The sequence below is a fragment of the Zootoca vivipara genome, chromosome 15, assembly GCF_963506605.1.
Source record: "Zootoca vivipara chromosome 15, rZooViv1.1, whole genome shotgun sequence".
NCBI classification, from domain to species: domain Eukaryota; kingdom Metazoa; phylum Chordata; class Lepidosauria; order Squamata; family Lacertidae; genus Zootoca; species Zootoca vivipara.
This window is the reverse complement of record NC_083290.1, coordinates 16,848,683-16,959,002: the sequence shown is the minus strand read 5'-3', so window position 1 is coordinate 16,959,002 and position 110,320 is coordinate 16,848,683. Positions and strand designations below refer to the sequence as shown.

The 110,320-nt window shown below is 48.9% G+C and overlaps 3 protein-coding genes across 4 annotated transcripts; 1 reads left to right on the top strand and 2 right to left on the bottom strand.

Annotated features, from left to right (window-relative positions):
• The first annotated feature begins 4,800 nt into the window (after positions 1 to 4,800).
• PITPNM3 (PITPNM family member 3) lies at positions 4,801 to 79,045 on the top strand. 2 transcript variants are annotated; one of them, XM_035138852.2, is made up of 20 exons: positions 4,801 to 4,898; positions 27,562 to 27,654; positions 35,084 to 35,191; positions 39,314 to 39,361; positions 49,571 to 49,647; positions 50,767 to 51,002; positions 59,387 to 59,576; positions 61,392 to 61,511; positions 62,701 to 62,882; positions 63,744 to 63,916; positions 65,524 to 65,694; positions 67,346 to 67,537; positions 67,678 to 67,826; positions 68,502 to 68,618; positions 68,753 to 68,869; positions 70,992 to 71,140; positions 71,267 to 71,416; positions 72,161 to 72,344; positions 73,701 to 73,829; positions 75,995 to 79,045. In XM_035138852.2, the coding sequence occupies exons 1-20, from the start codon at positions 4,868 to 4,870 to the stop codon at positions 76,301 to 76,303; spliced, it is 2,925 nt and encodes a 974-aa protein (XP_034994743.1). In that variant the 5' UTR covers positions 4,801 to 4,867; the 3' UTR covers positions 76,304 to 79,045. The 2 variants fall into 2 exon arrangements, with proteins under 2 accessions (XP_034994743.1, XP_034994744.1); XM_035138853.2 differs by lacking the exon at positions 4,801 to 4,898 and adding an exon at positions 6,289 to 7,037.
• Positions 79,046 to 93,713: 14,668 nt separating this feature from the next.
• LOC118096740 (C-C motif chemokine 5) lies at positions 93,714 to 96,741 on the bottom strand. The gene is made up of 4 exons (XM_035138851.2): positions 96,597 to 96,741; positions 95,751 to 95,789; positions 95,235 to 95,334; positions 93,714 to 94,362 (listed from the first exon to the last, which is right to left on the bottom strand). Exons 1-4 carry the CDS (start codon positions 96,667 to 96,669, stop codon positions 94,269 to 94,271), a joined length of 306 nt encoding a protein of 101 aa, XP_034994742.1. The 5' UTR covers positions 96,670 to 96,741; the 3' UTR covers positions 93,714 to 94,268.
• A 1,748-nt stretch (positions 96,742 to 98,489) lies between these two features.
• On the bottom strand, positions 98,490 to 101,756 carry LOC118096739 (C-C motif chemokine 5). Its single transcript, XM_035138850.2, has 4 exons — positions 101,619 to 101,756; positions 100,706 to 100,747; positions 99,851 to 99,953; positions 98,490 to 98,688 (listed from the first exon to the last, which is right to left on the bottom strand). Exons 1-4 carry the CDS (start codon positions 101,689 to 101,691, stop codon positions 98,601 to 98,603), a joined length of 306 nt encoding a protein of 101 aa, XP_034994741.1. The 5' UTR covers positions 101,692 to 101,756; the 3' UTR covers positions 98,490 to 98,600.
• Positions 101,757 to 110,320: the final 8,564 nt, after the last annotated feature.

Below are 110,320 nucleotides of genomic sequence, written 5' to 3'. Positions count from 1 at the left end.
CTGCCAAGCATCCAGTATTTCGAAGCATTGCTGCCTCTGACTGTGGAGACAGAGCAGAGTCATTGTGGCTAGTAGCTGTAGCCCTCTCCATGAATTTGCCCAATCCTCTTTAAAAGTCATCTAGGTTAGTTAGCTAAATGGAGCCTCCAGCTTTAAGAGACAGTCTACCTTTGCATGCCAGGTGTTGTAGGGAGCAGCGGCTAAGGAAGGCTGCCTTGCTAATACCCTGCTTGCAGGCCTTCCTAGAAGCAGATCTTTGGCGTTGTGAACTAGGCGGACCCTCTCTCTGATGCAGGAGGCCTGTTCTTCCTTTGGAGCATCTACAGGTATGCCCCATTGCAACAGCCTGTCCTGTGACTGGGGCGTTTATATTCTGTGTAATAATCTGAGCAGTTAGAAGTGAGGCAAACCCCTTTGAGGCAGTGGCTGGTTGGTTGGTGGCGGGACCCCCCCCCCAGGGTTGTGGCGGTGTAGCAGGGAGCGGGGAGGGGGATCTGCCTATCTTCACCTAATCCCGGCCGCCCTTAATGAAGTGGGGAGTCTATTGACTTCCACCTCCATCCACCAGAGGAGTTGGCTGTGAGTCATCCGCTTGGGCAGCTTCCAGGCATTAAAAACAAACACTTGAGCTGCAGTGCGCATCACAGTGGGCTCTGAAGAGAAAAGGAGAAAAGGAGAAGTTAGCCTAGCATCCCGAGGAGACAGACCTCGGGCTAAGGAGGAGAGGGAGGCCAGGAAGTGGCCGGGTGTGTGTGTGTGTGTGTGGACTGCCTCTGAGGGAGCGAGGTGGGACCCCCCAGCCACCTTCTAATGACAACCTGGCCTTCAGCAGAGGGAGTTTGCAAAGGATGACTGAGCTACCATCTCGCAGGTGCCATGGGTATGGTGGCATGCTATGACATGGGAAGGGTGGGACATCTCTTCTGCTTAGACACCCCACCTGGCTGGGCTGGTGCTGCACCCCAGGATCACCCCAGTCCCAGAACGTCTTCCCAAAGGACACACCCTCAACTGGCAAGTCAGGCAAGCCCTGCCCTGAGCAGAAGGCCATCCAAGGAGCCCCAGTGAGGAGCTGCCTTGCCAGTCAGGACGGAAAAAAGAAAAGAAAAGTCTTTCATCACACAGTGCATGGTGAAACTGTGGAACTCACTCCCACTGGAAGCAGTGATGGCCACCGACTTGGATGGCTTTAAAGAGGGTAAAGCAAATTCATGGAGGAGGAGAGGGCTATCGATGGCTACTAGCCAGGATGGCTATGCTCTGCCTCCATGGTCAGAGGCAGCACTGCTTCTGAATACCAATTTCTGGAAACCACAGGAGGGGAGAGTGTTGCACTTCTGCTCTGCTTAGGGGCTTCCCATTGGGGCATCTGGTTGGTCACTATGAGACTAGGTGGGTCCAGCAGCCAGGGTCTTCTTATGGAACCTCCAGGTGCAGGAGCACTCTATCTAGATTCCTAGGTTCTTAGGGGTATTTGGCCACTGCAAGAGCAGGATGTTGGACAAGAGCAGGATGTTGGACTGCCAGTGGGTGGGGATGTGGGTCCCTTCCATGGCTGCCATTTGGTGTCTTTCCCCGCTCTGCCCGGACACTTGCTGGCCTCACTCTGTCAATGTTTCAGCTCCATGTCACTGGGGCGCTCCTGTCTTTGCAAGGGGGTGTCTGTTACGCTCTGCTGCTCCCTTCAGGGTTGTGACATTTGTGGTTTCTTCCTTCTGTCTTCCTTTGCCTCCGTCATGCTGCAGGAAATGCCACCCAGGAGGCCAACCCTTTCAGAATTGCATGTTTACATCTTCCCTGGCAGGAAAAAAAAAGGTCTTTATTTTTGAATAGCGAAATGAGCGGGTGTCAAGATGGGAGAACCACAATCGTTTCTCCTGTCCTTGGTTAGCGGAGCAGAACAAAATGGGGTGGGGGGAGAGAGAGAAGAGGAGATTTGTCCCCACCAGGAAATAAGAAGACAAGGAGCAAAAGGCCCTCAGTTTTCCATCTAGCTTCTTGGAAGAGGCACACCAGCCCACACCAGTTTGGTCCGAGGCAGGGAGGAGTCTTGGGGGATTGGGAGGAGGCTAAGGAGATGGGGAGGCTACAAGAGAAACCCATTTCCACTCCAGTACTTAGATGATACAGGGACCCAGGTGGCGCTGTGGTTAAACCACTGAGCCTAGGGCTTGCTGATCAGAAGGTCGGCGGTTCGAATCCCTGTGACGGGGTGAGCTCCCGTTGCTTGGTCCTAGCTCCTGCCAACCAAACAGTTCGAAAGCACATCAAAATGCAAGTAGATAAATAGGGACCATTACAGCGGGAAGGTAAACGGCGTTTCCGTGTGCTGCTCTGGTTTGCCAGAAGCGGCTTTGTCATTCTGGCCACATGACCTGGAAGCTATACGCCGGCTCCCTCGGCCAATAATGCGAGATGAGCGCGCAACCCCAGAGTCGGTCACGACTGGACCTAATGGTCAGGGGTCCCTTTACCTTTACCTTACTTAGATGATCTGAGTCTTCTTGGACTCCAACATGAGTCAATCCCCCTTGAAAATGCAAACAGTGCCCGGCCTCTCTCCAGCCACCACTTAAACCTGCTGCATCAGACCAAGGGGCCCCACCCTGTTCTCAGTGCCTGACTGGATGCCCCAAAAAGGGAAACTAGCAAGCAGGACCCGAGCACAAGAGCCCTCTCCCTTCCTGTGGTTTCCAACAACTGGAATTCAGCAGTGTTGCTGCCTCCGACAGTGGAGGCAAAGCAAAGCCATTGTGGCTAGCAGCCATCAATAACTCTCTCCTTCATGAATTTGTCAGATCCTCTTTGAAAGCCATCCAAGTTGGTGGCCACTACTGTCTCCTGTGGGAGAGAGTCCCGTATTTTAACTATGTGCCGTGCAAAGGTCTTTCTTTTCTCTGTCCTGACTGGCAAGGCAGCTCTTCACTGCAGTTCCAACTGCGGAAGCAGAGCAGAGCCCTTGTGGCTAGTACTATAGCCCTCATCTCCACGTGTGTGTGTGTGTGTGTGTGTGTGTGTGTGTGTGTGTTTGGTGGTGGTGGTGGGCTGTAAAAGGGGAGTGTGGGCGAAATGTGAAAAGCCTGGCTTTCCATCCCATTCCTGCCACACACACACAGTCCTCTCCCTTGCGCCTGGGCAGAGGCCTGTCCACTCATCCCCATGATGCCATTGCCTCCACCCATCTGGTGAGGAGGCTGGCAACAGATGGATATAACTGGTAGGTTCTATTTTTAGCCAGGTGCAGCGCAAAGCCCAGGCCCTGGACCCTTCGGAGCGTAATGTGTGAATGAGAGGAGGGTGTGTTTTCCCAAAGGCTGGAGGGAGGGCCTTTAGTTTCCTGGTGGCTAACCAGGCATTTGCTGCTGCGCTGAAAGGCATGGGTCATTTCCCCAGCCCAGGGAGGGAGGGAGAGGAACATAGGTTGCTTGTTGCCTTTCATTCTATTCAGACCATCTGGGTTCATCTAGCTCAGTACTGGTTACACTGACTGGCAGCAGCAACTCTGCAGGGTCTCCAGCTGGGTTCTCTGCCAGCCTGACCTGGAGATGCCAGCTTCAGGGACCTTCTGCATGCAAGGCAGGTGCTCTACCGCTGACCCTTCCAATGCAAAAGAAGCGCTTTATCTTGAGTGAGGCCATTGGCCTTTTTCTCCAGCAGCAGCTCCCACGGGGCCCTTCCGGGCCATTGACTCTCCAGGTGCACAGCTTCTAATTTGGCAGCAGCAGCTGCTGCTGCAGTTTCTCTTCCAGGGACCCTGATTTTTCTTTGCTGCTGAGCCTTTTCTGATGCTGGGGCAATGGTTTTTCTCCCTGTTAGCAGAGAACATAGGAGACTGCTGGATCAGGCCAGTGGCCCCTCTAGTCCAGCATCCTGTTCTCACAGTGGCCAACCAGAGGGTCAACCCTCCAGCAGGATCTGAGCATAAGAGCAATTTCCCCACCTTGAGGTTTCCAGCAATTGGTATTGAGAAGCATTTACTGCATCTCTGTGGAGGCAGGGCAGAGCCATCGTGGTTAACAGCCACTGGTAGTAGCCACTGATTTGTCCAAACCTCTTTGAAAGTCATCCAAGTTGGTGGTCCCTAAGAGATTCACCCACAGCCTACAGCAGCTGTGATGGTAGTCAGTATGGAAGCCACAGTGGTGTGTGTGTGTGTGTGTGTGTGTGTGTGTGTGTGTTGGGCATGGCAGCTGCCCCAAGCAGGGAGATGTGCAAAGGAGGAAGGGGGCAGCATTTGGGGAAGGGCTGCAGCTAAGGAATAGCAGGCACCCCCAAACTGCGGCATTCCAGATGTTTTGGCCTACAACTCCCATGATCCCTAGCTAACAGGACCAATGGTCGGGGAAGATGGGAACTGTAGTCCAAAACATCTGGAGGGCCGAAGTTTGGGGGTGCCTGGAATAGAGCACCTGCCAAAATTCAAGTCCTGGAATCTTCAGGTATGGCTGGGAGAGACTTGTGCTTGGAACCCTGGAAAGCCGTTGCTGCCAGTCAGTGTGGACAGTACTGAGCTAGATGGGAAACTGGTTTGACTCAGTATAGCAGCTTCCTATGTCCCACCTCATTGTGGTGGTGGTGGTGGTCAGCTGCTGTCAAGCCCGTTTTCCAATGAGGTATACCGGTATATAGCAGGTCGAGGGGTAGTGAGGTCTTTGTGGGAGGGAGAGCGACATCGAAGACAGTTGACCGACCCCCCACCCCGGCCACACGCTGCCAATTGGCTGCGGCGCCTTTAAATACGGAGGCGGCGGGAGGGTGGGGGGAGAGCACGGCGGCGGCGGCGGCGCCTATCTCCTTCTCCTTCTCCTGCCCGGGCGAGGAGCGCGACGCAGCTTCAGCGCTGGAGAGCGGAGGGAGGCCGGAGGCGATGGCGACAGACCCGCCGCAGCCGCGCCCAGGTGAGCTGCCACCGCATGGCCCAAAACGGAGGGAGGGGGAGCCTGCTATGGTGGAGCGGCTCCTGAGCACGTGCAGAGCGCGGCGAGCCAGGGTAGGCGCCCGACTTGACCTTCTGCACACCTGGAGCCCCCCGCACCCCCGACCGGGTCCCGTTTGCAAACCAGGCGGCGCCCTTGAACAGGGGAGGGGGAGAGCGCCCTGATGGAGCGAGGACGCCAAACATGTGCAGAGGGCCTTCTCCCCCTCTGCCGCTCTGGAATCGCAGTGAGCTTGGACTCCTCCCTCCTTTAGTCATTGACAGAAATGTTGATTGCTGCTGCTGCTGCGTCTCCCTCTCTCTCTCTCTCTCTCGGGCGGGCCGCCATCTCCGCCCCACATCGCTTCTCCGCCCCCAAGTTCCTTTAGCCCCACGTTGTCTCTACCCCTCGCCGAGCTCTCGTAGTAGTGGGAGTCATAGGAGCCAACTCCCAGGGGCCGAGGTCCCTTCGCTCCCCACCCTAAAATATTTGAGGTGGCCGGCCCTCCCCCAAGTTGATGGGTATTGCCATTCAATTAGTGTGGGTGCACCCCGTCATGATGTGATCAATTATGCGGGGTGCGGCTTACCTGCCCCCCCAAATATTTTATGCAAGTTGGCACCCCTGGTGGGAGTCTTCTGGAGCACCCACGGCGAATCTCCGGGAAAGAAGGCTGGATTAGCAGCAGCAGTCCCGGCATGACGCCGGGCTCTCGCCAGCAGCTTTTAGTTTACCCGTTTTCCAGCCTTTGCGGGAATCCCTCTTCCCCACAGCAGTAAAGGCGTTTTTTTACTCTACCAATCCCCCGATCTCCATTTGGAGGGCCAAAGGAGAGGCTTTTCCCGCTGCGTTCTCGCTTTGGGGCCAGCTTCGAGGTTCTGCTTGGTGACAGCAGAGCTTGCCCCGCGGAACTCCCTGCTCCGTGAAGTTAGGCAGATTCCTAAACGCGGGGCGACGTTTCCCCATGTTCTTACAGACGTTATAATTGCAAAAAAAAAAAGGCGCCGACTCCTTGGCCTCATATCTGTTCAGGACAGCTTTTATCTGATATGGTTTTATTGTTGTATAAATATTTCCGACGTCTTTGCTGCTCTCCCCACCCCCCACATGGGTTGCAAAATGCCCTTGTGGGGCTGATTCCCCCCCCCCTGCTCCTGGAATGAACGAAGCTTGACTCTTCCCAAGCAGACAGGGAGCAAGCTGGCGGGTGTGTGGCGGAAGACCTGTGGTTCTGGCAGTTGCAAGGGGACTTCCTGACACTGTTGTGGCTGCTTTGTGCAAAGGGGTGAAGGTTTGGAGCCAGGAGGCCACTGTCCACGGTGGGGCTACGTGGGGTGGGGGCTGCTTTTGGTGGAGGCGGCGGCGAGGATAAGGCGCCCTTCCAGGCTAGCACGGTGTGGTCTGCCTGCCTGGGCCGAGCGGGCTACTTGTCACTCTGGGACACAGCTTGCCAGGACTGCTCTGAGTCTGCCTTGGGCCAGTATCTCCCTAAAGCTGTGGAGAGATGTCTTCTTCCGTTGCGTCCCGTCCATTCTGCTGCTTTTCTGTAGCCTGAGCAGAGGAAATGTTCCAGCGAGTGTGGAAGGAAGAAAGGAAGGAAGGAAGGAAGCCTGTGTTAGCAGGTCTCTAAGTCTCCTCGATTCCACCCGCCTGATGCAAAGCCTAAGTTGGGATGGGGGTGGTTTGTAGATGCATAATGGCTACGTGCTTCTCTGAGCGCCGGAGAAGTTCTAGCCGTCGCGCTCCTGCTGGGTTTGGCCTCCGGACGAAAGCGGAGGGGGAAGTCAGGCTATCTTTGTAACAGCTGAGCACGGAGGAGGCAAAGGGGCACTCTCTCAGCAGGCAGAATCCCTGCCTGAGAACCCCACTTGCCCGCACCCCACGGCTTTCCAACAGGTCTCTCCACAAATTCAGACTATGAAACTGGCTCACATCTGGAGCTTGGGGTGTGTGTGTGTGTGTGTGTCACTTTCCAGCTCCCTGGTGGATCCTCCTTTCGAAAACGCAGAGGGTGGGTGGAGAGAGATTCCTCCTGCCAAGGATCCTTCCTCCTCTTTGGCTTGCTGAGCTCACATCCACCAGTCGCCCTTCCAGAGATCAAGATGGCCAGGGTCGTAAAAGGTAGTGTTGTTTCCTAGCTGAGCATGCCAAAATAAGAAGCTGGGCTTGCAGGCGTTTCTGCTTAGGGGGGAATCTGGGGACCCTTTGGAAAGCTTTCGGTTCCGCTCTGTCTCCTGCTGCTGTTCTCCCTCCCCCCATATCTGTCACAGGAGATCCTGGATGGGCAGTTCAGCCATGCAGGCATCCTCCTAAGGAAGGAGCCCCCATGGACAAGACTGAGCTCCCCAGCTGTGGCCCTGGAGCACAATGCAAAGCCTTAAGGCTGTGGTTCCCAAAGTGTGTGGTTACCCCCCCCCCCAAGGGGGAGAATGGGATTACTTCTTTGGAGGTCTTTAAGCAGAGGCTTGACAGGCATATGCCAAGAATGCTTTGATGGTGTTTCCTGCTTGGCAGGGGGTTGGACTGGATGGCCCTTGTGGTCTCTTCCAACTCTATGATTCTATGCCAGGAGCCAAGGGGGCTGCAGGGGGGCACTGGAGGTGTCAGTGCCTATCAGACTTGAAAAGCTGGTATTGCTTTGCAGTTGCTGAATTGATTAAACTAAATGGTTTTAATTGCATTTTGAACGAATGTGCAATTAATTGTTACTCTTTCGAATGTTATTGCATTGCTATCTTTCTCAGTGGGGTATGCAAACTTCTGTTATGAGTATGTTTCTTATAGGGCAGTGGGCAGGAGTTTAGGGAAGCAAGGGGGCAGTGGGATGAGAAAGGGGTCAGTTGTGTTGGTGCAAGGAGGTCTGCTTCCCACCCTGTTGCCAGAACTTTACTCTGCCTCTCTGGTTCAGCTCTGAGCAGCTGCTGTTTCACGCTGAGGGCTTCCTCTGTCTTCCATAAGTGTACAATCACCACTCACTGTCAGTTATAGGATGTCCCTGCGTCATTCCTTTGAAGAACCACATTTGTAGCAAAGAGATGGCCTTTTCCACATCCCCACCCCCCTTTTTTTGCTGCAGGGGAGGATGCCCCCACCTCCTCCAGCCATTGCTTTCATGGGGATTGGACCAACTGGTGTAAGATGAGTGTGCAAGTGTGCCAGGCTACCTGGTGATTCTGGGAGCATCATGAGGTCAGGCCGTTGTGTCTGCAGCAGATGTCTTCAGGAGGGCAGGTCCTGATGCAGGGGGTTCCAACTGCAAGGAAAGGAATTTTGACTCAAGCTACTTGATGCTGGATCTGGGAGGGTAGTGGGTGCTCCTTAGAGGTTCATCAGCAGAGGCTGGCTGGCCATCTCCTCTCCAGGATGCTATAGTAGCGGGTGTGTTTCCTGTGCTGACCCAGGGGTTGAGCTGGATGACCTTTGAGGGGCCTTCCAACACTGTAATTCTATTGTATTTTTAAAAAGTATTTCTTACCCATGCCGTTAGAGGTCAAGAGCTTAGTCTGTGCTCATCTGCCTTGCAAAACAAGAAAAGTGGGGGTGGACATCCTCCTCCTCATTTTATTAAACTCCCCCCCCTCTTTCTCTTTTAATTAGCTGTCTCTTCCTCCTTGATTTTTGTTTTGAAGAACGGCTCCTGGGCAAAAGAGTGCAAAGGAGAAAAAAGCATGCCACATTTTGACTTTGCTAGGATTTCTGGCGAGTCTTTGCCTGGATCCTTGACTTGTTGTGGACTTTCAGGAAGGCAGCTAAGGGGAGCCTCTTTACATAATGTGGCTTTTATTTTATTTTTGCTGCAAGGGTTTTGCTTTGACCTCGCAGAACAGGAAATACCGCTTGTGCTCCAAACTTTCCTAGGAGGAACAGGAAGGTGGAATCTGCCTGGGCAAAGGAGGGTGGTTGGCTCCTGCCTTTGGGATGGCAGCAGCAGGGAGAATGTGTGTGTGTTGGGCGGAGGAGGGGAGACGACTCAATCTGTTTTCTGTTAATTTGGATGGAAATGAATTCTTCCTCCAGTAATTGACTGCTAATAGGATTGGACTTGGAAAGCTATTGATGGCTAGATGGCTATGCTCTGCCTCCACAGGCAGCAATGCTCCTGAACAGCAGTTGCTGGAAACCACCTGAGGGGAGAATTGTGCTTGCGCTCAGGTCCTGTTTGAGAGTTTACCCATAACGGACATCTGGTTGGCCACCGTGAGAACAGGATGCTGAACTAGATAGCACCCCTTTGGCCTGATCCAGCAGGATCATCTTATGTTCTGAAGCTGCACCACTCGTTCATAGGTGAAGTCTGCTGAGCCACTGGCCACAAACTCTTAAAGGTGTCATTTCCCTCTCATTGGTCGACACAGATGAGTTTCTACCTGATGAAGAGAGGCAAGAGGGGGAAAGGGGGGGAAGCAGCAGCCCCCATCTCCAAAGACAGGCCCCAGACAGTAAGCACTCCACTTCCATTTAGCCCCCAAACCCTGGTAAAGATGGGTGCTTGCAGCCCAAAGGAAGCTCTGCTGTTCTGCCCCTGAGTGCGACCGACCTGCAGTGACGTACAAACAAACCACCTTCTGCCCAATCTGCTGTATCGAACTCCATCACTGGCAAATGGACTTGAAATCTTAAGGACATGAGCAGAGCCTGCTGGATTAGGCCAGTGGCCCATCTCATCCAGCATCCTGTTCTCACAGTGCCCCCCACCGATGCCTATCAGGGGAAGTCTGCAAGCAGCACAAGAGCACTTTCCCCTCCTGCATTCTCCAGCTTTTCTCTAGTGGATAGAGAAAAACGTTCCCCCCTCTCTCATAACACCAGAAATCGTGGGCATCCCACCAAGCTTGAACGTTGGAAGATTCAGGATAAGAAAGAAGAAAGCCTTTCCTCATGCAGAGCAGAGTTAAACTGTGGAACTCCCTCCCACAGGAGGCAGTGATGGCCACCAACTTGGATGGCTTTGAAAGAGGGTTAGATTATTATTATTATTATTATTATTATTATTATTTTATACCCCGCCCATCTGGCTGGGTTTTCCCCACCACTCTGGGCGGCTTCCAACAAATACCAAAATACATTAAAATATCACAGATTAAAAACTTCCCTAAACAGGGCTGCCTTTAGGTGTTTTCTAAATGTCAGGTAGTTGTTTATCTCCTTGACCTCCGATAGGAGGGCATTCCACAGGGAAGGCGCCACTACCAAGAAGGCCCTCTGCCTGGTTCCCTGTAGCTTTGCTTCTCGCAGTGAGGGAACCTCCAGAAGGCCCTCGGTGCTGGACCTCAGTGTCCAGGCTGAACGATGGGGGTGGAGACACTCCTTCAGGTATATAGGACCGAGGCCGTTTAGGGCAGGCATCCCCAAACTGCGGCCCTCCAGATGTTTTGGCCTACAACTCCCATGATCCCTGGCTAACAGGACCAGTGGTCAGGGATGATGGGAATTGTAGTCCAAAACATCTGGAGGGCCGAAGTTTGGGGATGCCTGGTTTAGGGCTTTAAAGGTCAGCACCAACACTTTGAATTGTGCTTGGAAATGTACTCAGGGCTGGCCCAAGACATTTTGGCACCTGAGGTGAACCACACAACGATGCTCCCCTAAAACGGCCAGGGAAGAAGGCAGGGTGAAGATCTACACCAGGATCAAAAGTGTCAGGTAAAGATTCTCAGAAATAGGTGGTGGGAGGAGACTAACAGGGCCTCCGATTCACAGAGGGGCTGCCGTGGAGACAGCATTGGGCTGGGGAGGGGGTGGCAGCACTGCAGTGGTAGGTGATGCATTCCTTGGAGACTGGACCTGCCCTCCGCCCCGTGGATGCTGTCGCCCGAGGCAGTCGCCTCATCTTGCCTCATGGGTGGGCCGGCCCAGGGGTAGACAAATCCATGGAGGATGGAGATGGCTGTCAACGGCTACTAGCCATGGTGGCTATCTCCCTCCCCCTCCACAGTCAGATGCAGCAATGCCTCTGAATACTAGTTGTTGGAGGGGAGGGGAGGGGAGAGGGCTCTTGTGCTCAGGTCTTGCTTGAGGGTTGGGGGCAGCTGGTTGACTGCTGTGAGTACAGGATGCTGGGCTGGATGGGCCATTGGCCTCATCCGGGAGGCTCTTCTGGTGTTCTTAAAAGGCAACGAGGACCACATCTGGACATCCAAGGAAGTGGAGGCCCACAGGAAACCCCCTTGCCATGTTCTGACCCCCCTCTCTTTCTGCCCCACTGCTGTTCTGAGTTTTTAAAAGCCCTCTAGGAAATAAAATGGCAAGGCTTGTTTTGACTGGAGATGGCATAGGGTGTGGACTGATGAGCAATTACTTTCTCCTACCTCCCACTGGAACTCACTGGGGAGGGGGGGAGATTGCCCGCCTCCGCCCTCTGCTGGGCTCAGGGCCAAAGCCTCTGGTGTGTGCTGCGGGTTGATTTAATTTTAAAGACTTTTAAGATGGCTTAATAGGAGGCAGGTTGATTGCATCTCCTCCAGCTCTACAGGGAAACCCTGGGGACTTGGTGCTGCTGCTGCTGCATGTGGGGACCTCTTGTGGCCCAGCTGGGAAGCACATCCCATGCAGTTGTGAATCCCAGCCTCCCTTTGAAAAGCCCCCAAACTGGCTGCTGGTCTGCCCATTAGGGCAACTCCGCCTTTAATGCACACCCCACACACATTTAAATCACATGACCTCCCCCAAGGAATTCTGGGAATGGTAGGTTGTTAAGGGTACAGTACTGGGAATCAAAACTCATTTGAGGGGGCAACTACAGTTACCAGGATTCTTGAGGGGGGGGGGCATGATTTTTATTTATATTTATTTCATAAAAATTATACACTGCTTGATTGTAAAAAAACCAACAAACCAACAACATTCAAAGCAGTTTATATATAAAAAATTAAGTTTATCACTAAGAAAAACTAACGAATACTTTCAAACTTTCAAAAAGTTTAAATAGCAATAGACTAAAAACAGATCGAGACTCTCAACAACTTCCTAAACATCTGGACAGACTGTTTTTAGCCGGTGCTGAAAATAGTTCAGTGAAGGTGCCTGCCTGTTGTCAAGAGGCAGGGAGTTCCAAAGGGCAGGAGCTGCCATACTAAAGGATCAATTGCTTACAAATGTGGAATGGGTATTATGTGACAGCTATAACACTGCTCCGTTCTGCCGATTGACACCCTTAAGTAGGTGTATATGGAGTAAGGAGATTTCACAGGTAAACAAGTCCCATATCGTTAAGGGCTTTAAATGTGCACCTGATGTTTTTTAAATGTATGGTGTGGATCTGCTCAGAGTGTGAATAGTTGCCAGGCTCCCCCTCCAGCTCATCACAGTAGCTCGCATAGCCAGTAGTCAGGGATGGTGATACTGGACTTGCTGGTGATGGAAGTTGTTGGAGGGGCACATATTCCCCCGCTAGAAAAGGCAGAATGGGGAGGCTGGAAAAGTGGAACCCTATCAGCATTTTCAGGATTTGTTCCTGGCTTTGGTGATAGAATCAAGTCTGAATCGCTGAATCTTTCAGGGTTTTGTAAAAAGCAGTTCTAGGCTGGAGAGGGAGAACAGCGATGCCTCTGAACAGTCGTGGAGGTAGCGGGGGTGGGGAGAGACACTTTAAGAAATGGAGGATCCTTTGCCCTGATCGCCACATCAAATTGGGGTTTTGCAGCTAAATTTAGTGCTTTCTGTCTCTTTATGTGGAGGATGGATGGTGGCTAATGGATTGAAGTTGAATCCTGACAAGACAGAAGTACTGTTTTTGGGGGACAGGAGGCAGGCAGGTGTGGAGACTCCCTGGTCTTGAATGGGGTGACTGTGCCCCTGAAGGACCAGGTGCGCAGCCTGGGAGTCATTTTGGACTCACAGCTGTCCATGGAGGCACAGGTTAATTCTGTGTCCAGGGCAGCTGTCTACCAGCTCCATCTGGTACGCAGGCTGAGACCCTACCTGCCTGCGGACTGTCTCGCCAGAGTGGTGCATGCTCTGGTTATCTCCCGCTTGGACTACTGCAATGCGCTCTACGTGGGGCTACCTTTGAAGGTGACCCGGAAACTGCAATTAATCCAGAATGCGGCAGCTAGACTAGTGACTGGGAGTGGCCGCCGGGACCACATAACACCGGTCCTGAGAGATCTACACTGGCTCCCAGTACGTTTCTGAGCACAATTCAAAGTGTTGGTACTGACCTTTAAAGCCCTAAACGGCCTCGGTCCTGTATACCTGAAGGAGCGTCTCCACCCCCACCATTCAGTGGTCCAGCACCGAGGGCCTTCTGGCGGTTCCCTCATTGCGAGAAGTGAGGTTACAGGGAACCAGACAGAGGGCCTTCTCGGTAGTGGCACCCGCCCTGTGGAACGCCCTCCCAGCAGATGTCAAGGCAATAAGTAACTATTCTACTTTCAGAAGACATCTGAAGGTGGCCCTGTTTAGGGAAGTTTTTAATGTTTGATGCTGTACTGTTTTTAATATTCGGTTGGAAGCTGCCCAGAGTGGCTGTGGAAACCCAGCCAGATGGGCGGGGTATAAATAATAAATTATTATTATTATTACTATGTTTTGGGATGGTTTCTGCCTTTGGCCCGCCAGACGTTGCTAGATTACATTTACAACTCCCATCATGAGAACCTACGAAGAGCCTGCTGGATCAGGCCAATGGCCCATCTAGTCCAGCATCCTGTCTTCACAGTGGCCAACTGGATGACTGTGGGAAGCCCCCAAACAGGATTTGAGCATAAGAGCAACTCCGTCTCTTTTCTCTCTTCTGCCTTGGTCAGACCACACCTGGAGTCCTGTATCCATTTCTGGGCACCACCATTGAAGGAGGATATTGACAAGCTGGAACGTGTGCAGAAGAGGTCAACCGAGTTGACGATAGAAAAGTTTTCTAGTTCTAAGCTAGCTGACAAAGATTGCCAAGGGTCTGCATACCAAGCCTTACGAGGAATAAGGTGCGTTGGGTGTGCTTAGCTTGGGGAGAAGAAGACAAGAGAGGTGACATGACAGCCACTTTCAAATATCTCGAGGGCTGTCACGTGAGAAGATGGAGCCGGCTTCTTTTCTCTTGCTCCAGAGAGGAGGACCTGAACCAATGGATTCAGTTGACAAGAAATGAGATTCCGGATCAACATTAAGAAGAACTTTCTGACAGTAAGAGCCATTCAACTGTGGAAGGGGCTCCTTGGCAAGGTGGTGGAGACTCCTTCGTGGGATGATTTTGAAGAGCTATTGGATGACAATTTGTCAGGGATTCTTTAGCTGCGATTCCAGCACCACTGGGTCAGACTAGATGGCCACTGGGTTACCTTCCAGCTCTACAGTTCTATGATTCCTCTTGCATGGTTTCTGGTAGCTGATATTCAGGGGGGGGGGAATTATGCCTCCAATTGTGGAAGCAGAGCACAGCCACCAGAGCTGGTAGCAAGGGCCAATGGCCATGGGGGATATGGGAATCTAGCACATCTGGGGAGCCCAGATTCCCACCAATGCCGGTGTTGGGGTTTGTCTCCTTGTGGCATTCACCCCACCCCGAATAACATTTAATCTCTTTCTGTATCTCGCTGCCCCAGTTGCACCTCTGCAATGGTGGTGCTCCTGAGTGCCCCGCCCCCCGCCGTGGATCTTGCCTCCTGCACAAGCGGTGATATTTGAAGGGAGCCCACTGCGCAGGCGCCTCCTTGCACAGGAGAGAGAAAATAGCTCTGGGAAAATAAACATTAGTTCAGGGTGTTTGAAAGCCTGGCGGCCTGGCTAGACGCCAGTGGCGCTCAGCTCTCTCCTGGCTGGCTGGCTGGCATTGTGTCCGCCAGCGGAGCGAGCTCTGAAGGAGGCGCCTTGTCTGGCCAAGGCAGAAAATGAGGCATGGGCTTCTTGAGAGTCTGTGACCTTCTCCATCCCGAAGGAGTTTGAGCAGCCTCCTTTGTGTCTCCCTTGATAGCCGCCTTCAAAGGGGAAGGTCAAGAGGCCACCTGCAATGGCAAAACAGGCTTTGCATCCTTCTCCAGAAACTTGGAAGGATTTAAAAAACAGGATTGGACACATTCACGGAGGCCAAGAAGGCTGCTGCCAACCATGACGCCAATGCTCTCTGCCTCCACAGTTGGAGGCAGCGATGCTTCTGAATTGCTAGAAGCCACAGGAGGGGAGGGGGGGGGGTCTTGTGCTTGTGGGTTTCCCATAAGGGGCATCTGGTTGGCAACTTCGAGAACAGGATGCTGGATGAGAAGGGCCATTGGCCTAATCCAGGGAGGGCTCTTCTGGTGCTCTTCTGGAACCTCCAGGCCCAGAGGCAGTCTATCTAGATTCCTAGATTGTTAGATGAGTAAGAAGCAGCATGATAAAAAAATCATGAAATTATGCAGGGCATAATCTTTTGCAACACCAGAATGCTCAGACATCTAATGAAGCTGAATGTTGGGAGATCCAGACAAAATAAAGTCCATGCAGTGCAGACTTAACCTGTGGAACTCCCTCCCACAGGAGGCAGTGATGGCCACCAACTTGGATGGCTTTAGAAGGGGGTTAACCAAATTCATGGAGGAGGAGAGGCTATCAATGGCTACTTGCCATGATGGATATGCACTGCATCCATCATCTGAAGCAGGGATGCTTCTGAATACCAGTTGCTGGAAGACATGGGAGGGGCACTGGCGTAGGAAGCTGCTTGGTGCCCAGAGCGGCAAACATGACGCACACCCGTGGGTGGGGATGTCGCTACGTAGCGCGCATGCTCAGCGTCGCTACGTACGACGCATGCGTCACTATGGCGCATCAACGCATGCGTGCTAAGAAGCAGGGTGCCAGCGCCACTGCTCACGCTGCCCCCCAAAAGACGAAGCTGGGAGCGGTGGGCGGGCGGGAGGGGACGCTTCTCCCCTCCAGCCTCCTGGTAAAAAGCCTCGCTTGGCTCAGCGGTGGCTGGCTTGCTTGCTTGCTCGCTCACCTGCTTGGCTGGTGCGTGCTTTGCTTCCTCCTTCCTGCTCGGCGGAGCCACAGAGGCAAGGGACGGGCCAGGGAGGCCTCACCTCCATGGCTCCGCCCAGCAGGAAGGAAGAAGCAAAGCGTGTGCCAGCCGAGCGAGCAAGCCAGCCACCACCATGGCGAGCGAGGCTTTTTACCGGGCGGCGGGGCTCAGCTTGGGAGTTGCGGGGGGGGTGTACACCAAGTGTCACCCCCCCTCCAGGGTGGCACCCAAGGCAGCCCGCCCCCAACACCCCCCCTTGCTACGCCACTGAGGAGGGGAGAGTGATAGTCTTCTGCTTCAGTCCTGCTTGTGGGCAGGACTGAGTTTAGGGCTTGCCGATTGGAAGGTCAGCGGTTCAAATCCCCATGATGGGATGAGCTCCCATTGCTCGGGGCCAGCTCCTGCCAACCTAGCAGTTCGAAAGCACGTCAAAGTGCAAGTAGATAAATAGGTACCGCTCCAAGCGGGAAGGTAAACAGCGTTTCCGTGCGCTGCTCTGGTTTCACCAGAAGCGGCTTTGTCATGCTGGCCACATGACCTGGAAGCTGTCTGCGGACAAACGCCGGCTCCCTCGGCAAGTAAAGCGAGATGAGCGCCACAACCCCAGAGTCGTTCGTGGCTGGACTTAACTGCCAGGAGTCCTTTAAAGCATGCAAAAAGTTTAAATAATAAAATGGGTTAAAATTCATACCAGCTTTCTAAACTTCTTGGCAGGCTAGTCTAAATGAGAATGTTTTGAGCAGATGCCCCAAAGAATACAGCAAATGTGCCTGCTTGATTTCAATAGGCAGGGAGTTCCAAAGTGTAGATGCCGTCACACTAAATCGCAGAGGATGCCTCCTTTCCACTGCCTTCCCCCCTCCTGTCATAGGCCCTGCCAGGGACAAAAGAAGGGGTGCTTAGCTTTCCTTTCTTCCTCCCCTCTCTTCCCCCTCCCCCTCCTTCCCTGCCCTGTCTGAACTGGGAGTGAAGCTGCATCACCAGCACCCGAATTAGCCCCTGATGTCACCCTGGAAGTTGGCGCTGTGCTCCAGAACGCAGCCACTCCTCTTGCGTCAGCCGTGGCTCATTGGCATTCTCTCCGGTGCTTCCCTCTCCCCTCCTCAGCATGCGCCGTTGCTGCCGGGTCTATTTTTAGCTCCCCAGGTTTCAGCAGAATGAGGCCTCCCTCTCCATCACAACTTCAGTCTCCCCCTCCCCGACTTCTGCTTGCCTCTTCCCGAACACGGGAGGGGACTTCACACTCTCTTAGTGTTTATTTATTGCCTTTAGAGCTCCACCTTTTTCTCCCCAAGGAGCTCCAGGCGGTGTACGTGGTTCTCCCCCCCCATCTCATTTAATCCCCACAGCAAACCTGTGAGGTAGGCTTGGCTGAGAGGCAGCGACTGGCTCCCCAAGGTAACCAAGCGAGCTTCATGGCAGAGTGGTGGATTTGAACCCTGGTCTCTCCCCGCTCCTAGCCCAACACTCTGACTGATACCAATGGGATCATGTGATTTGTGGGAATGTTTAGGGATGCAGGAAAGGATATATTGTTTGATTATATCCTATTCCAGCTTGTGTTAGCAAGCTTCACAATTTAGCAGAGTTAACATTCCCCTTTTAAACTCACACAGCGGATGCGTTGCTCAGGTTCGCTAAAACCTCTATAATAACTGTCCTGGTATTTTCCCCTTAGGTAAAGGTAAAGGGACCCCTGACCATTAGGTCCAGTCGTGACCAACTCTGGGGTTGCGGCGCTCATCTCGCGTTATTGGCCGAGGGAGCTGGTGTACAGCTTCCAGGTCATGTGGCCAGCATGACTAAGCCGCTTCTGGCAAACCAGAGCAGCACACAGAAATGCCCTTTACCTTCCAGCTTGGAGCGGTACCTATTTATCTACTTGCACTTTGACGTGCTTTCAAACTGCTAGGTTGGCAGGAACAGGGACCGAGCAACGGGAGCTCACCCCGTCCCATTCAAACCGCCGACCTTCTGATTGGCAAGCCCTAGGCTCAGTGGTTTAACCCACAGCACCACCCGCGTCCTCCTTATTTCCCCCTTATTCCCTCCTAAAAGATAAGACACAACACAGCCTTCTATAAGAGTATAGAAAGAGTTTAGTCACACATCATTCTGTTCACAGTAAGATCCCAGAAGGCAGACGTTAGCTTAGAAAAAGTAATATACTGTACACTTGGAAACCATCTCTTAAGGAGATGGCTCTTTGGCCTCTCTTGGCTGCCAAGAGGGCATCTTAGGCTAAGCAGTTGTTACTTGCTTGAGAGCGAAGTCAGAAGAGAGAGATATGGCGGCAGCCCATCCCTTTTGTTTACCTGCACACAGGTGAGGCCACGCCCATCTCTGGTTACATCTAGAGCAGAGGTAGGCAACCTAAGGCCTGTGGGCCAGATGCAGCCCAATCGCCTTCTAAATTCGGTCCGCGGACGGTCCGGGAATCAGTGTGTTTTTACATGAGTAGAATGTGTGCTTTTATTTAAAATGCATTTCTGGGTTATTTGTGGGGCATAGGAATTCGTTCATTTCCCCCCTTCAAAAGATAGTCCGTCCCACCGGATGGTCTGAGGACGGTGGCCTGGCCCATGGCTGAAAAAGGTTGCTGACCCCTGATCTAGAGGAAGTCTGTCCCAGCTCAGGAGGAACAGGAACTTCAGACTGGTTGACCTAGACATCCCACTCTATGTCCACTCTAGGGATGTTGTACTTGACTGCTCTTGTGTTTCACATCCCACATGATTCAGTTGTGAGTTATTTGTCAATGGTAAAAATTAAGCACTGAAAGAGGATAGGACAACTACCATCCTTTCCCTAGTAGTGATAAGGACCCTGAAGTCTCTTCCCTCCCCCATCCACAATATATATCCTGCAATTAAGAAGCCCATTATTTGCTTGTGGGGGTCCCGGCCCCCCACATCTCCCTGTTGTAATGCAGAATATCCTTGGATGGCCCTGAGAGATGAGAGTCTGGAAATCACCAGAGAGTTTGTAAAATTTTGCATGGCACTGGAGAGAGTGCTTGTTCTCTTGTAAGCAGACCAGTGCAGACCTTGCCTGTCTGGGATGGGAGTCTTGTTCTTGGCATGACACCATAAGTCCAGCAGGTCCCGGCAGGGCTCCTCAGCCGGCTTAGCCCTCCGAGGCTCAGAGCAAGTGGTCCTGGTTGCCCACCCCCTCTGCAAGGGTATGTAAGGACATGATCACCTTGTGAAGCTCAGGTGGACATCCAATCTTGTTGAGTTGTGTGAAGAGTCATTTTTGGCTGTTGAGGTCAAAGGCCTTTGTCAGGTCTATGAAGGCAATGTATCTCTGCTCTGGGCATTTCTCCTGCAGCTGCCGCAGTGAGAAAATCATGTCGACTGTTAACCTCTGAGCTCTAAAGCCACGTTGTGACTCAGGATAGACCCTGTCAGTGAGTGACTGTTATCTGTTGAGAACTTCACGGGCAAAGGATTTCCCCACAGTAGTTGTTATAGTCATGGCAGTCACCTTTGTTCTTGTAGAGCAGTGTTTCCCAAACTTGAGTCCCCAAAATAGCTGGTCTTTGGACTACAACTCCCATCACCCCCTAGCTAGCAAGACTAGTGGTGAGGAATCATGGGAACTGTAGTCCAAACACAGCTGGAGACCCAAATTTGGCTGGCAATGGCTACTAGTCACGATGGCTATGGTCTGCCTCCAAAGTCGAGACAGTAATGCTTCTGAACACCAGTTGCTGGAAACCGCAGGAGGGGAGAGAGGTTGCATCCTGCTTGCAAGTTTTCCACTGGGGCATCTGGTTGGCCACTGTGTGAAGAGGAAGCTGGACTAGATAAGCCATTGGCCTGAACCAGCAGCCCCTTCTTATGTTCTCATGAGACCCAAGCCTTGAACACGGGGCTCCTGTCCAGCTCAGCTCTCAGGATGTCCACAGTTGGGCACTTTCCGCATGTTGGCAAATGCCCAGAAAATTATTGTTAACGTGGCTTGCAAGGACCTGATTGCATCCAGGTATGGGCCACAGCCAGAAAATTATCCTTGGCATGGAGGCTGACCTTTAATTAATTGGATGCCGCATAATATAATTGAATGATAGAATAGTAGAGTTGAAAGGGACCCCAAGGGTCATCTAGTCCAATCCCCTACAATATAGCTAGTGCCTAGGCTTGCCATACGTCAGGACAATTCCGGACATGTCCTGGTTTTGGGGTGTAAAAATGACATCGGGGGGATTTTGCTGAATTGGCAAAATGTCAGGGAAAACCCGGGTCTATGGCAATGCAGAAACAGCTCCAAAAGCTTAAACGTCAGTACGTTATTGGGGGGAAGGTTTCGCTCAAAAGTTTGGGTTTGTTCGCATAAAAAGCTCAACAATTTGGGTGGTTTCTTAAAGAAAGCTCAGCAACTTTGTGGATGTCATGAATGCCAGGAATTTTACTTTTTGAAATATGGCAACCCTACTAGCGCCTGTTGTTGTTTAGTTGTTTAGTCGTGTCCGACTCTTCGTGACCCCATGGACCAGAGCACGCCAGGCGCTCCTGTCTTCCACTGCCTCCCACAGTTTGGTCAAACTCATGTTCGTAGCTTCGAGAACACTGTCCAACCATCTCGCCCTCTGTCGTCCCCTTCTCCTAGTGCCCTCCATCTTTCCCAACGCCAGGGTCTTTTCCAGGGAGTCTTCTCTTCTCATGAGGTGGCCACAGTATTGGAGCCTCAGCTTCAGGATCTGTCCTTCCAGTGAGCACTCAGGGCTGATTTCCTACTAGCGCCTAAAGGGCCAAGGAGGTGGGTTTGTCCAGCTACCAGCCTCAAAATTCTACCCTGGTTGCCTCTGGGGTTTCTGGGATAGTTGTTTGCCATGGTTTGCAAAGCCCTTGATGGTTTGGGCCCCAAATACCTGCAGGGCTCCCACCCCAGCTCCAATATACCAGATGGATCTATTCTTAATGCTACTGTGTGTGGGGGGGTCCTCTGTTCATGTTATCTGCCAGGATTTGGGGTGAGGGGCCTCTTCTCCATGGCTCTGGGATGATCCCACCTCTCTTCTGCATTTGAAACAGACCTCTTCAAATATCTGAAGGGCTGTCACATGGGAGATGGAGAAAGTCTTTTTTTTCCCCCCTGCTGCTCCAGAGCAGAGGACCCAAACCAGTGGATTCAACTGGCAAGGAAAGGAGATTCCGACTAAACGTTAGGAAAAACTTTCTGACAGCAAGAGCTGTTCGACAGCGGAACGGACTTCCCTGGAAGGTAGTGGGCTCTCCTTCCTTGGAGGTTTTTTAAAGAGTTCAATGGCCACCTGTTGTGGATTCTTTAGCTGTGGTTCCTGCATTGCTGGGGGTTGGCCTAGATGACCCTTGGGGGTCCCTTCCAACTCAACTCTACAATTATATGAAAAAAGGGCTGGAATCAGCCGGTTGGGCCTGGGTCTTTTGCCTTCAGTTCTTCTCTCCCCCATCCCCCCCAGCAGCGATGGCGATGCCTCTTTCCGGAAATTATGGGCTCCCTTGCAAAGGCAGGGATACAGGGGCTTGCCCCCCCCCCCAGCAGGGTTAGTTCTGCCCATCAGGGGTTCCATCTAATAGCAGCAGTGTGGCTTTTTTGCAGGGAAAGGAGAGAAAGAGATATCCATTTGGGGGATGAGTCATCCAGCGAGCAGCTCCGCAAGGCCGCCCCCCCTTCTCCGTGCCTGTTTTGAATTCCCAGGCGAGGGCGGAGGTGAGCCTGGAGCCTGAGCTAATCGCCACAGCAGGGAATGCTTTTCCCTCTCAGGGGAAAGGAAGGAGAAGCAGGAGGTAGAAGCCTCTCATCCCAGTCCACCTCCTTGAGGAAGGAGGGCTTTTAGCATTTCAAAGGAACTAGGGTTTTTTTTTGAGGAGAGAGAGCAATCCTGAGTGCCTAATGGAAGGTTTCATCTCAGCAAACGGAGACAGAGCCTGGTGTGTCTGTGGTGTCCGTCCATGCACAATTTGGTTTGGTACCAGACTGGTGCCTAGGTGAGACCAGGGTTCAAATCCCCACTCGGCCATGAAGCTCACTTGGTGGCCTTGGGAGCCAGTCACTGCCTCTTAGCCTAACCTACCTCACAGGGCTGTTGTGAGGATAAAATGGGGAAAGAACCACGGCCACCACTTTGGTCTTCTTGGAGAAAAAGGTGGGATAGAAATGTAATGAATGAAGAATGCCACGTGTGGGCTAGCCCTCCTCCTCCTCTGCAGACCCAATCTTTGTCACTTAGGGCTTAGAACATGCCCTACCCACTGCTCAGTGCACCTGGGCCATCATAGAATCATAGAACCGAAGAGTTGGAAGGCACCCCAAAGGCCACCTAGTCCAACCCCTTGCAATGCAGGAACCACAGCTAAAGAATCCCTGACAAGTGGCTGACTAAGCTCTGTTTAAAAACCTCTAAGGAAGGACAGTCCGCCGCCTCCCCATGTGGCCCGTTCCACTATTGAACAGCTCTTACGTACTGTCAGAAAGCTTTAATCAGAATCTCCTTTCTAGCAATTTGCATTCATTGGTTTCAGGTTCCCCTCCTCAGGAGCAGAGGAAAGCAAACTTTCTCCATCTTCCCAAGGACGGCCCTTCAGGTATTTGAAGGTGGCTGTGTCATATCACCTCTCAGTCTCCTCCAGGCTAAACATCCCAACTCCCTCAAGTGTTCCTCATCAGGCATGGTTTCCAGACTCTTGGCTATCTTGGTTGCCTTCCTCTACACACTTTCTAGCTTGTCAATATCCTCCTTAAATTATGATGCTCAGAACTAGACACAGGACTCCAGCTGTGGTCTGTCCAAGGCAGAATAGAGCAGGACTATGATCCCCCTCTGTTCCCGCCCCCTTCCTTCAGCTCTGCCTGACAGTTGGATGCAGGGAGAAGAGAGTGTTATGGTTGCCTAGCAACCAGAGGGATGGTGGTGGTCTTCCTTTGCTTTCCTGGCATCTCCTGTGCCCGTTTGGTTTGCAGGTAAGCAAACGCTCCTCCACCCCAGCCTCTCTCCTCCATCCCTGCTGTGGTCAAAGGACAGAGGTGAGGCCAAAGCTGAGGCTGAACGCTTGAAGTTTCAAGACAGGTAAAAGAAAGTCATTCATGCAGCACATAGTTAAACTATGGAACTCCCTCCCACAGGAGTTGGTGATGGCCACCAACTTGGATGGATTTAAAAGAGAATTGAACAAATTCATGGAGGAGGAGAGGGCTATTGATGGCTACTAGATACGATGGCTATGCTCTGCCTCCACGGTCAGAGGCAGCAGTTGGCAATCACAAGAAGGGAGAGTGGCGTGCTGCTCTTGGGTTCAAGTCCTGCTTGTGGGGCATAGGAATTTGTTGGTCTGAGGGACAGTGGACTGGCCCCCTGCTGAAAAAGTTTGCTGACCCCTGTGTCTAGCGGAAGAACAATCAAGCCTTCACCTTGTGATTAGCGTAAAAGTCCGCTCAGGTCTGCTGTTGTGTCAGAGGAGACCCCACTCGCCAGACTCTCTTCTGAGCTGGTAGATGGGGTGTTTTGCATACAAAACAGCTTTTATGACAAAGTTATTACAACCTGGTTAATAAGACACTGCAAGAAATTAGCTTTGCAAGAAAAAACATAGGATAATAGCATTGCCGGTCAAACATTCCGGACTCCCGTTCAAATTTTCATCCTCCTTCTTTCATTGAGTTTTTTTTCTTTTTACACACTCCAAGGGAGACATAAAAGAGTCCAAGTCAGAGACCCAGACATTCTGCTTCCACACTGTAAGGGCTCACTTGCCCCCTACAGATGAGGAGCTGAAGCTAGCATTGGCTTTCTAGGCTGAGGAATGCAGAGGGCAAGCGGCCGATGCAAAGGAGCACTGTTGGAGGGAGGCCTAAACATTTATCCTCATCAGGCGCAGCACTCAATTAGTCGAGGCTTCGTCAGCTTAATTTGAAGGGGCTCCGTGTGTGTCTGGGAACACTTAAGGCTAAGTGGACTATATTCAATAGAGCCAAGCGATTAAGCTGAGTTCTGTGCCCGCCAGGCAAAGCGGTCGAGATATCGGATCCATGACTGCTGCATTCATTAGCCATAATTAGACAACTTGCATTTATAAAATCCTATAGGCATTAAGTGGGCTTATCAGGAGGAGCGGGAACAGAGAGGCTGTCGAAGGAGGAAGGCTACCCAATGGCTGGCCTGGCTGTGCCAATAATGGCATGGGGGCTCCTTGGGGGGAGTTTTCAGATTTCCCCTTGCATCTGCTGAGTCTCTGAGCCCAAACAGGATGTCTGTTTGGCCTCTTCCAGTTGCAGAGCTCTTCTTAGTTTCTTAGGATTGCTAAATGGAGCCTCCATGGACAGAACCGGTCTACCGTAGAATGGTGGAGAACAAGACTGGGTTCCCCATTTGGCCACTGGGTTTCCCATTTGGCAGGATCCATCAGGCTCTTCCTATGGTCTTAGGGCAGGCTCTGAGTCATGTCCAATCCATTGAAGGAGGTGGTAACTGAAATGTTTTTCTCTCAGAGTGTCATATATCTGCCCTGTTAGTCATCGTACTTAATCTACAAACATTTTTACCTCTTGGCCAAAGAGACTCCTCCAGTGATTTGCAAGAATCATGTATCGCAAGCCACCAGAGGGCTTTTTAAAGTCTTGCACAGGTGCACACCTAATAAATTGTAAGCAGGAATGGGCACTGTTGGTCATTTCCAGAGAATTCTGACTTGCCACAGTGTTTGCAAACAAGGGGTGAGTTGTTGGCTGTGGAGTTGATAAAAGATTCATCTTCTTGGCGGCTCTTGCTGCTTTCCTTCAGTGATGATTGTGCTTATTGCATGAGTAATGATTTGCCCCTTGTTTATTTCTTTGGGTGCCTGATGTTTGGGCTAGAAACCACACTTCCAAATCATATACATTAATAGAGGAGAAGCCAGCTTGGGGTTCGAGTTTCCAGCTGTCTGTATTGTTTGTTTGTTGCGTTTTTCTCCCAGCTTTTTCTCCAAGGAGCTCAAGGTGGCATACATAGTTTGTCCTCCCTCCTCATTTAATCATCCCAGCATCCTGTCCTCACAGTGGCCTATTGTAGGAAACTGGCAAGTAGGATCCGAGCACAAGAGCCCTTTCCAGCAACTGGTATTCAGATGGATGGCTGCCTCTGACCACGGAGGCAGAGCAAAGCCATCATGGTTAGTGGCCATCAATAGCCCTCTCCTCCATTAATCTGTCTAACCCTTTAAAAAAAAACCATCCAAGTTGGGAGCCATTATGCCCTCCAATGATAGTGAGTTCCACATTTTAACTGCGCTGCATGAGGAAGAGCTTTCTTACATCTGTCCTAAATCTTCCAATGATGTTCTCTGGACATGGTGGGCACTCTCAGATGTCAATAAGGGATGAAATGGTAGCAGTTTTACTCAGTTGATTGATAGGTAAATCTGAACTATTGGAACTGTTCTCTGTAATTCCATTACTGTCTGGTATGGTACAGCCTCTAAGCTGGATAAGAAGAGGCTCCAACGAGCAGTAAGAACTGCGGAGAGGGTAATTGATGTTAGTTTGCCTCCAATAGAGACACTTTATGCCGCTCGAGTCAGGAAGAGAGCAGAGAGAATTGCTCTAGACCCTTTGCATCCTGGTCATCACCTGTTTGATTTACTCCCATCCGGACGTCGGTACAGGACTCTATATACAAAAACGTCTAGGCACAGGAATAGCCTTTTTCCTTGTGCCATGAAATTGTTGAATCTGTAGTTGTGGGCAGAAGGGAGGCCAGTTGGTGGTATGGGGTCTTTTCGCTGTGCTGTTGTATTGTGAGGGCAATACATAGCTGTCAACCCTCCCGTTTTTCGCGGGAAACCCCCGTATTTAAATCTGTTTCCCTCTGTTATTCCAAATTGCAAAATATCCCGTAAATCCCCCGGATTTATAAGAAAGCAGCTCCTGCCAGCCAGGGAGGCTCCTCAGCTGTGTAAATGTCCCAGCTCCCGGCTGGCTGCTCGCTCACTTGCCAAGTGCTGCCGGAAATCGCCTCTGCGCATTGCCAAGTGCTGCCGGAAATCGCCTCCGGGCATGCGCAGAAGCGATTTCTGGTGCCCAGACATGCGGACACGGGCAGCCCGGCACCAGAAGTCACTTCTGCACATGTCTGGACATTCACAGAACCGGTTTCTGATGCCGCTCTGCCCATGTCTGGGCACCGGAAATCGGGCAGAGCCGGCACCGGAAGTCGCGCAGACATGCGCAGAAGCGACTTCCAGTGCCACGCCACCGCTGATCCCTTATTTTCCAATCCAGAAGTTGACAGCTATGGGGGAATAGTGTTTGTATGAGGTATGTTTTTTCTTTACATTGCAATGTAGTCGAAGCAAAATTCCAAGTATCATTGATACTTGGCCAATAAATTATTCTATTCTAGTCTAGTCTGTTCTGTTCTATTCTATTCTGTATATATGAAAAATGGGGGGAGGGGAATCCACCTGATCCAGAAGTGGAAAAAAGTGTCCTTGAGGATGAAGGGTTGTTTTGGATAAGGGGATGCCTTGTTGTCCTCACATGTTCATGATTATTATTTGAGCGTTTACACCCCTGTGTTCAGCCAACAAGACTCCCAGAGTGGCTTACATGCAGCCACTTAAAACAAAGCAATCCCATTCTCCACAGGTTTGCTATATAAGAAAATGCAACTTGCAAGGGAAAAGGAACAGGAAGGGCGGGGGGGGGGCAACGACAATTCTTAAACAGCTGTTCTCATGTGGGGTGGTTGAGCAGGATCCTGCCTTTCATATGGTGCTTGATGTTGGCTGTTTCTGTATGAAAATAAGTTTAATTTCACCAGGCTGATTAACTGGGAGCAGTTACAGGTAGGTAGCCATGTTGGTCTGAGTCGAAGCAAAATAAAAAAATTCCTTCAGTAGCACCTTAAAGACCAACTAACTTTATATTTTGGTATGAGCTTTCGTGTGCATGCACACTTCTTCAGATACACTAGAAACAGAAGTGTCAGACCCTATATATATACAGAGGGTGGTGGGGGTGGGTGGGAATGGGAGATGGGCTGATGGGAGTGGTAAACCTGTAGATGGGTGTTAATGGCTGCTGATGGCTGCAATTAGTCCTGGGCTGAGGTGCTAAAGAAAGCTTGATCATGCATAATGAGATAAGAATCCGATATCTCTATTCATCCCAGGTGCTTCCATGGTTTTAAGCTTGGTAATGATTTCCAATTCAGCAACTTCCCTTTCTAGTCTGTTCCTGAAATTTCTCTGTAATAAAACAGCTGCTTTGAGATCTTGTATAGAATGTCCTGGGAGATTGAAGTGTTCTCCTACTGGTTTTTCAGTCTTATGGTTCCTGATGTCAGATTTATGTCCATTTATCCTTTGGCGTAGGGTTTGGCCTGTTTGTCCAATATAGAGAGCTGAAGGGCACTGTTGGCATTTGATGGCATACACAATGTTAGAAGATGAGCAATTAAATAGTCCTGAGATGGTATGTTGGATGTTGTTGGGGCCAGTAATGATGTTGTCCGGGTGTATGTGGCAGCAAAGTTGGCATCTGGGTTTATTGCAGGCTCTGGTACCAGTGTCCATGTTAAGTCTGGTGGTTGTATTGTTGTGGGTGAGGAGTTGTTTAAGATTGGCTGTCTGTCTGTAGGCAATGAAAGGTCTTCCTCCCAGAGCTTGAGAAAGGGAGCTGTCATTGTCCAGGAGAGCACTTTACATAGCGGATCTGACTTTTCTCTGTTTGTTTGTCTGTCCCCTTCTGCAGCTGATTTACGCCGGTTCAGCGCCCAGTGGCCCATGCACGGGATCCTGACTGACTCCGTGGAGAGTTCCGATGATGAGTTCTTTGATGCACGAGGTTGGTGTTTATTATGCTCACTGCCAGGCAATTGTCCACTTGCTCCCTTTCATAGAGGCCTTCAGTGCTTCCACTGCTGGGTTCCCCTTGGACATCCTCTGCTGCCTTAGGCTGAGTCAGGCCACTGGTCCACCCAGGTCAACATTATTATAAATGAAAATAATAGAAGTAGAAATACAAAAAAACACCAGAGCAAAACAGTGCGGTATATCTGGTCAGTGCAGTACTTAAGACCATTAAGGAAAGACCATTTTCACATTGTGCTGTGGAAAGGGAGTCCTCTGTGACTATATTTCATAAAACAGGGGTCAGCAAACTTTTTCGGCAGGGGGCCGGTCCACTGTCCCTCAGACCTTGTGGGGGGCCGGACTATATTTTGAAAATATATATGAATGAATTCCTATGCCCCACAAATAACACAGAGATGCATTTTAAATAAAAGGACACATTCTACTCATGTAAAAACATGCTGATTCCCGGATCATTTGCGGGCCGGATTTAGAAGGCGATTGGGCCCCGGGCCTTAGTTTGGGAACCCCTGTCATAGAATCATGGAATTGTAGAGCTGGAAAGGGGCCATGAGGGTCCAACCCCTTGCAATGCAGAAATTGCAGCTAGAATCCCTGAGACATGGCCATCTAAACTTTGTTGACAAACGTCCAGTGAATGAGAATCTACAATCCTCCAAGGGAGTTCATTTCACTGTTGAACAGTTCTTCCTAATGTTTCGTTGGAATCTCCCTTCTTATCATTTGAATCCATCAGCGCAGACGCTCCCCTTTGGAGCAGCAGAAAACAAGCTGGCTCCTTCTTCCCATGAGACAGCCCTTCCGGTATTTGAAGATGGTTCTCATGTCACCTCTCGGTCTTCTCCAGGCTAAACATCCCCAGCTCCCTCAACTGTTCCTCATAAGGCTTGGTTTCCAGGTCCTTGATCTTGCTGGTCTCCCTCCTGTGCACATCTTCCACCTTGCTAATGTCCTTTTAAAACTGTGGTGCCCAGAACTGGCCACAGGACTCCAGGTGTGGGTCTGACCAAGGCAGAATGCAATGGTACTATGATTACCCTTGATCTAGGCACTAGATTTCTGTTGTTGCAGCCTAGAATAGCATTAGCGCTCTCTCTCTCTCTCTTTTTAGTGCTCCATCACACTGTTGACTCATGTTAAGCTTGTGGTAGACTAAGACCCCTAGATGTTTTTTGCATGTACTGATGTGAGAAGCCTCGAGGCCTTGTGAGTGTCTGCGTTAGATGTGCCCCCCCCCGTGAATTCCCTAACAGTGGCGGGGGGGGGGGGAGCTCTCCTTCCTTGGCTATCTGACATGTCCATTGTGCAAAGAAGACTCCAGAATGAGAAGCCTCCCCAGTGCTCTTCCCCTTCTCTCTCCCCACCTCCTCTTGGGAAGGAAAAATGACCCCCTCCAAAAAGCCCTTTTGCAATGTTAAAGCCCTTCCTTCTCTGCCCTTGCCAAACGTCCCTCTGCTATTTCTGGAATTGCTCAACAACATCTATAATTTAAAAGCCCCGATGGCATCTTTCCCTAGGCAGATGCCTGAACAGAGGCCCACCCAGACTTTCCATGGAAACTAGAAATACACAGTGAAAGGAATGCTGTCAATATTTTGATGTTTCAAAAGACTCTTTTCCATCAAATATTATTATTACAGTTCATCAGTGAAAGACAGTAATAGTTGCATTAATAAGGACTGGGTGTGATGCAGGCTTCCAGTCAATTTTATTATTTGATAAGGGAGGACAAATGTCCTAATTTGGAATAAATGACAGTTGTGTGTGCAGCCCCCAGACACACACACATGGTAAAGGTAAAGGGACCCCTGACCATTAGGTCCAGTCGTGACCGACTCGGGTTGCAGCGCTAATCTCGCTTTATTGGCTGAGGGAGCCGACGTACAGCTTCCAGGTCATGTGGCCAGCATGACTAAGCCTCTTCTGGCAAACCAGAGCAGCGCACGGAAATGTCATTTACCTTCCCACCAGAGCGATACCGGTACCTATTTATCTACTTGCACTTTGACGTGCTTTCGAACTGCTAGGTGGGCAGGAGCAGGGACCGATCAACGGGAGCTCACCCTGTCGCCGACCTTCTGATCGGCAAGCCCTAGGCTCTGTGGTTTAACCCACAGTGCCACCCGCGCCCCAAATGCCAAACTGAAAGAATTTCTGGCCCTATTGATGGCTACAAGCCGGGATGGCTATGCTCTATAGCCACATGCTTCTGAATGCCAGTTGCTGGAAACCACAGGAGGGGAGAGGGCTCTAGTGCTCAGGTCCTGTTTGTCGGGTTTCCCAGAAGAGGCATCTAGCTGGCTGCTGTGAGAACAGGAAGCTGGTGGAGATGGGCCATTGGGCTGTTCCAGCCGGTTCAACGTACATTCTTTCTTATGATTACAGGCTGCTTCCAAGCCTGGCCTTGGCTGTGAAACACCCATGATGTGTTTACTCAGTTTTTGTGGGGCATCCGCATCCGACTCCTAGGAGCCGAGGCAGTTTTGGCCCCCGGAATACATTTTTTTTGAGAGGACTGGGCCGCTTCAATATTCAGAGGATGACATACGTTATCAGGACATTTGTGCAATGTTGCATGTGTGACGTCAGGACGCCGCCCGATGTGCCTGTCTCTCCCTCCCCCCCAATTCTCTGGAGAAGCTGGTGCCTCTGGCATGAGGACGCTTTGAAGAAAATGCCATTCTTTCAGGTTCTTCCTGTACTTCCCCCCACCCCATCCCAGAGTTCAGAGGATAAGACTGTCTCAACAGCCACTAGCCATGATGGTCGTTCTCTGACTCCGCAGTCGGAGGCAGGATTGCTCCTGGTTGCATGATTCCCCAGTGGTGCTTCTGTTGAATGAGGGGACTCTCGGAAGAGCCTTATAGCAGGGGGTCCCAACTCACCCAGCCTCCTGCCCTCAATAGTAGCCAACCAGGTGCCCCCAAGGGAAACCTGCAAGCAGAATGATATTTGAGCAAAGGAAACAATCTGCATTTTTTCCCCTCAAGGAGGCCTCAAGCTCCTAGCAAGATGTTGCCCTTGGGTGCTGGAGCCCACCTGCCTTCTGCTTTTTTTCTTCTTCTGAATTTGCAGCTCCATGAGAGTGGAAGGAAAAGGGGTTCCCAGGTCCTCATCCCCTTTCTGCCTTCCTTGCTGCTGACTTGAGCGAACACAAAGGGCCTAGAGGGGTTCTGCTTCCAAAGTGGCATTTTCTGGCTTCAAAACACCTGATCAGATGTGCAGATATTTGCCACCTTTTAAAATCTTCCCCAAGTGTTGGGAAGGGAGAGGGATCCATCATCCATATTCATGAATGCAGTGGCTTAGATGGTGATAATTGCAGCAGGAAGGAAATGCTTTGGGCTTGGGTAGAAAAACCACCCAACGGAGGAGTCAGAGATTTGCTTGGGATGAGGCTGCCTTTCCGCGTTGTTGCCTCTTGGAGCCAAGCCAGGCCCAGGATGACGAAGACAATTAATGGGGGATTTTTTCTTGTCTTTCGTTATGTAAATAGCATCTGTGGAGAAGCCCGAGCTGCTTGTGTGTGTGTGGGGGGGGCAGCATGGAGGTGGGGAGAAGTTTAACTCCCCTTCTCCCAGCCCTGGTTCCGACAAATACCCAGGGCCGGCTCTAGGGGTAAGCTGGGTGGCGTGGGGCCGGCAGGGGGTCGTTGCGCGTTGCGCTGCGCCTGCCCACCAGGGCAGGGGCGCCGGAGCGATCTCCGCACCACGGCGCCAGACATGCTTGAGACGGCCCTGCAAATACCCTCTCAGAAGCTGTTATTGACCTGTAAATGAAACCTTTCATTGGCACCAATAGAGGAGGAATAATAGAACCAGTGAGTTGTTGAGTTCAAAGGGACTGCAGCATAACCTCCAATATTTCTCTGATGAAAATAGGGACATCCTATTCCATAATTATGGGATGTGATCCATGAGAGGCAGTCAAGTACAACATTCCTTGTAATGCTAGAGAAGACATGCAAGGGAATGTTTGGTCTGGCCAGTCTAAACTTTCTGTTCCTCCTGACTGGAACATCCTTCCTTTTGCATGTGACAGAAGGTGGGCATGACCTAACCTGTCCAGGTAACAAAAGGACGAGTCACACAGCACACCTTCCTCTTTTTTACTTCCTTCTTCATTTGACCAGCTTCTAGCTAGGACTGCTCTGCTAGCTCTCAGCTAGCAGAAGCACTGGGATTATTCCCCCATATGGGGTAGATCCACCTGTACATATTTGTTACTAAGTCTGCCTTCAGGACACTAACTGTGAACTGATGTGAGTAACCTTCTTTTATTGACTTTGAATAAGATTGTCACGTCTTTATTCTTTTAAGAGGGATTCAAGGGAACTTACCAGGAATGTACAATTCAATCTGAAACAGATTGAATTGTATAATAGTGAGAGGCTCATACGAGCCTGCAACCAGCTATCTGCTGTGCATATAAAAGGGGGAATGTAACTCTGCTACATAAAGGAACTTGCTACTGCAAGTTAGGAAGGATATTAATAAACAATATATCCTCTCCTGCCACCATGAACAGTCCCGATGATGATGATGATGATGATACACTGGGTAGCTTCCAACACATATAAAAACCTAATAAAACTATATAGAGCTGCCTTTAGATGTCTTCTAAAGGTTGTAATAGTTATCTCCTTGGGTCTGGGGTCACATAACTCCATACCCTCCAACATATCTCCCATGATAATAGGGACATCCTACCATACCCTCCAACATTTCTCCTTAGGGACGTCCTAAGGAAAAGCGGGACCTTCTAGGATCAAATCAAAAACTGAGATGGCTTCTGTAAATTCAGGATGTCTCTGGAAAATAGGGACACTTGGTGGGTCTTCCACAGGGGTCATCTAGTTCAGCCCCCTGCAATGCAGGAGCAGGAATTGCAGCTAAAGAATCCCTGACAGATAATAATGATAATAATGATAATAATAATAATAATAATAATAATAATTTATTATTTATTATTATTTATACCCTGCCCATCTGGCTGAGTATCCCCAGCCATTCTGGGCGGCTCCCAATCGAATATTAAAACAATACAGCATTAAATATTAAAAGCTTCCCTAAACAGGGCTGCCTTCGGATGTCTTTTAAAATTAGGATAGCTGCTTATTTCCTTGACATCTGATGGAAGGGCGTTCCACAGGGCGGGTGCTACTACCGGGAAGGCCCTCTGTCTGGTTCCCTGTAACCTCACTTCTTGCAATGAGGGAACCGCCAGAAGGCCCTCAGCGCTGGATCTCAGTGTCTGGGCTGGACGGTGAGGGTGGAGAAGCTCCTTCAGGTATACAGGACCGAGGCTGTTTAGGGCTTTAAAGGTCAACACCAACACTTTGAATTGTGCTCAGAAATGTACTGGGAGCCAGTGTAGATCTCTCAGGACCAGTGTTATGTGGTCCCGGCGGCCACTCCCAGTCACCAGTCTAGCTGCTGCATTCTGGATTAGTTGCAGTTTCCGGGTCACCTTCAAAGGTAGCCCCACGTAGAGCGCATTGCAGCAATCCAAGCGGGAGATAACCAGAGCATGCACCACTCTGGCGAGACAGTCCGCAGGCAGGTAGGGTCTCAGCCTGGGTACCAGATGGAGCTGATAGACAGCTGCCCTGGACACAGAATTAACCTGTGCCTCCATGGACAGCACAGTTACCCCATTCAGGACCAGGGAGTCCTCCACACCTGCCTGTTCCCTGTCCGCCACAAACAGTACTTCTGTCTTGTCAGGATTCAACCTCAATCCGTTAACCGCCATCCATCCTCCGACTGCCTCCAGGCACTCACACAGGATCTTCACCGCCTTCACTGGTTCTGATTTGAAAGAGAGGTAGAGCTGGGTGTCATCCGCATACTGATGAACACCCAGCCCAAACCCCCTGATTATGGCCATCCAACCTCACCTTAGAAACCTCCAATGAAGGAGAGTCCACACATTCATTGGGAATCTGCTGTCAAATGGCTTTTACCCTCAGAAAGTTATTTCTAATGTTTCGTCAGAATTGCCTTCTTGTCATTTGAACCCATTAATCTGGGTCCTGCCCTCTGGAGAAGCACAAAACAAGCTAGCTCCATCTTCCATGTGGCAGCCCTTGAGGTATTTGAAGATGGCTCTGACATCACCTCTCAGTTTTCTCTTCTCCAGGCTAAACCTGTGCAACTCCCACAACCATCAGTGTGTTGTAAACTTGTCTCCTCAGTGTATCAGTCTAAATTGCAGCGTGCACACAGTTGATGGTAGCAGCCTTGGACTTCAATAAAGGGGGATAGAGATCTATTTGTTTTTAATTCAGGGGAATGCGTATCTTACTTAATCCTCCAGTAACATCACCGTCTCTTACAAATTGCACTGAAGTTCAGCCAAGAATACCCACTACAATTAACCCAGAACAGTGAAACAAACAAATGATAACACAACCTGTAACAAATATCCTCAGAGAAAGATATTGTATTTTATTACCTGTGTTGTTTTAATTAGGGGTAAGGTGCATTGAGTCCTGGTCTGGGAAAACAGTGGGGTAATAATAATAATAATAATAATAATAATAATAATAATAATAATGCTTTTTCCCTCCTCCCAAAGCACGGCTGCCCCTGTGAACGCTTTGTGAATGGCACCCAGCTCTGTGCCAGCCTTGCCATGTGTTATTCTCTCTCTAACGCTGAAGGGCTAACATCCTAAGGGGTGTTGTGAAGGAGATGCCTCTTGTTTGGAGTCTGGGCCTCCTGTTTATTTATTTATTTCATAAAATTTTTTGCACCGCTAGCTTGCAAAAAGAACTTCAGATTCGTTTGCGAAAAACAGGTAAAACCATAAAGTTATCAGTGAGAAAAATAAACAGCAATAATTCATAACATTCAAAAAGTTAAAATAACAACAGATTGAAAAGAGATGAGAGACTCACACTGGCTTTCTAAATATCTGGGTATGTGTGTGTCTTAAAAAGAATTTTTTAAGCAGGCACCTATTTTTAGCAGGCACACCCCAAAAACAACGAAGGCACCTTCTTGACATCAATAGGCATGGAGTTCCAAAGTGTAGGTGCTGCCATACTGAAAGATGGGTGGATTTCTTACAAATGCTGAACGGGTATTAATGTGGTACCCATAGCAGTGCCAGTTCCACCAACTGAAGTGGTTAAGTCAGCATATATAAGGGATAAGGTGATCTCTTGAGTAAAGGAGTCCCAAATTGTTAGGGGCTTTATATACTAATAGTATTTTACACATGCAGGAGATGCAGTGATGCTCTTGCAAAGGATCCCGGGGGAGACCCTCCACTTTCTGATCCTATGGCCAGGCCATGCATTCCCACCACAACCTGCTTTAGTCTTAGTGAAGCCGCCCTGGCTCTGGTATCCATGCCATTGTGCTGAAATGTGATTCCATTTTCTCTCACCGCAGAGGAGGTGGCGGAAGGGAAGAGTGCGATCCTCCTGGGGATGAGCCAGTGGAACTCCAACGACCTGGTGGAGCAGATTGAGACCATTGGGAAGCTGGAGGAGAACCAAGGTAACCTTGAGTCACGTGCAACGCCCCCTCTCTGCCCCCCCTTCAGTGTTGGAAAAGTTTCAGAAAAGGGGATGATCAAGGGGGTGGAGCGACTCCCCTAAGAAGAAAGGTTGCAGCGTCTTTTCAGTTTGGAGAAAGGGCAGATAAGTGGTGATGTGATAGAAGTTTATAAAATTCTGCATAGCGTGGAAGATGTAGACCAGAGAAAAGTTTTCCTCCATCTCTTTTAACACTAGAACTCATGACGCAGAGTTAAACTGTGGAACTCCCTGCCACAGGAGGCAGTGATGGCCACCAAATTGGATGGCTTTAAAAGAGGGTTGGACAAGTTCATTGAGGACAATAAGGCTACCAGTGGCTACTAGAGATGATCTGGTCATGGAGATTATGGAGGTGGGGACTATTGATGGCTACCAGCCATGGTGGCTATGCTCTGCTTACACAGCAGGAGGCAGTAATGCTTCTGGGTACCAGTTGGGTACCAGTTGCTGCTTGTGGGTTTCACACAGGCTTCTGGGTGGCTGCTGTGAGGACCAGGATGCTGGACTAGATGGGCCTGATCCAGCAGAGCCCAGGAAGGCTATTCTCATGCTCTTAACACCTGGAGGGCCCCCAGTTGGCAAATGCTGGTCTCATTCTCTATAGAAATTGGGAGCCCAGTTTGGTGCTGATGCTGCTCTGTTGCCCGGCGACCAAAGTGGCGTGACACTCTTCTGCAGTGGCTCCCTGCTCCTCATAGCTCAGGCTCAAGACCAGCCTCTGCAACCTGCCTATGTTTGCGGACCCCAGCTCCCCACTCAACAAATCAACGCTCAAAGGCTTCCAGCTACAATCTTGCCCCTTGTCTTCCCCTTACCTGCTTCACACCTGCCAGCCCTTCCTAATGTTTAGTCAGAATCTCCTTTCTTGTCATTTGAATCCGGTGGTTTGGGTCCTCCCTTCTGGAGCAGCAGAAAACAAGGTTGCTCCATCTTCCTTGTGGAAGCCCTTCAGATATTTGAAGATGGCTTTATTACATCACCTCTCAGGCTTCTCTTCTTCTTCAGGTTAAACACCCCTAAACTCCTTCCACCAGTCCTCATTAGGCTTGGTTTCCACACCCTTGGCGATCTTTGTCAATTAGTTTAGGATTAGATACCTTTTCCAAGTGATGCACTTCTGATAATAAGCTGCTTTGCTGTTTTCTTGCTCTACAAGCCCCTGTGTGTGTGAATCAACAGATTAGTATCCTAACACAAATTCTGTGGACACTAAAGACCTCCAATCAGTTATTGGGCTCTGTTTCAATATGCTGGAGAGGGTAGCATTTGCTGCTCTCTTGTCACTGCTTGGGGTTCTTCTTCCTCTGCCTGTCGGCATGTTAGCTGACTGTCATGGGTTCTGCACAGGCCAGGCAGCACCTTCAAGGCTGCTAAACAGATAATTAGTGGGTATGTGTGTGTTGGGGGGGGAGTGTGATCTGTTTCACGCTGCCCTTGATGATGGCCAGGATCAAGTGCTTCCCTGCTAATTTATCTCAATCAAGACTGGATGATTCATAGGTTTTCCTTTTTCTTTGCTGAGAAAAGACGGTTTCTCTGCATCCCAAGCTTTTCTCTCCTCTTGACAGCAGGCAAGGTGGGGCAGGGGGGGAAGCAGATTAATTTGACAAGGAACAGAGCCATTTAGCAGGGAATGACAGGGCTGAGAACCTCAGATCTGGCTTCCCTCCGGGAGTTGTGTCGTCATTGCAGTGCAAGCCTCTTAGGGAATGAAGCCTGCAAATGGTGTTTTTATCTCTCTTTTGTGTCCCATCATGTGTAGGTTGTGTAATAGCCTATCAAGTCTTAAATCTGGCTGTAAGGTGAAGCAGGATTGTGTTCGATCTTAAATCTGGGTCTTAAATCTGGATCTTAAACCTGGCTATGAGGTGAAGCAGGGTCATACTGGCTTTGGATTCTAAGGACCGGAATTTGGTGCCAAGTCCGTTCTTGCTCATAGTGCAGAACAGGTCTGCTTGGGGCCCAACAAGCATCTCCCAGCATAATTGACCTTCCAGCTTGCCATAGGGTGAGGGTGTCTTACTCTCTGAGAACGTCAGCCTTCCCTACTCCAGCGCTGTGGATCTGGGGCAGCACCCTTTCCACCCTTAGATACCCACAAGGTGTAATTGCCTGCCAAAGACTAGATAATATTGTGACATTTCTGCTGGAGACTTAAGTGTGTGTGTGTGTGTGTGTGATTGACTGAGTGAATGAATGATCGAATCTCTCTTTCACTTCCTGCGCTTTGCATTCATAACAATGTATCCTCCGAATGTGCATATTTCATGGATTTATTTTATTTTCATTTTTTATAGTGCAAAGACCTAAGGAAAGGTCATTGACGCCGTCATAAAAAAGCATGGCGTAATTTTTTGATGCAAAAATTACTTTTTGCTATTACTAATAATTATGAAGCTTGGTTGAAGAATTATGAAGTTTGGTTGATTCTTAAGTGGGCTGTTCTTGAAGTGCTCCACAATAAGAGCCCTGCTGGATCAGGCCAGTATCCCAACTGGTTCACCCGAATGCATGATATGGGAAGCACTCATGGTCAGAGACAGCAATGTTTCTGAATGCCAGTTTCCAGGAACCGCAGGAGGGGAGAGGGCTCTTGTGCTTGCATCCTGCTTCCAAGTTTCCCACTGAGGCATCGGGTTGCCCACTGTGAAAAGAGGGTGCTGCAGTAGCTGGGCCATTGGCCTGACCCAGCAGGCCATTCCTAGGTTCTTAGGATGATGGCCCCTGTGGACCACCAACACTTGGAGGGGCCCTGGGACACTTTTAAAACCACCCAAACCAGTAGCCATCACTGTATTTTGGATGGGTGGTGTCAGGGGATTGTTGCGGCTACTCTCGAGTAAAGACGCTCCAGTCCGCTCTGTCTTTCGGAGTTTTATTGTGCATATTATTTACAGTGCAGAGATATCAGAAAACATGACTGCCTAGTCCGATTCATAACCCGGCAATGGCTTCTTTCGCGTCTTGGACCAGCATAAAAGCCTGGGCACCCCAAAGCGCCTCCCCCTAGCCCTGTGTGTGGGCGTGTGGCTCAATTTGAGCGCTGGAAGCCCTTTGGCTGGAGCTTTGCAGAAGCTCCGGCACCTCGCTGCGCTGTCCTTCCCCCTCTGGCCAGCTGGGTCGGTGCCTAGGCTCTGACATGTCTCAGAGCCCCCTCTCCACCCCGCTCCATTCCTCATTCCCTCCTCCTGACCCGCTGCTAGTGCTGTCACTGGGCAAAGTGCTGGTCAGGATGGCTGGGGGAGGGTCCCTGCAAGGAGTCCCCCTGACAGGTGGGTATCCATTTAATTACACATTGTGCAATAGGGTCCTTTCTTCTGTCTCTCCTGAGCTTGTGTGGCTCTGAGCTGTCTGTTTCTACCCATCCATCCACCCACCCTCACTGCTTCCCATTTGCACCACCCTGTCTTTATACCTCATGATAATTAGTATAATTGTCTGGCCTTTCAAGAGTACCAGTGATGCAGCTGCCACATTGGCTTGGGTGGGAGATGGAGTTTAGTGGTGGGGGAGGCAGGAAAGTCCCTTCCTGGAGGAGCCAAGCTTTGGAAGGTCAAATTTGGAGCTTGAAACTTGGACCCAATATGGGTGGAATGTAGCTCCTTATGGAGCACTTAGCTCACCATCAGAGGATGATAAGAGGAATAACAAACACAGGTTTGGCTCTGTGTGCTGTCAATTTATATCATTTATTAACAATAGTGCAATAATCTCCCTTCCATCTCAGTCATAACAACCACTCTGGGGAAATTATCTTAATACTCTAAACTGAAGAATACCCTGTGGATTTGAGCTTAAACTGTCATGTGGAATTTTTTCCTGGTCTGCTTTGATGTCATATGCATGACTGCATTCACGACTCAACATCTGTGCATGCATTTGTCCTGGAAGATGACACTTAATGCTTGGTAATTGTTTAAAAACCTTTCAATAAAATTTGTAATAATAAAAAAGAATTTGGAGCTTGCAAGTGTCTGGGAGGGAGAGCAATTTGTGGCTCAGCAGATGCAACACAGAGGTTGTATCCTTGTACTTCTGGCCAAGAGATGCTAACTTTGCCCCTCTTGCTTCCCTCTGGCAGGCGAAGATCCATCCTTCTGCTCATCTGGAGTCCTGCAGGAAAAACAAAGTGAGTCCTGGTGCTTTTATTAGTATTATTATTAAAAAAACACCCTCCTCCTTTCCCCCCTCTTTGCTCTTGTGGCCAAAGCAGTCCTTGAATCATCAAAGCCACCCTCACTCACATCCCATGTCACCTTCACTCTTATCATTGTACTAAGCAAAATTCATTACCCTCAATCCCAAAGCCAAGCTTTATTGATCTCTCTAACACGAAGGTCCACAGGGAGCTGGTCCGAAACGGGCTCTCTGTGGCTGCGGAGTTGGTGCCAAAGGCCTGCGCTTCTATAAAGTGGTCAGATTGCAGGCTGGGCAGCACTGATTCTGGGGGCTTCCCAGCTCCCACCCCCCTCGCATGCCACTTTGTGCTCTCTCTCTGCCTGTCTCACAGTAACCTGTGAGCATTTCAATCTTCCATCAGGTTTTTCTTTTTAAATATTTTTTTATCACTTGCTAATAGGAACCATATGCAAGTTTATTTCTCTTTGACAGATTTGTTGTCATAAACAGCCAGCAACAGTGCAACAGATGGCAGGAAAACGGGTCTGATTTCATCAGGGAATGGGAGAATGACATGCTTTCTCTCCCCCCACCTCCCCCTCCACCCCGGCGCTGTTCGTTAGTATCGGCTTGTTAATTCTCAATTGTTGGAAATTCTTTTCTTTAAAAAACAAACAAACATAAGAAGAGCTGAAAAGGACTTTGTGAGGCACTGAGCGATTATTTCCCCCTTCCCACGCGCCCATACATAAGCAGCAGCAAGAATCGTAACCTTCAAGGACTGAGCATTTTTGGGTAGGGTGTGTGGTTTGGAGAGACCCTTAAGAGGGTTGGCTGGAGGGGTGTGTGTGTGTGTGTGTGTGTGTGGAGATGCTTTTGACTCAGGGGCTGGATCCAGGCCTGCTGCTCTGGTCAAATGCATGACTACTCTTTGCAAAGCTACCCCCCCTCCCTGGGCAGCCTGCCTGCTCTGTCTCCACTGCAGCCAGGAAGGTCTCTTACAAGTGTCCAAACACAACCTTAAGAACATAAGAGCCTGTTGGATCAGGCCAATAGCCTATCTAGTCTGGTATCCTGTTATCACAGTGGCCAACACAGATGCCTGTGGCAAACTAGCAGAAGAGCACTCTCCCCTCCTGCAGTTTCCAGCAGCTGGCACTCAGACACAGTAGTGCCTCTAGCCATGGAGGCAGAACAATAGCCATCATTGCTAGTAGCCATTGATAGCCTTATTATCATCCATGAGTGTCTGATCTTCTTTTAAAGTACAACCCAAATAGGTGGCCTTCATGGCCTCCTGTTAGAGCAAGTTCCACAGTTTAATGGTACACTTTTATAAAATTCTATCCTGCTGCCTTTTTCTTGTCTTTTCATCAACCTTCTTGCCTGGTGGCTCTCGGCTTCTCTGCAGCAGGCAAGACAGACAATTAGTCCTTGTCCCCCTGTGAAGCAATGGATGCTTTATGAAGCCCAGCTCCTGCAATGGTCTGCAGCAGCAGTAGCTAGGGCTAGGAGGAGGAGCAAGGGGTGGCTGGACCCCACAAACCCAGAATCCCCAAACCAGAAACTCCAGAAAAGCTCTTTCCTGCATCTGATGCCCTTAAGAGGCTGAGGCCCTCCCACACCAGCCCCCTCCCAGCCCCCTGTGATATCCTACCCATGCCAGGCAGTAAGTGACCAGAGATGGCTCAGGGCATGAGGGCTGCTGCCCCTTTAAGCATATTTGTTTCTCAGAGAGAAAAGGTCTTCCTTGGAGGTGGGAATTGTTTTGGGGAAGTGGCTCCCTGCAAGAGATCTGTCCAAGGTCCTGAAACCCTGCAGGATCTGTCCATAGTCCTGAAAATTTCACTGACTCCCCCAAAGGGATCTGTCCATGGTCCTGAAACCATCGCTCTGTCCAGCTACTGGACCTTGGTTTATCTGCTAATCTTCATCTCAAGGATCATGAGCACCACTTTGGAATAGGCACTGTCAGGGAGACTCCATACAGGGACCCTCCCCCAGCCATCCTGACCAGCACTTCGCCCAGTGACAGCGCAAGCAGCGGGTCAGGAGGAGGGAATGAGGAATGGAGCGGAGTGGAGAGGGGGCTCTCAGACGTGTCAGCACAGACCCAGCTGGCCAGAGGGGGAAGGACAGTGCAGCGAGGTGCCAGAGCCTCTGCAACGCTCCAGCCGAAGGACGGGAGAAGGAACGCAGCCCCTTCTGGCGCCCGAATTGAGGCACGCGCCCACACGCAGGGCTAGGGGGAGGCGCTTTGGGGTGCCCAGGCTTTTATGCTGGTCCAAGAAGGCGACAGAAGCCATTGCCCGGGTTCTGAATCGGACTAGGCAGTCATGTTTTCTGATACAGTATCTCTGCACTGTAAATAATATGCACAATAAAGCTCTTAAAGACAGAGCGGGTTGGAGCGTCTTTACTCGGGAGTAGCCGCAACAATCCCCTTGACAGGCACCTTGCCAATACCAGGTCTGTTCAGACATCTGTGGGTGCTGTCCTTTCCCCAAGACAGGATGCGGAGCAGATAACCAGATATTGTGGAGAGGTCCTGCCTTGGAAGCTGGACTGGATTTTCCAAAGACACTTTGGAACTCCTATGTTCTCCATGTCACTGGAATGTATGAAGACCTGTTACTGTGTGGGCAGGAGCAGCTCTTCCCTCTCAATTGTTGCCCAGGATAGGAAGGAATGGCCAGCGGGCATGCTTGCACCTCCACAACCCCCCAATGCTGCGCCTCTGCTATGACTTTTAAAGGGCACCCCTGTTAGCTCTGGATGCCGTACAGTTGACTGCTACTTTCTGCCATGTTCCCAGTCCAGGGCAGGACAGGGCAGTTCTGCCATCTGCTGTGCAAAATGGCCCTCCCAAACCTAGCAGAGGGTAGCTGCATTTGACCTTCTGCTTCCCTCCCCAGGAAATGAGTGTGGGGCCTGGTTTTTGTTGTTGTTGAGGGCCTCATTCCCTTGGAGGGGGTGGTGGTGTAGTGGTCAGAGTGCTGGACTGGTAACTGGGGAGACCAGGGTTCGAATGCAACTTTGATATCCATGAAGGAAAAATGCAATATAAACACAACAAATAATAAATTCTGCCAGGGGGCCAGAGCCTCTCTTTCCTCTCCTTCTCCTCCTCCCTATCCCCCCCTTTTGCTACCTACCTGGCTGAAATTAACTTGAAAGCCATAGGGCTCCCCACTTCTTTCTCCCAGATACCATTACAGTGGGACCTCGGGTTACAGACGCTTCAGGTTACAGACACTTCAGGGTACAGACTCCACTAACCCAGAAATAGTACCTCGGGTTAATAACTTGGCTTCAGGATGAGAACAGAAATCGTGCGGCGGCAGCGTGGCGGCAGCGGGAGGCCCCATTAGCTAAAGTGGTACCTTAGGTTAAGAACAGCTTCAGATTAAGAACGGACCTCCAGAACAAATTAAGTCCTTAACCCAGGGTACCACTGTATTCCAAATCTTCCCCTGTCGTTTTTATTATTTTCTTCCCACAAAGAGAGCCTGGCATGCTTCTCCCATGCAGGGCTTTGCTGTGTCAGCCCTGCAGCAGGATCTCGGCTATTGAATACAGACCCTGCTGGTGAGTTGCTTTTTTCCCTTGCAAAGAAAAGAGGAAAAAGCCAGTTTTAGAGCATCTTGTTCTCCAGGGTGGAATCCTTGGCTTGTCCCTGTTTCCTACCTGCTAGCATCCCAGTTGGAGGCCAGGAAGCCTTTGGAACAGGTTCTGAATTGCTCCCTGCAAATTACGTGAAATGGGGAGATACGATTTTGCCCTTGCAGCTAAGATTAGTTTTCCTGTTCCATTCATTGGTGGCTCAAGTCAGGCTTATTTAATGAGGCTGCCCCCCCCCCGTTAACTCAACCCTCCTTCTGCCTCTGCATGAAAGGGGGAGGGTTTCATTGAGGCAGGAGTTCCACACTGGGCTTAACATTCTCTTGAATTCTTCTTCATGCACTGCATGGTTAAACTGTGGAACTCACTTCTGCAAGAGTCAGTGATGGCCACCAACTTGGATGGCTTTGAAAGAGGATTGGACAATTAAAGGAGGAGAGGACTATTGAAAGCTGCCAACCTTGATGGCCATTCTCTGCCCCCACAGTCAGAGGCAGAAATGCTTCTGAATACCACAGGAGAGGAGAGGGCTATTGTGCTCGGATCCTGCTTGTGAGTTTCCCCAAAGCTTCTGGCTGGCCACTGTGAGAACAGGATGCCGGGCAAGATGAGTCATTGGCCTGATCCAGCAGCCTCATCTGATGTCCTTGTGATGGTGGAGTAAACGCGCCCCCTTTGGGAGCTCTTCTTATGGAGGTCTATTTTGAGAGCAGAACCTCCATGCCCAGGGACAGTCTACCTCTGAATACCGGGCAACAGAGAACTGGATAGTGCTCTTCTGCTTCTCCTGCTTGCAGGCTTCCCATACTGGGAATCTGGTTGGACCACTGTGAGAACAGGATGCTAGACTAGACTTTGGCTTGATCCAGCAGGCTCTGCTTACATTCTTATGAGGTTTCCCCAGGAAGCACTGCTGCCTCTCAGCCACTCAGATCTTTCCCTCCATGGTCTGGAGCTCTTCTGAGAAATCTTAGCAGAGACGGTTTTCTTGTTATCTACAAATGCCTTAGGAAGCCATGGAGGCAGGTTGCCTGGAATGTGGAATAAGGTCTGTGTTTTCTGATTAAGCACAGCTCTTCCATTTTGGGTGGCACCATCCCCATCTAGCTGATTGCTGTCTTGATGGTTGAAGGCTGGCTGGCTAACGTGTTAAGACAGGGAGGCCTGGGCCTTGTCACTCAGGAGGGTTGGGTAGGCCGTGGATGACTCAGCCTTGCTCAAGAGCGGTGGGTGGTGGTGGTGCTGCTGCCCCCAGGGGCTGAGCAACTCTTGCCTAACCTACTTTGTTGTGGGGATTAAATGAGGAAGGGGAGAACCATGTCAGCCACCTTGATCCTCCTTGCAGGAGAAAGGTAAATGCAGTGAATAGATCAGAACAGGGTTAGCCAATGGGGTGCCCTCTAGATGTTCTTGGACTGCAACTCCCATGGTCCCTGACTGCTGGTCCTGCTGGCTGCTGGGAATTGAGATCCAGCAGTATATGTAGAGGGCACCACATTTGCTACCCCTGCTCTGGAGAAGCAGCACAACTGAGGAACAACCACTTAGCAGCCAGCAGAGGAGTTGCCTGGAGCAGCCAAGTATTCTTGTCGGTGTGAAGAGGAAAAGTTAACTGAGCCTGGCCAGCGTTATCTGAAATAGTAGATGCTCTTAGTTTGGAGATGGTTTACCTTTGGTCCAGAGGTCAACTCTTCCTCCAGGTCATAGAATTGCAAGACTGGACAAGATGCTGTCCTCCTCCTGTCCTCCTCCTTTCCCTTTCCCTTTCCCTTTCCCTTTCCCTTTCCCTCCTCCTCCTCCTCCTCTTTTTCTTCCTCTCCCCTCTCCCGTCTTCCTCACAGGACCTGGCTTGTTTCAAAGCTTGCCTTGGTTCTTCCCTCTCCAGATCTGGATTGTAAACACCACCACCACCACCACCACCACCACCAACAACAACAAAACAAGCTCTCAAACAAGCCCATATCCAATCAGGACTTTCCCCCCTGCTGTTTGAATGGAGGACTCTGATCCACGTGCTGAGTTCTACCTTCTGTGTGGGATTTTAATTTACCTTCTTTGCTCCCATAGTTTGTATAATGATGTAATTAGCATAACTTGCTGTAATGGCAGTATAAAAGGCTGCCAAGGAAAAACTGGCGAAAAGCTGGAGCCTCACCTGGGAGCCTCTTTGAGTCCTACTAAGTCTCTTTTATAATTTTACCTCATTAAAACTCCTCCAGTAAACAGAACAACACACCATTTCCCTCATAATCAGCTTCATTCAGGCAGCTAATGAAATCACCCTGTTTTCTTTATGGTCCTCTTCCTCTTCTCTTGCTCTGGGGACCTGCATACAACCTCATCCCTGGTGTACGCTCAACTGCAAGGTCACAGGTTTCACCTTTTCCATTGGGTCTGGCTGCACGGTTTCCCTTCCACTTGGACGACAGGACCATTCACAGTCCCCAGCACACCTTGGAAACAGCCAGTATTCATTGGCTTCCAGGCAGGCAGGGATGTGATGTAAGATCAGCACCTTGGAGAGTGACCTTGGTGTGGGTTTCAGGACCTCAGCCAGCGATCCTGCTGCTGAGGCAGAACATGCACGTTGCCTCAGCAGCATCCTGGAGCTTTGCTCACTTTTGCCTCTGGCCCCACACAGCGCCAGCATGTGACCAGAATGGAATGTGGCCCTCGGACTGTGAAGAACCCCACACCCTTTTAGGGCTGCAGGAGATGTCCCATGTATTCACTGGAATTAAATAAATAAAAACAATGAATCAATAAAAACAAAGTTGGCTGAAAACAAAAACAAAAAGGGGGGCATTTTATTTCATCCACAAAATTTATACACTTCATTGGAAAGAAGGGGGGGGTAGAAAGACACCCAAAGAAGTGTACAAAAAAGCGGAAAACCCCCAATAATTTTGCTACTAAGAAAAATCAGCAACCATAATTTCAAACTTCTGAAAGGTTAAAATAACGGTAGACCAAATCTGAATTAAAACTTGCAACAGCTTTCTAAACATCTAGGTGGGCTTATCAAAAGAGGAATGTTTTCATCAGGCAACGAAAAGAGTACAGTGAAGGGGCCTGTCTGATGTCAAAAGGCAGGGAGTTCCAACGTGATAGGTGCTGCCACACTATATGACAGAGTTCTTATCAATGCAGAATGCGTATTATGTGGCACTTGTAGCAGTGCCAGTTCTGCCGATCAAAGCGGTCGAGTGGGCACATGTTGAGAAGGCAACCTCGCAGGTCAACTGGTTCTATGTTGTTAAGGCTTTGTATACTAATAGTAGCACCTTTGAACCTGGCCAGGTAGGGAATCAGCAACCAGGTGTGGTATGCTTGTAAGATCTCACTCCTGTCAGCAATCATGCTATGGCATTCTGCACTAACTGCAGCTTCCAGATCAAGCACAAAGAAAGTCCCACATAGAGCACATTACGGCAATCCTGTTTTGAAGCAACCAATGAATGAACTATGGCAAAGTTTTCCGGGGACAGGAATGGCTGTTGAAATAGCCACAGTTGGTAAAAGGCACTTTTAGCTACTGATGCTACCAGGGCCTCCAGTGACAGAGCTGGATCCAGAAGCCACCCCAAACTGTGAATCTACTCCTTCGGGGGGAGAGCAAAGCCATCCAGGGTAGGCAACTGTGCAATTTCCCAGACACAGGAGCTTCTCACACACAGTGCCTCCATCTTGCCAGGATTCAAGCTCGGCTTGTTTCTCCTCATCCATTTTACCCCTGCGTCCTGGCAATGGCCCAGGGACTGCGTGGCCTCTACTGATTCATACCTTACGGAGAAATAGAGCCGGATGTTTTCTGCAATGGATGGTCTTTGGGAACAATCCGCAACTCAGGATTTCCACCTCCAACCGGCTGAATTGCCCTCCTCATAGGCTCATTCCCTGCATGTCCATGTTGATCCTTTGTTGACTGTGGCATCAGGTGATTCAGCTCCCACACAAAAGGAATTTCCCCAGGCAAATCCTCACAGCAAGGAACTCTCTTGTTGCCCAGCCTCGATGCAAAAAGATGTAACACTTTTCTAGGGTGATGTTATTGTGCTAGTCTGCTTTTGAAGTCCTGCATTACATTCTACGACATGTTCATGCCCACTCAACCGCTTCAATAAGCAGAGCTGGCCCTGTTACAGGGAGCCACAAAATACCCGTTCTGCATTAGTAAGAAACCCATCTTTTAGTGTGGCAACGCCTGCACATCTGGAACTCTCTGCCCATTGACACCAGGCAGGCACCTTCACTGTATACCCATTTTGATACATACTAAAAAGATTATTGTTTAGATATGCCTACCTAGATCTTCAGAAAGCTGGCGTGTGTTTTCATCTGTTTTTAGTCTACCATTATTTTAACTTTTTTTAAAAAAACTATTGAATTATTATTGTTGATTTTTCATGTTGATACTTTTCTTGTTTAATTTTTTGTAAACCACTTTTTTAAAACTATCAAGCGACGTATAAATTTTGTGGAATAAAGAAATAAATGTGAGGTAGTCAAGTGGCCAAAACTGTAGTGGCTTCTTCTTCTTTCTTCTTTGGCGATCACTCATATCTGAATAAGATTGTCTTCCATAAACACGGTTTTAACAATGGGTCCGTGACTGTGGAGGCCAATTCTGGATCCACACGTCCTTCCACAGTGGGGACATTGGTTTCCGGGTGGGAGTTGATCACAGTGTGGATTTGCCAAGCGTGGCAGTACGCCCTTCAGAGGGATCGCAGTTTTGAATTCCCCTGCTCCATGTTTAGAATTCCCTGCATGTAGAAAGCCAGCAGTCAAAGGGGCTGGGACCCCCAACCTTTTGTCTCTCAGATACCCCACCTCACTCTGTTGCCCATGAGTAGAGCCACTTTCGATCAGAGCACATTTTCTGGGCCAGCACCCCCCCTTTTTTTTGAGACTGCAGGGATCTCATTTTTAAAAATATCCTCTGGCATCTTTTAAACAAACCCTGCCTGTAGAAAACTAGCGCAGCGAAGAGGAAGTGTGAGGAGTCTTCTTCCCTGACAGGAAGGTTTTGTATAATGTGGGGCAGGAGTCTTCAAATGCAGGACCCCATCCTCTGCTGGTGCCGTCCCAGGGAGGGGGCAGTGCGTACATACACAGGTGGAGCCAAGGAGAGAAGCCTCTGGAAGCGAGAGAAGGGAGTTCTGGCCCTGTGGCTGCTCCCCAAAACTGGTGCAGAGTTTGCCATCAAAATGCAAAATGGGGGCAGTGGGGGCAGAAGGGGCAGAGGTCCTGGTGGCTGCCCCAGAGATGGACATGGCAGTCAGGTTTTGCCACGGAGATAATCGGATTCTGTCCTGCGGCTGTTTCCTTGACAACTAACAGAGGCAGAAGAGATAGTGAGCGAGAAGACAGAGTTGAGCGGGTGGAAGAAAAGCCTGGTGTGGAGAGCGACTGAGCAAGCGGCTTCGGGGGTGGGTGGGATATGGGAGTATAAAAACCTTTCCTCACAATTTCATCACACCTTACATTTTGTGGAGTCTCCTCCTGAGATTTCAGGAATGTAATGCGCTAATTGAGCCCCCTGGTGGGCCTTTCGCCTCCCTCCCTCGTCCCCTTGGTACCTTACGAATGGGGAATCGCAGAATTGTAGAGTTGGAAGGGACCCCAAGGGTCCTCTTGTCTAACCCCCTGCAGTGCAGGAAGTTGTGCCCCTGTTCTCTGGGGCAGGGGAGTCTGCTGCCTGCAAGATCCCATTTTGATTCATAAAACTAAAAACTAAATCAAAATCAACAACGTATAGAACAATGAGACATCATAAAGAAATTTCTGCATGTACATAAAACCAACTTCAGATTTAAATTAGGTAAATTATAATACACCCGTTTCCTATTATTGCGGATATTTCATTATTAATTGGGTCTCTACCGGTACTTTCTTTATTACAGGTAATGGAAATAATAATAATAATAATAATAATAATAATAATAATAATAATAATGTACAAGTTTATACAAGTCAGACCATACTATATGCACACACTCTCCCCTCCTTGCCCTCTGTCTTCTGCTGTTATTACTATTACTATATTTATTTATATCCTGCTTTCTTTCCAGACTGGGACTCAAGGCAGTTTGCAGAAATCAAAACAATGCAGATAAAATACAAAAAGCTAAAAACCTATAAAACGTGATGGTTAGAAAGTAATTAAACTCTAGCAGAAATTAAAGCCAAATAGAAAACAAGTCTATTAAAACACAGACAGTAAAATCAGCACAGCACTATTAAAAGAGCCACTTCCTTAAAAAAAGAAGAAAAAGCAACAGTCAGTTCCCAAAGGCCTGTGAGAATATAGGAGTCTTCGGCTGCTGGAGGAAGGACAACGAGGAGGGAGCCAGTCTGGCGTCTCTAGGGAGGGAATTCCAAAGCCTGGGAGCAGCTACTGAGAAGGCCCTGTCCTGCGTCCTCATCAAGCAGGACTGTGAGGGTGGTGGGACGGAGAAGAAGGGTCCCTGCAGATTGTGACTATTATATTTGGGCTGGCAGGAGAGAAAATTCAGCAGCCCATTTGGCGGCTGTCCAGGAGAACCAGGAGTAAAAGGGTTTGAAAGGTAACCCCGATTTCTTTCTTTTCCTGCAGGGGAGCTCTACAGAGCCTCTTTGAGGAAGCACCGCTATCCTGCGCAAGGCAGCATTGAGATCCACGAGGAGAGTGAGGTGAGCGCCCGCTGTCGGCCTTGACCATATCACATTTCAGTAAATAGATGGGCAGTGTGTGGGAGAGGGGCTGGGCTCTGCAGAGGAAAGTTTTGGACGCCATGGGGTGTGGGTTTTTTGTTTTTTTTAATATAAAAAAAATTAAACAAAGCTTTATTGTAATTTCTCCTGGTTTTTAACGTGGCGAGGGTGATAGAATTGTAGGAATGTAGGGTTGGAAGGGAACCCCAAGGGTCATTTAGGCCAGGGGTGGCCAACTCCCAAGAGACTGTGATCTACTCACAGAGTTAAAAACTGGCAATGGGTGGGGGCGGTTTGGGTCAAAGTTGTTGAGGTTTTCCCCCCCAGGGAGGAGGTAAAATGTTGAGGGTTTTTTTTAGGGGAGCACCAGTTGTTCAGCTTCTTTGGGGGGAGCCAGTGATCTACCAAAGATCTACCACAGACACCCAGTGATCTACCAGCTCAAGATTTCCTTGCAGATGGCCATCCAAACTCTGTTTGAAGGTGCTTTCGGAACTGTTGAGAGAGTTGGGTATGTTTAGCCTGGGAAAGAGGAGACTGAGAGGAGATATGGTAGCCATCTTCAAAGATCTAAAGGAAGAGGGGACAAGAATGTTTTCTTCAGCTCTAAAGGGGAAGAACCGAACCAGTAGATTCAAATGACAAGAAATGACAAGAAAGGAGAATCTGGCGAGAGCGTTGGGGATAACTTTCTGAGGGTAAGAGCTGTTTGACAGCAGAACATCAGCAGGTGGCAGGCTCTCCTTAGTTGGAGGTTTTAAAACAGAGATTGGATGGCCACCTGACAGGGACTCTTGAGCTGGGATTCCTGCATTGCAGGTGGTTGGAATAGATGGCCCTTGGAGTTCCCTTCCAGCCCTGCAATTCACTCATTCCTTGTAGAAGCCCCAGCACTGCCATGCCACAAGGCTCTTTGGTTTTTCTCACGAGGTTTCCATTATCCCTTGACTCCAAAGCGAAATCTGCTCAGGCCTTTATCCTCAGGTTGGTTTGCTCTTCTAGGTATGTATATAGCTTGGTCCACTTCTTTCTTTCTCTCTCTCTCTCTCTCTCTCTCTCTCTCTCTCTCTCTCTCTCTCTCTCTCTCTCTCTCTCCAGGAAGGGGGTCAGCAGCAGAACTGCAAAACCCACGTCTTGATCCTGGTCCTGCATGGGGGCAACATCCTGGACACAGGCAGCGGGGAGCCCAGCAGCAAGATGAGTGACATCAACACCTTCACGTCGGTGTTCGAGAAGGTCACAAAGGCCCACTTCCCGGCTGCCCTGGGCCACATCCTGATCAAGCTCGTCCCTTGCCCAGCTGTCTGCTCAGAAGCCTTCTCCCTCATGGCAAAGTGAGTTTCCTGTGGGTTTTTGGCTGCCGTGTTGCACTGTGCAGTCAACTAGTCCTGAGTGAGGAAAGGGGAAACCTGTGCTTTGGCCTTGCTCCCTTAGGCTCAGCCTCCCACCTGGGAAATGGGAAGAGCCGGGATCTTCTTCGCAGGCTTCTGTTGTACGGACAAATAAATACTGCAAACAGTACTGGGTGCCTCGCCTTGAAAAGGATATTGTGAAGCTGGAAAAGGTTCAGAAAGGGGCGAGCAAAATGATTGACGGAGCGACAGCCCCATAAGGAAAGGTTGCAGTGTTTGAGACTTTTTAGCTTTTGAAATAAGGTGATCAAGAGGAGATATGATAGAGGTGTATAGAAATCAATGTATGGCCTAGAGAAAGTGGATAGAGAAAAGTTTTCCTCCCTCTTGACACCAAAACTCATGGACGTCCAGTGAAGCTGAAAGTTGGAAGATTCAGGACAGATATAAGAAAGTCCTTCTGCATGCAGTGTATTGCTGAACTATGGAACTCTCTCCCACTGGGGGCAGTGATGGCCACCAACTCGGATGGCTTTGAAAGAGAACTAAACAGTATAATGAGGAGGATAATAAGGCTACTGAAATCTACTAGCCACGGAGGGTATACTCTGCCTCCACAGTTGTGATAGCTCATGAGACTCTTAATCTCAGGGTTGTGGGTTTGAGTTCCACGTTGGGCAAAAGATTCCTGCATTGCAGGGGGTTGGACTAGACGACCCTTGGTGTCCCTTCCAACACTACAATGCTATGTTTGTACCGTAGCAACGCTTCTGAATACCAGTTACTGGAAACCACAGGAGAGGGGAGGGCTGTTGTGCTCAGGTCTTGCTTGCTGGTTTCCCGTTGGGGGTCTGTTTGGCCGCTGTGAAAACAGGATGCTGGGCTAGATGGCGAGACACGTCTGGATTAGAAGTGCTGGATTCATAAAGAGAAAACAAATAGGAGTGATTTTAAGCTGGTGGCAATTTTCATAGCAAGTTAACGCGAGCGATCCTTCAGCTCCACTTAGCAAGCAGCTCAATCTACGGCATTCAGCCCTGCTCACTGCCTCTGGCTTTTCGGAGGCTCCTGCGGGGATCTCTCTGTGGACAAATTTATGGAACAGCAAAGCTTCTGTGTGGCATTTCCAGTGAAAAATGAGACCCCGTTAAGCAAAAACGCCTCTGCTTAGGATGAAATATTTGGCTTTTGCTCTGCTGAGTTTGGGCTGATATTTAGTGCTTCTCTCGCTGCAGAGGTAAAACAATCTGCTTAGCATGAAGCTACCAGCTAAGTCTTCATGGAAAACAGAGGGTGGGGGGAGATATACAATGAGTTCCAGCCTGCCTCCCTGTTTTCTCCTTCTTTTACCATAACAAATCCTGCATTTTTGTTTTCCAAGAAGCCATTGGGGAAATTTGCATCATTTCTGCATGTTCCGCTCTGCGAAATTTGCATGTGTTTTATTCTCAAACAGGCATTTGAATCTCAAATATGATTTTTTTGGGGTACATAGAGTCCCCGAAGTGAATGATTAACTGCATTACGATCTACCTCTTAGTTCGAGAAATGCAAATCTGGTCGATTTGCAGACAGGATGAAATCCTCAAGCAAAGCCAAGTGCAGGGTTTGGGGGGTGGGTGTAGGGTGGGGGAAGGAGCCACCCGGCTCAGTGATGCATTCTGAAACATTTGTTCTGGGGGCAGGTAGGGTAGCAAGACCTCTGGAAAGACTTTTGACTTGTCTGCCAAGGGAGAATTTTGCAGCTCATTGTGGGGTGGGGTGGGGTGGGGCTCGTTATCTCAAGTGACCTCTCCTCCATCCCTAGATTCACAGAACTCTAAAGTTGGAAGAGGGTTCCCAAGGGTCATCTAGCCCAACCCTATGGAATGCAGGAACCACAGATAAATCATCCTTGACGGTTGGCCATGCAATGTCTGTTTGGAAACCTCCAAAGAAGGAGAGCCCATTCCACTGTCAAGCAGCTCTTGCCATTGGGAAGTTCTTCCTAATGTTTACTTAGAATCTAAATTTCTTGCCACCTGAATCCATTATTTCAGGTCCTACCCGCTGGTGCAGCAGAAAACAATCTTGCTCCATCTTGTCGCCTACCAATGGGCGGCTGACGTGAGCCTCGTACCCCTTTCGTTTGGGTTCCATTTCTAATGCGTTGCTGGGAGGAGCTGGACCAGTTTACCCTTCCAACTTTACAATTCTGTGATTCTAGTATTCTTCCATAGAATCATAGATGTCTAGAGCTGCAAGGGGCCACAAGGGTCATCCAGTCCAACCCCCTGCAATGCATCATCTTTTGCCCAAATGTTGGGCTTGTACCCATGACCCTACGATTAAGAGTCTCATGCTCTACTGACTTGAGACGTTAAAGGCAGGAGCGTGAAGAGACTCAGGTCACAAGCTATGATTAAAATCTTTCGGAGAATAATCTTCAGCAATCATTCTGTGGATGGTGAAATAAATCCGGAGCCTGAGCCGCTCCTTCCTCTGCCCTCAAAACATCATCACATCACCATAATTGGCAGTTATGGAACGGGTGCCTGTGTCAAAACATCTCTCCTGCCCTAATTGGCATTTTCTGCTGCTGCGCCTTCAGCGACATTAATTGAGTTAAACTGCTTTGTAAATAATTAGAGATCACCTTGTCCTGCTGGCGTTCCTCTTTGTGCCATCCAATCAAGGGTATCTCCCATATCATTTTGGCCAGAGGCAACCATGTCAGGTCTCCAGAGAAGGGAAACCAGGTTTCCTCCAGAGAGGAGGCCAGTATTCAGGACAGAGAAAGGAAAGTCCTTCCTCACTCAGCGCAGAGCTAAACTTTGGAACTCACTCCCAAGTCACCACCAACAATTCATGGAGGAGGAGAGGGCGGTCAAGGGTTACGAGCCAGGATGGCTATGCTCTCGGGCTGTCATACGTCCGGATTTTCCCAGACATGACCAGGATTTCAAAGACAGAATTGACGTCCCGGGGGGGGGGGGATTTCTGAAAGGCAGCGCTTTGTCCTGGATCTTAGGCAAGTCAATCGAAAAATTTTGTTTGTTTGTTTTTTAAAAAGCTCAACAATTTTGTGGGTTTCCTAAAAAAAACAAAAAACCTCAACAACTTTTGGGTTGTCCTGGTTTTTACTTTTTGAAATATGGCAACCCTGCTTTGCTCTGCCTCCACATTCAGAGGCAGCGATGCTTCTGAATACCAGTGGCTTGAAAGCACAGGAGGGGGCAGTGCTCTTGTGCTCAAATTCGACTTGCTGGTTTCTCACTTGGGTCTCTGGTTGGCCACTGTGAGGACAAGATGCTGCACTAGATTGGCCATTGGCCTGATCCTCTTATGTTCTTATGTTAAGAGAATACCGAAGGAGGCTGGCCAGTCTTTCCATTGGGATGGAGCCAAAGTGACTCTTTCTGTCCCGGGGGCATCCAGCCTCCCGGCCAGTCGTAGGACAGTGTCAGCACCTTGATCTTCCATGGGAGAGATCTGCAAATGGCAAGAAAACCCATCCTTAATAGGGGTCAGACTGGATGTCCTTTAGGAGTCCCTTCCAACTTTACAGTTCAGTGATTCTGTGAACATGACCGAGGATCAGAGCCCATTTTCAGGCCCACTGCTCTGTGGCAGTGATTGTGGCAAAAAAAAGTATTAAGTTTGCCAGTACTGCTGTTGCCTCCACACCGTGGTGGCATTTCGAGAGGTGAGATGCCTGTTGAATGCAGGTTTGGGGAGCCCCAGCTGTGATTTCTGCATTGCAACTCCACAATTCTATGATTCTAATAACACTTGAAAGCTCCTGGTGACCAATTCCTGGAGGACCCTTTGCAGATAAGACTTCTCGCATTCCTGCCAAGACGGACTCAACACCTTTGGCTGAGTTGGAGATGGATGCAGCTTGGACACAGTTGCTAGGGGCTCTGTTGTTATGGATACCTTTTCAGCTTGTGCAATCTGGACCAACTCCCCGGTGGGAGGAGGCTTCTTGCCTGGACACCGGACCCTTCCCCATCAAGTCTGCATCAAAAGGCAAATCCTACCTACAGCAAATCTACCTTTCCTCAGGAGCACCAGCTGCCTTGGAAGCAGCGTTCTTGCAAGGCCGTTTAGAAATCTTGCATAGCAAAAGCTGCCTCCTTAGGGACAGCTGGTGAGCACATTTGTGTGGGCAAGGGGTGAGGGGCGTTCCTTGCACTCTGCAAAGGGCAACTGCTGTGGTTCCCCTGCCCAGGTGAGAGTGGCTTGGCTTGCTTACTTGAGCCACCCGAACCTCCCTTGCTGTTCTGCTCTTGTACATTCTCTCTTTCATGGAGCAGTGGTTTCTTGGTGGTGGGCTGCATGGGTTTCTTAGTTGGTGGACTGCTTGTCTTCTGAGCCTGCAAGGCCATAGCTGAGTGGTAGAGCATCCGCTTTGCATGCAGAAGGTCCCAGGTTCAATCCCCAGCAGCATCTCCACGGAAGAGATTCCTGTTTGAACTTCTGGAGAAGCTGGAGAGGCCTGACTCTGTATCAGGCAGTTTCCTATGATTCTGTGCTCTGATGGCACTCATTCCACAGCCATTGCTTCAGCCCACTTTTCTCATCTGAGCTGTGTCTTTGACTTATTTTCTTAGATATTCTAACTTTCCCCCCGAGACCTTTTCATACCTGTTGTGTCTCAAAGGCCCTTTCAAAATGACCACGGATGGACGGATCCAGCAGGAACGCTTGAGCTGTTTTGGAGGCAGCACATCTCAGGCACTGGAGTCTTTTGGATAGATTTGGAGAACGAGAGCAGAGTGCTGACTTACGAGCTTGCGTGTCTCATCATAACAGATCCCAGCCCTGGGGTTCTGCAGAAGGAGCAGGTGGTCATAGGGAACCAATAGCCAAGGCTGGGCAATGCTGCCCCCTTGTGGCAACAGGCATGATGATTCTTTAGGTTCGATTTACGGATTCTTTAGCTGTGATTTTTAATCAGAGGTTGGAAGGCCAACTCTGAGGGATTCTTGAGCTGTGATTCCTGCATTGCTGGGGGTTGGACTGGGTGACCCTTGGAGCGCCCCTCCCTACTCTACAATTCTATGATCCTATCTGCAGATATTTAGGATCTGGCCAATACAAAACAAATATGGATAGCAACTTCAGATATCTCTGAACACGCCCACATAACACACCTCAGCAAAAACATTTCCAGCATTCCATTTCCAGCATACAGCCCCTTTCTGTAAGAATGTGCATTAGTTCTAAACAAAAATAATTCTTTTTTTAATTTACAAACTGCTTTGGCTTTGGGAAGTGTTGAAGCACAAGGTGAGTCTCAGCAATACAGACAAACTGATTAGGTCTTGAACGTACGTGGGAGAAAAGACCTGCACAGAAAAACCAAGGATTCTAAATGACTTTGGTAATTTAAACCATATAGGCCAGCCCCAGCTTAGGTGTTCCAGGAAAATCCTACACAGAGGGAACTGTACACCAGTTTGCAAACTGCCCATATGATGTCAAAATATTCTCAGAACTCTTGGAGGGGCTGTGGAAGAAAAGGCAGCATTTCTCATTTGCGGTGGGACTGCCCACAAGTATTCAACTCCTGGACAATGGTTTGTCAGGAAACGACCGGAATACTCAAACATCCCATTCCATCTTTGTTTATTAAATCAGCTGAAGGTTTCAGCTCTCAGGAACACTTGACGTGGATGCTGTCAGCTATCAGAACCTCAGTTGCCCCCAAATGGAAACCTTGCAGGATTTCCAAGTTTAGCTTTGTTATTAAAATATGTGGAGTTTAGCATTAGCTGAAAAAACAACTCATTAATTATGTGTTGCCAAAGGCTCGGAGGACCCTGAAAAATTATGCGCTGTTTGGTGGGATTTTTTAATATGCAGCAAATACAGACACACAGGACTCCTTCTGCACAGCATAACATGTAATTTGTCCTTCCTTTTTTTCAAAAAATGTTTTTATTGATTTTCCAATATCGTTCCAATAGCAGCCTCTTCATTATAACAATACCAATTTTATCCTCTCAGTTCCTTTCTCTCACACACGCAGGTCCAATTTTGTTAAATTCGGTGTGTATATTCCAATTTCTTCCTTCCTCACTTGTACAGATATTTTTTAAATAAAACTTGCATTCTGGGGAGGGTTGCCATATCATAAATGTAGAGAAAAACTTTGATATAAGCAAACCATGGGCTCCCCTCCCCTCATCGTCTCTTTCACCGAATTAAATCCCCTCTCAATCCAAGCCTTTTAAATCCTTGTAGCTGGGTTCATTTTTGCAGTTTCTTATCTCGTCATCTCTAGCACACTCCTTCAGTTTACTCCCATTAAAATACCCTATTAGCAGGATAACCATTAAAATACCCTATTAGCAGGATAACCAGGTAGCAGAGTTTTGCTACCAAACTCTGCCACTTTGTCCTTACCCACAACCACTTCAAATTTGGTGATGACCTGTTCCTCCAGATCAGCGGCACAGCCATGGGCACCCGCATGGCCCCACAGTATGCCAACATCTTCATGGCAGATTTAGAACAACGTTTCCTTAACTCCTACCCACTCAAACCTCTCCTGTACCTGCGATACATTGACGATATTTTTATTATCTGGACACATGGACAACAGACCCTGGAAACCTTCCACCAGACATTCAATGACTTTCACCCCACCATCAACCTAACAATGAACCAATCTATGCAAGAAATACATTTTTTGGACACTACTATAAAAATACAGGATGGACATATAGACACCACCTTATACAGAAAACCAACTGACCGACAAACATATCTACATGCTTCTAGCTACCATCCCAAACATACCAAACAATCCATCGTATACAGCCAGGCCTTACGTTACAACCGCATCTGTTCCAACTCTACAGACAGAGAATCTCACCTAAGAGATCTACAGCAAACCTTTTTAGAACTAAAATATCCACCTGATGAAGTTAAACAACAGATCAACAGAGCCAGACAGATACCTAGAGAGAACCTGCTGCAAGACAGACCCAAAAAAGAAAATAACAGAACACCACTAGTCATCACATACAGCTCCCAAGCTAAAACAGTACAATGCATCATCAGAGATCTACAGCCTCTCCTGGACAATGACAGCTCCCTTTCTCAAGCTCTGGGAGGAAGACCTTTCATTGCCTACAGACAGCCACCCAATCTTAAACAACTCCTCACCCACAATAATACAACCACCAGACTTAACATGGACACTGGTACCAGAGCCTGCAATAAACCCAGATGCCAACTTTGCTGCCACATACACCCAGACAACACCATTACTGGCCCCAACAACATCCAACATACCATCTCAGGACTATTTAATTGCTCATCCTCTAACATTGTGTATGCCATCAAATGCCAACAGTGCCCTTCAGCTCTCTATATTGGACAAACAGGCCAAACCCTACGCCAAAGGATAAATGGACATAAATCTGACATCAGGAACCAGAAGACAGAAAAACCAGTAGGAGAACACTTCAATCTCCCAGGACATTCTATACAAGATCTCAAAGTAGCTGTCTTACTACAAAAGAATTTCAGAAATAGACTGGAAAGAGAAGTTGCTGAATTGCAACTTATCACCAAGCTCAAAACTATGGAGGGACCTGGTTTGAACAGAGATATCGGATTCTTATCTCATTATACATGATAAGCGATCTTCAGCCATCTCAACCCTTGCTTTTTCATGCAAAACCATTTGCAGTCGTTTGCGGTCATCTACAGCTATCAGTCAGTCAATCACCCATTTCCACCACCCTTCTGAGTGATCCCCCCTCCCCATCCCCACCCCTCCCCACCCCTTCTCTACATAAGTGCCTGGAAACTTCCATTTCACTGTATCTGAAGAAGTGTGCATGCACACGAAAGCTCATACCAAAATAAAAACTTAGTTGGTCTTTAAGGTGCTACTGAAGGAATTTTTTTTATTTTAGCAGGATAACCTGTGCTTCCAGGAATGGGACAGGGGTGGGTGGGTGGGGCAGGTCACAGCAGCCGGAGTGCTCCTTGCACCCAGTGCCTTTTACTACCCTCGTGTTCCATGGGGAAGCAAGTGCCAGACCGCCAGGCAAACTGCGGGTGAGAGCCAGGTTCCTCTTCCAGCTAAAGAGGAATGCAGAAAATGCGAGTCCCCCATCATTTTCTGATTATTTCCATTGGTGTCTCTCCCTGGTGCAAAGGAAACAGGAAACCAGCAATTTGACCTTCCTGTTGGCAATAAGTACTTCCCCAACCTAATTTGTTTGTTTTAAAGAGAATCTGAAAATAAGTAATACAGATGAGGATCCTGGTGTAAATGGCCCTTGTGATTTTGCACCTGCCTTTTAGCCCTGACTAATTCCCTGTGCTGTCCCTTTTCTTATCCCCTTGTCCCCCACCCCCAGCCTGAATCCCTACAGCTATGATGAGACCTCCCTGAGCAGCAGCGAAGACCACATCCCTCTGGCTGCCTTACCACTGCTGGCCATCTCCTCCCCGCAGTACCAAGATGCGGTTGCCATGGTGATCAGCCGAGCCAACCAGGTTTACAATGAATTTCTCAAGTCTCCTGACGGGAGTGGATTTAATGGGCAGGTACGATCATGCCTCTCTCGGATGGAGAACACAATGGCCAGGGTTTAATGGGATCAGCCAGTCCACAGACAGCAGCTTTGCTAAGGTTCTTCCCTCTAACCACTGGGCATTTCTCTCTCCCTTTTTCTCTTTCATACTTTGAACTTGTGCATTCCTTTTCTTTAAATGGAATCAAGGCAACTGGAAACTACAGGTGAAACTCGGAAAATTAGAATATTGTCGAAAAGTGCATTTATTTCAGTAATGCAACTTAAAAGGTGAAACCAATATATGCAATAGATGCATGACATGCAAAGCACAAGCCTTTATTTGTTGTAATTGTAATTATTTGTCATTAGACAGGTCAATTATAAATGGAATGTAATTAATGAAATGCAATAGCGATGTTTATTTTTGTATTTTTGTAACTATTAGTTTTATTACTGTAGAATTTCCAAAAGAAAGCATTTGCAAAAATTAAAAGAAAAATGGAAAATAATAAGTTGCATTATTGAATTAAATGCACTTTTTGACGGTATTCTAATTTTCCGAGTTTCACCTGTACATAGAAATCTGCCTTATACACAGTGGAAAATAAATTTTAACTTACAAAGTTTTGTCCTTGTGAGCCATTCTTCACACACTGCAGTTTAAACTCCTTCCCGTGGGAAGCGGTGATGGCCACCAACCTGGATGGCTTTAAAATAACCGTCTTATAAAATCACGGAGGAGGAGAGCGCTCTCCAGGGCTACTAGCCAGGATGGCAGCACTCTGCCTCCGATGCTTCTGAATGCCAGTTGCTGGAAGCCACAGCAGGAGAGAGGGCTGTTGTGCTCGGGTCCTGCATGTGGGTTTCATGCTTGGCCATTGTGAGAACAGGATGCTGGGCTAGATGGACCATTGGTTCTTATGCTTTCACATCACCTGAATCCTGTCTCTTTGTGTAGTGGTGGAGGCTCTCTTGACTTCTGTTGGTGGGTTTGGGGATTGTTTGATTCTTTTTAGGTGGGTGTGGGTGTGCGCATGCTGGGTGGTGGGTCCGGATGAGGCCTCTGGGACCAGGATGGGTGACACCTGGCTTGAGAGCAGTACATGTGAAAAGGTTCTAGGAGTCTTGGTAGACCACAGACTTGACATGAGTCAGCAGTGTGATGCAGCAGCTAAAAAAGCTAATGCAATTCTGGGCTGCATCAATAGGAGTATAGCATCTAGATCTAGGGAAGTAATAGTACCACTGTATTCTGCTCTGGTCAGACCTCACCTGGAGTAGTGTGTCCAGTTCTGGGCACCACAGTTCAAAAAGGATACTGACAAGCTGGAACGTGTCCAGAAGAGGGCAACCAAAATGGTCAAAGGCCTGGAAACAATGCCTTATGAGGAACGGCTTAGGGAGCTAGGTATGTTTAGCCTGGAGAAGAGAAGGTTAAGGGGTGATATGATAGCCATGTTCAAATATATAAAAGGATGTCATATGGAGGAGGGAGAAAGATTGTTTTCTGCTGCTCCAGAGAAGCGGACACGGAGCAATGGATTCAAACTTCAAGAAAGAAGATTCCACCTAAACATTAGGAAGAACTTCCTGACAGTAAGAGCTGTTCGACAGTGGAATTTTCTACCAAGGAGTGTGGTGGAGTCTCTTTCTTTGGAGGTCTTTAAGCAGAGGCTTGACAGGCATATGTCAAGAATGCTTTGATGGTGTTTCCTGCTTGGCAGGGGGTTGGACTGGATGACCCTTGTGGTCTCTTCCAACTCTATGATTCTATAGTTCTATGGACTTTGCTGCGAGGGGATGCCCTACCAACCTGGCCGCCCTTCTCTTCTCCTTCCCCTTCCAGGTGTGCCTCATTGGGGACTGCGTGGGAGGAATTATGGGGTTCGATGCCATCTGCTACAGCACCGGCTTGGCAGATGGAAGCCAGTCCAGCAGCAGGAGAGGCAGTGCCAGCAGTGCCCAGGTACAGTCCCTTCCTCTTGGGAGTGGGGTGGGGGGTGGGAGTCAGGCCTGGCAGGCTTCCCGAGAGATCTCAGGCACCCTTCTGCTTGGGAAATCCAATGCTCCTCCTATCCACCGGAAAAGCACATTGAGGAAGCTTTGGAGGCAAAACAATAGTTGCAGCCGCACCTGTTGAATTTCTGTCCGTCGGACTACTATTAAGGGTAGAGGGATAGGATGCTAAGAAAAATCGCAAGCCTTTTTGCAAGAGGCCCAGAGACCCAATATAAGGTGGTGTGGTGTAGCGGTTAGCGTCTGGGGCTAGGACCTGGGAAAGACCAGTGTTTGAATCTTCACTCCGTCATGAAGCTCACTGGCCAGTCAGCCACTCTTAGCCTAACCTACCTCACAGGGTTGTTGTGAGGATAAAATGGGGAGGAGGAGGAGGAGAACTACTTGCACCCCCTTGAGCTTCCTCGGAGGAAAAGGTGGGGTGTAAATGTAATGAAATAAATAAATCAGTTACTGGAAGCCACAGGAGGGGAGAGTGTCACTCTTTTGATAAGGTCTTGCATTTAGGCTTCCCATTGGGACATCTGGCTGGCCCCTGTGAGAACAGGACACTGCACTAGATGGGCCATTGGCCTGATCCAGCTGATTCTTCTCATGTTCTTATCCCTGCTTTATCCCACTCTCTCCCTGCCACTATAAACCTGTCCAAATTTTGGGAGTAGATTTTGATGGCTGTGCATTGCCGATTTTTGCACCACGAATGCCCCCTAGTGGATGAAGGCCTCTACATAACAAGATTCCAGCTCCTCTTGTTTCCCATCATGTTCTCTTTTCCCTTTTGAACACACACCCACACACACCCACCCACCCACACACACACACACACACACACCCGGGTCGTCCCAATGGCAACCCAATACAGTGGTACCTTGGTTTATGAACTTAATCCGTTCCGGAAGTCCGTTCTTAAACCAAAGCATTCTTAAACCAAAGCATGCTTTCCCATAGCAGCGGGGGACTCAATTTACAAATGGAACACACTCAACAGGAAGCGGAACATGTTCTTATTCCAAGGCAAAGTTCACAAACCAAAACACCTACTTCCGGGTTTGCAGCGTTCTTAATCCAAGTTGTTCATAAACTAAGCTGTTCTTAAACCAAGGTACCACTGTATTCCCTTTGCTGCCTTCTCCCTTCAGGACAATCCCCTCTCAGGCGAAGACTCCAACCTGGGGGAGCTGAAGCGTTTCAGCAAGAGCAACATCGACATCTCTGGGATGATGGAGGATGAGGAGCCCCGGCAACCGTTGCCACGGAAACAGAGTGACTGCTCCAGCTACGAATGTGACGCCATCACACAGCATCACGCCTTCCTCTCCAGGTAAGGAAGAGGGAGAGAGGAGGAGAGGCAGCCTCAGGTGGGTTCATGCAGGAGCCTGGAGGCCAAAGTTCTATGAGCACCTTCCTATTCATGTTGTTATCTAGTTAATTATTTGCAAGTTTTTAATGTTTCTTTATTCAACCTTCAACAAGATAAAAGACTAAAGAGGGAAATAAAGAGGACCATGCAACTGAACTAGGGTTAAAATTAAACATGCAATAAAACAAATTTGGGCCTTTTTGTTCACAAACCCCGTGGTGTATCAATGAAACTGCTACGACATTTGTAAAGCTAAGAGGATCTGGTATAGTTTCAAAATGTATGAGGGCTGACGCCCTGGTTTGCAGGGGCTTGGGCTAGATGGGCTGTTGGGGTCCATACCAACTCCGCAATTCTATGGTTCTGTTAGTGGGAGTATAGAATTGTAGAGCGGGAAGGGACACCAAGGGTCATCTAATCTGACGCCATGGAATCCAGGAATTGCAGCAGAAGAATCCTTGATAGGTGGCTATCCAACCTCTGCTTAAAAGCCTCTGACAGAGGAGAACCCACTACCTAAGGGAGTCCGTCCCCTGGCCGAACAGCTCTTACTCCCAGGATGTTCTTCCTAAAGTTGGGATCGACTTTCTTCTCATTCAAAGCCGTTGGTTTGGGTTGTCGTCGTCTCCACCCCAGAGCAACAGGAAACAAGCTTGCTTGATACTTCATGTGACAGCCCTTCAGATATTTGAAGATGGCTAACTTCTCTTTTCCAGGCTAAACATACCCAGCTCCCTCAGCTATTCCTCATAAGGCTTGGTTTGCAGACCCTTGATCATCTCATCTTCCATGTTCCTCTCCCTCTCCCTCTCTCCTCTCCAGCATCCACTCCACAATGATGAGTGAGGATGCTGATTTCCCTCCTGAGACCTCTGCCAACCTGTTGGAGGTCAACCTGGGACGCTTTGACTTTGAAGTCTCCGATTTCTTCCTCTTCGGCTCCCCACTTGGTTTGGTGCTTGCCATGCGGAGGACGGTTCTGCCCGGCTTGGAAGGTGAGCCCAGTTGCTGGGGGGGGGGGAATTACCTGGAGGGGTGCTAAGAGGCAAGGGGGCAGTAGGGGGGCTCTGGAGGTGTCCCCCTTCAAGCGCGTCGATCACTTCTTTACTGATCAGCCTTAGAGCCTTGAACAAAACACTTTCCACACTTCTTCAAAAAAATTTTTACTGCCATTAGAGCTTTCATCGCTACTTCCATTGGTCACATTTGTTTGTATTTACGGTGCCAAGTTATCACAAGATAGCCAATTTTCGGTAACAGCTATTGATTTTCTTATGAATTAGTTACTGTACATCTGTGGTAGGTGAAGATTTGCGCATAGAATCATAGAATTGTAGAGCTGGAAGGGACCACGAGGGTCATCTAGTCCAACCCCCTGCAATGCAGGAATCTCTTGCCCAACATGGGGCTTGAACCCACAACTCTGAGATTAAGAGTCCCGTGCTCTGCTGACTGAACTTTCCAGCTTTTTGGTAAGTAGTCATATATAAATAATCTAAATATACAAATACTCTAAAGGCTCTAAATTTCCTTCACCTTCACATTTCCATTAGTAAGGACAGGGGTCAGCAACCTTTTTCAGCCGTGGGCCGGTCCACCATCCATCAGACCATGTGGTGGGCCGAACTATATTTTGGAAAAAAATATGAACAAATACCTATGCCCCACAAATAACCCAGAGATGCATTTTAAATAAAAACACACATTCTACTCATGTAAAAACACCAGGCAGGCCCCACAAATAACCCAGAGATGCATGTTAAATTAAAGTACACATTCTACTTATGTAAAAACACGCTGATTCCTGGACCGTCCGCGGGCTGGATTGAGAAGGCGATTGGGCCACATCCGGCCCATGGGCATTAGGTTGCCTACAACTGTGTAAAGGGTAAAGGTAAAGGACCCCGTGACCGACTCTGGGGTTGCGGCACTCATCTCGCGTTATTGGCCGAGGGAGCCAGCGTACAGCTTCCAGGTCATGTGGCCAGCATGACAAAGCTGCTTCTGGCGAACCAGAGCGAACCTCTTTATCTACTTGCACTTTGACGTGCTTTCGAACTGCTAGGTGGGCAGGAGCTGGGACCGAGCAATGGGAGCTCACCCCGTCGCAGGGATTCGAACCGCCAACCTTCTGAGCGGCAAGCCCTAGGCTCTGTGGTTTAACCCACAGCGCCACCCGTGTCCCACCCCTGAGTAAGGATGTGTAAAAAATATTTTTCATGCAATATTCTTTGCTGCATATTCTTTTTTAGCTGCAATGTCAGAGCATATACAGTATTTATTTTCTGAATGAATGAATGTGCAATTAACTGTGACTGTGTTGAGGGATGCAGATGCAGAGAGAATTATTATTCTTATTATTCTGGAAAAAGCAAATTCTGCTGTTGCTGGGATGCACCCTCTCATTCAAGAATCCACTTTGGCTGCCCCATTTCTCCATTTGACAGCTCAAAGCTGACCCCATCCTGTCCCTCCTCCACTGAAGCCTCTCTGGGAATGTAGGGACAAGCTTGCCAGCTGTTTCTGTCCTGCTTCAAGACATTTTGTGGGTATTTGCTGATGATTCTGGGGCTCCTCCCCCTCCATCTCTCCCCCTTTCCAGCCTCCCAGGTGCATCCCGCCTGCAGCCAGGTCTACAGCCTTTTCCACTCTGCAGACCCCTCTGCTTCCAGACTTGAGCCCTTGCTGGAGAACAAGTTCCACCTCCTGCCTCCATTTACTGTCCCGAGATACCAGCGATACCCACTGGGAGATGGGAGGTCCCACCTCTTAGGTACTGCTCATATTTCTCTGGTTTTCCAATTTTATTGATTTGTTAACTCAAAAAGTTTCCGAGCACAATTCAAAGTGTTGGCGTTGACCTTTAAAGCCCTAAATGGCCTCGGTCCTGTATACCTGAAGGAGCGTCTCCACCCCCATTGTTCTGCCCAGACACTGAGATCCAGCACCGAGGGCCTTTTGGCAGTTCCCTCATTGCAAGAAGTGAGGTTACAGGCAACCAGACAGAGGGCCTTCTCGGTAGTGGCACCCGCCCTGTGGAACGCCCTTCCATCAGATGTCAAGGAAATAAGCAGCTATCCTATTTTTAAAAGACATCTGAAGGCAGCCCTGTTTAGGGAAGCTTTTTAATATTTAATGCTATACTGTTTTAATACTCGATTGGGAGCCGCCCAGAGTGGCTGGGGAGACTCAGCCAGGTAGGCGGGGTACAAATAATAAATTATTATAAATTATATAAATATAACAACAAATGAAAGAGGACAAAGAATAATAAAAAAAATGTACAGCAACAAAGCCTAGAAGGGCAGAAGTATAAAGATAGAGCACATCTCCAGAGGGATAATAAAGTACTGTATTAACCTCATACAAAGATTCCCTTTACAAACATTAAAAATTCTCTACCTGTGAGTCCCATCATTATTGGGAATAAAGATTCTATGTAGACTTAAATGAGACATTTGCATACCCTGGTGGCACTCAGGAGCCATGTGCTGCAATATTCGTATAAGAAATAAAATCATGCTTTTCCTACTACAAGGTGAAAATAGCTTAAAACAATAGCTAGATATATACAGTGGTACCTTGGTTCTCGAATGGCTTAGTTGCCGAACAAATCGGCTCCTGAACAGTTTCAGGAGTCAAACAGACTCTCGGAATGTTTGAGAACCAAGGTACCACGGTAGGTAGGTAGGTTGGTAGGTAGGTACTGTATATTCCGCGTATAAGACGACTGGGAGAATAAGACGACCCCCAAATTTTCCAGTTAAAATATAGAGTTTGGGATATAATCGTCGTATAAGAAATACGACCCGGCGTATAAGACGACCCCCGACTTTTGAGAAGATTTTCCTGGGTTAAAAAGTAGTCTTATACGCAGGAATATACAGTAGGTAGGTAGTAAAAGGCTGCAATATCAGATAAAGGTAAAGGGGCCCCTGACCATCAGGTCCAGTCGTGTCCGACTCTGGGGTTGCGGCGCTCATCTCGTTCTATAGGCCGAGGGAGCCGGCGTTTGTCCGCAGACAGCTTCCGGGTCATGTGGCCAGCATGAGCAAGCTGCTTCTGGCAAACCAGAGCAGCGCACGGAAATGCCGTTTACCTTCCCGCCGGAGCGGTCCCTATTTATCTACTTGCACTTTGATGTGCTTTCGAACTGCTAGGTGGGCAGGAGCTGGGACCGAGCAACGGGAGCTCACCCCATTGCAGGGATTCGAACCGCCAACCTTCTGATCAGCAAGCCCTAGACTCTGTGGTTTAACCCACAGTGCCACCTAGTGGCAAAATAGTAGTCTAAAAGACTCCCTCTTTCCCCAAATACTCAGCCAAAGGAAGGCATCTCATGACCACATGGGTTTTGGGGGTGGGGTATGTGGACTAGAATAATACCTTCTGACACCTGATCTCTCTCTCTCCACCCCCTGCAGCGGATGTCCTCCACTGCCACAGTGCCCTGTTTGCTGAAGAGAGTTCTGCAAAGCTGCCCTCCTTCTCCTTGGCAGGGGTCTCTGAGCCCTCCAACGCCACTCTAGGGAAGGGGCGGAGAGGGAGCACCGGTAGCAGTGACAGCGAGAGTTCTGGGTCGAGGGAGAGTTTGCTGCCTGCCAGCGTGACCCAGAGTGAGTCCCGCCCTCTGGGGGTTGAGGCAGGAGATTTCTCTCCATTTCTGGCTGAACAAAAAAAATGGGAATCCAGGGTTCAGGGAAGGAACCTCTGGGGCACAGCCTTGCTGATGCTGACCTCCTTTGTTCCCCTGCAGTCACATCTAAATGGTGGGGGGCAAAGAGGATAGATTATGCCTTATACTGCCCAAACGTCCTTACGGCTTTCCCCACCGTGGCTCTCCCCCATCTCTTCCACGCCAGCTACTGGGAGTCCACAGACGTGGTTGCCTTCATCCTCAGACAGGTGAGAGGGCCACTTTTTCTCCTCCTCCTCTACCTTGGGGCGGACATAGAATGGAGGATGGGAGAACCATGGAACCTTGAAGGGGGAAAGGGGGGGAATATAAATGTAATTTAAAAAATGAATACTTAACTACTTGGGATCAATTTATCTGCAAGATTGGCTTACCCAGTTCACGACCACTCGACCAGTTTGATCAACCAAACTAGCACTGTTTACAAGTGCCATGCAACATCCATACTGCATTTGCAAGCAATCAATCCTTTTGTGTGGCAGCACCTGCCCTATGGAACTCCCTGCCTGTTGACCCCAAGCAGGTGCCTTCACTTTGTTCTTCTTGGCGCCTGCTAAAATCATTCTTGGTTAGGCAAGTCCACTGAGATGTTTAGAAAGCTGCTGCGAGTTAAATTTGTGAATGTCTTAAATCATTGTTGCTAATTTTTATTATCCATAATTTAAATTTTTTTTGCAAAGCCTTTTTTTATGAATTGTATGAATTGTATGAAACAGAATGGATAAATAAATAAACACATCAGGGCACCTTAGAATTCCTTGTTCCACGCATGCAACAACCTGGTTGAATCCCACCCGTTATTATAAAGAAAACGATGCCGTCTTGCATGGCTATTTCTGCCACCGAGGCCACCGTCCCTCTCAGACGCTCACATTGCATTTCAGGTGATGAGATTTGAAACCACCACTATCAAGGAGAGTAACAGTTTGGACCCTGCGATGCTCAGTCCCTCGAACCCACGAGAGAAATGGCTGCGCAAGAGGACCCAAGTCAAACTGAGGGTGATGAGCGCCTTTCCATTCATTCATTCATTCATTCATTCATTTTATTTGTATGCTGATTTTCCGCACATAGAGAGAAATACCCACAGCAGCTTACAACAAAGAAAACAGGAGTGCATTTATTTCCTTTTCAGAATGTGACTTCCAACCACCGATCGAACGACGTCATCGCGGCCGAAGATGGCCCCCAGTCCCTGGTTGGCCGCTTCATGTACGGCCCCCTTGACATGGTGGCCCTGACGGGAGAAAAGGTAAGCCCTCCCAGGTGTTCATTCTTCCTGCTAAGGCTAATTGGAAACACAGGGGTGTGTCAGCCATGTGCTATAAGAGACTTCAGAAGGGGACTTTGTTCTCAGAGGGGGGCTTCTTGCTGGTGGGTCAGCAGAGGAAGAGCAAGGCCCTGCCCATCCTTAGCATTTTCAGCAGGTTCCATATTGCACCAAAGTGCAGAGTCTAAGGGAGGCAGGCAGCTCCTGGGTGGCAACCTTTCGCTGGCAGCTTTGATTTAATGGCACATTTAAATCTGCCTGCTCCTTTGCCCCTCTCTTCACCTGGGCAAAATTTCAGCATTCAAAGCTGGGAAGTAAAGTGGGGAAAGAGGCTGGTGCTGCCTCCCCACTAATCATCATCATCATCATCATTTATATACCACGCTATACCCGGGGGCCTCAGGGCAGTCCACAGAACAAAATCAAGACATAAAACCATAAAATACCTAATAAAAATATTTAAAAAACATCCCAGTAGCCCCCCCCCCAAAAAACCACCCCCACATTTTAAAAGGGCATAGGATGTAAATCAGCTCAACCGAAGGCCTGGTTAAGAAAGAAGGTTTTTGCTTGGCGCCTAAAGGTGTATAATGAAGGTGCCAGGCGAACTTCTCTCAGGAGAGCATTCCACAGACAGGGAGCCACTGCAGAGAAGGCCTGTTCTCATGTTGCCACCCTCCGGGCCTCTTGAGGAGGGGTCACACGAAGGAGGGCCTCAGAAGATGATATCAGGGTCTGGGTAGGTTCATATGGAAAGAGGAAGGTGGTCCTTGAGGTGTTGCCGTCCTGAGCCGTTTATAGGTAAAAATGAGCACTTTGAATTGGGCCCAGAAACTAATTGGTAGCCAGTGCAGTCAGACCAGGATCAGTGTCATTCTTGCTCCGGTGAGCTCCAGTCAGAGGCGTCTTTCCCATAGAGGCTAAGTGGCTCATTGCGCCAAGGCGCCAGCCTCTCAGGGGCGCTGGCGGGGCGCAACGAGCCACTAAGCCCTCCGCACGTGGTGACAGCTCAGAGAGAGGTGCGGCATGGCGAGGACACGGAGGAAAAGAAGCAGCAGCCGACCGCGGGAGGCCAACTTCATTGCCTTGGCAACTGGCTGGGCCCGCCCCCTTCGCTTCACGCGGATTGGTGGCTGCTCGATGGAGGGGTGTGATGTTCTCATGATGGACGTCGCGACAGCGGTAGGGAGCGGGTTGCCAAGGCCACGGAGCGGGTGAGAGGGGAAAGGCTCAGCCCACAAACAGCCCCTCCTCCACCTGCACGCGCCCGCAGAGCACCCAGGCGGCGAGGGAAACTGGATCTCGTGCTCACGGCTGCAGCCGAGCCCACACTCTGTCCCTCGCCCCCCTCGACGACTCCAGGCTAAAGGGACCAGCGCAATTTTGCCCCATTCAGGGACTGGGGCAGATCTGGAGCCGCTCCCGCCACTGCCGCTCCTGCAGCTCCCCCAGGCGAGAGATGGCGGCCTCTGGGCCACACGGCCTCCAGACCAGGGAGGTGGCGGGACCTGGGGAGCTGCCCACGCCCCGGCCAGGGCGGAGAGGGGTTGGTGCCGGAGGAAGGGGGCGCCGGACTCCGGAGGGACCTTTGTGCCACGGCGCTGGATGGGCTTAAGACGGCTCTGGCTCCAGTGAATTCCGCACCAGCTGAAGTTTCTGAACCATCTTCAGAGGCAGCCCTATGTATAACGCACCAATATCACAGCCTGGTACTGCTTGGTACTAACGTCGCCTCCCTCTGCAGGCTTATGGGAGTTGTACTCCATGAATATCTGGTCGTAGGGTGCTTGTGACACAGACCTGGTGGTGTCCCAACAGAGAAGAACAGCAGGGGAGTGGGGGGGGGTCCTCAGGAGGAACAGCTGTGGGTCTGTTGCTCCTGCACCACAACATCCAGCAAGGATCGTTTGATGCTCCTCTGGAGCCTCCAGGCCCAGGGGCAGTCTATCTACATTCCTAGTCTGTTAGGGGCATTTGGTCCCTGTGAGAACAGTGTGCTGGACCAGATGGGCCATCATCTTGAGGTTCATCTTTCATTCTTATGTGCTCCTGATGTCTGATTGGATAACAGGAAGTGCATCCAGGCGTTCTCTTCCTCCTCCAGGTTGACATCTTCATTATGACAGAGCCCTCTTCTGGGCGCTGGGTCTACTTTGACACGGAGATCACCAACAGCAGCGGGAGGGTCTCCTACAACTTCCCTAAAGAGAAGAGGCTGGCAGTGGGTGTCTACCCCATCAAGATGGTGGTCAGGTAAGGCCCAGGGCTTGGGGGTTCTGGGAAGGGTGTCTGTGTGCCATGATGAGGGTGGTGGCGCGGAACCCAAAAAAATGCTCAGTGGTTGGAGAGAAGATGGTACTTGCTTTTTGCCCCCTTCAGGGGCGACCAGAGCACAGCCGTCAGCTACCTCACTGTCCTCCCCCGGGGGATGGAGTGCGTGGTCTTCAGCATCGATGGGTCCTTCGCAGCCAGTGTCTCCATCATGGGAAGCGACCCCAAAGTCCGGGCCGGCGCAGTTGACGTCGTCAGGTGAGGGGCTCCCAGCAAATTATTCTGTGGACAGAATTAATCCATACTCAGGCTGGGTGGGAGGCTCAGTTGACCTTGGGAAGCCCCAGAGGCTGGATCATCAGAACAGGCCAATGGATCAGGCCAATGACCCTTCCAGTCCAGCATCCTTTTCTTCCAGCAACCACCCAGAGGCCTGTGGGAAACCAGCAAGCAAGACCCGAGCACAAGAGCCCTCTCCCCACCTGCGGTTTCCAACAACTGGAATTCAGAAGCATTGCTGCCTCCAGCTGTGGAGGCAGAACATAACCATCGTGGCTACTAGCCATTGATAGCCTTCTCCTCCTCCATGAATTTGTCCGATCGTCTTTTAAAGCCATCCAAGTTGGTGCCCATCACTGCCTCCTGTGGGAGGGAGTTCCGTAGTTTAACATCGTGCTGTGTGAGGGAGGACTTTCTTTTATCTGTCCCGAATCTCCCAATGTTCATTGGACACCCCCAATTTCTAGTGTAACAAGAGGAGGAGGAAAACTTTTCCCTGCCCTCTTGCTCCATGCCTTGCATAATTTTACAAACTTGCTTCTTATTTGTCTTTTCTCCAAATCGAGAAGTCCAAAATGCCACAACCTTTCTTGATAGCGGAGTCGTTCCATCCCCTTTTTCATTTGGGTTGCCCTTTTCTGAACCTTTCCCAGCACTACAAAATGAGCACTCTGTGATTTGAGCACCTTCTCTCTCTGTGTGTGTGTCCCCTGCATACTGCAGACACTGGCAAGACCTGGGCTACCTGATCATCTACATCACAGGGCGCCCGGACATGCAGAAGCAGCGGGTCGTCTCTTGGCTCTCTCAGCACAACTTTCCCCAAGGGATGATCTTCTTCTCAGATGGGCTGGTCCACGACCCCTTGAGGCAGAAGACCATCTTTCTCCGCAACCTGGTGCAAGAGGTAGCTGACAAATGGGTGGTGCCTTTCCCTCTTGAGCCTTTTGGGAATGGAGGGTGGGGTGGGGGATAAAAATGCAATAAGCAAGCAAACCAACAATATATATATACCTAAATATCTACAGCATACTGTATGTAGATATATTCAAGCAATCTCCCTTGATATAATGCATTATTTATTTTTATTTTTAAAATAGACACATTTACTGGCCCACAAGTATATGCATTTTTGGGCACTTTTTTGTTGTCTGATAACTTCACTCCAAAATTCAGAGAAGTGAGAGTTTTGTTTCAGGAAGTTCAGATCAAATCTACATCCATCCTTATTTTGGGTTGGGATGGAGGGCTTTGCCGACTGGGCACTGACCTTCCGGTGCAGTTGGTGCCAGCATTGGCTTGGATGAATATCTCCTGCTCAGTCCTGATGCTTCAAACTGCCTGCAGGGGCAAATTTTGGACATTAGGAACATAAGAACATACAAAGTGTTTGCTGGATCACATGGGCGTACCCAGGATCAAAAGTAAGGGGGGCATGCTAGCCACGCCCCCACCCCACCCACCTGATTGGCTGGCTGGCGATAACGTGGCCGGGATCCCCCAGGAGGCGTGGTCAACACCCACGCCCCCCCAGAGGGGAGGGGGCCATTTCCAGCCAACGAGGCAGCAGCAGCGAAGCTGCCTCCGTCTAGAGAAACCTGGACCTGGACCTGGGCTAACTTCAGCCCACATTCCTTCAATTCACAGCGTGCAAATGAAGTGCCGCAGAGCATTGTGGGGCACCACTTTCTGTGCTGTGCTCGCTGTGACTTTAAGGAGTGTGGGCTGAAGTTATCCCAGGTCCAGGTTCAGATTTCCCTCGAGGGAGGCAGCGCTGCCACTGCTGCTGTTTTGCTTCAGCCGAGCAGGCTGAGGCAGAGCACAGCTGGCAGCGCCCCTGCCTGTCGTGCTGTGCTCTCCCTTTTTTTGCTTCTAGGGGGGGCAGCTGCACCCCCCTGCCCCGTGCTGGGTACGCCCATGCTGGATCAGGCCAGCAGCCCATCTAGTCCAGCATCTCACAGTGGACAATCAGATCCTTGCAGGAAACCAGTAAGCAGGATCCGAGCCCTAGAGCCCTCTCCCCTTCCGTGGTATTCAAAAGCATTGCTACCTCCAGCTGTGGAGGTGGAGCATAGCATGGCTAGCATCCATTGGTACCCCTCTCCTCCATGAATTTGTACCCCTTTTGTCCCTGGAGAGAGTACTGAGAGCAGGTCCTCTGGGGTTGGTGCTTCAAGGCCTGAAATAAGTGAGTCAAAGAGGCAACAGGCCAAAATGCGATGAGAAAGAGCTGAAGCTTTGCCATTTCTCCATCCTCTCTTAGTGCCACATCAAGATCTGTGCTGCCTATGGCTCCATGAAAGACATCTCTGTTTACAACGTCCTGGGTCTCTCCCCCTCCCAGATCTACATCGTTGGACGGCCAGCGAAGAAATATCAGGCTCAGTGCCAGGTGACTTTGTTATTTCTTTGTTTAGAGCAGTGGTCCCTGAACCTTTGGGGCCCACCACCCCTTTGGTTCCATCAATTCATCCCCAGGGCTCCCTGCGCTATATATATATATAAAAGCATCATTCATAATATCGCTTTACATGATCCACTAAGGATGATAATTACCCAATGAATGAATGAATGAGTCAATTGATTTCGGTGACTGACCAGGGTGAGTAACCCAATAAAATTCAAAACAGTTGCACTTAATTGCACGTTTATTCAAAACCCCATAAAAAGTATTTTTCAGAATAGCGGTTTATGCAACCCACCGAGCAAAGTAACAATGCAGCACACAATTCAAAGCAATAAGAATTAATTGCACGTTTATTCAAAATCCAAATGAAACTGTTTGTTTAATGGAGTAAGCAAACTAGATGGAACTGATCCAGTGCCCCCCCTACTATCTGCTTGCCTCTTAGCCACCCCCCTAGGGAATCCTGCTGCCCCCCAGGGGGTGGTACCACCCACTGTGTGAACCACTGATCTAGCTGAAAGGCAAGGCAAGGAAATTTCATCGAATCAAAGAATAGTGGAGTTGGAGGGGGTCCCAAGAGTCATCTAGTTCAACCTCCTGCAATGCAGGAATTATAATCAATCTGCTTTAACTGCACTGCAGCCATATTTATTATTGTTGTTGTATAACTGTAAGATTATTGCATAATCCTAGAAGGGGGCATGGCTGTGAGAAAGGGCGGGGCCTTTTCTGTGTTTGCCTCTCCAGTTACTGACTGAGTGCATGTGAGAATTGACTCTTTGTGAGGGGTAGGCCCAAAGGGTGAAAAGGACGGTTGTGAATGGGCTTCTGTTCCCTTGCCCTGGGTGGTTTGGACTTCAGGAAACAGCACCTCAGCCCTCATATTCTTGTAACAATAACAATAATGTATTATTTATACCCTGCCCATCTGGCTGGGTTTCCCCACCCAACAGATTAAAACATCAAACATTAAAAACTTCCCTAAACAGGGCTGCCTTCAAATTTCTTGTAAATGTCTTATAGTTGTTTATTTCTTTGACATCTGATGGGAGGGCGTTTCACAGGGCAGGTGCTACCTCTGAGAAGGCCCTCTACCTGGTTCCCTGTAACCTCACTTCTCACAGTGAGGAAACTGCCAGAAGGCCCTCAGAACTGGACCTCCGTGTCCGGGCAGAATGATGGGGGTGGAGACACTCCTTGAGGTATACTGGGCCAAGGCCGTTTAGGGCTTTAAAGGTCAGCACCAACACTTTGAATTGTGCTTGGAAATGTACTGGGAGCCAATGCAAGTCTTTCAGGACCAGTGTTTTATGGTCTCTGTGGCCACTCCCAGTCACCAGTCTAGCTGCCGCATTCTGGATTAGTTGTAGTTTCTGGGGCACCTTCAAAGGTAGCCCCATGTAGAGCGCATTGCAGTAGTCCAAGCGGGAGATAACTAGAGCATGCAGCACTCTGGCGAGACAGACCGTAGGCAGGTAGGGTCTCAGCCTGCGTACCAGATGGAGCTGGTAGACAGCTGCCCTCGACACAGAATTGACCTGCGCCTCCATGGACAGCTGTGAGTCCAATATGACTCCAAGGCTGTGCACCTGGTCCTTCAGGGGCACAATTGCCCCATTAAGGACCAGGGAGTCCCCCAAACCCACCCGCCCCCTGCCCCCCCCAAAAAACAGTACTTCTGTTTTGTCAGCATTCAGCCTCAATCTGTTAGCCACCATCTATCCTCCGACTGCCTCCAGGAACTCACACAGGACCTTCAACGCCCTCACTGGTTCTGATTTAAAAGAGTTGTAGAGCTGGGTATCATCTGCATACTGATGAACACCCAGCCCAACCCCCCTGATGATCTCTCCCAGCGTATTCATGGAGATGTTAAAAAGCACGGGGGAGAGGACGGAACCCTGAAGCACCCCACAAGTGAGAGCACAGGGTCTGAATGCTCACCCCCCAACACCACTTTCCGGACACGGCCCAGGAGGAAGGAGCGGAACCACTGTATAACAGTGTGCCCAGCTCCCAGCCCCTCTAGCCGGTCCCCTCTGCCCCCCCCGAATCATCATAGAATTGTAGAATTGGAAGGTACCCCAAGGGTCTAGTCCAACTTCCTTCAATGCTGCCGATTTCTGTCCTCCATTTCCTCTTCCCTCCAGTTCCTGAGCGAAGGCTACGCATCCCACCTGGCCTCGCTGGAGTTCAGCCTGCGCTCCCGCCCCAAGAAGAACAACTCTCGCATGATCCTGCGCAAGGGCAGCTTCGGCCTCCACTCCCAGCCGGACTTCCTGCGCAAGCGGAACCACCTCCGGAGGACTCTCTCAGTCCAGCAGCCCGACCCGCCTTCCCTGATCCCCAAGCCGGAACGGGCCCAGAGCCAGCCCGAATCGGACAAGGACCATGACCGGCCCCTGCCCCCCATCGCATGGGGCAGAGGGGGGATCCCCAAGTTCGAGTCTGCCCCATAGCGGGCACCAGGGAGGGTGCTGTCGTAGCTCCTGCGTCCTGTGATGAGCGTGTTGGGTTCCGGCACTTTGAGAGCTGCCTGGGTGGCTCTGGGGTCCAAAGTGGGCGGGGAAGGGCCGAGGGGGGCTCCTCCCCCAAGCTGCAATGGTGTCTGTCTTCCGAAGGGACACACCTGCGTGCTCCCCTATTTATGTATCTGCTGACGAAATGTGGAGAGCAGAGAAAACGGGGCACGCCTGCTGCGGTCTCTGGAGGTTGGTGCATTTGGTGGGCAAATGAGCTTTGTCTGTCCATGTATACTACATTTTGAAGCGTGCAATAAGCGGTCCGGCTCATACCAGAGAGCAGGGGGGCGGACCCCAGGCAGCACCTAAACCTGCTTTTCAAATAAACAAGTGCAGGTTGGTTTCCAAGCCCCGTGGCTGCACCGACAGTGGAGACAACTCTCTCTAGGGTATGGAAGGGAACCCGTCCAAGCACAGAGGTGGTCTGCAGGCAGCTTTGCAGAGAGACTCTGAAGTGCCTGAAAGGTCTTTTTCCATTCCAGCGGCCCATTGATATAGCCGGCCTCAGATTTCCATGTTCTCTAAAGAGATGAAAAATGGACAGGGACATCAGCAAAGAAGGAGGCGAACTTGGCTTCTCTCCAGAAACATTTACGGAAGGAAAATTCCCTGCATAAGAGGAAGGCAAAGGTGACATATGCTGCTTGAAAGGGTGCCTGGCTTTTTCCCAGCTGTGGCGCCTGCTTTCTGCTGCCACACGGTTGGGCGTGTCCGTGGCTTGTGGTTTTGTGGACAATAAACCCCACACTGGAGCAGTCCCATTTGATGAACCAAATAGCGTTAGGAGTCTGTTATGTGCCCCTTCTCCTCCTCCTCCTCCTCTCCTTCGCCCCCATTGGGATCTCCAAAGCACCCCTCAGTGCTGCTGCCACCCTGTGTGTGTGTGTGTATCGAAATTGTGCGCGCTGCCGTTGTGTCTTGTGGAACGTGGTCGGTTGTGGCAAGTGTTTCCAAGTGAAAGGGGTGGGTGGGAAGTGCATGTGTTCAGTGTTCAGTGTGGATCTCAAAAGGAAAAGGCAAGGACTTGCTCACACCTGCGCTTCCAAGTCTGATGTCCTAAACACACACAACACAACCATACACCATACATGCCAACACAGCCAACACACACACCCCATACCCAACACACTCACACTCTCTTTCCTGGCTCTTGGGTGCAAACCCATGGCTTTTTTGCGGGGGTAGGGGAGCTCCATGGCAGCTGAGTAACCCAGTTTCACTAAGCCAAGGTATGGAAAGAGGGAAATCTTGGGGTGCCAAATGGGTTGCCCTGTAACTACCCTGTGTGTGCAGTGTATATTGTCCCATGGGGGCCTTTGCACGACTTCCACTGCTGATGTTCCGCAGCACAGCAGGTTCACATTTTTTGCACTTGGTCTGTTTCGTTTGCTGTTCTGTAAGAAAGAAAGTGGGGAGGGGGTGAGGAGGGGGACTTGCACTCATCACCCAGATCTTGAGCTTTCGTGTCAAGAGGCGCTCAGGTGATGGTTAGGTCTGCTGGTCCTGAGGGGTGAGAGAGCTGGGCTTCCCTCCTCAGCTCCATCCCGAACCTTCTCTCTGTGGAGTTTGTTTCAAAAGTCTTAGAAAGCGAGGTCACCCAAAACACTTTCAACTTCCTCTTTAAAAGAATCCCTCCTATGATTTGGAGTGAGTCAGCGGTGGTTTCGTAACTTGGAAGGTACTGCAGACCCATTTCAAAGCTTTTAATGCTCCAGGCTGAAAAACTCCAGGGGTAGGGTTGTGCTTCTGTGAAAGTTTTCGACTAATCATTGCTCTAGTGGGAAAGTAGCATCCCCGAACCAGTTTCAAACTGGGTGGAATCATAGGACTGCTGATTTAGAAGGCACCCAAAGGGTCATCTGGTCCAACCCCCTGCAGCAGCACTGCAGTGGTGTCTCCTTCAGATCCCAATCCTGAGCTTGGAGCTGGAGACAGGTGGTCCAGGAATTATCTCAAAGGACCGTATTTCAAACTCTGAACTGCTTGAACTTTGGGTTGCTAAATGCACACCAGCAGCCTCTTAGGACACAGCTGGTGACCACAGAGAAGTTCCCTCTATGCCCATTGAACTTCTGCCGTGAAAGGCAGAGGGGTGAGATCACCCAAGCAAATGAAAGCCAAGCTGGACAGTCAAACACAGCTGTAGTTCTTGATAAAACTCAGGCTGGGTGATGAAGTTGCAAGCACCAGAAGATTATGGCCCCTCCAATGCTTTCAAGAGCCGGGGTGCCAAAGAATGGTGGTCTCGGGGGGGGGGGCAAGGCTCTTCCTAGCCCTGACTCTGAGGATTCTTGTCCTGCCACAGATGGGAAGTCCTGGGTGTCCTCTTTGTGCAAAGAGACAGGAGGGTTTCGGGGTGCGTTTTGAAGTCTTACAGTCTGCGTCAATGTACCACTCTGAATTTCTTACGTGGACAATCAAAACGGCAGGAGGGGATAAAGACTCGTGTCCTCCTCCCACAAGGAAATGTACTGTACATTTTGGTGTGGAATTGTGTGTTTTTCTATTATATAAAATAATAATAATCCTCTGACAAATGGAGTCCTGTCAAATGAACACCTTCTCTGCCTTTTTGGTATCTGTACTTGGAAAGGGTCCTTTTCTCACTCTCTGTCCTTCCTGCTGAATTTCTGCGACCCTCTCAGCACACGGATCAAATAAAACCACTCTACCTTCTCACTCAGGACTGTGTGGCTCTTGCTGGTTTGCCGTTCTTTGTTGTCAGACTGTGTGTGTGTCAAGGCATGGTCTGCTCCTCTTGTGGGAATGTTGAGGATAGTGAGTGATGTAGCAGAGCAGATTCCCCTCGATATAGCAGGAAGCTAGTTTGAAGATTCGTTTGAATCTCTTTGGTTAAGTAACCCGATCTGGCTTGCCCAAGTGGATTATTCCTGGTGTGTCCCCTTTTATCCCTCTTAAAAGAATAAAGGCACCATAGCCTTTCCTTAAAAATAACCAGAAGTTTACTCACATTTCAGTTCACGATTTGATCCCTGAAAGGCAGACTTTAACTAGTATGGTAGCTACATAGCAAACTGTGTGTTTATCTCATGCGGAGCTTGAGCTCATGCGCTGCTGGCTGAGAGCCAGCAGACAGCAAAATTACATTAAGAGAACAAAATGGCTGCAGGAGAGCAGCAAGCAAGAGATCAGCAAGAGAGAGCCAAGAGAGAGAAAATGGCTGCGTGACTTGGCTCTTTTATGGAGTCAGCCAGGGCCACGTCCATCTCCCAGATCACATGCCGGGGGATGATGCTCCAGATCAGATGCTCCACTGACTGGAGTAACATTCCCCTGCCTGTGCCCACTCTAGGGAAATAAAAAAATGTTGTACTTGACTGTTCCAATGGATTACATCCCAGGGCTATGGCTACCAGCCATGATGGCTATTGGTGGTGGTGGTTTCTAAGGTTTTTTTTATTTATTACAAAAAAGTGCAAACATAACAAAATGGGGGGTGGATTAAACCACAATGCATCACAGTCCAGAAGGATTTTCCAGTCCAGTCTTAGAGACAAAGCACATGTTCTTATCAGAAGATCAGTAAAGAAATCCTCCAGGCACCATTAATCTATGGAGTTCGCCCCCCATGGGAGGCTGTGATGGCTGCCAACTTGGATGGCTTTAAAAAATGATTGAGAAAATGAATGGAGGAGAAAGTTGCTCTTGTGCTCAGGTCCTGTTTGCGGGTTTCCTATTGGGGGCATCTGGTTGGCCACTGTGAGAACAGGATGCTGGGATAGATTAGCCATTGGCCTGATGTTAAGCTCAGCACTTTAGGAACTCTAAACTAATTTAGCATTCCCTGCTGAGCTTCTTGGTTAGAACCTCATTTATTGTCAGGGCTATTGGCCTCAAGTTTTCCAGGCTGCCTCTTTCCTGAAAATGTGTGTTTGAGAACAGAGGTCTGCCCTACACTTCCATGATGAGGACACTAACCCACTGGTTTCCAAACCGTTTTGGGCCTCTGCCCCCTTGGCTCCATTAAACTCATACCCAACACCCCCTACCCTACCCTACCCTCCAAAAAACATAATTCAGAATAGCTGTTTGCATGACCCCACCGAGTAAGATAATACCACAGTGGAATTCAAAACGAGGACAATTAATTGCGCTTTTATTCAAAGTCCAATTGAAGCTAAAAACAATTCAACAAAATGGATGGGCAGAGAATCCCTTGGATGAAGAGGCCAGAATTTGAGGTGGGGAAAGAGAGGGGGAGTGGCCCATTGAAGTGGAAAAGGGGTTGCTGAGATTCAGGCTGTGTTTTCCTCATGAGGTCTATGCGCTGGTGGTAGTGGCAGAAATGGCTGTGGTATTCATAACACTATCTAGATATGACACAAGATCCTTGGCCCACTGAGCATTTGGGTCAGCACAGGCTAACCTCCCACTTTTGAATATAAACCTGTCAGGGAAAGAAACAGACATCATTAATGTGTCACAGAACTTTGAATTCTCCGTTTGTGTGAGGACCCCTCTTCTCTTGAATCTGGAGAAACAGGCGGGGAGTTTGCCTCCCGCGTTAAAAGGCACCAGGCCCACCCTTGACAGAGTGTAGAGAGGAGGGAGAAATTTCTCCTATTCACAATGCAATAAGAGCCCCACCAAATTCCCAACCAAAACGCCCACTGAACTGCACCTTTCCTTCAAAATGTGCACCTCTCTGAATTTTGAAATCCAGTTCTCCCACCAAACCATACACACAAATATGTCTCCGTTGATGATGATGATAATGTACAAAAGTACAACCTATTGCTTCCATAAATGCATGGATTACCAGGTATGAGTAATATGCAACGTTTGTCTACAAATTTCCATGCAAGCTTATATGCATACCTCTGAAAAATTGACTGACCTGAACTTAAGACTCAGAAGCTGAATTGGAGAGTTTTTACCATCCCTAGTGGGAAGACACAACCCATCGTGGCTCCCTGGTGACAATTCCCCCGTATCTCTCAGACCTACTCATGATTTTTTCAGTGTGTGTTCCTCCTCTAGCACTGTCTCCCCCAAACTCAAAACAGCCCCCCCCAAATGCTGGAACCTTTTGTCATCATCATCTTTCACCCTTCATCCCTTGAACCACGTTCACCCACTTTTTTTTTTGAACTCTTGTCCAGCCTCTGAAACTTACACTATGGAAGGCAGAGAACAGCTGCTGGTGGTGTAGAAATAATCCTTCATCCCATGCTTTGGGAATGCCTTCTCAGAATTCTTTATGCAGCAAAGGGTTGTGTCCGCCTCAGCTATAAGAGGTGGGGAAAGCAGGTATTGTTATTTATTTACTAAATTCATTAAAACCCAAGTGGCTATCACCAGGGGCGAAAGAAGGCGTCTTGACACCCGAGGCGGGCATCGCTACGTAGGGCTCATGTGCGGCGTCGCTATGTATGATGCATGCGCTGTATGTAGCGACACCGCACATGCGCTGTATAGCGGTTTGCCGCCGATGCCGCTCCAGCGCTGTGCGGACGGTGTCAGGATCCTCTGCTCGTGGCTGTAGCGGCAATGAAGGGATCCCGGCAGTGGCAAACTGCTATACAACACATGTGCGGTGTCGCTACGTACAGCGCGTGTGTGCTCCGCCGCACATGCGCTGTACTTAGTGGTTTGCCACCGGCGGCGGGATCCTCTGCTTGTGGCTGCAGCCGCGAACGGAGGACCCTCCACATGCGGCTGGTTGGCACATCCCTGAGATGGCCCACCCTAGTGATGGCAACCAACTTGTATGGCTTTAAAAGAGGGTTAGATGACTCCATGGAGGGCAGGGCTATTGATGGCTACTAGCCAGGATGGCTATGATCTGCCTCCGTGGTTGGAGGCAGTAATGCTTTTGGATGTCAGTTGCTAGAAACCACAGGAGGAAAGAGTTGCTTTTGTGGGTTTCCCATTGTGGCATCTGGTTGGCCACTGTGAGAATAGGGTTCTGGACCACATTCTTAGGCCTTTATGCTAGCTAATGTCCAACCACAGGACAATCAGTGCCGCAAACAAGCACTGACAACTCCAGTAGGTTTCCAGGTCAGCTGAAGAGGGTCACAGCAGACATTGCTCCCCTTGAAACTTTTAAATTCTTTTTAGATGAAGAGATTGATGCCCCTCACCATGTTTCCCCATTTAAAAAAAAACAAGCTCCTGTACTACACCCACTAAGTGTGCCTCATTTTAAAGCATCCCCAAGCTCATCGAGGACCAAGAAAAGGCACCACAAGCCCCTGTGAGTGTCCCAAATCTACGAGAATCATGTGGAGAGAGATGAGGAGCTGAATTGACTTACCTGGGGCAGCAGTGGCCAGGGAGAACAAGGCCACAGCAAGGAGAGCAGTTATGGAAGCCAGAGAGATCTTCATGTTGTTTAGTGATGAGGAGCAGATTTGAGGACTGACCAAAAGGCTTTCTCAGCTGCTCAGTACCTAATGCTCCTCCAGGTCTCTTCTTATATAGGATTTTGGCTGAAGTCACAGGGTGTGGTGCAGAGAGGACACACACAAAACTTCTCCAGAACTGAGGAGATGATGTCATGGAGGCAAATCATTTCGTGGGTAGCAGAAAGGGGTTGTTGGGCACAATCAAAAGCTGCAGCGATTGAAGGAGGCTGATGTAGGATGAGGCACATTTCACAGGAAGAACCTTTCATGAGAAGGACAGCAGTGTTTCCACACAAAAAGCCCCACACTAGGGGATGGCAAGCAACCCGCATCCCACGATACAGAGGCAGGATGCAACACTTGGGGCTTTTGAGTTTAGAAAAGTTGTGAGCAGGGTAATACAAGTACAACAGTTTGTGCACAGAAAAAATTCCTTAGCTGTGATTTCTGCACTGCAGAGGGTTATATACATGCCCAGCGCTTTCCCAAACTGACACTTCCCTGCAATCAATAAAGTTGTGGCCTAATTCAACCTAATACTGTATCAATCTCTTGTGTCCATTCTTTTGGCCCTCCCTACACTGGCCACGGTCATCGTGCTGCTGTGGCGGCAACTTGTTCCTACGTGAAGTAATGATGGCCAACTTGGATGACTTTAAAAGAGGATTAGACAAATTCCTGGTGGTGGACTGGGGATATTAGCTCTGGCTACTAGTCACAAGGGCTAGTAGTTGTTTGTATCTCCCCAATCAGAGGCAGTATGTATGTCTTTGTATACCAGGTGCTGGGAATCACAGGTGGGGAGACTTGGTGTTGCTCTCATGTAAGAACAGCCTGCAGGATCAGGCCAGTGGCCCATCGAGTTCAGCATCCTGATCTCACGGAATGTTTGAGGGAAACCAGCAAGCAGGTTTCAAGCACAAAAGCAACTTTTCCTGCCTGTGGTTTCCATCTACTGGTATTCAGAAGCATTGCTCCCTCCAGCTGAGGAGGAAGAGTACAGCCATCCTGGCTAGTAGCCATTGATAGCCCTCTCCTCCTCCATGAATTTGTCTAGTCTTCTTTTATAGCCAGCCAAGCTGGTGGCCATGACCACCTCTGGTGGAAGTGAGTTCCATAGTTTAATATGGTTATGGGCCTCTGAGGACATATAGCAACTTGTGGAATGATATCTTTTAAGTCATTTCAGGTTTATTGGTTTTTTTTTTTAAAAAAAAGGTAAGCGTAATTAAATAGGCACCTGATTCTTCTGTGGGGTGGGAACTGTTGAATATTGATGGTTGCGTCTTATATAAATATAAACAATAAAATATTTGGGTGTGGGGAACAAAATGACGGGATGAATCAGCAAAAGTAAAACTAAATAAAACACAAGGCAATAAATTTAAGAAGCCAGAAAGCATCTAGTACAGAGCACTGCAATCGCCATGACAGCTTGTAGTGCCCTCTGCAATTTTCAAGTGGTCCATGGAGGAAAGTCTTTTAAAGCCTCTGCTCTGAAACCTTCATTGTAACCCTCCTTGCTTTCGACCTTCATAAACTGGTTTCCACTTTCTTTTCTTTTGTTTACTGGTCTTGGTTCAGTTTCATCAAGACGAGTTTCCATGAACTCGCTGGTCTGTGATTATGTAATTTCCATCTCCAGAATTGAGGAGATGATACCATAGTGGCGAAGATGGCGGAGAGGTAGGACACGCTTATCGGTGCTCCTCTGATCCCTTTTATTTTCTTTTACCTTCTTTTAAACTTTTATCTTAATTTTATCTTAATTGCCCCCTGGATGCCAATTTTATCAAACGGAAAGCATTTTAAAGCATTTTAAAGACTCTGAAGCACCTTTAGAACTTTTAGAACTCCTGCCTGCTCTGTGAGCTTTGGCTCTGCTCCAGCCTGCTTCAGCCCACTCCTGCCTGCTCATATCTCCGTATCAGCCCTGGTAAAAGCTGCCAGAGAGGGGAGAGGGGAGAAACGCCGTTGTCGGATTGGAGCAGGACTGCAAACTACTAAGCTGGCCAACGGTGCCTGAAGAAGGGGTAAGAGGAGACACGTTTGTGCAATTAAGAGATGAGCCCTGATCCATAGGCACCCAGCTCCAGCTCACCAGGGCTTCCAGAGGGAAGGGCTGGTCGGAGAGGGCTTGCTGAACGTAGAGAAAGACAGAGGAATCCGGCAGGCTCTTGGACCTGACCTGAGCCGTCGCTCACCATCACCCCCCTGATGCTAGCCTCCCGTTCCATATCTAGTGAGTGCGGCGCGGCTGTGCGGTGTGAACTGTCTGAAGGCAGTACTCTGCATTACGAACAAAATTGCAACAAACTGCCTTGACGAGACCAGCAAACTGAACGGAGGCCCCCTGCCTTCCCTCCTCCCTCCTGAGGCTGATAGTCCTCGCCCAGCAAATGCTGAGAAGCAGTGAGAACTAGCTGGAGGCAGCTTTTCGCTTTGCAGCCGAAGAGGAAGGAATTAGTCAAGTAGCTTGAAAGACTTTTTACTTTAACAAACGGTTGTGAGGAGACCAGCATTTAAACTTTTTAGTGATATTTCTGGCGAAGGTATCCTGGGTTTTACAAGAAGACAAAATCAATTTAATTTAATTATATAATTTTATAATAATTATAAATAGTGAATTGGATAAGAACTTCTGGTGGCTTGGGAACAAATCCCCAACAAGCTATCGTATTGTGTCCTGGCTCACGTGGCAGGCCCCTGAAAGTCTGTTTACGGAAGGAACCAGTGAACAAGCCTACAGATTGTTTCCCTTCTGGGGCTCTTGTATGTCCTTCCTTCTGTGAAACTCCTTCCAACTTTAGCTTATAAACCTTTGGGGGACTATTAGTAGGGGCTTTACCCTAGCCCCATTATAGTATATCCAAATTGATTTAAAGTCCTAGGGCAGGGGTGATGATTGTCAAAGACTGAGTTTGGGTGCAAGTTAGAAGGTTACTATAGCTGTTCATGCCCTATAGCCAAAATTCACTACTATTTTTATACAGTTGTACCCATAATTGCCTAAATAAGGCAACTTAAATTTTAATAGTTTTTAATTTTTTATTACGGTCTTGCTTTGGCAGTATTGTGCTACTATTATACTCTACCAAGGTTCTCAATATTTGTTAAGCAGTGCGGGTTGCAAGACTGAGGTAAAAGTCATAGGCCTCAGGCCAAATCCCATGATTTGATTTAATTTAAAAGTAGAGAATCTAAAACAAATAAATATATTGAACCTGCTGATAAACACTTTGGGGGCAGCTGTAGAGAGTTGAAGGCAGATACACCTGCAAGATATTTTCACAAGAAATTTCTCACCATGGTTTTTACCAGAAGGACATATAAGGAGTTGAGCATTCTGCCAGATTTGGCAACCAGCCCTCTGAGCTCTGGTAAAAGGCAAAGTAAAATTATAAATTATTTCCCTAAGATGGAGGAGTGCAAGAGCACACAAGAAAAGTTAATCCCTGATGAAGTCATCCCCCCCTCCCTCACAGTACTTGATTGGTCAACTTATTCTAAAGAGACTTACCAAGACATTGGAAATATTAAGCCCCCGTGCAGCCTAGCGCAAGAACTTGCTTTAGCCGAGGAATCTCAGGAGGGAAATATTTTTATCACTAAGGAACAGCAGCCCACGGAAGAACTGTTAGAGATACTTATTTCCAAACACTCACAAACAGAATTGAGTGCTAGCTTCCCTTTGGACCATCTTCTTGTAATAAGTACAGATTTAGCCAACATAAAGAACTACCTAGCAATAACAAACGGCCTACTGCTGACCCTAACAGAAAATTTTACCCTTCATTCAAAAGAGTTAAAATTAAATGACACGCCTGAAGAGCACAAAATAGCTGAGTCAGTGGGGACAAATAACCCAATAATAAATAAGAACTTGCAGAGACATAGTTCAAAGGGGAAAGTGAAGAAAAGTAAAAATATTAAAACAACAAGGAAAGCCAAATCCACCCGTAGAAATCGAAATATATACTGGCAGAAACTGTTTAAACTTCTCCCCTCAGCCCCAAATAAATCAGCTTCACGGGGTAGCAAAAAGAAGAGCAAAAAGGGAGAAACAAAGATAGTCATACAGCACTCGGCCAAGGAGGACTTGCCAAGGCTGAGCTCAGAACCAAGTGTGAAGACAGGAATATCAAGCCAGACCCCAGATAACAAACCATTCATTAAACCTGATGCTGGGGAAGCAGAGGCCCCTATCTATAAAGGCAACAAAGCATTTAGTAATTCGAGCAGTGGGGAAGATGAGGTGTTTTGCGGAGATGATATCTCTCCTCAAACCTTGCAAGTCTCTACCCAGAAAAGAGGCTGGAATCTGATCTCAAATCCGCAAAAGCTGGTACTTACGAACTTCCCGAAACCAAAAGGCTTCCTTACAGAGAATTATCGAATAATGAACACTCTGGCTATCTTAAATGACATTCTGCCAGGATCCGTTAAACCTAATGATATCACCTCGGTGGAATATCTACATTATGATGGTTACACAGTGAGGGCATTGATCACCTTTAGAAACCAAGACCTGGCCAAGTTCATTTACAGCTCAAGATCTGCATTCTCAAAGGCGCGGATAACAATACTTAGGTTTTTTGAAAACAAGGCACCTCTGATCCCCCTAGTGAGAGCTAAACAGGCAAATCGTAGAAAGGAGAAACAACCCTCAAAAGCCTGGACTGAATATCAAAACTCACAATGCCTTATGAGTCAAGATGAGGATTTCTTCTCTATGGAAGAAAAAACCCTAATTAGCCAATTCTGGACATTCCCATCATCAATACAAACTGATATTTTGAGAAGACTAGATAAACTAAGAGATAAGCTGTCTGGGAGGAGCACAGAAAATGGAATTATTAAGGGGGACCAAAAAAAGACCACGACCTCTCCCAAATTGAACCCTATAAAAGATTCAAATCTAGCGGCCCCTCAAATACGTTCTCTACAAACTAAAGCTGAGATTAACCTCATGCCAAGAAAGAGTGCTTCACCCTCCAAGGAGACCACCCCAGTCTCCCCCTTACCGAAAAATACCTGTGAGGTGACCGCTTCAGACTTTTGGGTTAAAATGAGATACCTAGATGAATCGGAAATAGGCCAAACTCAGGCCCCAATAGAATATCTGCAGAAGGAAGCTATGTATAGCAAAGGCCCAGTGTCCACAAATGTGAGTACACTGCATCCATCTACGGAAATCATAGAGTGTCTGGACTGCCAGTTACACAAAGATGATGGACGACCGTTACAAAAAATGACAATCCCTAAAAATACCCTAGCTAAAAATTGACAAAGACCCGTCCGTAGTAAAGCCAATCTCAAATTTCTATCATGGAACATCGCTGGCTGGCATAATAAGGCGACTAACCAATCATTTGTTAATTTCATTCAAGATTATGACATAGTCTTCTTGCAAGAGACATGGCTAATTGGGGATTTAGATGTAAATGGCTTTGCTACATTTTCACTCGCAGGCTCTCCAAGTAACAAGGGGGGGCGAGCTAAGGGTGGGCTAGGCATTCTAATATCCACAAGGCTGAGAGCATCCTTTACCAAACTGGAGTCATTGAACAGCGTGGCCATGGCGCTAATAATGAAATGCAGATATTGCACCCTCTTGTTGATCAATATATATGTGCCCCCCCCAAAGAAACAAGCAGCTTATCAAAAACATCTGGCTTAGCCTAGAATCATATGTTGATGGGCTAATGAACCAAACCCCTGCAGCGGCAGTGCTGTTGGCTGGGGATCTAAATGCCAGAATTGGTCAATCAGACGAAGCATTATATGCCAAATTTCACGATCAACCTCCCTCTCCTGAAAAACTCCATCTTATCCCCCCCAGACTCTCAAAAGACAAGAGCTGCAATTACGCAGGGCTATGCCTATTACGCTTCTCCAACAAATTGGATTTGATTATATTAAATGGGCGTGTCAATAGTGATCGCGGTGGGGAATTTACCTTCATATCGAATGCAGGAGCTTCCACCATCGACTATGTCTTGGTGTCATTCAACCTTCTGAATAGAGCCCGAGAATGTAAAGTGGTGGAGAGGGTCGACAGTGACCATTTACCACTCTGCTTATTTTTGGACGTGAGTGAAGATTTATTCTGTCCTGAAAAACCTGCTGCCCCAAATTCCGCAAATATGGAGCTAAGATACTCGCGTATCAAATGGTCTACCAAACTAAGTGATGAGATAGCGGAAAAACTTCACTCGGATGCATTTCTTGTTAGGAAAGATAACCTTGTTAATTCTCCATCTCCAGGGGACAGATTAGACATGTTTCGCGATCTAATTTTGTCCCTACAACCATATCTGACCCACGAAAAGAAAACGCCATGCCAATCTCTGCCCTGCAATAAATCCAAACCCTGGTTTGACCAAGAATGTATTACTATGAAACGTCTCCTGCTGGCTAAATACAGGAACTACAGATCAGCAGACTTGTCTGCGCTCCCGTCAGATTGGTTTGAGTTAAAACGTAGCTACAAAGCTCTGATCAATAAGAAAAAGCTCCAGGCTCAAAGAGAGGAGTGGCTGTGCCTAATAGAGGCCTCAAAAAGGAAAGATTCTGCCACATTCTGGAAGATAATTGCAAAAAACTGGAAAGACTCCCCGACTGAAATCGAATACTCTATCCCCGCTGGAGTATGGGAGGCACATTTCCACTCACTATACTCTTCAAACCAGTTGGCCCCGGCCCTCCATCTTGCCCCGATTGATACCGGCACTGAATGGCCCCCTGTAACCATCAATGAAATTACTAGCCTTATCCATTCTCTTAAATCTGGGAAAGCTCCGGGTGCGGACAATATCACACCAGAAATACTTAAGGCAAATGTTGAATGGTGGGCCCCTGTGCTAGCCGCCGTGTTTACCAGCATAAATGAAGCGGCTCTTATCCCCGAGGACTGGGGTTTAGCAATTATCATTCCAATATTCAAGAAAGGGAACAGAACCGAGCCTGCAAATTACAGACCAATCAGTTTACTAAGTATTATCAGTAAACTGTATGCCGCCCATCTACGTGTTAAATTAGTGGAGTGGATGGAACGAGAGCATATTCTAGCAGAAGTCCAAGCTGGTTTTAGAACTAAGAGGTCAACTATAGACCAGGCATTGATCCTCCAACATCTGGCGGACAAATACGCTAGAAAAGGGGGGTCCCTTTATACAGCTTTTATAGATTTCAAATCCGCCTTTGATCTAATTCCTAGGGACAGACTCTGGGAAAAGCTTGGCGCCACAAACATTGATAAACGCTTATTGTGTCTTATTCGTGGGTTATATGAAAACACCAGGGTCAGGGTAAGGTGCGACCGTTTGGGCCACCTAACCAAAGAAATCCAAACCCACCATGGGGTAAAACAGGGGTGCGTCCTTGCACCAATTTTATTTAATTTTTACATAAACTCTCTAGCAGAAAATATGTTGATGGAAAATGCCCACCCCCCCAAATTGGCAGGTATGCCCCTTCCAGTACTCTTATATGCGGACGACGCAGTTCTACTTTCCTTTTCCTGCGTTGGTTTAAGGAAACTCCTGAGATCCCTTGCTAAGTATTGTAAAACTGAACAACTTACAATAAATTACAGCAAATCTAAAATCATGGTGTTTTCAAAAAAAGGAAGGAAACACAAATGGAGAATTGATAGCCAACCCATTGATCAGGTGGAAACCTATAAATATCTGGGTATAATGTTTCAGGAAAGGGGCTCATGGCATCATCAGATGAAAAATGCCATTGCCAACGCAGGAAGGACCACCAAAGCCCTAACAAGATTCTTCTATGGGAAAGGGGGTCAATATGTTCCAGCAGCCTCCCAGGTCTTTGTCACAAAAATACTCCCTCAACTCACCTATGGTTCCCAGGTTTGCAGTTTTAAAAATCTCGCGCCGGTCAAGGCATTCCAAACCAAATTTTATCGCTGTCTATTGGGGATCCCCCCCTGTGTAGCCAATATAGCTGTCCGACTGGAAGTCGGACAATTATCCATCAATGCACGGCTGTGGATAGCAAAGATCCATTTCTGGCTAAAACTTATCTTCTTCCCGGCCGGGTTGGCACATTTAACATTGTTAGACTCCTACCACTCTACCTGGAAAGCCTCCCTGTTTGAAAAGATAAGAAGCCTGGGACTCTCCCCGCAAATCTTAATTGCGGCAGGATACGAGAGAGCCAGGACTTTAATTCGCCAGCGAATCTGGGACGTAGAATTACAATGCCACATGAGTGAAATGACTAAATATTCTGTAATAAGGGACCATGGGAGAGGTTTCGCCCCAGCAAGCTATCTGTCTGAAATTCAGATCCCCAAATACAGACGATCTTTTACCCTCGTCAGATTCAATGTTCTCCCTTCTGCCTTACTACAGGGCAGATTTGAGGGTAAACCATATACTGCACGGGTCTGCCCTTGCGGCTCTATGGAAGTAGAAACTGCCTCACATGTACTTTTACGCTGTCGTTTGTATGACGATATACGTTTGACTTTTATTACACCTGTCTTGCAAAAGTCCATGAAAGAATCTGATCATCATAGTCTAAAACTACTGCTAGAGGACAAGAATTCCAAGACTACATTAAATGTAGCTAAATTTTGCTTTTCCGCAATCAATCGCAGGAAGCAAGTGATATCCCATAATGACCCAACGCCTAAATGTCAACTACAGGGAGTCCGTTAAGAAGTGATTTTAATTTTTGTATTTAAATCCTCGTTATTTTCACACTGCCTTTTGCATTTTGTTATGCTTTGTGTTGATCTGTATTACTGTATGTGTTGATGCTGGTCTGCGACCGTATTAATAAATTCATTCATACCATAGTGGCAAACGAGTCAGCTGTTAATGGAAAAGGGAAGCTGGGTGCAATTGAAAGATTTAAGTCCATTTCCAGGAAGGAAATTTCATGAGAAGGAGGTCAGTTTCTGCCCACGCAGGTCGTCACTGGGGGGTGGCAAGGGCACCCCATGAAACAGAGACAGGATGTGAAGGAAAGGCTGCAACATTGCTTTTGAGTTTAGAAAAATGTGGAGAATGATAGAGAATCACAGTTAAAGTAGGGAGCATGTTCCTCCAGGGCCACCAGCTTAGATTGTGCAACTAGATACTTCTGAGAAACCCAAGAGCAGCACATTGGAGCAAAATCACTCCTCCTCTGCTGTTGTACCCCTTGTTTCTGGTTATTCAGGGGCAGTTGGAGCAAACATAACAATCTGACTAGCAGGCATCAATCACCCTCTCCATCAGTGCTTTTTTTTCTAGAGCAATAGGTGCGGTACTCACCATGAAGTTGTTACAGTAAGTGCCACACTTTTTAACAACAACAAAAAGAGGTGCCAGTACTGCGTACCACACACGAACGTGCGCACACACACACACACACACACAAACTTTCTATCAATATGTCTAATCCTATTTTAAAGCCATCCAGGTTGGTGGCCAGGCAGGGGGACATAAGGAACCGACATTTACCAGCTGTGACAAATGGTCAGGATGGATGATGGGAGGTGTAGCCCAACAGCTTCTTCTGGCGCAAAGGAATACTGTGATGGAAACCAGAGCACACAGAAACGCCGTTTATCTTCCCGCCGCAGTGGTACCTATTGATCTACTTGCACTGGTGTGCTTTCAAACTGTTAGGTAGGCAGGAGCTGGGACAGAGCAGCGGGAGCTCACCCCGTCGCGGGGATTCGAACCGCCGACCTTTAGATTGGCAAGCCCAAGAGGCTCAGTGGTTTACACCACAGCGCCAGGGCATCACATTGGCTGCCCTTGCTCAAAATGTTAAGGCGCTATCCAAACGATTGTGTGATATGAGTCTGCTCCCACCTAGCGGTGTTTTTAGCCAATGAGTGACATCATGGCAATGACTGACAGTTAGAGAGAGTGGTACTTTTAACCACAGAAAGAGAGGCTAGAGTGACACACCTGTTTAGAGGCAGCAGCAAGATCTTCCAGGCCATAGGAGCCAAATCCTAGGGGCCGTGATCCCTTCAGCCACACCCCTCAATAGAATATTTGAGCCCCACTCAAGTTGATGAACATTGCCATTCAATCTCTCCCTCCCTCTCTCTCTCTCTCTCTCTCTCTCTCTCTCTCTCTCTCTCTCTCTCTCTCTCTCTCTCTCTCTCTCTCTCTCTCTCCTTCTCTCTCTCTCCCGTGTGTGTGTGTGTGTGTGTGTGTGTGTGACATGTCATATGATCAATTATGCAGGGCAGGGATTACCTGCTCCCCCTCCCAGTACTTTATTCAAGTTGGCACCCCTGTCTCTGGCTCAGATCTTACTTCATGCAAAAATAAAAATATGAGTTTGCATTAAAAAAAACCCAACAACTCTCCCAATGAAAAAGATGTAAGGATCTGGAGCTTTTTAATAGAGTGTTCTTCAGAAGGGCTTCCAGCTGGGGGAGCTTCTCTCCCTGTCACTGCCTTTGTCCAGGACAAAACTCAAAAGGGCCATGACTCCAGCTGACCTTTAAGCAACCCCCCCCACACATACTTGCAAACTAAACACTCAAATATGCAATTTTAAAAGAAAGACACTCTGCACATGCTCAGAACCAGCAGCGGAGCTTCATGCTCCACCACCGGGGGCGGAGAGTAGGCGCGCTGCCCCCTGTGATGTGGCACACATTCTGGGGGCGGGGCACGGTGCACATTTTGGGGGCGGGGTGCGCCATGCACAGTGACATGGCACACGTTTTGGGGCGGGGCACGTCGTGCGCAGTGACGGGGCACACATTTTGGAGGCAGGGCGGGCAGAGGTGATGGCGCCCCTGGGATCGCATCACTCGGAGCGCACCACCCCCACCTCCCCTATTTTCCTACGCCCCTGCTCAGAACTACTCCCTTAATCATATTGCAGAAGCCTGATTTTCTGGCATTCAAAACTGCTTGAGACCTGGTTCCACTTCTCTTCTCGAGGTCCCTGCGGAACAAAGAAGGAGTCCAGCCACCAACTGGAGCAAATAGCATAGACCAAATTTTATTGCGCAACAGGTTCAAAGAGGAATTGAACCCCGAGAAAGGGGTGACAAGAACATTTAAAAGTTTCTATCTTATCCCAGCATACAGTTCACTAAGCATCATCGCTACATCAGAAAAGGGGAGGGTTCTACATGATTAACATAGGAGGAATGTGTTGGGGTAACATGCAAATACAGAATATGTATTGGGAGGTACATTCTAAGCACTTACTGGAAGAGGACATTAGAGCTTTGGTTTGCATAGTCTGGCACCTGGGTAACTCCAGAGGAGAGCTCTTGGCCAGCGATTGTCACCCAAGAGTACCTTCCTGGAGTCCCTTTTTCAAGGACAAAATAGCGTTGGAATGGAGGAAACTGGCAAAGGAGTTGATTTTATATGACTTTTAAAGCTAGGTAACTTCCCTGAGCTGTCAAGTTGAAAGGATACATTTATGCATAATAGTTGTAACATTTAACAACTTTAAAGATGTGCCTCCCCACCCCCACCCCCACCCCTGTGATTTCCATAACAAGGAGGCAGGGAGCAGGAGGGATGTTGTCTCTATGATGGTGGTGGGAAACACTTCAGGATCTTCTGGACCCATTCTTTGCTGGGGTCAGCACATTTCTTTTTGTTGTTCCTCTTCAGGTAGACTCTATGAAAAAGGAACAGTGGCTCAGTGCCCAGTCAGAGCCTGGCAAAAGGCAGTTCTCTCCTTTGGAAGTTCCGCAGCTCAGGACTGATGGGGTGTGGCTGGGTTGCAGGGACGAGAGCTGATCCTGACATTTACCTTCTCAGGCCCAGGAGATCAAGGTTCAAATCCCCACTCAGCCATTAAGTTTTCAGGGTGACTTTGGGCTAGTCCTAGTCTTTCAACTTAACTCACCTCGCAGGTTTGTAGAAGGGGGAGAGCCATGTATACCTCCTTGAGCTCCTCAGAGAGATATAAATGCTGAGTTGGGGGGCTGACATTTCCCAAAGGCCACGTGGCCAGTTCAGGGCAGAGAGGAGATTCCTGCCAGGGACCTACTAACAACTACAAGACTTTGGGATTACTCTATCCCTCTAATGCCACATTCACAGTCCTTGTGGCTCTCCTTGCAAAGAATCCTGGGAACTGTGGTTTCTCTAGGGCGCTGGGAACTGTAGCTCTGTGTTGCCTAAACTACACTTTTCAAGGGTCTTTCCTTGCTTAGAGCGTGGTGCTGATAACACCAGGGTCTGCAGGTTTGATCCCCATATAGGATAGCTGCACATTCCTGCATTGCAGGGGGGTGGACTAGATGATCCTCAGGATCCCTACCAACTTTGAAATTCTATGATTCTATGAAATGACACTTTCAATGTAAGCTGTGGATGTGATCTGTTGCAGCTTAACTTTGGGGGGGGGTGTTGCTGGTATCCTGGATCTGCACAAATCTGCTGCAACTCAGTCCAAGGGTTTGAAACAAACAGCCCTGAGCATTTGATACTTTCAACATGCAGAGTTGTGCCCCCCTCCATCTAATGAAGTTTGTTGCTACTTACATGACAGCCGGCTTGCGACATGTGCTGGGTGCCCATTCGTAGTATTTTATGTCCTTGCATGGAATTGGTTTCTTCACGTAGGTAAGGCAACAGTTGGCTCCTAAGGAGAGGGAGGGAATGGAATAATTTAGTGGCTTCTGTACTGTGGAAGAGGAATGGGGGATGATGCCCATAGAAGCTCTGGAGGTCCCAGCCTGCTGCTCTTCTGGAGGGGGAAAGGGACTGTCTTTCCTCTGATCCAGGAAAGGTCCCTGGAAAGGGCTGGAATGGACCTTCCTCCCACCCACCTGAATGGATGTTTCATGGGAAGGAGTCTGAAGCCCCCTTTGGTGGACATTGCCTCCATCACAACAAGCTCAGCAAGGGACAGCCTTGAGAACTGTGGCCAACGTTGCCCGAAATGGTCACGTGAAGAGCATCCTCAGGACAGAGAGTAGGGAAGGAACTGCTTATGTGTATCTGCCACCAGCTCCCCATTTGAGTATAGTTGAGGAGGCGGCAACAAGGAAGACTTACTATCATGAGCCTCATCCTGAGTCTCTTTGGCAGCTTCCACTGAAAGAGAGAAAGCAAATGAGGGTCATTATGGGTTCCTCTCTCTATGAACTGTCCAATGTTCCACAGCCATGGATACTCGTAATCTGGTGGACCGGGTTCGCGTCTCCGCTCCTCCACATGCAGCTGCTGGGTGACCTTGGGCTAGTCACACTTCTTTGAGGTCTCTCAGCCTCACTCACCTCACAGAGTGTTTGTTGTGGGGGAGGAAGGGAAAGGAGAATGTTAGCTGCTTTTAGACTCCTTAGGGTAGTGATAAAGCGGGATATCAAATCCAAGCTCTTCTTTTGTTGCTAGCCTATGACTTGGGTGAGACTTACTTATGGTGGCTTTTTCACCGAGCAAAACAAGGAAATCCTGTGGCAGCTTTCTCTGGGTGAGACGAGTGCCTTTTTGTGGGCCAACATTTCAGCTCTGTGTTTGGAAATCCCTGCGATCTCCCCACCAGTCCCCACCGCCCCTAGTAAGATCCAGAGGCCAGTCTGGGCAAACGGACTCACTCTGGTGCCTGCACCACAGTGGCACCGAGGGCCAGTTGCCCTGGGGCTACGTAACCAAAGGGAAGCCCCCTCTGAGTCAAAGCCTTGGTATGTCTCTCTTACTATCATCATGCATTGATGGGCATTTGCTATCCAGGGCTTCCTTTACCAGCCCTACCTGGGAATGCTGGAGTCACACCTGAAACCTATGGCAAGCAATGCAGGTGCTCTACCGCTGTCCTACAGCCTGTGCTGTGCTACTATAACAACAACTACTACTACAACTACTATTTTCAAAATAAGGAATAGAATAAAAGGGCAGACTCACATGGGCAAACAGCAGCCAGGGCAAAGGTAGCCGCAAGGAAGAGGGAACCAAGGGAAATTGGAGAGAGCTTCATGGCAGGTGGAGATGGAGGGAGGACTCAAGACCTCCCAGGCTCCTTCCTTGGCTCCTTCAGTGCTCAGTACCCCCAAAATCCCCTGGTCTCCTTTTATAGACAAGTCTGGCTACCCAAGTTTTGTGTCTCTAGAATACGGAGGTGACATCATGGAGGAAATGACTTTGTATGAAGCAGCGAAGTTTCTGCTCCATCTGATAGCGATGAAGATCCTGGGGGGGCTGATGTCAAAGATAGAGAGGCAGAGTATGGGCCGATCATGAGGCCCATAATCTGCGGCACCTTTTGATTGAGAAAAGGGTTGATAAGAGCCCTTTCGTGCACCAACTCTGCTGCTGCAGCAGATCCACTTTCTGAGAAAACCCACAAAGAACTTAGATGCTTCAAAAGCATCAGGGGAGGGTTGGAGACCATCAGGGCAAAAGGCAAGCAAAGGGCACCCAGAACAAGCTCCTGAGAAAAACAACCCCATTTTAGGGTTATGGATGGGTAGCAACCAGGCTGGAGGGTGCCATGACCTTAAGGACTCCGGGAGCTGGGAGAGGAATGGGAGGGGTGCACTATACAGAAACACATATTCTAAACACCAAAATAAAACTGAAGTTTACACACATACACACACACACACACACACACACACACACACGTAGGTGCCACAAACTCCTTTTGTGACTCTGCTCAGTATCAGAAGGTATAAATCATTTGAAGGCTCCCAGGCCCGTCCTAGCCATAGAGGCTAGTGGCGTGGAGAACCACGGCGCCGGGTGCTGGACGGCGCTGGAAGGGCACCAAGTGAGCACAGGGTTCCGGCGATCTGGCCAAGACTGCGCTCCACGAGGACTCCTTCTCCGAGGACTCCACGCTGCGCCTCCTTCTCGTTTCCCCAGCGCTGGGTTCCGCTCAGTCAAGCTTCGCCACCAGCGCGCGCACAGTGCCCAAGCAGCTCTTGCTGGTCCCGCAGTGCGCACGCTGGTGGCGAAGCTTGACTGAGCGGAACCCAGCGCTGGGGAAACGAGAAGGAGGCGCAGCGCGGAGTCCTAGGAGGTGGCCTCCCGCTGCTGCCACGGTCCGCTTGGCACTCCCGGGTCCTTGGAGAGGCTCTGGAGGGGGGCGCTGGAGGGACCTTAGCACCAGGGCGCTGGATGGGCTTAAGACGGCCCTGAAGGCTCCTTCTCCGGGATGGGAGAGTTGTCTACTGTCAGCCCCCTACCCAAAGAGCTTTGAGAGGTGGAGGACTGACTGCCTCCTCTGCTCTGCCCTGCCCAGTCAATACTGGTTAGAATTTTGCTGATGACTAGAAACATCCTAATATGTATAGACTGGGAGCATATGCGTGAAAAAGTGAGCCCCCCCCCCATGCTACCCTGGTCAGATTTGATGAGGAGACTGCAGTCCTGGGCCCATGAAGGAGGGAATACCATTCCAGGTTTGGGTAGTCATGTTGCCTTGGCAGCTGGATTTTACCTAGGTCCTAGCCCTGCCTCCTGTGCCCAGCTCCACCATTTACTGGCCAAATTCCCAGCTTTCCTTGGAAAGGAAAGGCAGCTGTTGTCAGACTACAACCCCCATCAACTTCTAGCCATCATGGTCAATGGTCAAGGTGGATGATGGGAGTTGTAGTCTAATGACTTCCGTAGGATACCACGATGGCTGCCCCTGTTCAATATCAGATATGAGGTGAAATGTTGAGAGGCACACACACACCCCATCCCAGTTCTCCACCTCTGCCTTTGGCCAGGACGAAAGGGTTGGGAATGTACACTTTCATTTGTGAAGCTATAAATGAGAGGCACTCAGCACATGATCAGCATCACTCCCTTTAATCATATTGCTTCACTTTTTGCACGGCTGTTTTTTTCCGGCATTCAAAGCAGCTTGAGCCCTGGCCTCTCTTTTCTTCCTGTGGAGAAGGAAGGGGAGGGACGTTGTCTCTATGGTGGGGGTAGTTTGTGGATGCGATCCTTGACCCACTGATCATCGGGGTTAGCGCAGATCCTTTTGTTCGCCTTTGTGATGAATCTGCAAAAGGTGAAATGTCTGTTTAGTTCCAAGTTGGTCAAGGCCGGGGAAAAGGTTGTTCTCTGCCTTGGGATTGACTGGCTTGGTGCTGAGGTCTGGTCCCGACATTCACCCTCTAGGACCTGGGGTCAAGGGTTCAAATCCCCACATAACCATGAAGCTCTATGAGTTATCTTGGGTCCAGTATAGTCTCTCAGCCTAACCTACCTCACAGGATTGTTGTGAAGGTGATATGGGGACAGGAAAGCCACATATACACCACGTTGAGCTCCATAGAGGGTTATAATATAAATATGGTTAGCATAATCCAGGGGTCCCCAAACTTACCTCACTGAGGGCCGGTGCCGCCAGCGCTGATTGCCCATACACGTGCACACACGCGATTTCCAGCACACTTCCGGGTCACCAGAACACTGGAAATAGCTTGTGCGCATGCACAAGGGCCTCCTCCAGCCCAGAAGTGCACCGGAAATGATACTTGCGCATGCACACAAGCTATTTCCAACACTCCAGAGACCTGGAAGTGGGCAGCCGCGCCGCGCTGTGCCATTAAGAGCAGGCGGTGGCAGCGGGCGGCAGGGGTCACCGAGGTCGCATAAAAGAGCCTCACGGGCCGCATCCGGCCCATGGGCCTTAGTTTCAGGAAGCCTGGCATAATCCAATCAGAGTTGAGGGGCCTAAGGCAACTTGTCCAACCCAGGGCAGAGCGGAGATTCCATCCAGGGACCTCCTGACAACTAGAAGACTTAGGATTGACTCTGCTCACACCCACATCATAAGCTTAAAGCACTCTGAATACCACTTTCACCGTTTTGGCTCTGCCCCAAGGAATCCTGGGAGTTGTGATTTCTTAAGTGTCCTGAGAACTGTAGTTCTGCGAGGGATAAACTAAACTTCTCAAGATTCTTTTTTTTAAAGTGGCATCAATGTCTTTTCAATGAATGGTGTGGATGTGACCCGGGTGCACCTTAACTCAAGAGAATTGCTGGTGGGCTGGATTTGTACAAATCATTAGCCAAGTACATGAAATTGGCTGCAACTCAGCGAAGAGTCAAACAATCAAAAACAAAGAAAACCCTTTGTTACTTTGGAACATGCAGAACGTGCAGAGGTTTCTGGTTGTTGTTGTTTTTTCAATAAAAATAAACTCGCTGCTACTTACATGATAGCCGGCAGGGGGCAGGTGCTGCCTGCATACTCATAGCTAACCAGGAGCTTGAGTGGAATGGGTCTCCTGTCATATTTTGTGCAGCAGTGGCTTGAGCCTGTGAAGGAGAGGTGAGGATTGGAACAGTTTAGTGGCTTCTGTACCATGGAAGGTGAAAGGGGGATAGTATTCACAGAAGCTCTGGGAGGTCCCAGCCTCTCCTGAAGAGGGGAAAGGGTTCATTCTCCTTCCGATCAAGGGAGGTTCACTGGGAAGGGTTGGAATGGGCCTCCTTCCCTCCCCATCCACCTGAACTGATGCTTCATGGAAAGGAGCCTGAATCTCCCTGCAATGGATGTTGCCTCCCACACAACAGGCTCAGCCTGGGGCAGCAGGGGCAGCCTTAAAAACTGTGGCCACCTTTGCCTGAAATATGGGGATAGGACTGTCACATGGAAGATGGAGCAAGCTCCCACCCACCCACCCCCGCTGTGCCAGAGGGGAGGACCCAAACCAACAAGTTCAAAAAATAAGAAAGGAGATTCCAACTCAATGTTAGGAAGAACTTTCTGAGCGTAGGAGTCATTCAACAGTGGAACAGGCTTCCTTGGAAGTGGTGGACTCCCCTTCAATGGAGGTTTCTAAGCAGACGTTGGCTGGCCACCTGTCAAGGGTGCTATAGTTGTGATTCCTGCATTGCAGGGGTTGCACTAGAGGACCTTTGGGGTACCTTCCAACAGTTTTATGAATCTATGAAATGGCTGTCTGAACAGCATCCTTAGGACTGAGTAGGGAAGGGACTGACCATGTGAGTCTGGCACCAGCTTCATCTTTGAGTATGGTTGAGGAAGGAGGACAAGGTAGACTTACCATGACGAGCCTCATCCGGAGTCTCCTTGGTGTCTTCCCCTGCTGGAAAGAAATGAATGGTGGCTCAATATACATTGGCCTCCCTTTCAACAGTCCACCATCCCATTGCCAAGGATACGGGAATCTTTGCCTTGTGAAACTTTCATTGCTAGCCTGTGACTTGGGTGAGACATTTTTTTCTTTTTTTAATTTCAATTTTCAGAAGGTTGCAAATTTAATACACCTTGTGTATCTCCTTGTGAGGAGATCCAGAGACCAGTCTGGGTGGGCAGACTCACTCTGGGGCCTGTGTCACTTCAGCTCTGAGAACCCGTCACCCTGGCACCACAGAGTCAAAGGGAAGTCCCCTCTGGCCCCATTAGGAATGGAGGAGAATTTCAGCTTCCTTTGCATTTAAAAGCACATCTTTCTGACTCGAGGCACAAACGGAGGCAACCGGCCATATTGGTACATCTCTGAATTTTGCAATGCAGTTCTCCAGCCGAGTCATAAATGTAAACATATGAGGGAGCAGACACTTTGCAAAATGTGTATATTTGGAGTTTTCTCTAAAAAGCTAATGAATTTTCATGAGAGCTTTTAAATAGGAGAATGAGCCACCCTGCCCATCTTTCAGCTGTAAAACAGGGTCTAAATCTCAGGCACACAGGATGCTGCCCTATTCTGAATCAGAGTCAGGCCTGGTCTGTCTCTCTGAGTCAGCCCTGGTCTGTCTCTCTTACTAGCATCATGCATTGGTGAGCATTTGCTCTCCAGGGCTTCAGGTACGTAGTGAGTCCTTTACCAGTCTTACCTGGAGATGCTAGAGTCACACCTGAAACCTATGGCAAGCAAAGCAGGTGCTCTTCTGCTGACCTACAACCTGGGCCCAGTTAGGAGAGGAGAGGTGGATGGATGGACACCTTTGACTCACCTGAAGAGGCATCAGCCAGGGCAAAAGTGGCCACAAGGAAGAGGAAGATGAGAGCAGCCAGAGAGAGCTTCATGGCAGGTGGAGATGGCGAGACACTTCCCAGACTTCTTCTTCGTTTATTCAGTCCTGGGTACCTGAGGCTCCCCCAAATTTCTTTTTATAGAGAATTCTGGCTACCCAAAATCCATGTCTCTAGAATGCAGAGCTGATGTCATGAGACAAATGGCTTTGTAGGAAGCATTGCAGCTTCCCCTCCAGCTGATGCCAAAGGAGATAGCGAGTGGTTGATACCCAAGATAGGGAGGTAGGATATGTGCCCTTCAGGCAGTTTATCATCTGTGGCATCCTTTTGTTGATAAGGAGACTGATTAGAGCTCTTTTGTGGACCAGACCTGCTGCTGCAGCAGCAGATCCACTTTCTGACCAAACATGCCAATTTCTGTGCACACAGTTCAGATGCTTCAGAAGTAGATAGCTGGTTTATGTGTTCCATGAGCAGATGTAGAATGCGTCCACCAGCTAAGGACCTCTTTGGAGAGAGATGACTTGACCATGTTCCAGGCTGGATTTTTGCGATGCACTCTATGTGCAGCAGCCAGTTTACTGGCTGGGGTTCTGTTTAGATCTCATACAAAACCCTGCTCTAAAATAGCTGCACTGGTCCCAGTTTCCAGGTCCAATTCAAGGGGCTCATGCTAGTGTTTAAATCCCTAAAGGACATAGCCCTCAAATATTTGAAAAGCTGCCTCCTTCCTTACAGACTGCTTTGGGTGCTGCAATTGGCAGAGGGGTAGTTCCTCCACTCTCAGAGTTGTGGCGCCCAGGACAGGGCCTTCTCTACGGCAGCCCCTAAGTTGTGGAACTCCCTCCCCACAGAGGTGCATCTGGCATCTTCATTGTACAGCTTTCAGAGGATGCTGAAGACCCACTTCTTTACCCTAGCCCTTAACACTTAAGATATGTATAGTTTTAGGACACTTCTTATTTTTATAGTTGTAAGTTGCTTTAAAAAAAAAAGGTTGTGTTTTAATGATGTAACCCACCCTAGGACTTTATGGTTAAGGGTGGGTTGATAATGATATTGGTAATAATAGTAACACTGTAGGTTTTAGGGGTCAACTTGAATGATGCCCCAAGTCGCTTCCAATTCTTGGGGTCTGGCACTCACAGTGGGTTGGAGATTAACAGAGGAAGTTGCTGAAATAGTCAGACAAGTTTCTTTGTGAGACAGTGACCTTAGCTGGCCACTTCAGGATGAGCTAGGTTACCAGAACTACAACTAAGTCAGGGTGCCACCCACTCATAACTTGGACAGCTGCTCCAGGAGGATACCATGGTTGATGGTATCGAAGCCACTGAGACTATGTTGCTATTATTTGGAGCCAGGAGCTGTCCCTGATCTGTGCCAAATCACTTAGAGCAGGGATCAGCAACCTTTTTCAGCCGTGGTCCGGTCCACCGTCTCTCAGACCATGTGGTGGGCCGGACTATATTTTGGGGGAAAATATGAACGAATTCCTATGCCCCATAAATAACCCAGAGATGCATTTTAAATAAAAAGGACACATTCTACTCATGTAAAAACACACCAATTCCCGGACTGTCCGCAGGCCGGATTGAGAAGGTGATTGGGTCACATCCGGTCCACCCTGACTTAGAGACTTCCTGGGAGAGGGCCACCCACCTTCTGAAAGGGACGGACTGGGGAGAAATTGGCTCTATGTGCCTGAATCTCATTCATTTGCCCTCCCTGAAACACAAGAAGTGAACTGAAATGCTGCTCTCATTTGGAAGTACTTTTCCTCTGAATTCTGTGGTGTTGTTTTCCAGCCCCAAAGTGTGCAGAAATAAATAAATAAATAAATAAATAAATAAATAAATAAATAAATAAATACACGTAGCGTAGAATAGCATAGCATAATAAGCTTTGGGGGGGGGGGTGTCAGTCTGGATAATAACTGTGGTTCCCTCCAAATCTGTGATCCTGCATCTGCAAGCTTAGAATTTGTAAGAGGGAACTTGCTTAAGGAGTCAGGCCAGTTTCTTTGCCAAGCAAATGGCCTGAGCTGGCCAGATAAGTACCACCATTTACGTGTTGAAAGTGGCTGCCATAGAGCCAACATGACAGTGACGTGGCATTGAGGGTTGGAGTGGCCAATTCTGTGATATCATGACAGCGGACAAAGCTGTATTGTAACTTTTGAATAAATGTTTTGTTGTTTTTTAAAAAAAAATAGAAAGAAAGAAAGAAAGAAAGAGGTTGCTGTAGAGATAAGTATATGGGTTTCCCCCCACCTCACCTAGCTGAATGCAGCCTCTTCCTAGGATGGGGAGCAGTAAGCCAAGAGTAGCTGTGTAGGAGAATTGTACTGTGTGACTTTGACTGATGCTGGAAGCTGGAGAACCCAAAGCAGTGATTTGAGGCTTCCCTGGAACCCTAATGAGGAAGCAAGCTCTTTTTCCTTTTCCTTTTAATTATAATTTTAATTAGTTTTCAATTACAGTCCAATAATAGCCTCATTAGTCACATGAAAGGTCTTTGTGGCGATGCTTTAGAGAAAGAACCTTTAGGCTATCTCACGTCCCTTGTGGGAAACAATCATACAAAAACACGCAACTGCTTAAAATAGGCTGACATAAGTTAAATAAAATACATTATATTAAAGTGCAACTGTCACATGGGCGGGTGTGCATGTTGTGCGCATGGCAAGGGTTCCGGGCACTTGGTTTTCTCATTCCTTGCTGGGTGTTGTCAATGTTTGGGAGAAACTTCGGATACGTTCCTGGGTCCACGTGGCACTGGGGTCTGCACATTGATGCCGATTTGCTTTTGTGATAAATCTGCAAAGGGAGAAATGCCTGTTTAGTGCCCAGCCAGCCAGAGCGTCAGAAGCTGACACATACTGTCAGACCAATTGGTTCATCTAGCTCTGCACTGTCTACACTGACTGGCAGCAGTGGCTCTCTGAAGTTTCAGGAAGGACTATATCCCCAGCCCCACCTGGGACTGTACCTGGGACCACCTGCAGGCAAACAGGTGCTCTGTCTCAGAGCTACATGGAGAAAGGCAACGCTCTGCCTTGAGAGCACCTTGGCTTTGGCCTGGGGGTGGGGAAGAGGAGGGCACTCCTGACATTCACCTCCCAGAGCCTCCCCCTCCCCTGGGAAGCTGTTGACTCACTCTCCAACCTGCATCTCACCAGAGTTGGGGTTGGGGGCTGAGGCTTCCCTAAGGCCACCAGGTCAGTTCCAGGACAGTCACCCAGGAGGTTTATTGGTGATGTTCAATTGCACCGATCAGGCACCAAGTAAAGGAAGCTAGCTATAACCCCATGAAATATAAACTCAGGATAAGAACGTGACACAAGGGATAAGAACTGGAGGAGAGGGCTATCAAAAGTTACATCTGAAGGCAGCCCTGTTTAGGGAAGTTTTTTAACGACTGGTGTTTTAATGTATTTTTAATCTCCTGTTGGAAGCCGCACAGAGTGGCTGGGGAGACCCAGCCAGATGGGCAGGGTATAAGTAATAAATTATTATTATTATTATTATTATTATTATTATTATTATTATTATTATTATTATTATACTGGCCAGGATGGCTGTGCTCTGCCTCACAGTCAGTGGTAGCAATGCTTCTGCTAGAAACCACAGGAGGGGAGAGGGCTCTTGTGCTCAGATCCTGCTTGTAGGTTTCCCACAGTCATCTGTTTGGCCACTGTGAGAACAGGATGCTGGGCTAGACAAGCCACTGGCCTGATCCAGCAGGCTCCTTTTATGTTCTAATGTCCTTCTGTTCTAACCTTTTGCCCCCCTCTTCCTGATCTGGTAGTGCCCAGTGTTTGCACTGTGGCAAAGGGGGGGAGCCTCCCTTCAGTGGCATAATGTGGGGATGCAGAGGGGGGGGGCTGTGTCCCCGGGTGCAAAATTCTGAGGGGGTGCAACTCAGGCACAGGGAACCCCACCCTGGTGAAGGTGGCAGAGCAGCCCAGGCCCACGGCGAGTGGGCACAGATGGAGGGAGGTGGGCAAGGGGAGAGTCCAGCACAGCCTTGGCTGGCGCTCCTCAGTGTGGGCATTGGGAGGATTCACCCTCCAAAGGCTGTGTCGGCTGGCTGGTTCCCCCCCTGCATGGACAGGCAGGCGGTGCAGCACGGTCCCAATTGGCTCTCATGGGGAGGAGGCGGTCCGACAGCATCAGCAGCTTGCCTGCCCCGGGCACTGGCAACCCACGCTATGCTGCAGTCACCCTTTGGCAAAGAAATAGGAGTGTGTCCCCCCCCCCCCCGTTCCATGCAAAGAGCAGTCCTGAAGCCCCCTGATCTGGTATGGAATTGCAAAGGGGCTTTGGCCTCTGCAGCTATTGCTAATACAGTCATACCTTGGTTTAAGTATGCCTCGGTTTGAGTATTTTCAGTTTAAGTATGTACTCCGCAGACCTGTCTGGAACGGATTAATCCACTTTCCATTACTTTCAATGGGAAAGTTCGCTTCAGGTTAAAAGTACGCTTCAGGTTAAGTACAGACTTCCGGAACCAATTGTGTTTGTAAACCAAGGTACCACTGTACCCTGTTTCTCATATTTTAAGACATACCCATAAAATAAGGATTTTTAAGCATTCAAGGAATATAAGCCATACCCCGAAAATAAGACATAGTGATAGGCGCAGCAGCAATGCCGGCCGCGGCAGGAGGAGGAGGGAAAAAAAATAAGACATCCCTTGAAAATAAGCCATAGTGTGGTTTTTTGAGGAAAAAATAAATATAAGACGTGTCTTATAATATGAGAAACACGGTAGCTGTAGCTTGGCTGATCACCCACGAATTGTTTTCAGAGTTTTTCATACTTACACGACAGCTGGCAGGGAGCACCTGCTGTTTGTATAGTGGTAGGACGCCAGGAGTCTGAATGGTATGGGTTTCAAAATGTATTTCGGACAGCAGTAGCCTGAGTCTGTGGGAGAGAAGAGAGGAAGGGAGTGAACAGATGACTTCTGCTTCCTGCGGTCTTGATTTGACTCCACAGAGAATTGGACCTGAGACCTTCTGCATTCAAGGCAGTTACTCCGTCATTGAGCTTCTTCCCCCAAAGTAAGAATCTAGTCCCAAGGAAGCTACTTTATACCGAGTCAGACCATTGGTCCATCTAAGCCAATATTGTCTACACGTACTGGCAGCAGCAGCTCTACAGGATTCCATGCAGGGGATGTTACCAGCCTAACCTAGAGATGTGGCTGGGATAGAACACGAGACCTGCATTCAAAGCAGATCCTCTGGCATTGGGTTGCTGTCCTTTCCCGAAAACTATCCACAGTCATGAGTGCTGAAATCCTAGAGGGCTCATTTAATAGGCACCTAAGAAGCTACCTTTCAGCAAGTCAACCCATCTATAGCTCACTATGGTCTGCAATGACTGGCAGAGGCTCGGTATGGTTTCAGATGTGGGGCATTCCCAGCCCTACCTGGAGATGCTGGGGAGTGAATCTGGGACCTTCTGCATGCAGGACAGGTGCTCCACCACTTAGCTACAGTGCTTCTCCTTTAATTTTTTTTGCCTTCCAGCTCTAAATAGCGGGTTCGGGTGGATTTTCCCTGGGTCAGCATTAATAACATGAAGAAGCAGCTTCAATAGGCAAGCAGCAGAGTCCGGATGGGACCCCTTCAGCCTCCTCCCACCCTCGCCTGCTTAAAAACAAACTCCAGTCCAGAGCCAGAGGAGGAAGGAGGTCATAATTTTGACTTCACTTCAGGCACATAGACACTCCAAAATGAGCCCAGTGCAGGATCGCAGAGACGCAACCTGGAGCTTGCATGGTGTGATGTGCAGGAAAATATTCCTGCATTGTCGAGGGTTGGACTAGATTACACTCAAGGTCCCTTCCAATACTACAATTCTATGATGCTGTCTTTGCAAAGACCCAGTTACAACATTGGGACCAATTGCCTAGAAAGCTGGTAGAGACTCCCTCCCTCCCTCCCCCTCCCCCCCTCTTTCCAGAGCTCTTGATGCAAAAGCTTGACAACAACCACTGTTGGGGTTTCCTTAGCTCTGGATTCACCCCTTGCAAGGGGAAATACTAGACACCCCACAAAGACCCCTCCATAGCTCTATGACATTTACTGGCTATTTTCTACAGGTTCAGGCAGGGAAGAGGGGGTACTATCTCAGTTCTCCAGAACCCCTGTTTTGCATGCAGAAGGTTCTAGCAGATCCAATCCCTGAACTCTACAATTCCATGATTCTATGATCTGTGAGTTGTTCCTGCCATTGTGTTCAGTGAGGTTATGGGAAGCTCTTCCTCCACTGGAGAGAGGTGGCTTGGGGAGGGTTGCAGTGGGGCTCTGCTCTCCCCCCAAGCAAACCCTTTAGGAGGGGACCATCCCTCCTTCACTGTGCTCCCCCTTAAGAATATAAGAGGAGGAGCCATACTACCCTCCATGAATTGATCAAATGCTCTTTTAAAGTCCTCCAAGTTGGTGGCCATCATTGGCTCCAGTTGGGGGGGGGGGAGTTTTATAAGAACATCTGATGTGCCTTGCTGCATCAGGCCAGTAGCCCATCTAGTCCAGCATCCTGCTCTCACAATGGCCAACCAGATGCCCCAATAGGAAGCCCACAAGTGGGACCTGAGCACACGCCCTTCCCATGGGTTCCAACAACTTGTCTTCAGAAGTGTTGCTATCTCTAACCACAGAGGAAGAGTGTAGCTACCATGGCTGGTGGCCACCGATAGCCCTCTCCTGCTTGGCCCAGCTCCTGGGGCAGCAGGAGCAGCCAGGAGTGCAGGACAGCCTTGGAATAAGATGGTGGTGCGGACTGTGGTCCCCGAGGCCTTTGGCAGTGATGCTGTGAAGAAGGAAAGGGGGCTTACCCATATGAGACTGAGCCCTGGAGAAGAGGAGGGCAGCGATGGTCAGCAGGAAAGCAAAGGCAGCAAGGAAACTCTTCATTTTTGCTTGTGGAATGGAAGAGGAGGCTTGTTGCTCAAAGCTGAGGGTGCAGAAGCAGTCAAGGTCCAAGCTCTCAGTTGCTCCAGAATGATCTCCATGAGTTTCCCCCTCCTCTCTTTATACAGGCAGATTAAGAGGAAGGTGGGGGTTCCTTGGAAGCCAAATCACTCAGGAGTGACGACATCCCAGCCCCAATTTTGCTTACTTTGGAGAAGGATCCAAATTAGCCAGCGAGGGAGGGAAGAGGAAGTGAAAAAAGAGATTCTGCAATCCCCTGCTGGTCCTGCAGGTGGCTGGATCTGACCAGGAAGAGAAGGCAAGGAGGTGTTTGGAAAGTTTTCAGCACCAGATCTCAGAAGGATGAGAACGAGCACAGCAAAATGTGGAACATTTCAAAGAGGGAGGGAGCAGTAGGGGCTCTTTTTTTGTTCTTGCAGATGCACAAGAAATAGCAGCATCCTGAGAAGCTTTTCTGCTAGGGATTATGGGGACAGAAATTCCAAAAAAGATAGTTGTTTATGTATATAACTTCAGCAGCAAGGATTCCCCACCCCACCCCGAAATTGAAAGATAAAGAGGTTCCCACTAAAGAAGAATGAATAAAGAAAGTGATGGACTGAATCAGCAAAGTTACCAGTTAAAATAAGAGAACTTAATGATGGTTGTTTTACTGAAGAATGGAAGCCTTTTTTGGATTATTTAATATTATAGTATTAGGAACCCGCGAGCAGGATTTGAACTATAAGCAACAGAAAGAATTCGAAATTATTTCAGTGGTACCTCAAGTTACAAAAGCCTCAAGTAACAAACGCTTCAGGTTACAAACTCCGCTAACCTGGAAGAGTTACCTGGAGTTGAAAACTTTGCCCCAGGATGAGAACGGAAATTGTGTGCCGGCGGCGCAGCAGCAGCAAGAAGCCCCATTAGCAAAAGCACGCCTCTAGTTAAGAACAGTTTCAGGTTAAGAACGGACCTCCGGAACGAATTAAGTTCATAACTAGAGGGACCACTGTATAAGAGAGAGAAGGTAGGGTGCAACATGGGAAGTTGATAAAACAAAAGGAAAAAATATTATGTATTGGAATTATATGTGAAATTTGTGGAAATTTAATAAAATACATTTTACATAGGAGTTTTACTGTTCAGCCGATATAACATACTGTCGCACACCTCCTCTGTTTCTGACTCCAGGGGTTTGTGTTCCCCTTGGTGTGAGCCATGGTGGAGGCTGTGCTGTCTTTAGCATACAGTGGTACCTCGGAAGTCGAACAGAATCTGTTCCAGAAGTCTGTTTGACTTCCAAAATGTTCGGAAACCAAGGCACGGCTTCCAATTGGCTGCAGGAAGCCAACTTCTAGGTTTGTGGTGTTCGGGAGCCAAAACAATATGACTCACAAGGCGTTCAGGATTCAAGGTATGGCTGTATAAGGTTTATTTGCACAATGAGTCGACAGCGGAGGGGTTCACTGCATTAACATCGGGGCCCAGCACGGGCCACATGATCGCCTGCAATGATTTTGCAAAGTTTTTTGCAGATAAAGTCGCTCAGATTCGGGAAGAAGTAGACTCCACCGTGGGAGCAGGGCCGGGGCGAGGGAGTGCTAGAGTCCTAGAGTGCTAGAGTGCTAGAGTCCTGTCTAGTCAAATTGCGTGGGATCAATTTCAATCTGTTACCTCCAAGTAACCACGTCTTAAAAAACCATCTTTAGATGCGGCCAATATGGCCAACTATTGCCCAGTCTCAAATCTTCC

Bases quoted from the DNA above. Each gene is read 5' to 3' on its own strand.
- PITPNM3 (XM_035138852.2), top strand. From the start codon at position 4,868: ATGGCGACAGACCCGCCGCAGCCGCGCCCAG. The intron at 4,899-27,561 runs GTGAGCTGCCAC...CCCCTTCTGCAG, and splicing joins CCCGCCGCAGCCGCGCCCAG to CTGATTTACGCCGGTTCAGC. The intron at 71,141-71,266 runs GTAAGGCCCAGG...TGCCCCCTTCAG, and splicing joins CCCATCAAGATGGTGGTCAG to GGGCGACCAGAGCACAGCCG.
- LOC118096740 (XM_035138851.2), bottom strand. From the start codon at position 96,669: ATGAAGCTCTCTCCAATTTCCCTTGGTTCCCTCTTCCTTGCGGCTACC. The intron at 95,335-95,750 runs GTAAGTCTTCCT...CCCTCTCCTTAG, and splicing joins TCAGGATGAGGCTCATGATA to GAGCCAACTGTTGCCTTACC. The intron at 94,363-95,234 runs GTAAGTAGCAAC...CCTTTTTCATAG, and splicing joins TGTCGCAAGCCGGCTGTCAT to AGTCTACCTGAAGAGGAACA.
- LOC118096739 (XM_035138850.2), bottom strand. From the start codon at position 101,691: ATGAAGCTCTCTCTGGCTGCTCTCATCTTCCTCTTCCTTGTGGCCACT. The intron at 99,954-100,705 runs GTAAGTCTACCT...TCTCCTTCACAG, and splicing joins TCCGGATGAGGCTCGTCATG to GCTCAAGCCACTGCTGCACA. The intron at 98,689-99,850 runs GTAAGTAGCAGC...CACCTTTTGCAG, and splicing joins TGCCCCCTGCCGGCTATCAT to ATTCATCACAAAGGCGAACA.